The 117,881-nt window shown below is 46.9% G+C and overlaps 2 protein-coding genes across 3 annotated transcripts; one reads left to right on the top strand and one right to left on the bottom strand.

The window, feature by feature from the left end:
* Positions 1-25,383: 25,383 nt before the first annotated feature.
* On the top strand, positions 25,384-73,925 carry IL6R (interleukin 6 receptor). 2 transcript variants are annotated; one of them, XM_053666204.1, is made up of 10 exons: positions 25,384-25,825; positions 44,417-44,665; positions 45,803-45,926; positions 48,210-48,391; positions 48,631-48,797; positions 49,422-49,563; positions 61,595-61,647; positions 62,474-62,540; positions 65,226-65,316; positions 73,559-73,925. In XM_053666204.1, exons 1-10 carry the CDS (start codon positions 25,741-25,743, stop codon positions 73,572-73,574), a joined length of 1,176 nt encoding a protein of 391 aa, XP_053522179.1. In that variant the 5' UTR covers positions 25,384-25,740; the 3' UTR covers positions 73,575-73,925. The 2 variants fall into 2 exon arrangements, with proteins under 2 accessions (XP_053522179.1, XP_037018391.2); XM_037162496.2 differs by having other exon boundaries at positions 25,385-25,825; positions 70,081-73,925.
* A 15,022-nt stretch (positions 73,926-88,947) lies between these two features.
* SHE (Src homology 2 domain containing E) lies at positions 88,948-107,467 on the bottom strand. Its single transcript, XM_037162498.2, has 6 exons — positions 106,544-107,467; positions 104,443-104,569; positions 96,024-96,329; positions 94,558-94,714; positions 94,118-94,237; positions 88,948-92,865 (listed from the first exon to the last, which is right to left on the bottom strand). Exons 1-6 carry the CDS (start codon positions 107,141-107,143, stop codon positions 92,679-92,681), a joined length of 1,497 nt encoding a protein of 498 aa, XP_037018393.2. The 5' UTR covers positions 107,144-107,467; the 3' UTR covers positions 88,948-92,678.
* Positions 107,468-117,881: the final 10,414 nt, after the last annotated feature.

Below are 117,881 nucleotides of genomic sequence, written 5' to 3'. Positions count from 1 at the left end.
TGCTACTTATTCTCTGTACCTTCTCCTCCCTTCTCCTCCTCCCACTCCCCTGTTGCTAACCCTCCATGTGATCTTCATTTCTATGTTTCCACTCCTGATCTAGCTGTCTGCTAAGTTTGCTTTTGTTTTAGGTGTGGTTGTTGATAACTGTGAATTTGCTGTCCTTTCACTGTTCATCTTTTTTATCTTCTTTTTCTTAGATAAGTCCCTTTAACATTTCATATAATAAGGGCTTGGTGATGATGAACTCTTTGTACTTGACCTTATCTGGGAAGCCCTTTATCTGCCTGTTCTCCTTTATTATTTGTTCAGATAAGTTTCCCACTTGTTGCTCTTCCTCTTCCCCTTCTGGTATTCCTATAATTCGGATGTTGGAACGTTTAAAGATGTCCTGGAGGTTCCTAAGCCTCTCCTCATTTTTTGGAATTCTTGTTTCTTCATTCTTTTCTGTTTGGTTGTTTCTTTCTTTCTTGTGGTCCACTCCATTGATTTAAGTCCCAGTTTTCTTTCTATCACTATTGGTTCCCTGTGCATTTTCCTTCATTTCACTTAGTGTAGCCTTCATTTTTTCATCTAACTTGTGACCAAATTTAACCAATTCTGTGAGCATCCTGATCACCAGTGCTTTGAACTATGCATCTGATAGGTCGGCTATCTCTTGGTTGCTTAGTTGTATTACTTCTGGAGCTTTGATCTATTCTTTCTTTTGGGCCATAATTTTTTGGTCAGGTTGTACCTATTATGTATAAGTGGCAGAGCCTTAGTTGTTCACCAGGGTGAGGCAAATCGCCGGGTTGTGACGCTCTATGTGGGGGCAGGGTCTGACAGGGAACAATGGCACTTGCTCTGCTTTCTCTCAGATTTCAGTCCCTTCCGCTGCTTCCCGCAAGCAAACTGGGCCTTTCTGGTGCTGATTCTCAAGTGGTGGGCTTGTGTACATTCTAGAACCCTGTGGGTCTCTCCAACAAACTCTCCTGTGAGGGTTGGAGTCTCCCCCTGCACTTCAACTCTCACAGGTGTTTTCAATCGGTGTTTTGAGGCTTTATTTCCCGGTGCTGGGACTTTGGGTTTCTCGATCTGTCTCACTCCCCAGTTATCTGTGTACGAATGTGGGACCACCAGGTCAGCCAGCTACATTGCATGCAGTGCTCGGCTTCACAATTGCCTCCTCGCGAGGTCTGCCCATTGCCACCTGGTGCCCAGGGTCTGCCAGCCCCCACCTGCAAGCCCAGGGTGCCTTGAGTGCCCGGTGTCACTTCTTCCAGTGCCTTGACCAGACCCCTCTCTGCTCAACTCTGCCCCGCCTACCGGTCTGAATGAATGTGTCTATTTCAGCTCCTTGGCTGTTCGACTTACTTATAGTTCAATTTTCTGTCAGTTCTGGTTATTTTCTTTCTAAATTTTTGTTGTCGTTATTTTGGTTGTGTGAGGAGGCACAGTGTGTCTACCTATGCCTCCATCTTGGCCAGAAGTCAACCAAGCCTTTATTATACGAAATGTTAAAGGGACTTATCTAAGAAAAAGAAGATAAAAAAGATAAACAATGAAAGGACAGCAAACTCAGTTATTAACAACCACACCTAAAACAAAAGCAAACTAAGCAGACAGCTAGATCAGGAGTGGAGCCACAGAAATGGAGATCACATGGAGGGTTAGCAACAGGAGAGTGGGAGGAGGGGAGGTGGGGAGAAGGTAACGAAGGATAAATAGCATAGACAGTGGGGAGAAAATAGACAGGGGGAAGGCAAGAGTAGTGTGGGAAATGTAGAGGCTAAAGAACTTATAAGTATGACCCATGGACATGAACTAAAGAGGGGAAATGTGGGTGGGAGACTGTGTGCAGGGTGAAGGGGAATGAAGGGGGGGAATGGGACAACTATAATGGCATAATCAATAAAGTACATTATTTAAAATATAAGTAGAAAATCTATAAGTGGTTGAAAATTAGGCAATAAACTTCTAAATAACCTGTGAATAAATAACAATAAATTTGTTATTCCCCTCCACCCTGCACACTGTCTCCCACCCACATTCCCCCTCTTTAGAAAGAAGTAACAATAAAATGGGAAAGTAGTTTAAGCTGAATGGCAGTGGGATACTGAAATTAATTATTAGGGGCATCATTGTGAACATTATATAATTGTCTATGCTGTACACCCGAAACTAATATAAAATATTATCAACTAATACACTACAAAATAATATTGAATGTCAATTGCAACTAAGAAGTAAAATAAATGACATTGAAATTGCAACACACCAAGACTTATGGGATGTCACTGAAGCCATGCTTAGAGGGAAATTTCTAGCTTTCCACGCAGATACTAGAAAAGAATAAAGGCTGCAAATCAATGATATAATAATCAATTTTCAATATTAGAAAAAAACTGCCCTGGCTGGTATGTCTCATTTTAGGTTGATCTTTGGCCTGTGAACCAAAAGGTCACTGGTTTGAACCCTGTCAGGGCAGGTGCCTGGGTTGTGGGCGGGTCCCCAGTTGGGGATGTGTGAGAGGCAGCTGATCAATGCTTCTCTTGCACATTCATGTTTCTCTTCCTCTTCCTCCCTCCCCCTCTCTCAAAAAAAAGTCTTTTTAAAAATATTAGAAAAAGCCTTGGCTGGTGTAGCTCAGTGGATTGAGCGCGGGCCTGCGAACCAGAGTATCGCGGTTCGATTCCCAGTCGGGGCACATGCCTGGGTTGCAGGCCAGGTCCCCACTGGGGGACACATGAGTGGCAACCACACATTGATGTTTCTTTCCCACTCTTTCTCCTTCCCTTCCCCTCTCTCTAAAAATAAATAAATAAAATATTTAAAAAATATATTAGAAAAAAACCAGCCAACTCAATCCAAAGAAAGTAGGAGGAAGGAAATAACGAATCTGAGCACATATAACGGTATGAGTCAACAAAGCAAAAGTTGGAGTTTTGAAAGGACTGATAACATTAACCCCCTGGCAAGGCTGGTAAGCACTTTTGAACAAAGGCCCAAATTACTAATATTAAGAATGAGAAGGGAGATGTCACAGCAGACAATAAAAAGATAAGAGGTTCTCATGAACAATAATTAATGAGAAGTTTTTAATGGAATAGTCAAATTTCTTGAAAGACACTTTTAAAAACAAACAAGTAGAAATCTGAATCTAAAGAATCTTATATCTGTTAAGGAAATTGTATCTAAAAATTAAAAGCCTTTCAACAAAGAAAACTGCAGGCCCAGACGGCTGCCCCCAAAGGTCTGAGGGGAGAGCAGCGCCAGCCTGGGCAGGGGGCCTGGTTGGCCGGGGCTTCCGAAGAGCAGGTGCCGGGCGACACGGGGAGACCCAGGGAGGCGGGGGTCAGGGTTCAGTGTTTCTCTCTCTCTCTCCCGTCCTCTCTCGCTGAAATCAACAAGCATGTCCTTGGGTGAGGATTTTTGAAAAAGGGCAAAATAACCTTAAAAAAACCCCACCATTAACACCATTTTTACTCAAACTCTTTTAATTCATTTTGTGAGACCAGCATAACCTTGATAACAAAAATTGACAAGAACATCAATAAGAAAAAGAAGTTGCAGGCTAATCCTTCTTTCAAATGTAAGTACAAAAAAATCCTACATAAAACATTAGTGAATCAATTTCAACTGTACTGTATCACAATAAATTTGAATTTATTCTAGGAAAGCAATGCTATTGTATAAAACTGGGAAAATCAGCATTTGTGCTGCCTGTCACTACTGGAACCAATAAGTAGAGACAAGGATTGAATCTTTAAGGGCAGTTTATTCAGATGCCAGCAATCCCAGAAGACAGCAGGTTATGTGCCATAAAAACCTTGTTAATATCTCACCTCAAGATGACGTTTTCATAAAGAAAGAAAAGGGTAGGTTAAAGGTTTGGAAAAAGGTTACTCAGATAAGAGTTTCAGTAGAGCAGTGATTTTTCTAATATTTCTTTACTTGCTGATCAACAATTCATATCTGCACTGTGGGCTTTCCCTCCTTGGAGCACAATGACTCAGGTACCAGCTCCAGATCCCCTGGGGCACAAGGGTTGAATTCCTGGAGTCACATAGGTCATGCATTCCAGTTCCTGGAATAACAGCTTTTCCGGTGCATTAACACTCAAGCCTATCAACTGTAACTAAAACCTTTGGCTCTTGAGTTCCTCTATTGGTAAGAGTTAAAAACTTATCGATATAACTTATCACAACAACAGAATAAATGAAAAAAACACAACACATGGTTATCTCAGTAGATAAATGTGTTTAAAAATTCTATACTATTTATAATAAAATCTCTTAAAAAACTAGGAATATAAGGACAATTTCTTATTCTGATAGAGAGTATAATAAAAAAAACTACATCTTACATCATTACTTAATAGGGAAATATTGAAAATTTTCTGAGGTAAGAATGAGACAAAATTAACCACTTTTATAACTTGCAGTCAATATTATTGGTCTGGAGGCCAATGAAATTAAGGCAAGAAAAAGAAATAAACGTTGCAAGTATTGGAAAAAAAGAAATAAAGTGATCTTGTTGCAGACAACATAATTGTGTACATAGAAAACTCAGAAGAATCTACAGATAAGCTATTAATATTCATAAATGAAGCAGTAAGATTATGAATATAAGGTCAAATAAGAAAAAGAGTATATTTCTCTGTACAATAAATAATTACATGATCTTTTAAATAAATAGTGCTGGAGCGATTAGGTATATATGGGAAAAATAGGTGCTCAGCCTTATGATACACACAAAAAATTAATTCAAAATGAATCATAGACCAATATATAAAAGATAAGAAAATAGGTGCTCAGCCTTACAATACACACAAAAAATTCATTCAAAATGAATCATAGACCAATATATAAAAGATAAGAAAATGAATCATAGGCCAATATATAAAAGATAAAAAAAGCTTCTACATAGAAAACTCAGAAGAATCTACAGATAAGCTATTAATATTCATAAATGAAGCAGTAAGATCATGAATATAAGGTCAAATAAGAAAAAGAGTATATTTCTCTATACAATAAATAATTACATGATCTTTTAAATAAATAGTGCTGGAGCGATTAGGTATATATGGGAAAAATAGGTGCTCAGCTTTATGATACACACAAAAAATTAATTCAAAATGAATCATAGACCAATATATAAAAGATAAGAAAATGAATCATAGACCAATGTATAAAAGATAAAAAAAGCTTCTGTAAGAAAACAAAGAAGACTATTTTTATGAGCTTGAGGTAGAAGATTTTTTAAACAGGGCACAAAAGGTATTAACCATAAAATTAAAATATTAATAAACTACATTTTATTAAAATGAAAAAACTCCTATTTACCAAAAGATAGCACTAAGAGAGTAAAAATGCATTTTCGACTGGCAAAATATATTTGTATTACACATATTCAACAAATAATTATATCAGAATATATAAGGAACTACAAATAAATAAGAAAACAGATAGCCCTGACCAGTGTGGCTCAGCTGGTCGGGCATCGCCCTGCAGGGCAAAGGATCCTGGTCCGGTTCCCCATCCGGGCACGTGCTCGGGTTGCAGGTTCTGTCTCCACTTGGGTCACGCACTAGAGGCAACTGCTCGATCAGCGTTTCTCTCTTACACTGGTTATTCTCTCCGTCTCTTTTTCCCTCCCCTCCCCTCTCTCTAAAAACAAGTAAAGAAATAAAATATAAAAGAAAAGAAAACAAACAATTCAACTTAAAAAAGAGCATAAGACTTGAGTGGGCATTTCAAAGAGGACCAATTAACATATGAAAGATGTTTAACCACAGAGAAATGTTCATTAAAACTACAACTCCATACTACTGCATACTCACAAGAAGAGCTAAAGTAAAATAGATGGGCAATTCCCAGTGTTGGCAGGGAAGTGAAGCAACTGTAACTCTTATCTTGTTCGTAGGACTGCAAGTTGTTTCGTGTACTTTGGAAAACTGATAGGCAGTATCTAGCACTAGCTACCAAAGTTAAACATACACCTGTCCTCTGATCAGAAAATTCACTTCTAGGTGAGATAAATGTGTGCCTATGTCCGTCAGAAGACACGTACAAGAACTGCACAGCAGCTTCATTCACAATAGCCAAGGAGTCAAAATAGCCCAGGTACCTTCCAGCAGAGCAAACAAATCTGTGCGGGGTCAGTGGGTGCGCCTCCTGCTGTGGACTAACCTCACAGACATTATGTTGAACAAGATAAGCAAGACACAAGGGACAATATTCTGCATGACTTAATTTACGCCCAGGGTAAGAAGAAGCAAAACTAACAGCAGTCATTCTCAGAGTAGTGGTTACTCTTTTGTGGGATGGTGCTGGGGAAGAACCTCGTGCGATGTTAGAAATATTTTATATCTTGATTTGGGTGGAGCTTTCATGGACATATATCTATGTAAGAAAATCATTGAGCTATATAGGCTTAAGGTGGCTATAAATAATGCATTTCAATTAAAAATATTAAAAATGCCATTTAAAACAAGCTTTGCAAACAAATATCTAGAAATAACTCCATTAAATGCAACTACCACAGGGGACCTCGCTCATGCCGGGCTCCAGGCATGACCCCCCCCCCCCGCCACCGCCCCGCCGTGTCCCCAAAGGTTCCCGCTGTCCCGACCCTACCACCACAGGTCGGTTTTGCCAGCTTTTGTGCTTTATGTAAATGAATCGGGTAATCCGCCCGATTTTGTATCTGGCTTCTCTTACATTGATGAGACGCATCCACAATGTGCTGTGTAAGAGGTCAATGGGCCTGGCCACGCAGGAAGGCCAGGGTTTGCTGCCCCAGAGTTGGAGGACCAAGAAGGTCCAAAGTGTGATGAGTGGGCTTTAGCTCAGCCTTCTCTGGTTGTCTTCTGGGTGATGGGTGCCAGGGGGCAATGAGCCAAGGTTGGCTCTTCCCAGAGCAGTAAAATAGCTGGACCATTTTCCAGGCCTCACGCCTCTGCTCAGCATGGTCCAGAACAAGGGGAAGGTGTCTCCTTGTTACCCATCATGGCTGTCCTCAAACCAGACCATGTGCCCTCTCCATCACCAAGCACTTTGACCTGTGTCTTCTGTGTGTGTGTGTGTGTGTGTGTGTGTGTGTGTGTGTGTGTGGGGGGAGGCCTCTTGACTGTCTTAGATAAATGTGGGCCCATCTCTAGGTTTGGGGGTGGGGGCCGATCCTATCACCCCCTGAGGCTGCTCCAAGATAGAGAGGGCAGTGGGTGTCAAGAAGCAGTCTCAATGACCACCACTCCTGCAAGTAAAGATTTAAGGTCTGGAGTCACTGTGTGTTAGCAACAAGTGACACAGGAGCTTCTGTGTGAAATAAATGCGTGTGTGCACTGTGGGGCTTTCCCAGTGTGGGTGGGGCCCAGGCCGAGAGCCCAACACACTCGTGTGAAGCCAATGTTCTTGAAGCGAGAACATTGTTTATTGTGGCCTGAACCCAAGTGGGGAAGAGACAGCAGCCAGAAATGAGGTAGGAGATAGAAGCCGGGGTGGTTTCTGGAGAACCCTTTTCCCTGTCCAGGTATTTCAGCCCTGTCCTGGGAATAAGCCGGAGCCCCTGGGCTGTGTCCAGTGGAGAGCCTGCCCCACCCGAGTTCAGTGGCGTTTCGGGTCCTTCTGACACTGCCATTTCCTATTTCTCAGAGATAACAATAGGGCCAGTTTCCAATTCACAGTCATGTGTGGCTTAACAATGGGGATACGTTCTGAGAAATGCATCATTAGGTGATTTCCTCACTGAACGAACATCAGAGGGCTCATACGTAACCCATACTGTACGGCATGCCCTGCCGTACATATTGTCCTTAGGCTACAAGCCCGTACAGCATGCCACTGCACTGAACACCATAGGCAACTGTAACACAACAGAATCTGTGTATCTAAACACACGTAAACATAGAAAAGGGACAGTCGACATGTCACAAAAGATAGTGTGTGCATGCATGTACACTTGGGGAGGCAGAGGGCGGGCTGTGGAGAGACGCCCCACAAGAGGGAGGGTGGACATCAGGAGGAGGAAGGAAGGGGGAGAGGGAAGGTAAAGAGGAGAAGAGATTGAATAATACCCAGAGACACAAAGCTTGAGAAGGGAAATAATAGAAGAGAGGGGGGGAGGTGAGAGAGAAATGGGACTGGGAGGAAAATGGAAAGGGAAGTGGAGGAAAGGGAAGTGGGCCGTCGGCACGGTCTGTGTGTGCTTTCGTGAGGGTGGGGCAGCTCCCGGCCCCTCTGCTCCCTGGCCCACTACTCTAGCTCCCGGACGACTTTGGGCCCCAGCTGCAGGAAGGTGCAAGGGATCATTTATGTGAACCACTGCACGCCAGCAGTAAATTCAGCATCTAGTTGGGTCTAGCCTTTTTCTCAATGTTGCAAAGAAACTTTTTGCTTATAATTTATTATAATCTTATGGTACCACTGTTGTGTATGACAGAAGTGGTGCATGACTGTATTCATTTCTCAAATTACTCATGCCTTTGTAGCTCTTCCCTTCTACTCCCCTCCCTCCATCAGCTGCAGGAAGGGCATAGGGTGTGGTGCCTGGAGGTGGAAGTGTGTGTCTCCATTGTTTAACTTGGAGGTCCAGAGAGCAGAGGGTATGGGGGCAGGGCCACTCATGAACCGCAGCTGAGCATGTCTGGAGGCCAGAGGCTGATTCTGAAAGCAAGGAGGAACGGTTGGCTGTTCCATAGTGGGGTGTCTATGGCTGCGGATCTGTGGGCACATCTGTGTATAGGCAGATGCAGGCTGGTTCTTGCTAACCCAGCCGACCGCCTCCCCACACCCAGGTGGGCCTAAGCCTCTCTGCTGTGGCAAGTTCTGCTACTGGCCACATTTTTGTGTGAAGCCCCAAACTTTCACAGGTTGATTTTAAATGTCCTTATTCTACCCTTATACATGATTTATATTTTGGCTGGATATAGAATTCTAGCTTAAAAACACTTTCCTATCGCAATTTTGAAAGCATTGTTCCATTGCCTTCTTTCTTCCAGTACTGCTATGAGAACAAACCATTCTGATTCCTGGTTCTCTCTGTCTGGGTTCAATCAAGAGTGATTTAAATCAAGAGTGACAGAACCACAGAGCGATTAAACAGGAAAGTTTACTCTACAGAAATATTAAACTATGTCCAAAGAATCATTACAAAATGTAAGAGAACTCTGGTACCTGGGAGCTGAGGGAGATTTCCAAGAAAGAATCCTTCCCCAAGGAAAGGATTTAGACCTTGCTGCAGAAGGTGTAGTTGTAGCCCAATGGATGGTAGATAAATTCGTTGGTTTGCTGGGCCAGAATAGGAAGCAACCCTCGCCTGTGGGCACAGGTGAGCCACAGCTGGGTTGGGCATGCGGAGTCGGTGGGGACACTGGTGTAGTTAGGGTTGCAACAGCCAGGGGAAGTTGGGGCATGCCTGAGGCAGCGTATCCCAGGATGTCCTCTTATCTACATCTCTGGCCTGCAGCGCAGCTGCTGAAACTGGCAGGAAAAGCCCCTTCCTTCTGCAAAGGCCCTCCAGCATCTTCTACCTGGAAAGGTTAACACTGTAATCACTATGAAGGAGAAATGCTTAAAAGAATCTCATCCAGCTCTGGCCAGTGTGGATCAGTTGGTTGGAGTGTCATCTGCAGACCGAAATGTCACATGTTAGATTCCCAGTCAGGGCTCATGACCAGGTTGTGGGTTCTATCCCTGGTGAGGGGTGGACGAGAGGACAGCCAGTCGATGTTTTTCTCTTTCCCTCTGCCTTGCTTTTTCTCTCTATAAGCGATGAAAAAATTTTCTCAGATAAGAATTTAAAAAAGGAAAAGAATCCCATCCATTATCCCTGAGAGGTATTAAAGGGTAAATTTTGAACCCAGAAGCGATAAATTGATGCCTGGCACAGGGGGCCTTTGTGGTGACTATTTTTTGTCTTGCTCTGAAAATCAGTCAAGTCTTTCTTTGGCTTTAGCGCTGCCTCGCTGTGGACCTGGTTTCCTCTCTATATCAGGCACTCAGCTGGCTCTTTCAGTCCAGAAACTCATGTTCTTTAGTTCTGAGAAATCTGGAATCATTTAAATTGTTTCTTTCACTCTATTTTCTCTCTTATGATGCAAATGTGAACAGTGCACCTCTTGATGGTTTCTAATTTTCTTATCTTTTCCTGTTGTATTCTCTGTGTGGGTTTTTTTTGCATTGCCTTTTGGGACATTTATCTTTTAACTCTTTTACTGAGTTTTTTTATTTTTCCTGTCATGTTTTGAATTTCCAAGAGCTCTTTTGTGATCTTCAAATGTTCTTTCTCTTTTTAAATAATGCCCATTTTTGTTTCATGAATGCGATATCTTTTAGTATCTCTCCGAGGATATCAGCGATCCTTTTTTTAAAGTTTTCTTCCTGCACAGACTGTTTCTGCAAGTTGCTTTCTGTTCTGTTTTTGTCGTTGTTGTTTTGGTTTGTTTGTTTCTATCTCCCGTGCTTGAGGCTCTTCGAGCTGCCGGGTAACCCTCGACTCTCTGATCACTTACAGAGGGGGACGATGTCAGTTATGTCCCAACAGTAAACCAACAGATGGTTCATTCAAATTAAAGTAATTTCAGGAGGTTTTATTTTACAAAAAGGCTGAGTGCAGGAAGGAGGCCTGTGACTTTGGTCGAAAGACATAGCATCCTGAGGTGATCCATCAGAGAGGAACAGAAAAACAAATACCATATTTTTGGACTATAAGACTCACTCCCCCCAAATTTGGGAGGGAATTGGGGTGCATCTTATAGTCCGAATGTAGCTTACCTGGCTCACTGCAGGGGGGGACCTGTGGCCTATTATTTATGTTATTAAATATTTACCACATTTTTTGCTTCAAAAAAATTTCCCTATCCTCTTCTAAAAGCTAGGTGCGTCTTATGGTCCAGTGCATCTTACAGTCTGAAAAATTTGGTAAATGCTTGACCTCACTTTCCTCCCTTTCTCCTGTTTTCTTCTGGGTTCCACATTGTCCAAACCAACCAGAAGTCGGAGGGAGGGGGAAGGGCCGGCTTCTGCTGCCCACACCTGGGAACTTCACAGGGCAGGGGGAAGGGGGGAGAGGGGCTATGGAAGAGAAGAAGGGAAACACCTGTCCCGGGGACCAAAGTGCTGATCGGACACTCTGTCTTGGGATGGGGCCATTTGCTAGGAAAGTTCCCAAGGGTCTGGATCTTTAGGTTTCTCCTCTGGGGATAGTCAGATTTCCCAGGGAAGAATCTACCAATCTCCTTCCAGGAGGAAAAACATCTGGCTCCCAGTGCTCTGGTTGCTGAAAGCAGACAGAAGGCTGCGGACCTCAGCAGGCAGCATTCTGCACAGGTACGGCAGGTCCTCTGGTTTAGAAACCACACCTATGCTCTCAAGTGGGTGTGGTGTCCTGCAGTTCAGAGACCTTGTATTTTGCCTTTTCTAGAGGATAAACCTGAAGATACGTGTTGGGGTGAAGCGGGGACAGTCCTCGGCAATAAACAGTGGAGGGAAGAGGTCGGAGATCTGCTTCTCAGCTTTTAACTACACCTCCTCATTCACACACACACACACACACACACCCTCAGTTCCTGATGAGCCTTTGGAGGACTTTGTGGAATAAATCAGTAGCTTTTCCGCTTTCCCTGCTGGCAGGTTAGGATTAGCGTTTTTGTGTTGGTTAGGTCACTGACGCATGGGCTCCTGGACTCTATCTGGAAATCCCAGACCTTCTTTGGATGAATGCAGAACATCTAGAGAGGTATTATGGGAAAGAGGAAGAAAAGGCATTCTGCCTAGGCTGTAAAGTGTCTTGAGTGGATTACACTTAGCTCTAGAACAGGGGTGTCAAACTCATTTTCACTGGGGTCCATATCAGTGGTTCAAAGGGCCAAATGTAATTTTGGGACTGTGTAAATGCAACTACTCCTTAACAGTTAAACAAGAGCTCAGCGCTGCCGCCGGTAGAAACAAGGTGGAGGGCTGGATAAAACAAGGTGGAGGGCTGGATTCGGCCCGCGGGCCTTATGTTTGCCACCTGTGCTCTAGAGGCTGTGGGTTTGGGGTAAGAGCTAACAACTTAGGTTTTTCTGAGTGGGATGTGTGGCAAGTTTATTCTCCATCTGGGTCCCTGTTTTTTCTTGCTTCCTATGTGATGACTCATTAGGGTGTGTAGAAGCAAGCAATAAACTCTAAAGCGGTATGCTATGATGTATTATCACAAAGTCGGCCAAGCATTTTCCTGTTTTTATGTCTTTGCTCTTCTTGTTGCTTCTGCTTGGAATGTTTTCCATCTTCTCCCTCACCTCTTCAGCTCTTGCTATAGAAATGGTGCCTTCAGGGGCCAGCTCAGTGTCAACCCCACTATGAACCTGCTGCCCTCAAACTAGATAGGAGCTCGCAGACTCCCGGACTTTTAATGACAGTCATGTTTTTCTCAACTCTCTTCCTGCCTGCATTAGTCAAGGTTGTCCAGAGAAACATAACCAATAACATGTGCGTGTGTATAAACACACACACGCTATATATGTGTATGAATATAGAGATACACACATAACACACATATACATATGTATCCTCAATAGGTCTATCTATATAAATGGATGTATATATCCTATCATGTACATAATGAATCTTTTTATATAATTTATTGTTGATGATAACATATAACAAATTTATTATGAGGAATTGACAGGGTGAGCTGGCAAGCTGGAGCTCCAGGAGGGGCAGAGGTGTAATTCCACTCACATCCAAAGGCCTGAGAAGAGCAGAACCCGGGGGTAGTCCCAGTCTGAAGACTGGCAGGCTGGGACCCAGGAAGAGCCAGTGTTTCAGTTCAAGTCCAAAGGCAGGGAAAACTCCACTTCAAAGGCCTTCAAGCAACTCTCATTTTTCAAAATGCAGATTGTAGCTTTTTGAGATGCTACTACATACAATTAGATTCTAAGGCTTTGGATGTTAAATGTTTCTAAATATTTAATGGTTTCTTTAATTTCTTGGCTTGTATATGGTAGCACAGCAAAATCATAGGAATCAGTATCAATAGTAAATTTGGTTTTTTTTTATAATGTTGCACCCTGGCTGGTGTGGATCAGTGGATTGAGTGCCAGCCTGCAAACCAAGGGGTCATCGGTTCGATTTCCAGTCAGGGCACATGCCTGAGTTGCGGACCAGGTCCCCAGTAGGGGGCATGTGAGAGGCAACCACGCATTGATGTTTCTCTCCCTCTCTCCCTCCCTTCCCCTATGTCTAAAAATAAATAAATAAAATCTTAAAAAAAAAAGAAATACAAAACACATATAATCTGGGGTTATTATATTTAACCTCTGAGAAGCCTGGAAAAGGTTAATCATTCCTCCCTTTGTAATACACTCTTTTGGCTTCCTCGGTATCACACTTTACTCCACCTTCCTGGCAGCTCCTTCCCAGTTTCTTTGATAAGTTTTTCCTTTTCAACCTGATGCTTCAATGTTGGAATTGCACCCTAGGCCACCTTTCCCTCCGAAACATTCTTTCCCTAGTCAATTTCATCACTTCACTGACTCTCAAATATTTATCTTTAACCCAAATATTTCCTTTGCACACGTGACCAACACAGACAACTGCCTACACTGACATTTCCAGTTTGAGGTCTGATGTGCATCTCAAACTTGATGTGTCCAAAACTGAAACGTTAGCTTCCTCTTACTGTACGATCCCCTCCTACGTTCTCTACCTCAGGGACTTGCTCCACCATTTGCCCATGTCGGAAACCTAGAGGCCACCTTAACTCTTCCTGCTCCTCTTCTCTGCCATTCGGTTCGTTACAGCAGCACTTCCACCCCCAGAATAGATCTCAAACCTGTCTGTCTCTTCATGGTCCCTGCTATCACCCTTGTTCAGTCCTATCATCTCTCTCTTGGACTTAAAAAATAGTGTCTTAATCGATGTCTCCCATCCACTATTGCCCTTCAATCTGTTCTCCACACATACGCTGTAACAGTTTTTAAAAATGCAAATCCGATCACTTATGCCATGTTTCCGCTCAAAATACTTAATGCCTTCTCAGGGGCTCTGTGTCCGTCTAGTCGTCACTGTATCTTCAGTGCATAAAACAAGTTCCAGGCACAGCATAGGTGCTCAGTGAATGTTTATGCAGGATAAACAAAACGAGTGCTCATGATCTTGTTCTAGGAAACTTAGTTTTAATCAAATTGAAGAGGGAATGAAATTCATGTGTGAAAAGCTTACAGCTAACATCATACTTAATGATGAAAGAATGAAAACTTTCCCCCAAAGATCAAGAACAAAAAAGGGTGCCCACTTTTGCCGCTTCTGTTTAATATAGTACTACAAGTTCCAGCTAGAGCAAGCAGGCAAGAAGAAGAAACGAAAGGCATCCAAATGGGAAAGGGGTAAGTAAATTTACCTCTGTTCACAGATTACATAATCTTATTTTTTAGAAAATTCAGAATTTTTACTAAAAACCTGTTAGAGCTAATAAATGAATTCAGCAGTTTCAAAATATAAAATCAACACACAAAAATCTGTTGCATTTCTATAGACTAGTGATAAACATCAGAAAAGGAAATTAAGAAAACAATTTAAATTACAATAGCATCATAAAAAATAAAGCCCTTAAAAATGAATTTAACCAACAAGGCAAAATGCTTGAAAATTGAAAACTACAAAACATTGTTAAAAAATAAAGACCGAAATAAATTAAAAGACATCCTATGGGGGGAGAGGGAAATAAGCAAACTAAGTGGTAGTGGGAAAAATACAATAAAATGAATAAAATGAATAAAAAAGACACTGTGTTCATGAATTGGAAAACAATACTGTTAAGATGACAACACTGCCCAAAGTGGTCTACAGATTCAGTGCAGTTTCTATTAAAATCAAAATGTCATTTCTTGAAGAAATAGAAAACCCGGTACTAAAATTCATATGAAATCTCAAAGGATCCTGAATACTCAAAACAATCTGGAAAAATAGAACAAAGTTGGAGGACTTTCACTTTCTTATTTCAAAATTTACTATAAAGATACAATTTTTAGAAAGTGTGGTACCAACATAAGGACAGATGCATAGACCAATAAGATAGACTAGAGAGGCCAGAAATAAATCCTATATATATGGCCAATAGATTTTTTTCAGCTTTATTGAAGTATAACTGACACTGCTAATTGATTTTTTAATATACGTACTTTTATTACAATTTTTTTAAATGCAACTTTTTTAAATTTAAATTTTATTTTAGTTATTTATTTTTAGAGAGAGGAAAAGGGAAGGACCAAGAGAGGGAGAGAAACTTCAGTGTGTAGTTGCCTCTCATGTGCCCCCTACTGGGCACCTGGCCCATAACCCAGGCATGTGCCCTGACTGGGAATCAACAAGCAACCCTTTGGTTTGCAGGCTGGCGTTCAATCCACTGAGTCACAGTAGCCAGAGCTGTTTTTGTATTTTTTAGTCTGGGTGGCAGTACATGATGTTCACTGTATAATTCTTTTTACCTTTGTATATACACAGTCGTATATATACACAGTCGTATATATATCACATATGTAAAAATTAACTCATTAAAATTATATAAAATCAATAATTACAGGTATAACCAATATTAATAATTATAAATTGTTAATACTAATATACTAATATGTAGATTTGATATATTAATTTCTGTGTACTAAGTACTGATATAATAAAAGAAAATAAGGATTAAAAAGCTCTAGAAACATTAAAAAGAAGGATTAAAATATAAATATTTTAAATATTTGAAAGAAAATAAGGTGTACATTGAATTAAGTAACTTGGAAGTTACTTCTTGGCACTTGTCATCTTCTGTGATTATCTTTGTTCTTTGTTTGTTCTTTTGTGGGTGTTAATTGTCTCATTCAAATGCTATCTTATGAGGGCAGGGCCTGGCTTGGTCACTGCTGTTCCTTATGCCTAGGACAGAGAGGGCTGTGGAATGAATGGCGCCTTTAAAGAGGGCAGGGTCAGGGCAGGGGCTGTATGAGAAGGGAATGGAGGTGAGAAAGAAGAGACAGTGAGTTCCACACTTTTGATTACTAAAAGGAAAAAGAAGCTTGGCTGTAAGTAGAAAAGAGACAGGGAAGTAGCTGGAAAAAAGTGTGGAGAAGAGGGAAAGTTGTTTGTTTCCCAAGCTGGGAGGTACTAGAGAAGTTAAATATTGATGGGAAGAATTCACGGGAGAGGGAGAGGTTGACCACCTAGGAGAAAAGAGGGATAACTTATGGTCTAAGTTTCCAGACAAGGCAGAAGTGGGAACTTGAAGATAGTGGGAACCTAAAATGAGAGAAGCACCAAAATTTATCTTATTTATTTTTGAATTTGTTGTGGTGCCAAGCTCAAAGTTTGGCACGTCAAAATAGAAGCATAGGTAGATATACTTTGCCTCCTTGCACAACCAAAACGAAAACAACAAATTCAAAAATAAAAACAATCAGAACTACCAGAAAATTGAACTGTATGGAAGTCTGACAACCAAGGAGTTAAAGAAGAAACATTCATCCAGACTGGTAGGAGGGGTGGAGAAGATGAGTGGCAGCTGGAGGACCATGTGGGCATGGCAGCAGCTGGCAGTCCCACGTTTGTGTGCGGATAAACCAGGAGGAGCAACCTGGGAGCTAGACAGACCTCGAGACCCAGGATTTCAGTGCAGGAAAGAAATGCCTCAAAATCTTGACTGTAAAATGCTGTGGGGGTTGAGGAGGTAGTAGAAACTCCCAGCCTCACAGGGGAGTTTGGTTGGAGAGACTCACAGGGCCCTAGAATGTACACAAACCACCCACTGGGGAATAAGCGCCAGAAGTGCCCAATTAGCTTGTGGGTAGTGAGGGAAGTGACTGAAAGCCAGCTGAGAGCTGAGCAAGTGGCACTGTTCCCTCTCAGACCTCTCCCCCACATACAGAACCACAGCACAACAACCTGTGTTGCCCAGCCCTGGTGGCCACCTAAGACTCCACCCCTTACTAAGTAACAGGCACGCTGAGACAAAAAATTATGACCTGAATGAAAGAACAGATCAAAGCTCCAAAAATAGAACTAAGCAATGAAGAGATAGCTAACCTATGAGATGCAGTGTTCAAAACACTAGTAATCAGGATGCTCACAGACTTGGTTGACTTTGGTTGCAAACAGAGGAAAAAGTGAAGGCTATGAAAAGTGAAATAAAGGAAAATGTACAGGGAACTAACAGTGAAGGAAAGGAAACTGGGATTCAAATCAATGATTTGGAACAGAAAGGAAGAAATAAACATTCAACCAGAACAGAAACAAGAATTCAAAAAAAATGAGGAGAGCCTTAGGAACCTCTGGGACAACTTTAAATGTTCCAACATCCGAATCAAAGGGATGCCAGAAAGAGAAGAGGAAGAAAAAGAAAGTGAAAACATAATGAAAGAGAACTTCCCCAATCTGGCAAAGAAAATAGACTTCCAGGAAGCCCAGGTAGCTCAGAGAGTCCCAAAGAAGTTGGACCCAAGGAAGCACACACCAAGGCACATCATAATTAACTTACCCAAGATTAGAGATAAGGAGAGAATCTTAAAAGCAGCAAGAGAAAAGGAGACAGTCACCTACAAAGGAGTTTCCATAAGACTATCAAAAGATAGTCTTTCTCAAAAGAGACTTTACAGTCAAAAGGGGCTGGAAAGAAGTATTTGAAGTCATGAAAGGCAAGGACCTACATCCAAGATTGGTCTATCCAGTAAAGCTTTCATTTAGAATGGAAGGGCAGATAAAGTGCTTCTTAGATAAGGCCAAGTTAAAGGAGTTCATCATCTTCAAGCCCTTATTATGTGAAATGTTGAAGGGACTTATCTAAGAAAAAGAAAATGATAAAAAAATATGAAGAGTAAAATGACAGCAAACTCCCAACTATCAACAACAGAACCTAAAAAAAAACCCCAAACAAAACAAACTAAAGCAAACAACTAGAATAGGGATAAATTCACAGAAATGGAGATCACATGAAGGGTTATCAGTGGGGAGGGAGAGAGGGGAGAATGGGGGGAAGGTATAGGGAATAAAAAGCATATATTGTAGGTACAAAATAGATGGAGGGAGGTTAAGAATAGTAGGGAAATGGAGAAGCCAAAGAACTTTTATGTATGACCCATGGACATGAACTAAGGGGGAATGCTCATGGGAGGGGGGTGAAGGGCAGAGGGGAATAAAAGGGAGGAAAAAATAAGGATTATAAGCTTATAAGTGTTTCACTCTTGTGATCAAAACAGAAACGTTTACATATATATATATAATTATGTGTGTGTGTATACACAGACACACTTATTATTAATAAGTTCAGATGCACTTAAAAAAAGTTTGGTGCATGGCTGGTGTTCAATAAATATTTGTTAGAAATATAATGATATTTTCTAGCAATATGCTGAGTTAACGTGTGTCTGGAACTGTGTTAAGTGCCATTTACATTATCTTATGTAAGCCTTATGTCCGCCCTATGACTGGGGCCTAGTGTTGGTTCTACATTATTGATAAGAAAGTCAAGTCTGGTAAAGATTAATTTACTAATACAAGGATTTCAACCCAAGTGTTCCTGAAGCAAAAGCTTTAAAAACATCTACTTAGTTTTATTTATTCTTTTAAACAGCATTGTTAAAATATAATTTATGTGATGGAAACCTCCTATTTAAAGTGTGCAATTTAGACCCTGGCTGGTGTAGCTCAGTGGATCGAGTGTGGACCTATGAACCAAAAGGTTGCTGGTTCGATTCCCAATCGGGGCACATGCCTTGGTTTGTGGGCAAGGTCCCCAGTAGGGGGCATGTGAGAGGCAATCATACATTGATGTTTCTCTCTCTCTCTTTCTCCTTCCCTTGTCTATAAAAATAAATTTTAAAATCTTAAAAAAAAATAAAGTGTACAATTCAGCCCTGGCTGGGTAGGTCAGTAGCTCAGTTTGTTAGAGTGTTGTCTGGATATTCTAAGGTTGTGGGTTTGAAACCTGGTCAGGGCACATACAAGAATCAGCCAATGAATGCATAAATAAGTGGAACAAGAAACTGATATTTCTCTTACTCCCTTTCTTTCTCTCTAAAGTCAATGAAAAAAATTAAAGTGTATGATTCAATGGTTTTTAGTTGTTTGTGAATATGCAGCCATCTCCTCTGTAAATGTTAAAACATTTCATCACCTCAGAAAAAACGCCATAACCTTTAACTCTCACGCCCTTTTCCCCTCATCCATCCCCACGCTCCCAGTGCTCCACAGCCATGAATTACTTTCTGTCCCTGTAGATCTCCCTCTTCTGGACATTCACATGAATAGAACACTAAGATACGCTGGTCTCTGTGGTTGGCTTCTCTCATTAGCACGGTGTTTTAGGGTCGTCGATGTTGTGGTGTGTATGACTTCTTTATTCCCATTCATAGCGCAATTATATTCTATCATATGAAGACACCACAGTTTGTTGACCCATTCTTCCGTTCATGGACACTTGGGCTATTTCTGCCTTTTGGCTATTGTGAATGGTGCTGCTCTAAACACTCGTGTACATGTGTTTGTGTGGACATAAGTGTTCATTTCTCTTGGGTGTATACTTGGGAGTGAAATTGCTTGGTCATACGGTAACTCTAATTTTAATCATTTGAGGAGCTTCCATAACAGTTTCCAAAGTGGCTGCCCAAGTCTGCATTCTCACCAGCAGAGGGTTCTGATTTCCTCCTGTCCTTGCTAACACTTGTTATTGCCTGACTATTAAATTCTAGCACACTCAAAAGCTTTAAATCTTTATGCTACATGGCTTCAAATTTAATAAAATTATGTTCAACATGACCCATTTTATGGACCAGAAATTGCATACTATATACAGAAAGAGACTATTGCAAATGGTCAACATAGATAAGGTTTTTCCCTTAGAGGAAAATTTCCGTTAATAGGAAAAAAATGATAAGTAACATGTACCTTCTTCCTACTCCGTGGAATGGGTGAGGTTCCCACTGTTGCCCTCAGGCTGACTTTTCCTGAGCACACACCGGTGCCAGGACTGCACTGAGTAGACTTCAGATAGTTTTCTCAGTTAACCCTCACAATAATCTTGTGCAGTGGAAACTCCTACTATTCCCATGGTACAGTTAAAAATACTGATGTTTAGAGAAGTGGGTGTAGAAATCATCCAAGGTCCCCAGCCAGTCAATGGCAGAGCTGGATTTGATGTCAGGTAGTTTGGCTCAACAATCTGCTTATCTGTGTATGTCTAGCCATATATGGCTATACGTATAAGAATGCTTGCTAAAGAGTCAGCTAATGGATGTGAATGGAGCAAATGATCAGCGATGTGAAAGGTAATTATTACTCAACCCTTATTCTGCAAACATCCAGAGTGTAATGCAGCCTCTGCTGGGAAGTCCAAGTTTAGAATGTCTTCCAGGAAAGACGAAATGGCAGACAGAAGTAGTAGCTGCAGCGGCCCCAGGCTGGGACCAGAGATTACTGTTGACAGCCAAAGCAAACCCGCTGGAACTGTTAAGTCAGCTGGTAGATTGTTCTTTAGTCAGAACACAGTTAAACCCAGGGAGTGAGACGGGGACTCCAAGAGCAACTCATGACTAAACTATATTTCAACCTGCTCATTTTATGGGTATATAATAAGCTGTAATTTAAAAACACATTCAGATGGACTCTTCTGTCTAGAAAGAAAATGTTTGGGGAAAGTGTACTTATTTACATTTATTTAACAAACACTCATATAGGACTTACCATGTGTTGGGTATTGCTGTAAACATTTTACATATGTTAACTAATTTAATTCTCATAAGAATTCCATGGAGGTACTTTTATTTTCCCTATTTTACAGATGGAGACACTGAGGCACAGTGATATTAAATAAGGTAGAGCTGAAATTTGAACCCAGGCAAACTGGCCCCAGAGTCTGTGCACATAAAATTATATGGTGCATTGTATTTTAATTTTTTAATTATTTTTTTACTTTAAAAATTTTTAAAGATTTTTATTTAGTTAGTTTTAGAGAGAGAGGAAGGGAAGGAGAAAGAGAGAGAGAGAAACGTCAGTGTATGGTTGCACCTCACATGCCCCCCACTGGGGACCTGGCCCACAATCCAGGGATGTGCCCTGACTGGGAATTGAACCAGCAACCCTTTGGTTCGCAGACCTTCACTCGATCTATTGAGCTACACCAGCCAGGGCTGTATGTTGTATTTTTGAAAGCCCACTCTCAAAAGAATTTCATGTTATATGCTTTACTAACATGAGTCATCTCCCCATCCCCACTGACTCAATAGCGTATTTTGTATACCAGGAATTTTCAAGCTCCTAGCTTGTTTAATCTTATAATTGTGATGCCTTTTAAAAATGTGGTAAAACATACATAGTGTAAAATGTACCACTTTAACCATTTGTAAGTGTACAGTTCAGCAGTGGTAAGTACGTTCACGCTGTTGCACTCTGTCACCGTGCCATCCATCTCTAGAACGCTTTTCACCTTGCAAAACAGAGACTGCACACCCAGCAAATAGTAGCAGCTGTTCCGGTTCCCTGCAGCCCCGGGCAACCACTCCTCTACTGTCTGTCTCTGCATTATTACTACTATGGGTTGTTCATGTAAGTGGAACCATATAATATTTGTACTTTTGTGTCTGAATTATTTCACTGAGCAAATGTCTTTAAGGTTCATTCATGATGTAGTATGTGTCAGAACTGCCTCTCTTTTTAAGCCTGAATCATATTCCGTTGTGTATCTATGTATCACATTTCGTTTATTCATTCATCCATAGACGGAAACGTGGGTTGCTCCCACCTCTTGGCTATTATGTATCACACTGCTATGAACATGGGCCTATAAACATCTGTTTGAGTTCCTGCAGTCAATACAAAAATTGTTTTTTATATACCCAAAAAAGGCATTGCTAGATCATATGGCAAGTCTATATTTAACTTTAATTGAGCTTTTGAACAGTTATAAAATCATAACTCTATAAATATTAGAAGAAGGGGAGAAATTTTATAACTGCTTTCTGAGAATGGTGCTAAAGCCCTTCCGGGGAGTCAAGTCAGCTGGTGATGTGACGGGAAATGGAACAGAAAAGGTTCTGAAGCGGCCGCAGGTGAGTGTGGCGAGCCAGACTGCTTTTTGCCAGAGCTGGGGATGCTGTGGCCTCCATTCTCAGTACAGAAGTCCTCCCAGGCAGGCAGCTGAGAGTGCTGGCCCGGCTGGGTTTTGATTTTGCAGACGTGCTAATGGCCTAGGACACTGAGTTCTGCTCATCAGAGGGGCCCCCACACTGTACCTCAGCTGGGCCACAGACCTTCAGCCTCCTCTTGGGCGGAAGACAAAGGGGAGGGGAAGGTTTCTGGGAATAAAGAGCACCTTCCAGTAATTACTGATTAGTCAGGGCCAGAGGTTAGGGGAGGGGTCTGCACGACCCACCCCATGCACTTTTTAGGATTATCGTTGTCCCTAAAAGGTAAATAGAGAACAAAACGTATTGTTTTAAAATCTCCCAGTTGAGAATAGCCCAAACCCATCAGCCTAAACCTGGGGCTAGGGACACTGTGGGAGTTAAAAAGAAATGACTCCTCTGATCCCGTGCCCTTTGACAACCCACCTCCTGAGGCCAGAGGGAGGAGGAGCAGAAGAAAAATAAACACCTTTTGGATTCAAAACAATCTATGAATTTATTCTGTGGGGCCTCCAATAGACCTCTGACTGTGGCAAACTTTAAGAAGCTAATCTCTCAAGGTCAAAGGTGAGAGAGGATGAGCTTTCCGGAAGGAGTGGATGGAGCCGAGGCAGCCCGGGGCTTCCCCCTCTAGGGGAGATAGAGGGCAACTGCAGGAGCTGGTTGAGGGGCAGGGTCCAGGAGGCCCAAGAAGGAGGGCGTCCCAAGTGCAGCCTCTGCTCTTCTCTACTTTTCTCTTGCTCTGTCTACCCCTGAGTGCCTGCCGTAATGGGGCAGACAGCTGTTCTGCAGTGTCCTCGGTCCTGTGTCCACTGCCCCCTCCCTCAGTAAGAGTTCTGGGCCGGGAGCCAGACCACACTCTGGAGCTGCCACTGACCTGCTCTTCGGTCCTGAACAAGCTGTGCCACGTCTCTGAGCCCCAGGGCACTCACTGGAAGCTGGAGACTGTCTCCTAGCCCTCAGGGTGGAAGGGAGAGCCTCCGTAAGAGGCGCCCTGGTGGAGGCTGTCCTTGTTCCTTCCGCTGCGGGACTGAAGTCCCCAGCCCTGTCTGGTTCTCAGCCCTGCTTGCTGGTGACTCGTTATCTCTGGTTCCACCGCGGGGCTTTAGACAAATCTAGGTGGGTCTGAGTCTTCTCCGCTTCCCGAGTCCAGAAGCCAGGCAAAGACCTGGTGGCCCCACAGGTGCTGACATTTGAAACCAGGAGTGGGCAGGTCGGACTGCACTGTACATGTATGTTTTCTTCTCTTCCTTATCAGTGTTTTCCATAATAAAACACTGGAATGCTGCCCGTGAATTCTGAAACTCCACCTGGAGTTCAAGTGGGGTTAGACGGGGGCCAGAGGCTTTGCTCAGACTGTACTGTGCAGGGGAGGCCACAGCTCCAGATGAAGGCCCTCGCTCTGGGCCGGGCCCTGCTCAGCAGCGGCAGCAGGAGCCCCGTGGTGTGTCAGGGAAGACGGGGTGGCGGACAGAGTCGGCAGGTGACTTGGAGGTAGCGCAGGCAGAGATGGCCTTGTGGACGACTGGATTCCAGTGAAGGAGGAAGGAGACCTTCCCTGAGGCAACATCCCAGCGAGTGTAAGGCAAGGATTTCTGGCAAAGGAAATAGTATGAACAAAGGCATGGAGGTGAGAGGTCATTAATAATATTGTAGAAACAAAATTGTATTCAAAGCACAGAGATGCAGAACATGAGGCTGAGGGAAAAGAGATGGGCCAGATCTTTTCACTGGAACCATGATATCAATACTTTGCATATTGTTGCTCTCACATTAAAAAAATCAGGCAATAGAGGCTCAGAAAGTTTAAGTAACTTCCTCAAGTCACACAGCAAGTGGTGGAGCTGGGATGGGAACTTTATCTGTCCGACTCCAGAACAGAAGTCGCCCCACTTGTGGATTAGAAAGGGAGACCCACTTTGGTGGCTGGGTGGGGTCTAGGACATTTGTTCTTGGGCTTCAGCGCCCTCTTTCAACTCTCCTGTCTGAGCAGAGGGCTTTCTGCAGCCTCCTGGTTTCAGCCTTGCAGCTTGTAGTCCCCCTTCGATCACTTTCAGGTCTGCATCTTCCACGGAGACGGGAAGCGGGCAACCACAGTGGAAACCACCTTCCAGCCCAGAGGGCTGGTGGCCAAAGATCTGCCTTCCAACATGCCTTTCTTTCCCTGTCTGTGAGTGTGGCTGGAGTAAATCCACCCGTTAGCCTCCATCACAGGTGGGTCAGGGCATGCGCCTGGTTCTGCCTGGCACTGCTGATGGGCGGGTGGTTCCCCGCCCAGATGCCAGGGTCTGAGAGCTGCATTTCAGGAGCTCTGTCCCTTCATGCCAATCCCATCCACTTGGGAGCTGCTCTGGGCCACGCCCACTGCAGCTGTCCCAGGAACCTTGGTCCTGGTTAGGATCAGCCTGAAGACCAAAGTGGAAAAGCCCATTCTAATTAGCAAAAGTTGCTAGTCTGGAAGCTTCTCACCCTAACCTTATTTCAGTACTTTTCTTTCCCTTCAAATTGAGCTTCAAGGCCACCATATCAGCCTCAGGACCCCTGGAGAAACTTCGTGGGCCCTTTCGAGAGGTTTTCATGGTTGCTTCTGAAAGTGGAGCACAGTTTCTGTCAGGTCAGGATGGCGGGCATGCCGGTGTGGACATCTACTGAGAACCTGTGGCCTGGACCCTGTGTCGGGTGTGTCCATGCCGTCTGAGCGCAGACTGTAATAAACAAGTCTCTTTCTGACAGGTGAAGAAACGAAAACTCAGAGACTTGGGAAGAGCGGTCACAGACAGTGGGCGGAGATCTGGACGGAGCCAGGTCTCTGCCTGCCTCCAGAGCCCCAGCGTTTCCTCGTGGGTGCTGCAGCCTGCGTGTGACAGGCAGGCACGGAGAGGAATCGTGCCTTTCCAGTACTGAGCCTTTCAGTGCCCAAGCCTCAAGCCAGATCGATTAAATCAGCATCTCTGGGGTCCAGAACGGCGCACTGATGGTTTCTAGGGCTACCCGGGAGATTCCGGGGCACCCCGTGCTGCAGCGTGCTTGACAGTGACGGCGAGGGGCACATGGCCTCCTCCAGAGCTCTCCAGGTGCTCCGTTCAGTGCGTCATCCAGTTCACGAAACCTAAAATCAAAAACGACATTGGCTAAATCCCCTCCTCTCATCAATGGAACCTAGGGGAGGGGCCCAGCCTAGCTCGCCCCCGCCGGGCTCGGGGTCTTCTGCCCCGGGGCTCAGGTGTGGCGCCCTGGCAGGAAGCCTGTGATCCGTCCGGGCGCGGGGCTGTTGCGCCATCCGCTCCGGCTTTCGTAACTGCACCTTGGGGCGGCCCAGAGACGCCCCAGCGCGAGTTCCTCAAATGTTTTCCTGCGTTGCCTGGACTGTCCGCGGCTCTGAGTCACGTGCAAGTGGGAAGTCGCACTGACACGGAGCTCGGCCAGAAGGAGCCGAGCCGGGCACGGCGCGGGGCTCCAGGACTCGCCCGGCGCGCCGAGCGCGGGCCCCCAGGGATGGGGGCTGCCCTAGGAGCCTGAGCCCGCCCGCCGCCGCCCCGCCCCGGTCGCCCGGTTCCGACCCGCCCGCTCGCCCGCCTGCCCGTCTGGAGCTATGGACCATTAGCCAAGGAGAAAGCATGCTGGCGGTCCGCTGCGCCCTGCTCACCGCCCTGCTGGCCGCGCCGGGGGCGGCACTGGCCCCAGGGGTCTGCCCAGCGCTGGGTAAGGGCCTCGCGCACACCTAGAGGGCTGGGCCAACCGGCGGGTGGGAGAAACCGCTGTGGTCGCCGCAGATGGGGGCTGGTGAGCGGCCTGAGGGAGGGAAGGAGGGGTGAAGGCTAGTTTGGGTTCCCGCGGGCACAAGGTGCGGGCTCCGAGTGGCCCAGCTGTTCCGTCGCGGGCGGGGGGCGCCCGTGCTCCCTGCTGCGTCCTGCGCCTCCGGAGGTGCGGTCTCAGCTGAGACTGCCCTGCGGCCGGGAAGCACCCTGTGGTCTACTCACAGGGCTTGGTGTGTTCTCAGAAACCCGATTCTCGGGTCTCCTTCCAGTGTCCCTTACACAACTGGGTACCGGGTGACTCGGAGGGGAAATACCCCAGAGGGGTGGAGTTCCCGCCTAAGGCTGCCCCCCCCCCCCCGCCAGCCTCAGCTTTGGGTCGGGGGGCACCTTGCCTGGCTCTCCCCTCGGCCCCCGAGCTGTATGTGTGGATGACAGCGCCCTGACTGTTGAAGGGACTGACTTCATGGGCGCTGAGTCACGACCCTCTGGCTGCTTGCACAGGCTTCCGCAGACACCAGCTCCACAAGCTGTGTGCCCAGCCCTGGGACTTGAACCTAAGCAAGGAGGATGATGGCCAGGGATTGGGACGCCTGGAGGCTGGCACACACTGGACTCCACTTCCAGAGGAGAGGAGGGGTGAGGCAGAGGCCAGGGGGCACTTTTGTTCCTGTGGACTGTAATCTGCCCCTGGCAGGGTGCCCAGCTGCGGGTCTAGTCTGTCCAGTCCAGCTGGGCCACTGCCTCTCCAGAGGTCTATTTTAAGGTCTGAGGGCTTCTCTGAAGATGAAGCGGAAAACCAAGGGGGCAGGCTGATGTCCCCCACTGGGAGATAATTTTCTGGAGCCTGCTTTTCGGTTCCTGGAACATATGGAGGTGCTGCTGGCTGAGGCCGCCTGTGCTTTAAGGCACGTTTTCTAAGTCTCCATTGGGTCTAGTACGCTCGTACTTTGTTTCAGAGAGGAGACTGAGGTTCAGAGAGCTTGGGATGGGAGAGGCCCACCGCTCCATGTCCCTGAGTTCCAGTGCAGCAGGTCCCCAAGACTCCGAAATGTAGAACTAGCACAGTAGGAAGAGCTGAGGGGTGCCAAGCTGAGGGTGACCCCTGGCTGGCTGAGCACTGGGGCAGAAGAGGCCAGGGTAGGGAAATGGAGGCCCAGGCTTGCCCATCATGGTGTCAGAAGGATGCAGGGCAGAGTTGAGGCTCCTGTCAGGAGGGAGCAAGGCTCCCCTCCCTGCCTCTGCTGCTACTCACACCGCAGCCAGGGCACCTGCCCCAGGGAGGTTACTGCTACCTCTCTGGCTTCACCGCACTCCTGAGCGGTTAGGCCCTGTGAAGGCAGCCATTGACCATTGTTTCTCCATTTCTCTGGTGCCCAGGAGGGATGGACAAGGTGGTCTCAAGGCCTGGACAGGCTGTGAATTTAAGGCAGAACTGAGAGTTTGGGGAGGAAGTGAAAGCCCTCGCAGTTCAGAAGGAAAATGCAGAGAAGTAAAAATACCCAACTCCCCTCCTACACCCACACAGACGCAGCCCACAGACTCGAGAGTAAAAATAAAGACATCGTACAGGAAGCATGGAGCAAATGACTGAGATGTCTTGCTTTGGAGAAGTGAGGGGCCAAGGGTGAGCAGCAGCTGGAGTGGGTCTGGAGGGGAAGTCCGCCGGCTCTCCGGGCTGTGGGGTCTTACAGCCAGGAGACCTGCCTTCCTTGGGGGCAGGGGCTGCCCACATACGCTGGAGCTCACGAGCACTTGCCATGGACACGGGCTGCACCCAGGTGACTCAGGGTCTCCTGCTGCCTTCTGCAGAGTGACGGCGCACCGAACAAACATACCTTGCTGTCATTCATCCTCCTGCCTCAGCTTCTGAGCTTGCCTTTGGGCGATTTCTTCCTGCCCTTGATGTCTACCCGCTTTCCTGACCTCAGCCTGCATCAGTATTTCTCAAAAGATTAGTTCTGGGTCTGGTTGCATCAGAACTGGTGTGTGTGTGTGTGTGTGTGTGTGTGTGTGTGTGAAGCGTGGGACTGGGGGCAAGCCCAAATGCCGATTCTTGGCCCCAGATATACCCAAGAGAAATATCTGGGAGTGAGTCTTGGGAAATGTCTTTTTTTAACAAATGTCCTTTGCAATTGGCAAGTTTGAGGATGGCTGGCCAAACAGCAAGATTGAGGAACTGAACTAAGGCCCCCGCCAGGGGGCTCAGCTTCCACCAGCCAGAAACCTGCTCCTGCTTTGGCTCTGTCCTTGTGTATTGAGCGCAGAAAACCCTTGTTGAGTCTGTGTAAGCCCTGTGGGACCTGTGTGCGGTCAGCCACCCAGACTCTACCTGAAAGGAACTTGAATGTGGTCAGGTGTAAATCCCTGAGAGGGACTGAGGAACCCAGCCATGTGACACATCCTGCTCAGTGCCCACTACTTGATGATGAACTGTCTCGGGGTGGGGAGGAAGCCCCTCTGACTGAGGACCAGACCCCAGGCAGCAGGCGTGCCGACCCCAACCCTGTCACTTCATCCTGGGATTGGGTCAGCAAAGCCTCCCCTCTCAGGGTGGGGGTCACGCAAGGCGGCCTGGGTTCCCGCAGTTGTGAACACGCACCCCTCTCCTCCCCCTGCCACTGTCTCAGCAGGCCTGCCGGCCACCAGCCCTGTGAGGGACAGCATTCCTGTCACAAACCTGGGCATTTCCAGGTCAGTCTTAAAGGCTATGACTCTACTCTCTAACATGGTAGCTGCTTGCTAAGTGTGGCTATGTAAATTTAAGTTAATTAAGATGGAATCAAATTAAAAGTGTGGCTTCTTAGTTGTGCTAGCTGCATGTCAGGTGCTCAGTAGCACCCGTCACTAAAGGCCTCTGAGCCGGACAGAAGAGATGAAAGGTGTTTTCCGTCGCGGGTTTGGGAGAACTTCCAGAGGCCTCCTGTTGCTTCTTCCTTTGTCCCTGTCCAGTCCTTCTTTCCTCCTGCAGCTGAACACAGCTCGTCTGGTCCAGGTGGTGGCTGAGGCTGGGAGCCAGGCCGATCCCCGCCTGCCCGGCCACGGAGAAACGATGTGAGCTTGGGTGAGTGGTCTCACCGCTCAGGACCCCTGTTCTCGCCTAGAAACACCAGTGATTACACTACGGAACAGAGCAGAAGGGGAAAATGAGCCAGACTGTGTTTTAAAGGAAGTCCCTAGTGCAGAGCAAGTGCTTAAATAGGCGTAGCTAATAATTCATTCATTTGAAAGAAGTGTTTTCAGCTGCTGCTGCGTCCAGGCACCGTGCTAAGAGCTATAGATGTGGCTGTGAGCAGGGCAGACAGACTTTCCCTCCTTGTGGGAGCTTCGTTCCAGTGAGGGAGTAAATGAAATACGCAGTATGACTGTGGCCCAGGCGAAGGAGGAAGAGTGACGGGGAGGGAGTTAGGAGCCGTGCGTTTATGTCGAGAGGGCATGTTCAATGGGTCCCTTCAGGGGCAGGCCAGGGGAGTTTTCGCCGAGATGGTTATGTGAATGAAGGCCTGAAGGAAGTATAAAACTATTTAGACATTCCTTATGTACCTGTCAACCAAAACACTTCCATGGCCGAAAGCTTTCCTGAAGGAAAGTGTTTATGGAGCCCAATGCTGGCTGGGAAGGACAAGGTCCTGGGTGTGTGGGCAAAACTGCCCCCGGTGGGGCCGGAGAGGGCAGGGTCTGCCGTCCCGGGCCCACGGCGCGTTTGTACGTTGTGTTTGGGGGGGAAAAGGAAGAGATGTAAGTCGTTCTGAAAGCATTTACACTGGCTATGGGTGCAGAGGGTGGGGAGGGTGGGAGCCTATAAGGAGCGCGTGCTCCTCTGGACCGAGTGGCCAACAGTCTGGACAGTTCGCACGGAGCAACAAATGGGAGCCTGGTGGTCGGAAACGCCTGCCTGTTTGCTTTAGGTGATTGTGAAATAGTCACCCGAAAGTTAACTCCCTGTTCCAACGCACACTCTGGAGAGCGTGCGCAGCCTTTTGCTGGTTGTCCTGCAGTTGATAGCTAGTTCACTTGTCTCTCCCTCCCACCTTTCCGCCTGCTGTAATTTAATTGAGGACACTTCAGAATTTTCTCCTTGTTACTCTCATCTTGGGCAGGAAAATTCCTGCCTCCTCTGGCATTACCTGTGGGTGGGCCCGTTGGGCTCCGGGGGCAGGGACAGGAGGCCCCTGGCCTTGGTGAAGCCGCAGCTGTCCTTGGGGAGCCCAGGCCTCAGCCATGGGGCTACTTGGATTGGTTCATGTCACTTTGTCAGGTCACGAACTGTCACTGCGTTTTGAGTCTTCAGGAGAGAATCCTCCAGGGCTGCAGGGGCCAGGGGAAGGCGGTGAAGAAAAGCTTCGAACTCTGTCTGGTGGGGCCGGGGGAGCTTCTTTTGGGTAGTTGATCGGTGTGGTCTAATCCTGTCTCTGGCCTTCAGACCCAAAGAGGTCCCAAGACTCTGGCAGGGTCGGGGCTTTTCCTGCGTGGTCCTGGGTTCAGTCTTGACTTTCAGCAGCGGGCTCCCCTGCTCCCCCACCCCCACCCCCTGCCAGCTCAGCCTGAGGGCTCCGCCCTCAGGTGTGTGTCCCTGAGGCTGACATCCAGGCTGTCCCCTAGCACCTGTTCTCATTCCCCTCCACCTTCCAGTTTCCTTCCCTGAAAAACATCTTTTGGTCTTTGCCCTCTTCATGACGGTGATGACAGTGTCCGTTGCCATATTGAGTGCCAACTGTGCACACAGAACTGTCCTGGACACTGCATCTGTGATCTCATTTACCCTTCCCAGCAGCCTTATGTGAGAGGGTGTTTCAGCCATTGTACAGATGGGAGAGGTGGTAGGACAGGCAGGTTTTATTGGAGGAGATCAGGGTCTGTTTCGGACATGTTGCCACTGAGGTATCTAACAACCAGAAGAAAACACTGAGGAGTTGGATACAGGAGTCTGGAGTTTGGGAATCAGTACTGAGCTTGAGGTTTGAATTTGGGAGCCTCCCATATTGATGGAATCTGGTAGATAATGATCTGGTAGAGACCAAAAACTGACAGAGAGAGAGAGAGGTGAGAACTGCTGAAGCAATTCCCCAGAGTAGGCAAGTGGAAGCAGAAGCTCAGAGAAGTTAACTAACTTGCTCGAAATCACACAGCAAGGAAGTGACAGACCAGGCTCTGAACCTCGCTACTTTCACTGTATCACGGTGTCACTAGCAACTCCCACTCTTCAAAGCATGGGGACTTTAAGGTCATCTCTCTTCAGAGTGTCCTCCCTGATACCACACCCACTGGTGCAGCAAGGGGGGCCCCACCCTCGTCCCAGCAAGTGTGCGCTGCCTTCTCTTCAGTACTGAGTGTACTAAAAGGCCACAGTGTATATTTCAGCCTTTGCGCTGTAACCCCATGTTCGTTAATTCATAGCACTTTGAGTCAGGAGAATGTTTTGCAACCACATGTCACTATAAGTGAGCTTTCTCTGTCTCTGAGAGAGGCCAGCCTAGTGGTCGGACAGTCTGGGCCTGCCTCCTGGCTGCTCACTTCACCAGCCAGCCCACCTTGGGGGCAAACCACCTTAAGCCTAGGCAAGAACAGTGTGTCTTAGACCGTGACAAACAGTAATGGGTACTCGATAGTGTAACTGATGCTAGGAGCTTGTTTTGTTGGGAGGAGGGCAAGGCTATGGAATGAAGACTTTTTCACAGAAAAGTGGAAAGATGCATTAATGCAGTGGGGATAATAATTATAATTGTTCATGGTTTTTGAGAGATTAGTTATGTCCTAAAAATAGTACTAAGATTTTAACATTAATTATCAAATGTAATTCTTGTGACAACATTTTGAAGTGGCCATTATTATTAATTCCATTTTATGGATGGAAAAAATGAGGCCTAAAGAGGTGAGAAACTAGACCAACAACATCACATAGCTAGTAAGTGGCTGACCTAGGGTTTGAACTTGGGTGTGTCTGAATCTTGGGCTTGAACTCTTGACCACTGCACCCAGTGCACTAAGGAAAGTTTACTTATTTCTATTAAATAAAGAACTTCCTCTTTCATTTTTTGATATTTCATTGTATGAACCCACTGAGTTTATTTGCCCAGTTTCCTTTTTTAAAAAATCTTCTCCCAAGGATATGCTTATTGATTTTAGAGAGAGAGGAAAGGGAGGGGGGAGAAAGAGAGAGGGAAAGAAACATCAATTGTTGTTCCACTTATTTATGCATTCATTGGTTGCTTCTAGTATGTACCCTGACCAGGGATTGAACCTGTAACTTCGGTGCATTGGGATGACTTTGACCAACTGAGCTACCCAACCAGGGCCAATTTTTGCATTTTTAAGAAATATTTGCAGACTTCCGGCCAAGATGGAGGCATAGGTAGACACACAGTACCTCCTCGAACAGCTAAAATAAGGACAACAAAAATTCAGAAACAAAGTAACAACCAAAACTGAAAGAAAGTTGAACTGTATGGAAGTCAGACAACCAAGGGGTTAAAATAGACACATTCATCCAGACTGGTAGCCCAGTGGAGAGGGGTCATGGCACAGGAGGCAGTGACACTGGGCACGCAAGGCACTCTGGGCAGACCCTGGGCACCCAGGCAGTGGCTGGCAGACCCCGGGTGTGGGGTGACAACAGGCAGACCCAGCAAGGTGGTGATTGAGAAGTGGGGCACTGTGCGCAAGGTGGCTGGCTGATGGGCAGTGGTTCCACATTTGCACCCAGATAACTGGGGAGCAAGACAGACCACACAACCCAGGGCCCTGGTGCCAGGAAATAAAGCTTCAAAACACCGGTTGAAAACACTTGTGGGGGTTGAGGCGCATGGAGAGACTCCCACCCTTGCAGAATAGTTAGTTGGAGAGACCCACAGGGTCCCAGAGCGCAGGCAGCCCACCCACACAGGAGTCAGTACCAGAAAGGCCCACTTTGCTTGGGGGAGGTGGCGGAAGGGACTGAGGTGCAACAGAGAGCAGAGCAAAACGCCATTTTTTTCCCTCTCAGGCCCCATCCCACACACAGCGTCACAACCCAGCCACATGGGTTGCCTCCCCCTGGTGAACACCTAAGGCTCTGCCCCTCATCCATAACAGGTGCGAACAGACCAAAACATGATGGCTCACGCAGAAAAACAGCTCAAAGCCCCAGAGCCAATACTTCTAAGCGACAAAGAGATAGCCAACCTATCAGATGCACAGTTCAAAACACTGGTGATCAGGATGCTCATAGAACTGGTTGATTTTAGTCGCAAATTAGATGAAAAAATGAAGGCTAAATTAATTGAAATGAAGGGAAATGCACAGGAAACCAATAGTGATGGAAAGTAAACTGGGACCCAAATCAAGGGAGTGGACCAGAAGGAAGAAAAAAATGACCAAACAGAAAATATGAAGAAACGAGAATTCAAAAAAATGAGGAGAGACTTAGGAACCTCCAGGACATCTTTAAATGTTCCAACATCCAAATTATAGGGGTACCAGAAGGGGAAGAACAAAAGCAACAAGTGGAAAACTTATTTGAACAAATAATAAAGGAGAACTCCCCAATCTGGCAAAGGAAGTAGACTTCCAGGAAATCCAGGAAGCTCAGAGAGTCCCAAAGAAGGTGGACCCAAAGAGAAACACACCAAGGCACATCATCATTACATTAGCCAAGATTAAAATGAAGGACAGAATCCTAGAAGCAGCAAGAGATAAGGGGACAGTCACCTACAAAGAAGTCCCCATCAGACTGTCAGCTGATTTCTCAAAAGAGACCTTACAGGCAAGAAGGGGCTGGAAAGAGGTATTCCGAGTCATGAAATCCAAAGACCTACATCCAAGATTGCTCTATCCAGCAAAACTTTCATTTAGAATGGAAGGGCAGATAAAGTGCTTCTCAGATAAGGTCAAATTCAAGAAGTTCATCATCACCAAGCCCTTACTATATGAAATGTTAAAGGGACTTACCTAAGAAAAAGAAGATAAAGAACATGTATACTAAAATGACAGAAAACTCACAGTTACTAACAACCATGCCTAAAATAAAAACAAACTAAGGAAACAACTAGAACAGGAACAGAACCACAGAAATGGAGATCACATGGAGGGTTAGCAACAGGGGAGTGGGAGGAGGAGGGGGGGAAGGTACAGGGAATAAGTAGCATAGGTGGTGGGGAGAAAATACAGGGAGGGCAAGAATAGTATGGGAAATATGGAATCTAAAGAACTTAAGACACATGGACATGAACTAAAGGGGGGGAATGTGGAGGGAGGGGTGTGTAGGGTGGAGGGGAATGAAGGGGGAAATGGGACAACTGTAATAACAATCAATAAAATATATTTAAAAAAGAAAACAATATAGAAAAAACATTTGTGTAATCTACATACATGAACTGCTTATTTATATTCATTGCTCATTTTTTAAAAATGGGTGGTTGGTCTTTTTTTTTACTGTTTATAGGAGGTCTTACTATATTAAGAATCTTAGTCCTTCATCTGTGATACAAGTTGTGAATTTTTTCTCCAACTTGTTATTTGTCTTTTGACTTTTTCTTTTTTTCCTGTCAGGGGATGGGTTTTGCCATGCAAATTAAAAAAAAGTAGTTGAATATATCAGGTTTTTTATGACTTCTAGGTTTTGTGTCATACTTAATAAAGTCTTCCATATGTCAATATTACTTTGAAAGATTCTAATTTGTTTTCTTGGTACTTAAAAGTTTTTTCTATTTGAACGTTTGATCCATTTCATTTCTCATGGAGTGAGGAATGAGGTATGGCTCTAACTTTTTCTCCAGTGTAACCTATTGTTCCTTTACAGTTTGTTGAATCTTTTCTCTACTGATTTTAAAAGTCACTTTTCAAATCTATCAAATTACTGTATGTACTTGGTTTTATACTGTTTCTCAGCATAGCAAGTAGTTAAAGACAAATTCTGAAGCCCAATGGCTTAGGCTTGGGACCAGGCTCAGCCCTGACCAGCTGTATGGCAGCCTTCTGCTCTGTGAGGTGGATGGACTGTTGGGAGGGCCAGTTAGGTGAGCTGTGTATGTAGCCAACACTCAGACTAAGCTAGTTTTTAAAAATTGTGGGAAAATATGAGTTGCATAAAATTTGTCATCTTAGCCATTTTTAAGGTGTACAGTTCAGCCCTGGCCGGGTTGGTCAGTTGGTCGTAACATTATCCTGTACATCAAAAAGTCTCAGGTTCGATTCCAGGTCAGGGCACATACCTAGGCTGTAGGTTCAACCCTGGTCAGAGTATGTACGGGAGGCAACCCATGGTGTTTCTCACATTGATGTCTCTCTCTCTCTCTCTAAAATCGATAAACGTATCCTTGGGTGAGGATTAAAAAAATTAAAGGATACAGTTCAGTAGTGCAGACTAGGCTATTTTTGGTTACTATTACTTTAGAATTTTCTAGCATCTTCCATAGTATTATTGTTTGTCCGTGGGCCAGTGGCACACTCTTTCAGTTATGGTAGCTTTACACTTTCCTGCACAGGCCTCCCCTGTTCCGACGTAGGAAGACTCAGCATTGTAAATAGGCTTGTGTTCCCCAAGTTAGACTCTAAATTTTCTTGATCCCAATAAAAATACCAACAGGCCTTTTTAAAACTAGGCAAGCTGATTCTAAAGTTCAGATGGAAAAGTAAATAGGCAAGGATAGCCGGGACAGTTCTGAAAAAAGCAGAGAACTGGGAGGAGAATTAGCCTTACCAAACTTTGAAGCGTATTATAACCCTACAGCAAGGCCGGAATCAGGTTCCCAGCTTCACTGAGGACGGACGTGCCTGCTCGTCCACTCCGAGCTGTTTCCACGACCTCGTGGCACGTGAGGTCGCCAGGGGGGCACAGGCCTGAGCTTGGGCAGAGGTGAGAGTGCAGGAGGGGGCACGCCAGGTGCTTTGTAAGAGTGTGCATTGCGGTGTAACACACCTAGAGGAGAGTGCACTCAGTGTAGTTCCGAGAGCTTGATGAACTGCCATAAACGGCTCACCCATGTAATCCCCACGCAGATACAGGGCGGAACGTGACCGGCCTGGAGCCTGCCCTGGGTCCCCCTCCGGTCACTCCCTCCCACACCTCCCCTTCGAGACTTCTTCCTCATGTAGCTTTGCTTTCCCATATGTAAAAGGGTAGGAGATGGTGCTGGACATGTTCAGGACGAGATGGGGGCATACGTCAGGTCCCTTCTTCCTGCTCCCCCTTGCCAAGCCCCCTCCACAAACACAGAAAAAAGTCCTCATAGGGGTCAGGCTCCTGGTTAGACTCTGGTGGGAAGACAGGTCCCTTGGTGCCCTTCTGCAGGGAAGGCGTGGGCCACGGGCCCTGGGCCAAGCATGACGAGTCCCAGGGCCCAGGGCTCCAGTCCCAGCTACATGTCACACTGGCTGTGTGACTGGGCCCTGGTGCTCCTGTAAAAATGGGCAGGTTGTCCTGAATAATTTTTAAGGGCAAAACAGCCCTTAGCCCCTATAGCCCTAACTCAGCTGCTCTGTGGACCCGGGTCCTGTGTGTGTCCCCATGCGGGCATCCACGCCCTTCTCCCCATGCTCGGTCTTGCCTTACTCTCTTCATCTGCTTCCTGGGGCTTGGTGGGGGTGGGGGAATTGGATCGTTTGCCCTCCTTAGATAGCTTTTCCTCTAATTAGTTTATGTTCTCTGAGAGGTGATCCAGGCCAGACCTCTGGGCCTGGGCCAGCTGATTACCTCTGATGCTGCCAGAGGAGGATTAAGTGTTTTTCTCTTGAGGAGCTGCTCACATGCTCGTCCCGGAGGCAGCAGCCAGCGTTACCGTTTTGTGGGTCCAGAAAGCCTCCAAGGCTGCTTCTCTCCAGGTGGTATGTAGGCCACGGTGCGGAAGGATAGGAAAGGCTGCGCCAAGGTAAATACTGACACCACCAAATACAAGGTAGATACAAGCAGGCACAGGAGTACAAACACATTAGTGAGGAGGGCGGGGGCTGCCAGTGGGGCCGGCAGTCCAAGAAGAGGGACTGGGGTAGGGTGGGGCTGGGAGCTGGGTTTCTGAACTTGGCAGGGGCCATAGCTTAGACCCTGAGGGCTGGCCTCTCCCTAGAGACAGAGGAGGGCGTTCTGGGGGTTGGAGGGGAAGTGAGTGGGTGACCTGGTGAGAGTCAGAGGTGGGGGCACTTTGAAACTATAACTAGTCATTTGAGTGCTGCTGTTGCAGGGTAGGGGTAGGAAGGTCAAGGGTGCTAGGCTACTGGCTCTGGTCAGAGACCCTTCTGAGGGACTACTCGGTGAGGCAGAGCTTGCCTCTCCTGCCCACCAGCACATATTCCTCAGTGCAGACCCCCTTCCCCAGGGCTCTGTGGAGGGTGGATAGGCATGAGAAGATCATGGCGGTGGAAACTGGGAGGCAGGGAGAGATGTAGGGGTGTGGGCGGCCCAGAAAGGGGGACCTGGGGGTGGGGCACAGAGTGACACCTGGCCCTGGCAAGGTAGAGGCTTGGGCCAGACTCCCTTCTTCACTAGCTGTAAGCTTGTGGGCAAGTCTGTCACTTCTCTGAACTTCCCTGCCTCAGCAGTGGAGTGGGGCCAAGCCCCCCCACGCGGGGCTGTTGTAAGGTGTGGAGAGCTCTCAGGTAAAGCACAGGTACGTGGCGGTAAGTGCTAATGAGTGCTAATGAATGTTATGATTATTATTACATTGGAAGCGGGGAGGCTTGTCCCAGCCCTTAGTTGGGAAGGCAGGAAGGGGGATGAGCTCTGGGAACTGGTCCGAGGCCCCATGGGGCCAAATTCTGCATTTGTTTCCGTTTGGACATGAAGGGCCCACATTCTTCTGGAGACTTCTCAACAGCCTTTGCCTTTATTTCTGAGATGGGACCTTTAATCCCCTGTGACCTCTTCTGCCATCTTGTGTCCCTGCAACCTGAGAGGCCAGAGGCCCCCTGTGCTGCGTGCTGCGGGCCTGCGTCTCTGCTCAGAACGCAGGGCGGTGGGATTAGCGGGCCTGTGCTGAAGCCGTGTCCCCAGTGGCTCCCTGGGCAGCTGGTTCACTGCTTACATAATCGGGGCCAGGGACCTGAACTTGTTTTTGCTGGCAAGAGCAACAGCAAGCTGCGAGAGAGTTGAGAAATATGTTTCTGTGTGCTTTTTTCTCTGGTTATTGACATTGCAAGTTTACTTGAAGAGGGGGAAAAATAGAAAAACGACAAAGCTGCTTGGCTTTCTGACACCCAACCTTACTTAGGTTCAGAATGGGGAAGAACCCTGTTCTCAGGGCTGGGCTGCAAAGTCCTGGCTTGAGGGTTGTCACGGTGGTGCGGGGCCAGTGCCCCACGGGTAGGATGACGTGGGCATCAGGCTGGCGTGTGGGATCGGTTGCCAGGGGTGATGAGGACCTAAATTTTCTTTCCCTTCAGGAGTGGGTAGCGAGGGAGGGTGTGGGAGTTTCTCCCAGAGCTCTCCAGAAATGGGAGAAGCTTTTGTCTGAGGGCACTGGGATGACCTGGCTGTCATTCCTCTCCAAAACCCATCAACTGTTAGAACAGTAAGTCCATAGATTAATTACGTGTTTTCGGGCAGTGACTGAGACAAACAGACACACACGTGCTTCCAGCCCTCAGAGCTCTAATTACTTGCATGTTAAGAGGCTAGACAGTAGGAACGGGGGCAGCAGGGAGCTTCAGATTGTAGTTCGAACCCTCATCTCACAGGGAGGGCAAGTCGGGCTGTGCCAGGGGCCGTGACGTGCCCAGGGCTGCCCAAGTCATTGGCAAGACCAGAAATAGAACTCCGGTCTTCTGAGAACACAGAGCTGTTTCCTCTGTGCCAGTTTGCCTCCTGCTCTTGGAGTTGTACTTGACATGAAATGAATCACAGTGAGGTTATACACGGGTGGAAAGTGTCATCCTGCGGAGAACACCAGGTACCTGCCTCTCCTGGGTTCTCACTTCTTTTTGCCCCCTGTTCCCTGGTCATAGAATGCTGCCCCCGGTGGCTCCACTTATCAAACTCCCACTTACTTCTCAAGGCCCAGTTCACATGTCTCTTCTCCTGGGGCCCCCCACTCACTGCCCCTTTGAATGATTTCACCCTCACGACTCCCTTCATGTGTCAGGAACCTTCATCTCAGGGTGGCCTGTGTTATAGGCAGTGTTAAGTTCTCCATGGGGTCTGTGGGGATTAAACAAGATTGTGATCTGGAAAAGGTGGAGAGGCATGTCAGTGCATAGTGGATCTTCAATAGCTGTCAGGTCTGTCGCCTAGATTAGCAATTTTTGGTCTTGCACCTGATGGGTGCACAAAACTTCTTGAATTCTTGACAAGAACAGGCTCGCAACCCTGGCCTCAGATGGCTGAGCAATTGCTCAAGTACAAATGTTAAGTTGTGTTCTCTTTGCTGAATGTCAGGGCGTGCCAGGCCAGCCCCTCCCTATCACACCCCCTGTCGCCCAGGGCAGGGCTGCTGGTGGGGCTGGGGCACCTCTGGGGGGCAGAAAGGGGTGCTCTGAGGAGCACGCGCTCTCCTCACCGGTTGCCCGCTGTGTCTCTTCTCTGTCAGTGAGGCCTGGCAGATTCCAGGGAACGAACAGTGGCAGATGGGTTGGGATGGTGACCTTATGTCCTCTAGGGGACCAGGCCCGCAGAGCTTAGGGCCAGGGGTATAGAATACAGAGAGAGTGACAGAACCCACAGCTGCAAGGGGTGGAGGGATGGCCCCTTTCAGGCGTGGGTGGTGCTCTCGGAGCTGCTTGTCCTGAAAAATCCACCCTTACTCCACCCCTGCTCCCTGGTGCCCACATGTTCGCCTCCACCTCCGCCCTCTGCCCCCGCCCTCCACCCACTGCCGGGAGCCCTCACCCCTAAACATCATAACTGGGACAGACCCAGCTTTTTTGTTTTAAATATATATATTCATTTTAAGAGTCATACAAGCAACTTATAGAACATTCAAAAACTACAGGAAGATGAAGGGAAAGAAATCATCTCCCGTCCCCTCGCTTGGTGAGGGGACAGAGAGACCAGGAGGACCTGCTGTGAGCACCACCGCTTCCTCCTCACAGGAACGCCGCGGGGCTCCCTGTGGCCACCCGGTTCGGGGTCTGATTCTGAGGCCGTTCAGGTCGAGGCGGAGCAGTGAGGAGGTGGGTGGGGAGGGCAGCACTGCCCACTCTGACTTAAGCAAGTTTATTTTCTCATCGTCTTTCCTCTGAGCATTTGTGACCATCTTGCATACAGTGCTTTAAAAAGCGTAGTTAACACAGTGCTGTTCAGGGTCTAGAAGGAATACATTGGGAAGAAGGGCTGGCACAGGCAACACTCGCCAATGGCTTGTTTATAATTAATCATCTCCCATTAGAAAAAAATAAAGACTCAGTTTTAGAGAAAACCATTACTCAAGTCCCTTGGCAGAGGAAGTGGCCATTATGTTGCTCCCGCAGCTCTGCTTTTGTGGAAGAGAAAAAAGTTTTTATTTGCTGTTTCTCTGAGCTGTACAAATAACTTGGCCATTGTTAGTGAGTGCAGGAACAGAACAGCCCCAGCCATTGTTCAGGCCGCCGCTTAACACGGCAAGAGCTCCAGTCCGAACCCGGGTAAGGGAAGTGACCAGAGAAACCTATTTCCTGGAACTGGCAGAAGCAGAAGCAGAAAAGAGCGCTCCCTGTGGCTGCGGACTCAGCCGGAGGGAGTACTCTCCCCAGCATCTCCTGGCCGGGGCCTGCTGGCTGCTCTGCTCTCAGCACAGAGCCTGTCGGCCGGAGGGGGCACCTCCGACCACCCTGTCAGCTGTGGGTCGTGCTACTGGGATTTTTCAATGTGGGGGCCCCGACCCTCTGGGCATGTTTTCGGCACCCTGCATTAAACAAACATTTATTAAGCACCTTCTGAATTCTCTGATGAGGGCTAGCAGGAGCTCACAGTCTCATAGTCACAGTGGGGGAGGGGAGCTGTGTGCAGCCCAGGACTGTGCCACGTGGAAAGTGCCAATGAAAGGTGAGCCACCCACTGCCCTTGACCCCTCCTGGGACCTTCATGCAGCCTGCCTGTGTCCATTTTGTGTCATTGCTCCCAAACTGCCTTGTGAAATCTGACGTCTGCTCATGGCCTGGTGGGGGATGTTGTAAGCGCTGCGCCGTGGGGCCACCCACTGGCCGACAGTCCTGCTTTGGCAATATCTTCATCTGTGGGAGATGCCCCATCCCGCAGACCTCTCTCGGCCGCTGTGGAAGAGAACAAATTGTCCCTAACACAACCTTGTTCCAGCAGGAAAGGGGGTGGCAATTCCCTCTAGCAGGGAACGCCCCCAGCCCTTCTCCCAAACCGCTTTCATTGGGAATGGTATGTGTAGGTGTATACAGCATACACGCATAGCCCATCAATCAGTGTCAAAGGCTACAGTCTTACAGAAACAGGTATTATCCATAGATAACAATTGAAGGAACACAGAGATCTGCCTCAGGGTCTGTGTCTGTTAGTCATGCTGACACCAGATGGCCTTTAAGACGAGTTTCATGAGATAAGGAGTTTACTCTTTATGCCTTGAACTTAAACATCCGGTTTGTATCAGCAGGGCCATACAAAGCAAAGCAGAGCAGGCTTCAAAGGATGCAGTGTCTTTATCAGGCCTGGTTTCCCACAGAGCGCCCTCTGTGCTGGGTCAGGCGGTGCCTGCCCCCTGTGTTTCCTGGTCTTCCAGGGAGACCTCCTGGCTTCTTTGAAGGCTGCTCTGGTGGGGCTGCAGTCTCCAAGACCATGTAGAGTGGTCCCCAGCACTCATCTTTGTTCCTGCAGTGAAAATAACTTGTGTGTGAGTGCATGGCCCCGTTGGGTTTTATGCGTACCACTGCTTTATCAAGTAGAAAATGGAAAAGCGTACATATCACTATAGAGCTTAGAAGCGTTAGTGTGTCTTCCAGACGTAACCTCTTTTGGGCTCAGGTGGAAATTGACACTTGGACTGAAGGGGCAAGCTGCCGCCTTCATCAGGCGCTGTTCGGGCTTAGGCCCATTGGAGTTATGAAGGGAAAGGACACATGCAACATACACACTAGGATCAGCAGTTGTCCTCAGGGAAACTTGGGAAAATGCACCAAAGCTACGTGTGAAGAAGCTGACAGCCACAGTCTTTGACATAGTAAAACCACTGGAAATGACCCAGACTTCCATCAGTGGAAGAGGGTCTACTGTATCTGCACCATGGAATATTATGCAGCAGTGAAAATGAATGAATTATAGCTACATGTGACTGAATCATAGAAACATAATGAGTGACAAAAATACATCCCAGAAGATTAAATACAAGCCACTTATAAAAAGCTTAAAAATCAAGTAAAATTAAGAAAAATGTAAGGACCCATAAGTAGTGAACTTATTTTTTAAAGTAAGGAGTGGTAACCCAGAAATTCACACTGTGTGAAGTGCGGAGGCTGGAGGCTGCAGAAGCAGATGGGGGGCCGCAGAGACAATGACTGCGCTAGTACTGAGACTGGTAGGAGCTCGGGTGCTTTTCTGCTTCATAACTTTTGTGTATTTGCATGTTAATTTGCATGCGCTCAATGTTATCTATTTAAAAACAACATCTGAAATGATAGAAATATATTATTGACTCTTTGTTCGAAAGGTGTGCTGTGTTATCTACAATAGCCAAGACGCAGACACAGCCTGAGTGTCTGTTGCCTGGTCAGTGGATAAAGGGGTGTGGCGCCCACGCCCACCAGGACTGGGATATTCTGTACCCGCACAAAGGAAATCCTGCCATTTGTGACCACATAGATGGATCTCGAGGGCATTGTGCTAAGTGAAATAAGTCAGACAGAGAAAGATAAATACTGTATGATCTCACTTCTATGTGGAATCTAAAAAAAAAGCAAAGACAAAAAACCAAAGCCATAGGAAAAGAGATGAGATTTGTGGTTACCCAACGTGTGTGTGGTGGGGAGGGGTGAATTAAGCAGACCCTAAGAGTTCTCATCACAAGAAAAAAGAAACATTATTTTCTCTTTTTTTGTGTCTATATGAGGTGATAGATGACTAAACTTAGTGTGGTAATCATTTCACAATATGTGTAAGTCAGGTCATGTGTGCAACTTAAACTGACGCAGTGCTGTGTATCATCTCAACAAAACTGGGGGAGGGGTGTGTGGGAGAACAGGGTATAGGAGAGATAAATGGTGATGGGAAAAAACTGGGGTGGGGGGAACAGAAAAAGAAAGGTAGTGAGGGCTTCCATAACTCTTATGAGCTCTCTGGGCACCCAGGTATCCTCAGTGAACTTCTAGAGACTGGGATTTTGCTGAGGTGCAGGGAGCCCTGTGTCCCCACCGGTACCTGGCTCTGGGGCCTCTTTGAGTGTTTGTTAAATGTGGGGCAGAGGGGGGGACTTGCCCACAGTGGTGAAAGCGAGGTCTAAGGCACCTGCCCAGACTTGCCTGCTGCACGGTGGGATTCAGTGCTTTTCTCAGGGAAAAGGAAAATCTCTCAGGGGACCAGCTGCTACCTTGGCCTTGAGCAGCGAACTCATTGTTCACTGCCTGAGTAGTGAGCTTGGTCACTACAGGTGACTCTGGCTCCAAGTGGTAAAGTGAGAAAGGGCACTCGAAGGCAGTCTGGTAGCCGGGCAGGACCAGTGCCAGACAGCAACCGTCTCTGTCCCTTTGACACCCATGTCCCTGGTCCCTGGACTGTGGCTGAGGTCAGTTTCCTGAGAGTCACTGATTCTTAGTCCCTTCTCCCTGACAGTTACCTTGGATGGGGTGGGAGGAAGGACAGTCTGACAAGTGTGACATAAAAACTCATCCTGAGCTAGAAGGCTTTGCAGGCCAGAAATGCCAGTGCTTGTTTGTCCTCCAGGCCCAGGAGCAGGGGCAGGAGGTGAGGTCAGATGCCCGGGCAGCTGCTGGGCCTGTGGGATCTTGGGACAGATTTACTGTTGCTGCTCTCTATTAAGTGGTTATACTTTAAAAAAAAATTTTATTTACTTATCTTTAGAGGGGAAGGGAAAGAGAGAAGGAGAGAAATATCAATGTATGGTTGTTTTTGGTGCATCTCCTGCTGGGAACTGGCCCCTGCTGGGAACTGGCCTGCAACTCAGGCATGTACAGTGACGGGGAATCGAACTGCAATCTTTTGGTTCCCAGGCCCATTATACATTTGTTTTGAAGGACCATATGGGCTTAACGTGAAACTGGCTATATTCCCTGGCCCCAGTGCCCTTAGCTGATTGGACTAATTTACTAGACTGGTTCATGAATTAGTCCAGTCTTAGTCTATGAATCTATAACCTATAATAAAAAGGAGTTTGCTCGTTCCTTTAATTTTGGACTCCACGCTGTGGACAGTGGCAGGTTCTTAAAGGGTTTTCTAATCAAAGGTGTTGGGTGGTCAGACCGAGGCTTCCGAAGATCAGTTGGACAGCTGGGTGGAGAGGGCCAAGGCTGGTGCGTGGGGCTGCTGGGAGGCTCTTGCTATAATACAGGCAGAGGCCTGGACCACGGGATGAACTTGGGAGATGTTTGGTACTGAAGCCTCTTGCGGCTTCCCCAGATCAGAAATGAAGTTCTTTCCTCAGTTTGCTGTGGACTTACCGAGTGTCTTCTCTCTCCCCAGAGGTGGAGAGCGATGTGCTGACCAGCAGTCCCGGAGCTAGCGTCACCCTGACCTGCCCAGGCAGGGATCTGGAAGACAATGCCACGGTTCACTGGGTGCTCAGGAGGCAGGTCTCGGGCTCGCACCACAGCACACGGGCTGGCGTGGGAAGGAGGCTGGTTCTCTGGCCCGTGCAGCTCAGCCACTCTGGAAACTACTCGTGCTACCAGGACGGCCACCGGGTTGGAACTGTGGGCCTGCTGGTGGAAGGTGAGTCGTGCCGTCGAGCTCTTGGAGACAGCTCCCTGCGCAGCTCTGTCCGTTCCAGATCCCCGGCCTGACCCTTGGAACTCCTGTTACTTCCTTGGCCTGTGGATCTTGGGAAAGGCCCACTGATGCCTGCCAGAGAGACTGGCGGAAATCCCTGCCGGGTGGGGGCAACTGGCTGGCTGCTGGCGACACCGTCCAGCTGGCCTTGCTGGGCATCAGGGGGTGAGGTGCACTGGTCAGTAGCGTGGGACTGAGAGCAAGACGGCCTGCAGTTGAACCCTCCTCCCACGCAGCTCACTCCGCTGCTCCTCTGTGTGCTCCTCAGTGAAATCAGGTGAATTTGATTACCTTACCTCAGGGTTAGTACAGAGATTAAACGAGTGTGTTTGTTTGTATACTCACACACACACACACACACACACACATATGGCGTTGAAAACTCTGCACGGTCTAAAATTTACTAGTTTTAAAAAGATTTTAGTTTTTAATTTATTTTTAGAGAGCAGGGAAAGGAGGGAGAGAGAGAGGGAGGGAAACATGGATATGTGTTTGCCTTTCGTACACCCTTAAATGGGGACCTAGCCTGCCACTCAGCCATGTATGTGCCCTGACTGGGAATGGAACCAGTGACTGGTTCACAGGCTGGTGCTCAGTCCACTGAGCCACACCAACCAGGGCTCAAAGTAACTATTTTTATTGTTAAAATTAGCAAGTTCTTAACTCCCTCACATCTAGATGAAGATGTCCTGGAGCCAGATGCCCCGTGTGTGTGGCCTTCTGCCGAGGTCCTGTCTTCCTTGGTGTCCTGATGCCCCTGGGAGGGAAAGCAGTATTATTGTTGTTATTTGTCATCATTTAATTTTATAGTAGGAAACTGAAAAGAGTTTGGGACTCGCCCAAGGCCCCGCAGCAGGCCTGTGTGACTCCAAAGCCTCTAGTTTTTTGGGTGTTCGGTCTCCCCTTCAGGCAAGTGAGCCTTGGGCGTCTCCCTTCGCTGTAGTGAGGCCCTTTACTTTCCTGGCCAGAATTGTGTGTGTAGCTGTTTGGCGCCGGTTCTAGGGCTGGAGGGCAGGGAGGTGGGGAGGGTCGAGCCGGGTGGTCCCCTGAGGAGGAAGGTGAGGTGTGCTGGCTTTTCAGTTCCTCCAGAGAAGCCCCAGCTCTCCTGCTTCCGGAAGAGCCCCCTGAGCAACGTGGTGTGTGAGTGGAGTCCTCGGAGCGCCCCCTCCCAGAGGACTGAGGCTGTGTTACTGGTGAGGAGGTTGTAAGTATCCTGGGCTGGGCTGATGTCTGGGTCTGCTCACCCTTAACCAGGGCCCTGGGGCTGGGTGAGGGGGTCTCAGAGGAGACAGTGGGACTGGCCAGCCAGCGACTCCAAAACTTTATCATTAGAAAATAATTCTTTTGGGAGGGAATGAATGAGGGAACTGAGGCTTCAATTCAAGTGCCTGCCTGTGTTGGCCACTGTGCTAGGATATTTGTCCTATTAACCATCACAGTAGCCATGGGAAGTGGGTGTTCTTTTTCTCCTTCAACAGACAGAGAAATTGAAGTTCTGAGAACCTGATTAAATTGTTTAAGGTCATCTGACTAGTAGCTCTGCTAGGAATCAAACCCAGTCTGTCTGACTTCATTCACAATACACAGGGTTTGGGCATCTGAAGAAGATGCAGATGTCCTGGGTGGGGAAGGGCGGCCAGTTCCTTGTCCTGTCCTGAAATCGGGCTCTTTCCATTTGAATGGCAGGTGAGAGGAAGTGGTGAGAGTGGTGACAGGATGGAGAGGGAGCTGGGGGCGGTGGGGTGGACCCACACCTGCCTGGGTCCCTTAGCACCAGCAGACGGCACGAAGTGGGAGCCCTGGGTGCATTCGGGCGGGGTGCAGAGAGGGGGAGACGTTGAAAACCAACACACCCGTGCAGTTTGTCTGTCTCCATCCCAGAGCCAAGGGCCCTGTAGCCCAGGCGTTTCTATCTGAGTTTGGGCTGTCAGTCTTCAGAGTATCAAAAAACCTGGGCCCTGGCGTGTGTGGGTCCGTGGATTGAGTGCTGGCTTACAAACCGAAGATCACCAGTTCGATTCCCTGTCAGGGCACACGCCTAGGTTGCGGGCCCTGTCCCCAGCTGCGGGCTCTCAAGAGGCAGCCATGCACTGATGTTTCTCTCCTGCCCTCCCCTCTCTAAAAATGAATAAATGAATATTTTTTAAAAATCTGAACAGTGAGTTCAACAGGCCAGTTTGGTTTCTCCTGCCCTGACTAGCACATAGCAAATTTATTCAGTCGACAGTTCAGCTAGAATATTCTGTGCCCTTGTTACCAGCATTGTGAGAGAGACAGAAAGGCATTTCAGCTCCTACTCTTGTCAGCAGCCTCTGGCCCTTCCATCCTCCCACTGGGCGGGGCGTCTCTGCCTTGAACTGAGGAAGTGGGGAGGGGGGGAGCAACTGAGAAGCTGGAGACCTCAGAACCCATTCAGGCCCTACTCAGCCCCTGGCACTGTGGGGGGTGGAACAGGCCCCTGGAAGGAGATTGTAAGGAGATTCTGTGCACACAGTCACGCCCTTGCTGAAATGTGCTTGCTCGCTCATTCATTCCAGGGGCATTCGGGGAGTTCAGCGTCTGCCGGGGGTTAGGCACCATACTAGGGCTGAGGGAGACACAGCAGGTGTGGAAGGCTGGGCCCTGCACTCCAGCCCCACAAGGGGACACAGCTGTAAGCATGCGGCCCAGGACCCTTTCTTCCCAGGGTTAGGTGGGATGGAAGTCTGGGTGGTGTTAAGGGAGGGAAGGATGGAGGGAGGTTCTAACCCAGACTGGGGAGGTCGAGGCAGGTTTTCCCAGAACAAATTTGGTCTGGGCCTGGGGTTTAAGCCCATAGCAGAGGTTGGTGGCTGATTTGTTGCCCCAGCAGCAGGGCGAGTGGCTGCCGTGGCCTGCATGCCCAGGCAGGTCCTAAGTGAGGGAAGTCTCGGGCTTCTAGGCCAGACGCGATGCTGTCCGACTCACCTTGAATCTCTTCGGTCACCCAGACTTCTCTTCTGGGCTCTCCTGCTGGAAGTGCTGCCACCTCCTCTTAGACCCCTAGCACTTTGTGCTTCTGGAATGGCATTTCTACTGGCTGTCCCCTTTGTCTGACGGCAGGCCTTGAGGTTGGGGCCTTCCTTGATTCACTTCTGCAGCCCTCACCTTGCCAAGAGCACACATCTGGCAGGAAGCCAAGGAACCACGTGTCTGATGCCTCAGTGACTGAGTGCACCCACTTTCTGCACTTTGGCCTGCCAGGCACCAAGCTGGGTGTTTTTCACTCATTTTTTACAAACCACTATGAGGTAGGCACTACTACTACAATGTCCCCGTTTTCAAACAAGCGGACACAGGCTCAGAGAGGATCGTTTACACCAAGTCACAAGAGCTACCAAGTGTGCAGCCGGGACGCAGACCCTGGGGTCCGACCGCAGAGCCTGGCCCCTCCCCTCACGCCACACCCTCTCTCCTCCCGACTCAGTGCAGAAGCTGAGTGGGCTCACTCTCGTTTTGTGCCCGGCAGGCAGCACGGTCCGGTAGAAGACTTCCAGGAGCGGTGCCAGTACTCTCAGGAGTCCCAGAAGTTCTCCTGCCAGTTGGCAGTCCCAGAGGGAGACAACTCTTTCTACATAGTGTCCCTGTGTGTCGCCAACAGTGCTGGGAACAAGTCCAGCAGACCCCAAACATTTGAGGGTTACGGAGTCTGTACGTAAGCTCTTGCAGGCCGCCCTCTGCACCTCCGAGCTGTTTCCTGCTAATTTTGTTGCTCGTGGGCTTCTTGGGGCAGGGAGGGGCCGGGCTGGGCCCTTTGGAGCTTTACTTGACAGGTCTGACTATGGCTGACCAGGGAGTGCTCCGGGGCTGGGGTGGCCTCCTGCTGTTGGGGCTCTTTCCTCGGCAGTGCACTTGCCACCACATAAGAGCCATGCACCCTTTTCCCACAGTGCAGCCTGACCCGCCCGTCAACATCACCGTCACCGCCGTGGACGGAAACCCCCGCTGGCTCAGTGTCACCTGGCGAGACCCCCCGTCCTGGAACTCAATCTTCTACAGGCTACAGTTTGAGCTCCGATACCGGGCTAAACGGTCAAAGACATTCACGACATGGATGGTAACTTTTTTTTACTTCTGGATAGAAAAGTACCCTTGGGGGGAAAAATACAATAAAAGAATATACCATTAAAGCCCCACCCCTCAAAATATCTTTTCTTTCCAAAAAGAACAAAAAAAGAAAAAGGAAAGTACCTTTTGGCCCTAAGGGGTACTTTAGCCCTAAGGGGAGAGGGTGCTAGAAAGAAGCAAATGGGTTCTGGGTCCTCTTCTGCACTCACTGCTGCGTGGTCCTGGGTAGGTCAGTCTCTGAGCCTTTCTGCACATCAGTGGCATCATCTGTAAAGGGGAACAGGGATGCCAGACCAAGCTCCCCTTCGCAGGCCTGTTTGTAAGAGTGAGAGTGACCTGGGACATGCGTGGGGGCTATGAGCGCGTCAAGGGTGTGGCTGCAGGATCCCGCAGCGCATGGGCTGGGGCGGTCACTTCCAGCTTCTGCCTGTGTTGGCCCAGAGGACATCCCTGTTCTCTCTGCGCTGCCAGGGTGGTGTCAGCCTCTGCAGTGTCTGTGCCCACCTGAGTCACCCACTAGATCTGAGAGCAGGGGCCGCTGAAGGGCAGGAGGCAGCCAGGGCTATCCCTGTCCCCGTGGAGCTGCCCCCCAGTAACTGTGCCGCTGCCTCAGGTCAAGGATCTCCAGCATCACTGCATCATCCACGATGCCTGGAGCGGCCTGGAGCACGTGGTGCAGCTGCGGGCCCAGGAGGAGTTTGGGCACGGCCAGTGGAGCGAGTGGAGCCAGGAGGTCACGGGCACTCCCTGGACAGGTACTGGTGGGCACGGAACGGATACTTTACATTTGCTGCTGTGTCAGTTTCCTATTTCTATGTCACAAGTCACCACCAAACTCATGGTAAAACAGAAACCATTTATCTGCTCAAGATTTTGAAAATGAGCCAGCTATGTAGCGCTTATGCTGGTCACACCTGAGATAGTAACGCGGTTGTTTGGCCTGCGTGGTCCATGGTGGCCTCTCTCAGGTCTGAAGGCTGGAGCTGGCCAGGGGCTGAAGCCCTTGGTTCTCCCTGGAGCCTGGCACCTTCCAGGAGACCAGCGCAGACTCGAGGAGAGGAAATCAGTTTACAGCTTGATGGCAGGAGTTGCAAAGAATTTGTAGCTATATTTGATCTACCAAGGTTACTATGCTTTTTATTATTTATTTTATTTTACTTTTGTTAGTGCTTTTTTTTTTTAAAGACATAGCATTTTAAAAAAAAGATTTTATTTATTTATCTTTAGAGGGAAAGGGAAGGAGAGAGGGAGAGAAACATCAATGTGTGGGTGCCTCCTGTGCTGGGAACTGGCCTGCAACCCAGGTGTGTGCCCCAACTGGGAATTGAACCGGGATCCCCTGGTTCACAGGCCTGTGCTCAATCCACTGAGCTACACCAGCCAGGGCTTGTTAATACTTTTTATTTTTAAAAAGCTGTTAAAGGTAATAGTAATTGTCTTTGGGGAATTTTTGAAATTAATGTGTTTGTTATAGAACATAAAAAATTTTCAGAAAAAAATGAAGAATAATTTCACTGCTATTCTTACCACTCAGAGAAGCCAGTGAGAACATTTTTTTCTTTTCTTTGTTTTTCTAGAGAACTTTTTAAAAGACGATTTATTTATTTATTTATTTATTTATTTATAGAGAGAGGGTAAAGGAGGGAGAAAGAGAGGGAGAGAAGCATTGATATGTGAAAGAAACATTGAATGGTTGCCTCTTGCAAGCACCCAAACTGGGGACCAGGCTCACAGTCCAGGCATGTGCCCTGATTGGAGTCAAACCAGCAAGCTTTGCTTTCTGGGGTGACAACCCAACCCACAGAGCCACACTGGTCAGGGCTCCAGTGAGAACATTCTACATATGTCTTTCCTTTCTCTAGGTGTATTTGTGTGTTTTATATATGATATAAACAGATCATATATATATGCCACACACACACACACACACACATATATATATGATCTGCCCAGAAGGTATGCAGCCATGTAATATGAAAAATAGAGATATTTATTGAAGAAGATACAAGAAACATTGTACATAGGACAATGACACTTCAGTCCCCTTCAGAGTAGGCACCTTGGGACCTCACACAGTTTTCCCAGTTGCCATCAGCTGCTCCATTATAATTTCCTGAATCTCATCTAAGGTCTGAAATGTCTGCCCTTTCTAAGGTGATTTCAGTTTTGGGAAAGGCAGAAGTCACAGAGCACTGTAGGGTGGCTGAGTCACTTGAGTGATTTGATGTTTCACCAAAAAACTGCACCAGATTGATGCATGAGCAGGCACGTTGTTATGATGAAGCTGCCAATCACCAGTTGCCCATGGCTGCAGCCTTCTGAACCATCCAAATAGTTTCCATGGAGGAATGTTCAAGCTTAATGCAAAATCTGATGCAGATTTGTGGCTCTACTCACTCAGTCATGTTGGATGTGACTACTACACAGTACATGTGCTCACTGCATGACGTCTACCGCCCTCACTGACTGGTACAGTGAAGTTGTCATTGTTCACACATGCACCTGCCAGTCCACGCTCCTTGGCTGCCAGGTTACATGTATGTCATGCAATCTGTTTTCGCTATATTAACAATGGCTGGACATTTTCTGGACAGACTTTGTTTTGTGTGTGTGATATAAAATATTGTGTGTCTTCCCATGCTGTTAAAGGTTGTTAAATATTTTTGGAAATGTATTGTTTAGAAACTGGATGATTAATGTTTTTTCTTAACTGATAGGAATTTTTTTAATGTTTAAAATTCCTCACACTAATGTACGCCCAAGGCAAATAAGCAAAGAAGAACTTACGACACCAGTGTCCCCTGCCCCGCCCCTCCCACTTCCAGTCCTTCTCGCTGGAGGAAGCTGCTTGACTTTCGGTTTCTATTTCTTCTGTTGGTACCCTTCTTAATTCTGAACAACAACTTGATATGGCCGGGTTTTTTTCCTGAGAAAACAGTTTGGGACATTATCTTTGACTCTTCTGTGTGGAAGATGAGGATGTGGCCGGCCGGACCCGGTGCAGGGGTCCGGCTGCAGCCCAGAGACTGGCCGCCCAGCCTCTGCTCCCGGCTTCCAGACACCGCCCTCCGCCCCCAGCGCTCTCCCTAGAACGGCCTCCAGGCGGGATTCCCTGTCACAGCTCTCGCCTGTCAGCACAACTGAACCACATCGGTCGTTCTCAAATACCAGGGAATTCTAGAGAGAATAAAGGACCCGTTTGTTGACTGTGTATAGAGGAAAAGGTAAAGATGGAAATAACATCCATTGTCCAGGCCTAGGGACCCCTGCCCCTTCCTCCACCCCCGGCCTCGGGGAGAAGACTTCTATGTAGGGTCTGCACAGTCTTCCCCCAGAATGGATGCTGTGATGTGATGGTGTTTTCTGTGACGTGGCTTTACAGTCTGAGGTCCTTGTTCTTCTTGTTTGGGAGAACCAGAGGAACGGGCGTGGGGCTCAGGGTGCCTTCCTCGCTGGACGTATGCGGTGTCAAGTGCAGCCTCAGATCGTTGGTGCGTCTTCATTTCTGACCATTAAGAGCAGAGGCAGCCTTCTGTTGGACCCTGTTCTCAGAACCTCATTCTTTGTTAAGACCTGGATAAGAATGGAGGCCTAACTACTATATCGTACTTAGGAAGTCCATTTAAATAAATCAGAGCACCCTTCAGTCTAGATTGTGTCGACCCATCCTCAGTTGTCTGGCTTATGTACCCTGGGAGCCACGGCACACCCGTGTGAATACTCAACACTGATATGGCCTCGGAAGCCTTTGCAAGGGAAGAAAATTACAACATTGTGCAGAGGAAATATTCTGGATGCAGGTTTAAGAAACCCTGTTTTTGTTAGAAAGTTCTTTATTTCTTCAAAAAACTTTTTCATTGGCTCTGACTAGTGTGGCTCAGTTGGTTGGGGGTTGTCCTGCCAGGCGAAAGGTTTCTGGTTTGCTTCCCGGTCAGACTGCACGTGCCTGGGTTGCGGGTTTGGTTTCTAGTCCGAGCATATACGAGAGACAGCCGATTGAAGTTTCTCTCTGACATGGATGTTTCTCTCCCTCTCTTCCCCGCTCACTCCCCCTCTCTCTGAAGATGAATAAATAAAATTTAAAAGAATTTTTTAATTGTGGTAAAATACGCATTTTAAAATTTGCCATCTTAACCATTTTTAGGTGTATCATCAGTGGCATTAACTGTATTCACGTGGTCGCGCTCCCTCGCCCCCATCCATCTCCGGAACTCTTTTCATCTTGCAAAACTGGGACTCCATTCCCATTAATTGTTAACTTTCCACTCTCCCTCCTGAGGCCTGGCCATCACCATTTTACTTTCTGTCTCTGAGTCTGACTCTTCTAGGTACTTCATATAAGTGGAATCACATACAATACTTGTATTTTGTTGTGCCTGGTTTATTTCACTTAGCATAATGTCCTCAAGATTCATCTCTGTTGTAACATGTCAGAATTTCTATTACAGAACCAAACTAGGGGTTTGCCTGCCTGCTGCCACAATAGGAAAATTCTGGAGGCAGAGCCTGGTGAGAAAGGAAAGAGGTTTTTATTCAGATGGTGCATCATTTGGGAGAATGGCAGATTCTAGTCTTAAAGCCCATCCTCTGTGAAAATCCCCAGGGAAAGCCCAGTTGTCCTCAGTCAGATCAAAACCAAAGGCAGTGTCCAGAGTTCCTCCTGCCATTTAAAGTGCTGCCCTTTGGGAACTGCAAGAGGCTCTTGAGTAGCCATCCAGGTAGTTCAGCTTGTTACTGACTGCTCTTCAGCTTTTGGCTCCCACTTGTGGCTTCCGGGGCCAGGGGTCTCACGAATGCACTGGCTATTGTTTGCCAGGTGGGTAAGAAAGCATCTCTTCCTTCCCTTTGATTTATTTTAGTTTTGGGTGTGGGAAGGACTGACGGACATTTTCTCAGATTGCCCAATTAATTCCCCAGTGCTCCCTGAGGGCCCCAACCAGTTCCTGCTTTTTCCCAGGCTAGACTGACAGGCTTCTTCCATCCAGCACTTCTGCCTGCTGACATTCTTACCTCTAGGGCACATGTGCCTGCCTTCCCGTGGTCCCACTCCCAGTCAGGTGCAGGAAGGCGGCAGGAGAGCTTTCCCCTGTCCAAGTATCTTACTGACCTTGCACACGCTCAGTGCAGTGCCTCCTCCTGCTGCCATTTTGCCCAGGGGTGGGGGCTCTGCCCCCAGGAGCAGAATGTTGTGTTACCTAGGCAATGTGGCCCCATCCTCTGCCTGCCCCCATTGGTCCAGCCAGGTGGTAGGTATCAGTTCCTCCCTTTTTAAGGCTGAATGACATCCCACTGTATATATCATCTATCACATTTTGTTTATTTTTTCCTCTGTGACTGGACATTTGGGTTGCTTCTACCTTTGTTGTGAGTAATGCTGCTGTGAATGTGAGTATACAACTATCTGTTCGGGTCCCTTCTTTTAATTCTTTTGGGTGTAAACCTACAGGTGGGATTGCTACATCATGCGGTGATCCATTTTTAATTTTTTAAGGAAACACCATACTGTTTTCCAAGTGTCTGTACCATTTTACATTTCTATCAGTAATGCGCAGGGTTCCAATTCCTTCACATCCTTGTCAAGGGGTGTCATATTCTGGTTTTTTTTTTTTCCTTACAATAGCCACTCTAATGGTTATGAAGTGGTATTGTAGTTTGGGTTTGCATTTTCATCATGCTTAGTGCTGTTGAGCATTTTTCATGGGCTTATTGGCCATTTGTTTATATTTTTTGGAAAAATGTCTATTTAAGTAGAAAGAGCTTTCTTATATGAGCAACTCCGGCCTCCCTGGGGCGAGCTCCCTGGGGTAATCCTGACAAGTCTGCTAATCTGCTGTCTCTGGATTCTTCTGGAATTGCCAGTGGCTCTGCATCTGCTTGGGCTTTGGTACCAAGGCTGTTGCATGGGGTGGTTGTGGTTCCTCACCTGTCTATTCACCTTTCCCCGCACCTGGTCTCATCTGTGGATGTTTCTTTTAAAACTGTTGATGCCCTCCCCCCTAGCGGGAGATGATGTAGCCGGGGCGTAGTATCCAGCTTTCAGCCGTGGGTGACTTGCCAGAGGACCACGTGAGCTCAGACAGAACACTGGGCTTCTCTCATGAGCAGCCGAAGAGGCTAAGGTACCCACCCTGTACTTGTGTGCTTTTGGTGGAGGTTTTCAAAATCCCAGGAGTGAATATATCCAAGAGAGACACCAGCTGTTCCTTTTCCCCCTGTGGTTAGAGCAGGAGGGATGTGAAGATTCTGATGCAAGAAGGATTTAGGCTGGAAATTGGGGGTCACTCCCAGAAAATGAGAGGGGGTGTAGAACGAGGTTACATGCGTGTTACTGACAGGAGTGATTTGGCTGATTGGGATATGTAAGTGCATTAGGTACAGCATCACTGGGCCTCTTGACCCTAAGCACCTCCAGCCCTCAAAGCCCAGACCCACAGCCCCTGCCTGTCAGCCTCGGTGTGGGGGTGGTGATGCCTAGGTCATGGGAAGTACACTGGACCTGGAAAGCAGAGTGTATGGCCTTGGCAAAGTTATTGACCTGTCAGAGCTTCGGTCTTCTCATCTGTAAAGTGGAGATAATATGACCTTGATATCCTCTTCTGAGAGTTTTTATGAGTCCACTGAAAAAGCATTCTTTAGCAAATGTTAACCCAAAAGCAAATGCAGGGGACTGGCCATTAGGGTGCAGCATTGGTTGGTCCTTGGGGTGAAGAGAGTGGGGCTACGGTCATCCCAGAATCACGGCCCTGGACGGCATGACTCCGGATCCACTGAACAGGACTCTGGAGGGGGAGGTGGAGTGGGTATTTTGAGAAGGATTTCTCAGTGATTATAGAATGTGCCGGGGGCGGAGGGAGCGTCCCACTATCATATAGTGCGGTAAGGCTGGGGAGCAGATGGTTCTTGGGTGGTTTAGAGAGAGCAGAAATGCTTCTTGGAGGCGGTGACATTTGAGTGTGTCTTGGAGGATGTGTAGGCAGAGGGGAGAGCAGGTGCAAAGGCAGGGACTGTGGACAAGGGGGACAGCACTGTGCTGAGGCTGGAGCACTGGCGTGGGTGGGAGAGCCAAGTCGGGCAGGTGGAGGCAGACCTTGGAAGGCCTGCATGAAGGCGGGGTGGACAATGCTTGGTGGGGGGCTAGGGAGGGGCCCGCCCAGCCTGGCCTTCAGCGGGAGCTGCCCCCTTGAGGCTGGGGCCTGGCTGCGTGTAGGTTTTGGTCCCAGCAAACCGTTTGAGGGCAGGGCTCTGAGAGTCACACATCTTGGGGTCCGTGCTCCAGCCAGCTAGGCCAGGTCACTGCTGACCGCACGTGCGGCAGTGACTCATCCAGACTGTACCACTCGGGCAGGAAGAGAGGTTACTGACAGGGCGGCTGGTCAGCAGCTCTCTGCAGGGACAGCTGGCATCATCAAGTGAGTCTGGGGACCGGGCTTGCCCGTGAGCTTGGAGCAAGGTGCCTGGGGAAAGCCCACTGGACAGAGAGGGTTATTTCTTGCTCCTCACAAATTCTTGTCACTTCATTTCATACCTTCTGTAGGTAGAGAGCAGAGGGGGCCCATTCTTGAGAATCCCTGGTTGGAGGAGGTGCTAAAGGTTTGCATTTGCAAGGCCTTGGGGGTGCCCTGAGGCCAGGGTTGGGGCGCTCTCCAGGCAGGTGGGTCTCCCAGGCCTAGATCTCTGCAGCTGTACACAGGTATTGTCTTTTAAAACCCTCCGGCCATCCCATTCTGCAGGTGTTCATTCTACAAGTGCCCCTCTTACTGACCTGCTGACTCTGGAGTGTGAGCACTGTGTGCCCTCCACGCCACTGCTGCAGGCGCCTTTCCAGATCCCTGCCTGCGCAGCCTCAGCTCCCCATTGCTGTCCCTGTACTCGAACTCCCGAGCTGATGCAGAGGGCCTTCCTGGGCTGCTGCCCGCCCTCATGCTGGGTCCTCCTTCACTTACCTTGTTCCCACCAGCTGGACCGAACACGACTCAGCGCACGCATGTCCTTCTGTCCCCATGCCGTTCGGTCATCTGGCCAACTCCCTGTTCCGCCCAGCTGCATCACCTCCGCTTTCATCCCCGCTGCCGGCCCAACCCATCCACTTAGCTCAGCAACTCGGGGACTAAGGGATCTCACAGGTCTATACAATTTCAAAAAGAATTTTGGGGACCCAGTAAGATTACCTACTTTTAATTTTGCTAAGTACATGAAATTAAACAACTAAGTAAAAAATAGGTATTGCTGGTTAATTACCATCGTCATTATTTCATGAAAGAGAGGATGAAACAAGGGCATGAGTTCGGCATACAGGACACTCAGGCAACCTTCCCCATGCAGGCACCCGCATGGCCCTGTTTCTCCTTGTCTGCAGACCACCCCCAAGGCTGTTGGGACTCAACAGGCTGTTACTTGTATCTCCTCAGGAGACTGTCAGCTTCTCAGTGAGGTTTTTGGTGTTTTGATTTCCTTTTTTTCTTGAATGGTGGAGTAGAGATTGACTTTCTGGTTGGTGGTTTACAGGCAGTGACAGAAGGTGTGAGGTTGAGGGAGGGAGGGAGGGAGTGTGAGCAGAGTGGAAGGCGCGCATGTGTGTGTGTATGTGTGTCTGTCTGTCTGTCTGTCTCTCCCTCACCCTGCCCCCACTGTGAGGTCTGGCTTTGGGGCTCCTCCCTCATCTCTCTGCCTCCCTCTGGCCTGCCTGGTTTTTCTTTCTCCTCTTTTCATTCTCAGCACGTCCCTGTATGTCCTCTCTGTGTGCCAATCTTGAGCCCTGCCCAGTAGCCTGTATCTTAACTTCTCATAATATACCACTTACACACCTTTTGGAAAATGTTCTCTGTTCTTTTTCCGCCTAATTTACTGGGATGTAACTGACCCATGGCACTTCAGTGGCTGCAGGTGTGTGCCACATGGCGATCTGATTGACGTACGGACTGTGAAACGACTGCCATTGGCCCCAGTTTTCTTTCTTGTGCTGAGAACTTTCACGGTCGACTCCTAGCGACTCTCAAACGTATAACGCAGTGTTATTAACTAGACACCACGCCATACTTTACGTCCCAGAAGTTACTGTGTTCTCTGTTCTTACTTTTGAGACTTGGGTCAGTTTTTATTTTTTATTTATTGTTTTCCTCATCTGAGAATGTTTTTTTTTCTCGCTTTTAGAGAGGAAGGTGGGGAGAGATAGAGGTAGAGATGACAGATAGATGGATGAAGAGAAACATCGATTGGCTGTCTTCTCACCTGTGCCCCGACAGGTGATGATCGTACCTGCAACCGGGGCATGTGCCCTGACCAGGAGTCCAACCCACGCCCTTTCAGTCTATGGGATGATACAGTGAGCTAAGCCATACCAGCCAGGACCGGGTAGATTTTTAAACAAACATTATTGTGTACCAGGCCAGTGCAAGGTCCTTTCAGTGTGTGACCTGGATTGTCTGTGCAGGAGGAAGCCACCCCCTTGCTTAGAAATGAGGAAACGAAGTCTAAGAAAGAGGTTCAGCCCTTGACTGAGGTTTCACATCTGGTGTGAGGAAGCCTTGTTCACATTGGGTCTCTGCGTTTCAAAACCCAAGCAAGCAAACCCAAACCAATCTTCAAATTAATGGAAATAAGTTTCCTGTTTTAGAATCTTGTGTTAAAAAAACAAACAAACTGCAACTCACATATGGTCTTCTATTAATCTCATTTACAGTATGATCATTCAGTTTGTTATAAATATAAAAATTCCTTTTCTAACTTTAGAATTATTAGTGCAGGGAAACCACACAGTGGCAACCCCTGTTACTTTTCCAGTAGTATTCTTTCCCAAGTGGTTCCCCCTGATTGAAATTTTCAGCAAGATGCCAGATAAGATGGGTACAGGACTGAGTTTACAAAGACGAGTAGAACCCGGCCTCTGAATCTGAGAAGTGTTCAATCTAGAGATGATATTTAAAATAAAGGGAAAAAATTCATTCTTGGAGCCAGAAAGCTTTACATTTTTTTTCTCACAAAAAGTCTGGGCAAGCTAGCTAACCTCCCCTGCATCGGTTTCCTCATCTGTAAAGTGGGAATAATAATAGGACCTACCTCAGAGTATTGTGAACTGATTCAGTTAAAGTAGTGAAAATGGTGCCTGGCGCATAGTAAGTGCTCAATAAATGCTGGGCAACAACCACAGCAGCCGTAGTTTCGTTACCACTGTCGTCATCACCACCGCTGCCAGTCACCTCTTGGCACACAGGGTACTCACACGGGGCAGTGCCTGAGGGCTCCTTCCCCCCCCCACCAGCATGCTAACCGAAGTGCAGTGTAAGGAGAAACAGAGAGTACTGCCACCTGAACAGAAAAGGAGTGTGCGCCTTCATGTTACGACTTCCCGTGGCGGTTGTGAGGCCCGGTGTCGTTGTGAAGTGGGCAGCATTGCCGGCCTCCTCTGATGCTGTGAGGGCAAAACGAGGTGGTGAGGCGAGCGACCGGGAACTGGTGTGCAGAGGGCCTCCACATGTTGGTGCTAGAAATATTAGTAACATTAACAAAATGCTGATAAAACTACATTAGCTAATAAAATTAATTTCATTATTAATCTTACTTCCATTGAGTCCCAGTTTCTTCATCTAGAAAGTGGAAATGATTATTATTAATAAAGGTGCAAAAGTTGCCCCGTCTTCCACCCCAGGGGACAAAGTGGTCTGAATTAAGGGCCCCCATGGTTATCTAGGGAGATGTTTTTAAGGTCTTGTTACATAAGACTTAATTTTATTCTGATTAAAAAGCTTCTATTAATTTGGGGAGCTTTCCTGAGTTATTTGAGATGACACCAAAGTAAAATCCCTGCTTTACCCCTGGGAAACTGAGCCACCAAAGGTGAAACGCCCTTCTCTGGGCTGCCTGTCACACCGGGGTTCAGAGCTGACGGTGGAACTACATGGGTCTCCCTTTCTTCCTGAACTTCTCTTTGGGTCTGGGGACCCTTCTAAAAGCCCTAGTATCTGGGTCCCATCCCCAAGATTCTGAGGCTGTGGGTCAAGGGTGAGCCCTAAAAGGCCACAGACGATGCTGAGTTTAGGACTCAGCATCGATGCTGAGTTTAGTGGCTGGGTTTAGGACTTACTGGGCTGAACGACCATCTGTTCTCAGCCGTATTTACTGTTCAAGCTTTCACTCCCACAGCCCAGTGCCCTTCAGTCCCCTCCTGCTGCGAGTCCCCTCTGCTGGACTTGGCTGCAAGGAACACAGAGGGCTGAGAATAGGGACCCCTCCGTTTATTCTAGGTTGGTTTTGGGTACACTGCCTGTGTGACCTTGGATAAGTTGCTGTCCCTCTCTGGGTCTCTGTTCCCTCTTTGCACCATGGGAAGAGAGAGTGAACATGCTCTTTAGGTCCCCACCGCCACCGGTGCTGCCACGTGTGGTGTTCTCTCCAGGGGGTGGCCCGCTCCTGCGGGAAAGTCTCTCTGGGTTGGGAGCAGGGCTGCCTGTTCCTCCACCCCATTGCTAGTTATTTCATTCCAGGCTCACGGAGGCTCGACATTGTTGTGTAAACAGTTTCTGCGGTATTTTAACTTCTTCATGGTGAAGTGATAAACTGAAAAGAAAATACTTTAAAATCCAGAGCATTCTCTCTGTTGCCAGTCACAGTTTAGCCCCCAGTACCCTGGGTCCGTGTTTGCTGCTGAGCCCGGCCTTGGGCCTCACTCCCGCTTTGCTGGCCCTGCTCCCATGGAGGCTTCTGCAGAGACACTGTCCGCGGAGGGCAGGGCCTGGGGGGCACCGGGTCCCTTCCTTCTCGAGCCATGTGTCCTAAATCCACCCAGCAGATGAGAACTTGTTACATTAAGTACTTTTTATTGCAAAAAGGTGCCTAGAAGGAAATGTCAATGTTTGTTTTTATTTATTTTATTTTTAATTTTATTTCATTCTTTCCAGTTTTATTGAGAAAGACTTGACATCCATCACCATGTAAGTTTAAGGCATACGGCAGGACGCTTGATGTAACACACTGTGAAATGATTACAACAGGTTTAGCTGACAGCCTTCATCCCGTACAGATACAATAAAAAGAAAAGGAAGGAGAAAGGGAAATAGGAAAAAATTCCCCCGTGTGATGAGAGCTCCCAGGATTTATTCCCTTGACAACTTGCCCGTGTGTCACGCAGCAGTGTCAGCTGCTGTCACCTAATTAAACCGTGAGCAGTGCTCACGTCTGGTGCTGTGTGTCCTTCCCATGTTGTTCTTCCTGTGTGTGAATGTGCCTGTGGCGCACGATGTGACAGGAAACAGGGATGGAAATAGGTTTCTTTTAAAATTATGGATCTGACTATATGGCTTTTTTTCTTTTTCTTATTTTGCTTTTAATCCAAACCCAAGGTTATGATTTTATATATCTTTATTGATGCTAGAATTTTAGAGAGGGAGGAAGAGAGGGAGAGAGAGACGGATATGGGGGAACCATTGCTTGCTGCCTGGGCACCCCGACCGGGGACTGAACCTGTAACCCTCCTTCCTCTCTCTCGGTGGACGACGGGACAGTGCTCCAACCAGCTGGGCCACTTGGCCAGGGCTGGAGTTTTCTTGCCTTGCATTTTTCGTATAACATAGCATGTCCTCAACATTTTTCTAAAATATTTTTAAAAGCTATGCAATGTATGGCTATATCATAACTTATGTAGCTAGTCCCTTATGGTTGGATGTTTGGTTATTTCCAACACTGTGCTCTTTTAAATAATGTTGCGATGAACTTTGTTCTGCTTCTGCAGCCCATCAGATAGGACCTCAGGGTCTATGCATCACTAATAAAATCTATTTCTTCTATCCACAGAGCCCATGAGTTTTTCAACTGAGACCAAGGTGGAGGTGTCTCCCTCTGTGGAGGTAAGCTAATTAATGTTCTCGTGGGAGGGTCAGGGCAGCAGCACCTATTGGTCAGCATTATGGCCGGCGCCAGGCAGCCTTCAGTTCAGATCTCAGCTCTGCCACTTACTCCACAGGACACTTAGCTTGAGCCTCCAATTCAGTTCCTCTGAGCCCTTCCCTATGGACTCCTGGTATCATAATGGTCTGGAAAGAGGATTACCTCTGAAGCTGCTTAACAAATTCTCAAGTAATCCGATTTCCTACTTAACTGCTTCTCCTCCGTGGTTCTCAATTCCCAAATGCTAAGCTGGCTGGAGCTGGGCAGCACAGAGGAGTCCGGGGTTGGCAGAAGCAACTCCAGGGTGGATTCCAGGCCCTTGTGGCCGGAGAGCTCCCAACACAGGGCGTAGAGGCATCGATGCTGACCGAGAACCTGCCGAGGCACTGGGCTCTGAGCCTTTGCATTTGCCATCTCATTCGATTCTTACATTAACTGAGAATCTCAGTTACTTTCAGATTAAGAAATCTGTCCAAGGCCACATAGCTAGCAACTGGTGGCTCCAGGCTGCTAGCCTGCGATTTTCCCAGTAAGCAGTGGCACGTACGGCCTGGCACCAGGCCGTAGGACAACTTCCACTCCCTACGCAAGGTGTAGGTACAAATAATGCAAATAACAGTGCGCACGTTGAAAGTGACGAGTCAGACTGAAGAGGTTCATGACTGAGAGAAAGGAATGGCTCTGGCGAGCCAGGGGCCGCTGAGGGTGAGGGGTGGTGCCAGCGCTGAGTCCTGAGTGGTGGTGTGGTCTGCAGAGACAGGCTTACCTGACGAATGTCTCTTTTAGGCACTTACTCTTGGTAAAGATGATGAAAATACTCTCAATCATTCTGCAAATGCGACAAGCTTCCCGGGTAAGCACTGGATAGTTTTGTATTCCCGTGACCTAAGGGGCCTAAAAGGTTCATCTCTGCAGAAAGTGCTTTTTATTTGGAGATGTTGGGAGATGCCAGTCTGTTTAATGAAAAGCACCAATGGCAGAAATATTCTTTTATTACCATATATGCCCAATTTTGATATCATACTAAAGTATTATGAGAGGACCACAAGCATAATGAGACAGATCAGCAAACGATTTCACAATTGACTGGAATACAAATGAATGTGCCACAAACAAGGTGACTGGGGTCTGAAATGGGGCGCATGGGAAGGACAGTCTCTCTGTTCTGAGAGCCCCTGGTTTCAACGTTTCTGATTCCCTATACCTGCAACACCAGGCAAACTTACAAAATTTGCATAAAAAAAGACCACAGGCACCATGTTTGTTTTACTATTTGTTTGGGGCTCCTGGAGCCCAGGCTCTGCAGATTCAGTATTCAGGCAGTTGTCAGATGGCTGTTGGGCTTCCTGAGGGATCCCTGACGCGGGCTGCACGCTCTGTGGCAAAGCCCGACCTCAGGCAGTGCACCTAGGGCAGACCTGCCAAATCCCCTCGGGCTAAGCTTGGCCTGGCTGGGGACTCGAAGGGAATTGAACCCATTTCTGCTCTGCCAGAGTCTCTGACAAAGTAAACTGTAACTGAGCAGAGTGGGTTCCAGGCCAAAATGAGGCATAGATAAAGTTAATGAAATTTAGAGACTTGAGAGAGCATGTCCAGTTGGGAGAATCACAGAAAATTCAAGGAGGAGGTGCCATTTGAAATGCACCTTGAATGGTATGGGGGGGAAGGCAGGAGGGTAAGGCAGAAGTTCAAGGGTGACTGTGAAGGAGGGACCCTGCACCCACTCTCACTGGTGATCTCATCCAGCCCCTTGTATTTATTTTATTATTTTTTTAAATTTTATTTATTTAACTTTAGAGGGGAAGGGAAGGAGAGAGGGAGAGGAACATCAATGTATGGTTGCCTTTCGTGCGTCCCCTGCTGGGAACTGGCCTGCAACCCAGGCATGTGCCCTGACTGGGAATCCAACTGCGGCCCTTTGGTTCGCAGGCCCACACTCAATCCACTGAGCTACACCAGCCAGGGCCAGCCCCTTGTCTTTAAAAACAGCTGATGACCCCCAGATTTATACCTCCAACCCTGACCTTTCCACCAAGACCTGGGCTCATGTATCCACTGCCTCGCTGATGTGTCTGCTTGGACGCCTACCGGAAGCCTCAAACTTATGTCTGAAATGCTGGGTGCCTTGCTGCCTCTCCAACCCAAATCTGTTCTTCTCCATCCTCCTCATCTCAGTAACTGGCACCACATTCTTTGGGTTGCTCAGACCCTGGGGATCAGGCCTTTTTACTCCTTATCTCAGGTCCAGTTCCCTGGCAGACCCTGTTGGTTGGACCATGAGACATGCCTAGAAACTGGCCATCTCTCACTATCTCCACTGCCAATACCTGGTCCCGCCGGTGCCGTCCTTCATCCTGTGGAACCTTAGGAGCTGCCTGCTGGTCCACTGCAACAGTCTCTGCCAACCAGCGGCCAGAACAGCTTTTAAAACACAAACCCAAGCTCTCCTGGCTCATACCATCTTCCCCTGAGGAAAAGCCAAAGTCCTATCAAAGGCCATAGTCTCTACAGGGTCAGGCCTCCTCCATTCTCCTTCTCACTTGCTTTGCCCTCCTTGCTCTTCTGCACGTGATCTACTGCAGGGAGTAACAGTGAAAGGACTCCTGTGGTCCCTGCTTTCAGGGGGCTCAGACTGGAGGTAGAGCTGGAGAAGTAACCAGGATGGCACTTACCCAATTTGAAGTAGGGTCACAGCCCAAAGGAAGTGACCTCATCTCATCTGAGACCAAAAGGCCAAGTAGGGACAGGACAGAAGATGGGTAGTGAAGGTGGGAGGAGCATTGTGGGAGAGAGGTGTGCAGGGAGCCCTGGGAGGGGAGGGAACAGGGCATGTGGAAGAGTGAATGAAGTTCTTAGGGCTGGGGCTTGAGTACCAAGTGGGAAGGCAGGCAAGAGATGATGCCCTGTGGAGACCACTGGACCCAAATACTTGATTTAAAGCGCCTGAGCCTCCCTGACGGTGTCCTCAATGGAACTGCCATCAGTGAGGTCCCCCAAACTTTCTACTTCTTGCCCCTCTGTGCCTTGTGGGGACAGGCTGAATGCCACTAGAAAAGCCACTCTGAAAGTGAGTGGGAGTCTGTGGCTGGCCACGGGTCTCTGAAACTGTGAGCTTGAACTGTATATCTTGCCAAGTGACAGAATCCTGGGGTCTGTCAGAGTCTGCTGGGAGTCTGCTTTGGCCAGAAAACTGGCAAGTGGCCTACTGGTCAGCAGAGCTGTCTCCTCCTCTGGGAGTGAGGTTCCTTTGAGACTTTTTTAAAAAGATTGTATTTATTTATTTTTAGTGAGGGGAAGGGAGGGAGAAAGAGAGGGAGAGAAACATCAGTGTGTGGTTGCCTCTCATGCACCCCACTACTGGGGACCTGGCCTGAAACCCAGGCATCAACTAAGGACCCTTTGGTTTGCAGGCTGGTGCTCAATCCACTGAGCCACACCAGCCAGGGCTCCTTTGAGACTTGATAGCACCAGCTGAATGGTTTATTTTCTTCTCTTCTTTCTGCTCCTCTTCCTCTCTCTCTCTTTTTTTTTTCTCTAGTGCGAGATTCTCCAGTCCCTCTGTACACATTCCTGGTGGCTGGAGGAAGCCTGGCCTTTGGGACGCTCCTTTGCATTGGCATCGTCCTCAGGTGAGATGGGTCCTGGGCATGGCCCAGGGTGTTCTCGTATTTCTTATCCAGCCAGCTTTGCCTGTGCTGGGGTGATGGGTTAGAGAGCCACGGACGATTCGACATATGTTTCAGAGGTAGGATTAACAAGATTTGATGACATTAGATGAAGAGAAGGAAGGAGGGGGAGGAGCCAAGTCTGACCCTGAAGTTTCTGGCTGCAGCAGTTGGGCAGATGGTGGGGTCACTCGCCAAAATTGGAAACACTGGAGGAAGAACCACTGAGTAAAAAACGATGATTCTCGTTTGGGGCCACTGAGTTTGAGGTGCCTGTGAAAACCCCAAGTGGACAGGTTTGGTGGACAGTTCTGATCAGTGCTGTGTGCAGATGGCAGAGGATGGGGACAGGGCCGGTGAGGGCACCTGGTGGAATTCCAGGGTTGCAACCTTGGACAGCTGTGTAGAGGAGGAGGGGCTGAGAGAGGGGCTCAGGGGGAGGAGCACCAGGAAAACCTGGCTGTGAAAACCAGAGGGAGAGTGTTAGACACTGAAGAAGAGCCTTAGGCTCTGGGACTGTAAGATAAATGTGGCCTTTCCTCTCCTCAATGAGCTGCCCACTAAGGTGATTAAGGTACCATGTGAGAGGCACCAATACACACACAGGTAAATCTCAGGTGCTTGGTCAGATCTCCTTGGGAACATTCCCTGTCTCCTCTTGCCATGGTTAGGAAACATGCAGGCCAAGCTGGGGCCCTGGCTGCTGTAGCACTGTGCCCATTTCATCCCACTCCAGCTCTCCATTGGCCATTGGTTTTGCCATTGACTTGCAAGCTTGCAGAAAAACCAGCTAATGGTGCTCCCAATGAATGGTCAGTACAGAAAACTTCCACTGTCCCCAGTTTTACTGCAGAACTTGCCCTTTTGCATGTACTAAAGCCCTACAAGAAGTCAGGCTGTGCCCTGACCTTGACAATGATAATGCAATGAAAGAAAAACTTCTGTCCTTCCTTTCTCTTGCCTCATGTGTAACTTTCAAGAGACTCTCGCTGGTAATTGTGGGAGGTGGTGTTTGTGGGTGTTTGGGGAGGAAGGGTAAGACCATGGTAGAGAGATTTCTGCAGGTGGGCTCACTGGGTCCTCACAGTGACCCTGAAATAGTCTGCCCACAAGGTGTTCTGGGCTGGAAGATTAGCCAATGATGACTCAATGTGTCCAGGGTTGTTTTCATTTTGATTTTCCCACAAAGTGGTGCTCAAACTGACCAAAGGGTGTGCAGAAGATACAGTTCCTCGTGAGCAGAGTTAGCTCCCTGGAGAAGCTGGAACTCGCCGCCCATCACACCTTTGGGCCAGCATTCAGGGGTCCTCTACTGCCTTCTTAGGGGGTCCTTGCTCTTGCCTCAGGCACTTGCTTCTGTGTCCTACTTCTATTTCTACATCATTAGGGCTTCAGTAGGCCTTTCTCGGAGCCCACCACAGACCACGTAGAGTAAATATGATTTCCACTTGACAGATGAAGAGACTAAAGCTGAAAGAGGTGGAGTGGTGTCAGCTACTAATGGTGAGGTCAAGGTCCAAACACAAAGCTCGTGCTCTGTGGATAAGGCATCAGAGTCATTTAGTTGGATTCTTTAATTTTATAAATGAGGAAATAGCCCCAAGAGGCAAGATAACTTGCCTAAGGACACACAGTTTGTTATTAGCAAAGCCAGGGCTAGAACCCACGTCCTGAGAGTCCCAGATAACCACTCTTGCCTGTTGTCGGCTAATAGGTAGATCCAGGTGGTCCTATCAGCCCACCGTTGGCCAGTGGCACCATTTACAAGCAATGCCATGCTGTGAGGCTGTTAATCACTAACAGAGAAGCGTTGTGTTGCAGCTGGTCACAGAGCTCATCACGGACCTAGTTTGCTCATGTGCTGATAGTGCTTGAGCACTGGCTGGTTGCTACACAACCAGGGTCTCTAGAGGCTCCATGCCCTGTGCTAGGAACATATCTGTAATTTATTTCCTAGCCTGGTGGGTTTCCATCTTCTCCCATATAAAGCAAATTTATTTGAGAAGAGGCCAGTTATTTCAAGTGACGAAAATTCCCTTTACTCCCCAAGTCCTTCATGTCAAGAGAAAGGTATAAACCCAGAGACCCCCTGGGAGTCTAGGATTGCCAAAATGGCCCCACTGCAGTGACCGCTGGGACGGCCACACTGCGACCGGCAGACCGAGCGGCAGGTGGAGGTACATCCTGACAGTCCCTGGTACTACATTTTTCTTCTTAATGCATTTGTTTGGTATTTCAAGCAAAGTATGGTATTTTCCAAACTATTTTTCACTAATATCGGCGATATTAGTGAAAAAAAGTGGGCTTCCCAGGGCAGAGAATTCTTTTTCTGTACTTCTGTGCAGAATGGACTGTCACCTAGGTGAGGACTTCCTACATGTATGTACCTTCGATTTAGAGAATTTTGTACTGAATACAGTCTCATTCCAACAGTTCAAAACTGGCAGACTCTCCTGCCTTCATCGGGGGGCAGGGACTCTCAGATGGCCCTGGGGGTGGGGTCCCTTCCCTCTCCTTAGGTCTTGGTTTCTCTGTCTTATTTTATAAAAAGAATGAGAGTTATTATGAATGTTTTTATTTTTCAAACTTTCAGCTATAGAACCTTTTTCTTTAAACAGTCATTCTGAAGTCCAACTATGTAAACTAGATAAAAGGTGGAGGCCGAGGTGACAGCTTGTCTGTCTTTCCTTCTACCTGCCCCGGGCCGTCTCGAGCCCCCAAGCCCTTCCCAGACCCCGGTCGGCGCAGGGCTGTGCCTGTATGGACATGCTCAGGCTGGCTGGTCCGAAAGGCCCTTTGAGCTCAGAAATGTCTCATCGGCTCCTCAAAATATTTCAAGAGTAGAAGAGCTCATTTTTCTCAGTTACTTATCCAGTTGCTTTGAAAAAAAACTGAGGGCGGAGACTGCTTTCCATGTTGGTTAAATAACATCAATAGAGATTTAAAAATTGTGATATTTTATATTTGCTGAATACTGGCCATTTGCCAAGTATTGACAAGGAAAAAAATCATAGATTATGCAAAGAGAGGCACTGTTAATTTTTAAAACGTAAATATGTGGAGGAAGTCTAACAGACATGCAGAGGAGCGTGCACCTCGGGAGTGCACAGCTCCGTGAGTTTTCATGGGCGAGCGTGGCCCTGCCGCGGCACCCAGAGCAAGAGCGCTTCGTAGGTAATGAGTTTCCGGAGTCTGTTCCTCTGCAGAGTTTCTCGTTTGCTTTTATGTAGCTATGATGAATTTTCCTGAACCTAAAACTCTGACTCCTGCCTTTTAAATTCAGCATTAATTACAACATAAGCACATTTCACATCACACAGTCTTTTCTTTTTTTTCTCTTTTTTTTTCACGCTGTCTTTTTGCACCTCACTTTCTGTAGCTGCAGACCCCTCCATCAGGCGATGTGCCCAAGTTCACTTCACCAGCCCCCTATGACTGGGCATTTGGGGGGTTGTCTTGCTTTTATATAAAGCATTGTATTGAACATCTTTGTGCATAAAACTTTTTCCACAGCTAGGTTATTTCCTCACGGCATATTTCCAGAAGTGGAATTCCTGGGCCAGAGAGCTCGAATATTTTGGAATCCAGCATGTAATGACTCTGTCCTCCTCCTCAGGGGGGCAGAGAATTCCATCCAAGGACCCGGCACAGCTCCCGTGGGACCCTGCTGCGCTCCCCTCCTGTCTAGTGCCTGCCTAGTGAAGCCCTCGGGAACATTCTATAGTCGTTTGTTCTGTTGAGATAACAGGCTAAAAGCCACTGGCAGATTTGGTGCCAACTATCAATTACTTATCAAAACAAACACAGGAATAGCCTGTCAATGTAAAAAGAAATCCCCAGGCCTTGTTTTCATCTTTGGTTCCCCTCCTGCCTCCCAGCCCTTCTTGGAGTAGCCCACACTGGTGGGCTTGAGGGAGACCACCTTGCTCTCGCTGTGGGGGGCTGGTAAGTTTAGTCAGTGACAAAGCCCGAGGCAGGAGGGAGGAGAGGAGTCGCCAGTCACCCAGTCAAAGGGCCCCTGAGGAAGGAGACCTGGCTGTACCTTTAAAGATCGCTATCACCATCTTGTCTTTCTCTGGGCAGTCAGGTGACTTTTCACAGCTTTGGGCCCAGAAGGGAGCAGGGTGAGAGAAGCTGTGATCAGAGAGATGTCTATCTCCTTCCTGTTTAACGTTGACTTTCCTGTCAGATGAGTCACTTGAACCCGAGTGGTGCCCGGGGCTGGGCCTTGAGAAGCCCTAGCATGGTGGGAGTGGCCCCGGGGGGAGGGAGTCCTGCACAGGAGGGGCTGCTGGGAGCAAGAGGAGCTGGCCTTGCTCAGGGAGCAGTACGGCCCCTTTCCTGCTGGGAAATCGTGGCTGCAAATTATGTTCCTCCTGCCAGCCCTAATTTCACGGAGAGGCCCATTTCCCTTCCCCACTAAAGAATACACTCTTTGTCTCTTTTAAGTAAATGAATTTGGGGCTGATGTGTGCCTGTGGGCAACCTCTGGAACGGGACAAATTAGGTTCCCGCTGCTGTAAGGAACACTCCTGGCCAGCTCCTCGGAGTACTGTGTAGTGCATGGTGATGAAAGAGCAGGTGACGGAATAAATAGTCATCACTCTTTTGAGCTGGAACCTGGGACTGCCAGGCCACCAGGTGGCCAGCTGTTGGTGTTTTTTCCTCGGGTGCAGCACAGGGGGAGCTAAACATCTGTGTGGTTTATCTTCGTGTGTCTGTGTGAAGGTTCAAGAAGACGTGGAAGCTCCAGGCTCTGAGAGAAGGCAAGACGAGCATGCACCCACCTTACTCTTTGGGACAGCTGGTCCCTGAGAGGCCCAAGCCCACACCAGTGCTTGTTCCCCTCATCTCCCCACCAGTGTCTCCCAGCAGCCTTGGGTCGGACAACACCTCGAGGCACAGCCGACCAGATGCCAGGGGCCCACAGAGCCCTTACGACATCAGCAACAGAGATTACTTCTTCCCTCAGTAGCTGGCTGGGTGGCGTCTGGCAGGCTGGGCTGTCACACCTGCTGAGCTGTGTTGATGACAAAGCACATGCTGGCTTGTCACTGTCATTCCAGCTCAGCTCTGGTGTGTGGGGCCTCTGGCTTCACTGTAACAGAAGGGCCTCGCCAAAGCTTCGACACTGGATGAAAATAGGTTTGCTACACCTGTTCAGAAGGAAGAGGTGGTTGCATTTTTGAACCACCCTTCTCTAAAGGCCTGCTTAAAGGGGTTAGAATGACCTTGGGGCCTATGCAGAGAGGGTGTCAAGAGTCCCCTGGACATTGAGGTGGGCAGAGCAGGGCGGCTACAGAGGCCTCAGACCCCGGCTTCGTGTGGACAAACTGCTGGCCACCTGCACATGTGACACAGCTCTGCAAACTGCGCCCTGAGGACATAGGAGAGATCTCCATCCAAAGACCTCCAGTCGCCTCTTTCCCGGCCCACTGCACGGTTCCATCTTCCAGCTCAGACTCTTGAAACCGAAGTGCCTTCTCGTTTCAGTTTCAGCCTGAGGACGGCTCTTCCTCCACCGCCCGGGCCACGGAAGCTGTCAACTGCCTTTCCTCCCCACTCTGGAAAAACAGCTGAGAGGGGAGGCGAAGCTCAGGACCAGATGGTTTGAAGGGGAATTGTAATTAGTTCCTCATTAGCATTTCTCTAAATGTGAATCTTAGCCCTAGGCACCTGCTGAATCCAGAAGCAACTGCACTGACTCAGTTTCCCTCTCTGGATCCCAGGACTTCAGGAGGAGAGGAGAGAAGCAGAGAGGAAGCAGGGACTCAGGGACAGAGGCTGAAGGGGACGCAACCTCTGAAAACCAGAGTTCTCTATGGCCCTGTCCCTTGCTTCCCCAAAGGGAGAACTGGTGGGGAGTGGGGGGCGCTCCTGCCACTGGTGAGATCAAAATGTTCGATTCCTGCCTGTTTATTTTGTTTTCACCTGAGCCCGAGTGACAGGGAAGAACATATTTATCTGAAAAGACAGAAGAACCCCACAGGAATGTATTTTAATTTGTTTTTAAAAAACTGCTGACTATTCTTCTTGAGAGGATGGAGGGCCCCATCCTAGCTGAGGGTAGGTGTATAAATGACCTGGGGAGAAGCCCAGGGACTCCGGCATGCAACCAAGTTAAGTGAAAAGGGGGAGGAGAAAAAGCGCTATTCCTTTCTTAGAGAATAGACTCTTGGTTCCATTTTAAATTGTGTTTTTTTGTCTTAAAAAGTGAAGAAAATTGCCTGCTTCTTCTCTAATTTGGGAGAAAGCAGCTGTTACTACTCCTCCCTGCCATTGTGAAGGGCATGGTGTCCATCTCCTGGTGGCCATGCCGGGAAGCCTGCTGCCCATGGCTGCCAAGCAGGGTCAGTTGAAAATCCCCACCCCCGACAGCCCTCATTATCAGTGGGAGGGCGGTTCATTGAAAAACCCTCAGTGCCATCCTTCTTTAATTTAGTTCCTTGAATGTGATTCAGTTCAGTTAGTATGGAAGCTCCAGCTAAATGTCTCCTGTGTCGCTGAGACTAACCACTTGAGCTCACTTTTCTGTCCGGGCTCTGAAAATTCATGGATGAGAGTGGTTACCCAGACAAGTGCCTTCATGTATCACGGGTGCCCCAGAATGAAGCTATGATTCAAATCAGTTGTGTAACCACGGACCAAAAATTTACCAGACCACAGACTCTTCTAGTAGTCTACCCTTTTAGAAAAACAACCATCGGTACCAGACAGGTGGCAAAGGATGAAAATGACTGCTTTATTTACTGTTTCTGAGGTTCAGACTGTTACTATCTTGGGCGGGCAGTGATTTTCGTTGCCGGCTTTGTCTGTCGTTTCGGGCCTGTTCCTGCTTCAGGCAGCTCTCTTAAGCTGGCAGATGCCTGGCAGGTGGGGTTTTTTTCTACAAAGTTTCTTTGAGAACAGCAAAAATGCTGTTAAAGGGAAATATTAACAAAATGAAAATCTGCATGAGAAAGGGTGATTCTGTGCCCACGGTTCTTGAACTCTTTATAAAGTTTTACCCACAAGTGCTGTTACCAAAGCCAGGCGGAGAGGTGCTAGTGGAAGATGTGAAATCAGATAACTCATAATTACTGAGAGGTAGGCAGCTTTGATCTCCAAACTGTTTTTGCTTTCATTATTATTGTAACGAAACCACTTTTTTTTTCTGTATTGAAGAGGGTTTTTTCCCCTTTACATTTTTATAAGCTAGTGTAAATGAAGGATAAGTATTTCTCTTCTCTGGGTTGTGGGCTTTTCTCAGTGCACACAGGTATACGTACATCTAAGCTTTCTCTGCCCTCCAATCGATGGTCAGTCACCTGGTGTTTCAACCCGCAGGTCATTCTTACCTGTGTTCTGCAGCTCATGTGCCTTTTATCCTCAACGATGATGTTACTCACCTAATACCTATAGAGATCTGCCACATGGCTAGATGGGAAATGTTGGGATGGTGATAATTTATATTAAACGGGACAGTGTATCCTGCTGGGTTGGAAAAGTTAAAAACATGCTGGTTCAAAGTCTAAACTAAAGTGGTCCTTAATTCTTGTAGCATTAATAGAACGTTTTTTTCCGATGCCGAGGGGGTAGCATTGGCTGCATCTACAGAGCCATGAGGAACTCGGAGAGCCCTTTGTTTTGATGGAGCCCTAGGCCCTGTGGTTTTCTGCCAGGCTCCGGGCTCACTTCATTCTCGTTCCCCTGCTCTCCTGGGGAGAAGGGGAGGTGTGGCTCTGCTGCCGGGCAGGTCTGGGGCGGCGGGGCCCTGGTGGGGAGCAGAGCCCAGGGCAGCAGGCTGGGAGTGACCGCGGTTCCAGGGTTCCCTCCAGGAGAGTCTGGCCCTTCCTGCTTCGGTGCGGGGCTCTGTTGCCTCCTCTAAGGCCTAGTCAGCTGGGGAGGAGTCTGGCATCCAGCTCCCGGCGGAGCTGGTGGGAAATTTATCTTAATTTGGAGACGCAGGGGCAATGGTGGGGCCTTCGGAGCAGGAGCACGGAAGCCAGCTTTCCCACGTGGGCCCTGGGGCTCGGCTGGAAGGCCAGCTGGCCCGGGTGCTGCACCGGACACTGCTGATCATCCCCTGAGTTGGGTCCTTCCGACATCGGCTCCTCTGTGTGGTCTGGTACCAGCACCAGTACATCTCTATGGCAACCTTAATGATTTTGCATTTGCTAATTTTAATTTTTTTCAATTATGGTTGGCATTCTATGTTATTTTGCAGCCTTAATGATACATGAAGAGACATGGTTGGTTTATGGGCACACGACAAGCGGAGACCTGCTCTGGAAGGACCGGGGTGGAGCCGCATGCGGCCAGGCTGCTCACTGAGGGAGAGACCATGTTTGGGTGGAGACCACATGTCTGTTAAATAAATACCTCAACTTTGTATTTTGGAGAGAAATAATAGTTTCAAGCTTGTTTTTATTTTTTTACCTAATTATCTAAAAGCAAATACCAGAGGCTGATGTCTGTATATGGGGCAAAGGGTCAGTATGATATGCTTTTCAATGTTTTTTTTTCTTTTTATCAGCTATTTTACATTTAAAGTGAAAATTGTAAATGTTTGAAATAAAGAATTTCTAAAAATATGCTTGAGGTGTAATTATGTTTGGGGCTCCTGGGTCATTTAAAGGAAGGATTAGGAAGGACTATTTTGGGGTAGGCCTCCCCTTAATGCAGGATGAAATTACCTCTGGAAAAAATCAAATTAGTTTAGCCCTGGCTGGTGTGGCTCACTGGATCGAGTGCAGGCCTGTTAAACTGAAAGGTCGCCGGTTTGATTCAGAGTCAGGGCACATGCCTGGGTTGTGGGCCAGGTCCCCAATAGGGGACACTCAAGAGGTAACCACACACTGATGTTTCTCTTCCTCCCTTCCCCTCTCTCTAAAAATAAATAAATAAACTTAAAAAAATCAGATTAGTTTTAAGAAGTAAGTAGAAGTTTCTTTCTCAAAAGACACTAATTGTGAAAGTGTTTCCCAAAATGAGTCCTGGGGTTTCTGGAAGAGGCGTGGATGCTTCTGCCACGTTTACCATCACCACCAGCCTAGGGACTTGTGGGGGAGGAAACAGAAGGGCCATTATTCACCAGAAGCCTGTTCGTTGGACAGGGGTGTTAACACTATCACAAAGGCAACCCTGCACTCTCCTTGATCATCAAATAGCTTAAATCAGTCCCCTGTTAAAAAGGGTCTCAGGTGGGAAAAACTTGGAGCACAGCCATCCTACATCCCCGAGACAGAGGACAGCCCTGTGGGGCTGCTTTGTGGATAGAAGGGGCTTTGTAAACAGCTCAGGGCTCAAGAGGAGGGAAGTGCAACCGTATGACTCAGACTGAAAGTTGAAGGGTGAGGCCCCCCTGTGTGCTGCCCCCACCCTACCCCAGGGAGAGGAAAGCCACATTACCAAACCTGCAGGACCTATCTCCTTGAGGATCTTTTCTGAGGTTGGTTCCTGTCTTGCAGAAAAGGGGCAGGAGACATGCCCCCCAGGACGTGTGGCTCGAGGAGAAAGTTGCAGGAGTGGGGATGAGGAGCAGGAAGTAGAAGAGGGCGCCTCCCTCCTCTCCACGGCATTGCTATTGGGATGACACGGTTGCGATGCTCTTTCCAGGAGCATTGGGGAGAGCAGATGGTGATTCCTGTAGAGGATGGGAAGGAGCGCTCAGTCAATGGAACAGCCACCGAGGAAAGCATTTTCCTTATTCACTGAGGCACAGGACCCCAGCCCTTTCTCCGTACCTGTGGGAAGTGCAGACCGGCAGCCAGAAACTGCCTCTCTGAAGTAGCACAAGTGCTGTTGGGAGACAGACTGCTGTGTGTAGGGGCCAGGCGCAGGGCAGCCTCAGGCAGAGCGGTGCTAGGTGGGCTGGCTGTGTGGCCTGTCGCTTGAACAGTCATGGGCAATGACAGCCAGCCCTTCATCCTTCAAATACTAGCCAATCCTGGTTTCTTTATGAAAGTTCCTGTCTTCTGCTGATGTATGTCACCTAAAAAACAAAGCAAAACGAAGTAACAGCAACAATTCCTCAGCCTGGTCCTATTTCATACCAACATTTTTTTTTAATCCTCACCCAAAGATATGTTTATTGATTTCGGAGAGAGGAAGGAAGGGGGGAGGGAGAGAGAGAGATGTAAGAGAGAAACATTGATTAGTTGCCTCCTGTGCACACCCTGAGCAGGGATCGAACCTGCAAACTAGGTGTGTACCTGACCAAGAATTGAACCCACAACCTTTTGGTGTACGGGACAATGCTTCAACCACTGAGCCACCTGGCCAGGGCCATACCCTTAGTTTTAGGTGACAACCCAAAACATGAGTAAAATTAAGGGTTTTGGAAAATTATAAAACACTGTAATTTTTCATCAAGGGCGTTTCATCAAAGATAACTTCTAAGTGCTTAATAAAATGGCCCAATGTCCACAGGAAAGCATACCGAGTAATGGGAAGCTGCATTTTCATATTTCACTATGATTTTTTAAGAAATGGGATTTATTGGGAGGACAGTTGTATTTTATTTTGGTCTCTGTTTCATTTTGGTTTCACTGAGGTAGAAATGACATAATGATATGTCAGCGTCGGGCGCCTGACATAATGACTCAATCTTTGTAGAAACTGCAACAAGACGGCCACCACAGTAAAGCCTGGGTAACATCCGCCTCCGTACACTGAACGTAGAAAAGTTTTTTCTTGTGATGAGAACCTTCAAGATCTACCCTCCTAGCTACTTTCAAATGTGTGATACAGTATTATCAATTATGGTTATTATGCTGTCCATTATATCCCCATGAATTATTCATTTTATATTCAGAAACCTGTACCTCCTGATCCCTTTGCCCACTTTGCCCACCCGTCCGGGTCTTCAAATGTGTGTGCTGCACAGTCAACTCATGGTTAACACACAAATGTCTGAGCTGCACAGTCACGGTTTTAAGTGATGAGCCGTCTCAGGGGGACACACGGGCCAGACGCGCTGGAGGGGGAGGTGTCTTCCCCCACTCGCGGACGCACTGGTGTCCGCTGCAGGGACTCCAGCTCCGTCTGACGTGGACTCCAGAACGCTGAATAAGCTCCCAGACGGTTCTGAGGAGGATGGCGACGGCCCCTGGGGGTGACTGTGGATCCTGACGGTTTCCATGACGAGGTGAGCGCTATGAGGGCCTCGCATTCAGGACTTGGCATACCTCGGTGGACCGCGCCTGTGGACAGGTCCCTCTGAATCTCAGTAATGGGTGGTGTCTGTCCTGGAGTGTAAGTCCCTCAAGTTATCCTGCTGTGCAGCTGCTGTGCAGCGGCATGTTACCGTGGGTATTAACTGGAAGACAAAATCTGTGGGCAGCAGGGAGCTACGCCACTGGCCCTGATGGTTACGTAGAAGTCCACAAAACCTTTTTTGGTAGAGACAGTCTATGAAAAGTAGCTAAAAATAAAGGCCGCATTTATTTTTAATAAATGCAGATCATCCACCAGGTGTTTCACAAGCAGGATACTCTTTCTCATCCTAATGATGCTGTGAGGTGTTTTCACCTGTTTATAGAGGATGCCACTGAGGTTCACATTGGAAAAATAGTGGCCTAAGAAACCCAAGCTAATAAAGAGGCTGAACTGGACTTCGAACCTGGGTCTGCCTGACTCCAAGCCTGGCATTCTTTACCCTGCCCTGTGGCCCCTCAGCCACTGGTGGCCTCTTGCCAACCCCTTTCCCAGACCAGGTGCCCTTGCCCTGCGTGGGTGGGGGCCTGGCCTGGCCCACTTTCTCTGGAAGGGAGCTGGGCATGGACTCCTGTTAGTGTGGGAAGGCGCTGGAGTCTGGGCCCCACACGCATATGTCCTGGGGCTCCCATGGGTGGCCCTGAGGCAGCTCATATCACAGGCAGCTGCTCACATTACAGGCAGCCACAAAAAAGATGGGTCACAGAAGGTAGGGACACAACCAATTCCTTGTATGTAATGGTCCAAGATCAGAAACCCAATCAGGCCACTTCCCTTCCATCCATATCAGCCCATATGAACACTTCGTGAATGATGTGGTTTTCCTCTGTTGCTTTCTTGGTATGCATTTCAATGAGCCTCCTTGAAATCCTCAAATTGTGCTTTCTTTATGGCTCGGAGACCTTATCCCATCCACTACCTCTGGAAAGATGAGCAGTCGCCACGTTGTGAGTACTGGTTCCCTCTGGGTGGTGGGAGTCATTCAGGGAGTGTTGACTGAACCACAGTGCTGCCTTTGAGGGTACAAGATGATCTGATAGCTTCCTCAAGAGGCTGGCAGTCCATTCAGTGGGCCACACAGTTACTAGCACATGCTGTCTCTGGGAGCAAATGACTGATATGGTTTGGGGAGTCAGGGAAGGAAGGGGTAGAAATGGGGAGAGCAAAGATGGAGGAGGAGAGTCCAGGCGGAGGGTGTTGCACAGGGAGAGGCTGGCCAAGGGCTGCAGGGAGGAGTGGGGATGGGGGAGGGAAGTCTGCCTTGGATATAGACCACGCTAACAACGTTGCAATGTTCTAAGGGCATTAGGAAGTCACTGCAGACCAGATTTGCTCCTTTTTGCCTTTTAGGCATATCTATATTTTTGCATGCACATGTATGTTTTTACAATTGAAGATATCTTCTTAAATTATATTTTACTGATTATGCTATTACAGTTGTCCCAATTTTTCCCCCTTTGCCTCCCTCCAACCTATGCCCTACTCCCTTAGGCAACCCCCCACCATTGTTTGTGTCCTGGGTATAAGTTCTTTGGCTCCAGGGGTGTCCAACCTTTTGACGTTTTGGGGCTACAATGGAAGAGGAAGAGTTGTCTTGGGCCACATATTAAATACATTGCAACATGCGATCACAAAAAATATCTCAATGTTTCATGTAGATTTATGGCCATCCTGAGCTGCATGTGGCCCGCAGGCCACAGATTGGACACCCCTGCTACTCCCTTTCCTACACTGTCCAGAACATCCCCATGGCTATTCTGTAACTATCTACTCATACTTAATCCCCTCGCCTCTTCACCCCTTCCCCCACACCGCCTCCAAACTGGCCATCATTGAGACCATCTTTGTATCCATGATTCGGTCTGTTTTTCTTGTTTGCTTAGTTTGTTTTTAAGGTTTTATTTATTTATACTTAGAGAGAGGGGACGGGAGGGAGAAAGAGAGGGAGAAAAACATTGATGAGCTAGAGATACATGATTGGCTGCCTCATGCATGCCCCCAACTGGGGACCTGGCCCATAACCCAAGCATATGCTCTGGGAATCGAACCAAAGACCTTTTGTTTCACAGACTGGCACTCAATCCACTTAGCCACACCAGCCAGGGATGTTTTTAGAGTCAATTGTTGATAGATGTGTATTTATTGCCATTATATTGTTCATAGTTTTGAGCTTCATTTTCTTTTCCTTTACTTTAAAAAATATATTTTATTGATTATGCTATTACAGTTGTCCCATTCCCCCCTTTTATTCCCCTCTACCCTGCACACCCTCTCTCACCTGCATTTCCCCCCTTTAGTTCATGTCCATGGTCATACATATAAGTTCTTTGGCTTCTACATTTCCTGTACTAATTTTAACCTCCCCCTGTCTATTTCCTACCTACCATTTATGCTCCTTATCCTCTGTACCTTTTCCCCATCTCTCCTCCCATTCCCCCCACTGATAACCCTCCACATGATCTCCATTTCTCTGATTCTGTTCCCGTTCTAGTTGTTTGCTTAGTTTGTTTTTGTTTTCTTTTTAGGTTCAGTTGTTAATAACTGTGAGTTTGTTGTCCTTTCACTGTTCATATTTTTTATCTTCTTTTTCTTAGATAAGTCCCTTCAACATTTCATATAATAAGGGCTTGGTGATGATGAAGTCCTTTAACTTGACCTTACCTGGAAAGCACTTTATCTGCCCTTCCATTCTAAATGAAAGCTTTGCTGGATAGAGCAATCTTGGATGTAGGTCCTTGCCTTTCATGACTTGGAATACTTCTTTCCAGCCCATTCTTACCTTCAGGGTTTCTCCTCAAGGGAGAGAGGAAGAAAGGAAGAGAAACATCAGTGTGTGGTTGCCTCTTATGCACCCCCTACTAGGGACCTGGCCCAAAACCCAGGCATGTGCGCTGATTGGGAATCAAACTGGCAACACTTTTGTTCACAGGCTGGGACTCAATACACTGAACCACACCAGCCAGGGCTCCTTTAGTTTTTTTCTGGTCTGGGAAGCACTTCATTTGTCCTTCGATTCTAAATGATAACTTTGCTGGGTAGAGAAATCTTGACTATAGGTCCCTGCTTTTCATGACTTCGAATATTTGTTATCAATCTCTTTTTGCCTGCAAAGTTTCTTTTGAGAAATTAGCTGACAGTCTTATGGGAATTCCCTGGTAGGTAACTAACTGTTTTTATCTTGCTGCTTTTAAGATTCTCTCTTTACCTTTGACCTTTGGCATTTTAATATGATGTGTTCAAGTGCATTGTAAAGAGTAGCCCTCTTCATATCCCTCTTCTTTTAGACTCTCTGTGCTTCCTGGACTTGCCTGTATATTTTTCAACAAATTAGGGAAGTTTTCTTTCCTTATTTTTTCAAATAGATTTTCAATTTCTTGCTCTTTTTCTTTTCCTTTTGTCATGTCTGTAATGCAAATGTTGGAATGCTTGAAGTTGTCCCAGCACTGACTATACTCATTTTTTTGGATTCTTTTTTCTTCTCATTTTTCTGATTGGTTGTTTTTTGTTTCCTTATGTTCCAAATCATTGATTTGATTCTCAGCTTCATTCACTCTATTGTTATTCCCCTGAAACTTTTTTAAAATTTTCAATTAGTGTATCCTTTGTTTCTCACTGGGTCTTTTTTAATGCCATGAGGTCCTCACTAAATTCCTCGAGCATCCTTATAGACAGTGTTTTGAACTCTGCATCTGATAGATTGCTTATCTCCATTTTGTTTAACTCTTTTTCTGGAGTTTTGTTCTGTTCTTTCATTTTAGCTGTGTTTCTGCATTTCCTCATTTTGGCAGCCTCCCTGTGTTTGTTTCTATATATTAGGTAGAGATGCTATGACTCTCTGCTTTGATAGCGTGGTCTAATGTAGTAGGTGTCCTGTAGGGTCAGGTGGCACAGCCTATCCTATTATTCAAGAAGGATATTTGAGGTATGCCCTTCCTGTGGGCTGAGTACTCCCTTGTCTTGTAGTTGAGACTTGATTGCTGTTGGCAAGTCAATGGGAAGGATTTACCCAGGCCAGTCAGCTACAAAGACAGGCTGTGACCACTGATCTCAAACCTCTGCCCTCCGTGGAGGAGCAGGGTGGTGGTGCTGCAGTGTGATCTGTAGCTGTCTACTGGGTGCACAGGCTCTGGGGTTTCCCCAGCTGGTACAGACCAAGATCAGCCTTCACCTGTGTTCTGTCCTGGGCTACCTGAATGAGGTATACCCTGAATGAGGTATAAAGCAATCTGAGATGGCTGGTACTTGTTCTGGGCTTGGAGATTCCCAGGTGAAGCCAAGCAGTGAATCTAGGCTGGCTGCTGCTAGTGCCAGGCCTGGGGCCACTTAGCAAGAGCTGGGGGCTAACTGAGGCTGGATGTTACTTGTTTGATAGGAGTTAGGCAATTGTGAAGCATGAGCCAAGACCAGCCATTCATATGGACAAGTCAGAGTTAGAAGTTTGGGTGGGCCTGCAAGTCTCAGGGAATCTCCAGGGTGGGGCAAACAGTGTTATCCAGGTTGATGGAGTCTCAGATATGGTATATACCTGCTGGCTCTGTGGCTCTGTTGTTCTGTGGGAGGAGGGCTTAGAAAAGGGACAGTGGCCTCTGCCTGCCTTTATGTCTGGGGAAAAGCTGTTCTCCAGCTCCTGCTTTGATGCCAGTAACTTCAACTCCTCTCTGTATGCTACGGTGCCTTTCAGCTGCTATCCTGGTGCTGGAGCTCAGGGGGAGTGAGTCTGAGTAAAGTCCATGTGTGAGTTCTTTAAGAGGAATTGCCTGGGACTCCAGAAGTTTCTTCCACCAACTCAAACCTTGCTGTTTTTTGCAGCCAGAAGTTATGGGGGCTTATCTCCCTGGCACTGGAACCCTGGGCTTGGGAGCTGGTATGGGGCTGGGACTCCTTGCTCTTGAAATATCCCTCCCGAATTTTTATCCACCACATGTGGATGTAGGACCAGCCCATTCTGTGTCTCTGCCCCTCCTACCAGTCTGGATGGATGTAACTTCTTCAATTCCATAGTTGTCAGACTTTCATTCAACTCAATTTTGACAGCTCTGATTGATGGTTGTTCTATATTTTAGTTGTAATTTTGATGTGGTTGTGTGAGGAGGCAAGCTGTATTTACCTATGGCACCATCTTGACCTGCAGTAAGACATCTTTTATTATACAATTATAATTCTATTTTGGAGTAGTTCAACCATGTTGTATTGCCTGTAAAAACTGTTTATTAAAAAGTGCAAGAAGTAGGTGTGGATCATAGATAAAACAAAATTGTCTATGAGACAGTAATTGTTGAAGCAGGGTACAGAATGATTCATTATATTAATCTTTAAACAGCTTTGACATTCTCCAGTTTAAAAAGATCAATGACTTTAGGGAGATGTTTTGCTTGCAAATGTACCATTTAAAATAATTCAAAATGAATATTACTATACCTTTCTTAATTATCCTTTAATGTAAACTACGGTTCTCACATCATCAACACACTGCTTGATACCTTGATGAATGAATTGGCTTTTATATGCACAATAAGTAATATATCTTCACATCAATTAATTCAAACTAGTACTCCTATTTGTCTATGCACATAAGTTAGAAGGCAATCTGAATCATTGAAAAAAATGTCACATAGGAAGCATTTTTAGCTTGAATCAAGATGATACAGTGACTCATACTCTATGATTCACAAGGTAGGGAAAGTGATTCTGGTGCTAAGTGTAGACTTTGCAAATGATGATCTGCGTGTCTCAGAGTGAACCTCCTCATGTACAACCACATACTGATCACCAGAGCTCACATTGCCTCCCAGGACTTCAAACTGCCCAGATTCATAGGAGGAGCCTCTCCCAAGCATGGAAAAGGATACTGTGACTCAAGGACATGCCCTGCCTGACCCCGCACATTGGTGTCCTGGCAGTGGACTTGGATCCCTAAACCCAATTCCTGCCCCCTGCCTCCAGTCCACAGGCACATCTATGGGGAGACAGCACCTTGGTTGCAGCTGGCAACCTGGATGTCCAGTCTGCTAGATACATTCTCACTGTAAGATAGTAAACTGGCATCGTTTAGTTTTTAATTGTGGTGAAACTGAATTTGCCATCCTATCCATTTTTAAGTATAGCATTTAATTGCGTTAAGTATATTTATACTGTTGCATAAATAACCTTGAGATCATTTCATTTCGTAAAGCTGAAACTCCGCTAAACAATTCCCTACTTTCCCCTCCTCCCAGGTCCTGGCACCCACCATTCTACCTTCTGTTTCTATGAATATGAGTCCTCTTGGTGCCTCGTACAAGTGGAATTGCATGGCATTTGTCTTTTTGTAACTGGGTTATTTCACTTGGCAAAATTCATCCACGTTGTAGCATGCATCAGAATTTCATTCCTTTTTAAGGCTGAATAATACTCTACTGCCTGCATGCATCACATGTTGTTTATCCAGGATCCATCCATGGACTTTTGGGTTGCTTGTACTTCTTGGCTATTGTAAATGTTTTTTTAAACTTTATTTTTCACCTGCTAACCAAAACAAGGTGGTTAGTTTATTACTCCTTGCCTAAGTTTTACTCATTATATTCTTCAAATGGAAGAATTTTACAGGCCAAGTACACTCTTTCAAAGGAAAAATACAAGTATAGTAATTAAGAGCTACTCTAGAATTTGACCAGGTTTCAACCTGGGTTCTACAATTCGCCGTGTGACTCACCCAGCACCAGCTCTTGGATGACTCCTAGCACCAGGTCCCTATGTGAAAAGCGAGGCCACCACCTGGCTCGCTGAGCTGAGAAGAATTAAGACAGTGCAGTATGAAAACTTTTGTTCAGCAACGCACCTAGTAAGAGTGCATTCTCACTGCTTATGTCCTGGCCGCTCACAGGGTCTGAATCCAACACGCAACACTCAGAACCTTGGGTTCTTAAGATGGTGTGATCAACCTGAATTCTGAAAACCATTACTCAATGGCTTTGCTTGGGGAGTGGTGGTGAGGCGAACATTTCTCAATGCAAACTTCCTTTTCTGTTAACAGAGATGGGGAAACACAATAAGCACTTGCCACCTGGTGGCAATTTATATAAATGTTCAATGGAAATTTAAAATTTGATACCAAAAGATTAAACACTATAGCCTTATTCTCAAATGAATTTATTTGCAAATTTCTAAATAGTAGCTTCCAGTGGTGATTCTCAGCCATAAGTGAGTATCAAAATCATCTGCTGCAGGTTTAAAAATATATAGATTTTTAACAATAGACTAAAGTAGCAAATCCCATGGACAGGATGAGGACATCTGTGTGAAGAGCAAACCACAATAAAAATGAAAACAAAGCCACAACTATGACACCCCATCAGGGATGGTGGCAAACGCAAGTCTGCTCCGGAAGAAGGTGGTCAAGGAGACAGAGTACAACTTCAGTGTGTTTCTGTTTTATGTGGGAATTAAAACATAATAGAAGGGCTCTAAAGACGAACTGAGAAAAAATATAAGGCCAGGCCCTGGCCGATGTGCCTCAGTGGGTTGGAGCGCTGTCCCACACCCCACAAGGCTGCAGGTTTGACCCCCGATCAAGGCGCACACCCAGGTTGTGGGTTTGATCCCGAGTTAGGGTGCAAATGGGAGGCAACTGATTGATGTTTCTTTGTTATATGGATATTTCTCTCTCTTCCTCTGTTCCTCCCTTTGTTACAGAAACAACCCCACTCCCCTGGCATCTGTTTTACTATGGCTCTTTGCCTGCTGCTGTTAGGAACTATGGCTCTCAATGCCAGAGTTTGGTGAAAAGGAAAGGAACTATTTATCAAAACTTATACAGGTTTAGAGTAATGGTGGAATGTCACCGTTAAAATCCCAAAGTCCCTTTAAAACACCCACCAACGCATATGCATAGTCTTACCTTCCCCTCTTTGCCCAGTCAGGCCAGTCAGGGGCACCGTATCTCAGGAAAAGAAAGTAGAAGTCTGTAGCTTGGCTAGGCTCCTGTTCTTCATCCAAACCTCATCCTTGTGGTGGGCGGGTGGGAGTCCTTCTGCCTTCTTTCAAACCGCTAAGACAGAGCTCTGCATGGCCGCTGCATCTTGCTTTCCTGCTTCCTGAGCCACGTGGTCAAGAGACCCCCCTCTCCTCTTCCCAAAACTGTTAAACCCCAGCATGGCTGCCATGCCTGGGTTTTAATCCTGGTGTGGATCTTCCTCGATAACCCTGTTTCCAACTCCTTCCACAATCAGCTACACACACTCCCCTATTCTCTGCCTTTCTTGGCTGCCATAGTTAGTTCAGGCAGGTGTGGCCCCGAGGCGTGGAGCGAACCACCTCCAAGCTCCTGTGCAGGCACTGTAACCGCTGTAAACCTGTGGGTTCGGGGGTGGCGGGGAGCTGCCTCCCAGCTACATCATGGGTCAAAGTCATGCATGTCTCCCTGGCTCTGTGCAGGCTGTGAAGCTAGCCTGCTGTTATTAATATACAAAATAACTCTTAATCCCTGCTGCTGCTGCTGCTGCTGCTGCTGCTTTTCCCAGCCCCCAAGCTAGGCTTGTGCGGGGCCTTGGGGCCTCTCAGCCTACACCTGGTCACACCTTCCCCCCCTCTAATATCAATAAGCCTGTTCATGGGTAAGGATAAAAAAATTAAGATCAGGTCTGGTTATGTTCAATCATGGTTTGCTGACACATTTCATTAACAGTGATTACAAATGAAATTTTGATCCTCTTTGCTGTAGCTGTTACCACAGAAAGGTGTTTGTTTTTATGAAGGGGAGTGATTCTCAAAACTAAGCCAATCTAGCAAGACGAGGTTTTCTTGAAGTAATGTTTATTTAAAGGTACGCTTCAGAGTAAACCATCTTTAGGAAGGTATGCAGCCTATACTGGCTACTGCAATACATCCAGAATTTAAAAAAAAACTTTCCGATATAATATAAATTACTAAAGCTCTACAGATAGGTACCTGTATTACATACAATCTTCAAATATTTTCAAAAGTTAAAATTATGTATTCATCGGTATTTAAAATTTTAAAGCCCACGGACAAATAACTAAATGGTTAAGAACTTGACAAACTAAGATTTTTGTCTCAGTTGCTTGTTGCTAGCACATTCACTCACATACAATTTGAGATTCTAAACAACGTGATTCGGCCACAGTTCAGAGGCCTTGGGATGAGAGTGGTATTAGGCTATAAATCATCCTTTTCCGCAGGAAAAGACAGATTCCAAGAGGGCAACTGCTGTGTTATCATTTTTCACGCTATGGACTGGATCAGAAATCCTTTAGAAAACACCCTAGATGTGCAGCTCATTTCCCCACTGCAGTTTGCTCTCTTTCCATTAGATGGCAGTAACATACCATTGCTCTAACTATAAGGTCAGAAATTAAGAAAGCTAAATTTTCTCTAAATCCAAATTAATGGGGTTATAACAATTTGAGAGAAGAATGAAGAAAAGTGATTTTAAAGAGATCATAGGGCCAAAATAGGGCTGGTTAAGGAAAATAAGAGAGACAATTAATGAATAAAAGACATCTATGGGGAAGGTATTAAAGAAATTCTTCTAAATATTAAAAGGATGCAGAGGAGAAAGGAAATGAAATCTAGACATCTCGGTCCCCACTTCAGACTGAAGAAAAAATGAGGCATTAACTTTTGACTTAAAAAAGAACAATTTAGTAGAACACAAAGGCTACTCTCATTTAAAAAAAAGATTTTACTTACAAGGTCTGTCCAGAAAAAGTCCAGCCATGGTTAATAGAATGGTTGGCACAGCAATCAACAAGATGTAAACTGGCAGCCAAGGAGAGTGGACTGGAATGCGCATGCGTGAACAATGATGACTTCACTGTACTAGTCAGTGGGGGAAGTAGAAGCCATTGAGTGAGATGTGTACTGTGTGGCCATTACATTAAAAATGTTTGAACAAGTAAAGCACCAAGTCTGCATCAAATTTTGCATTAAGCTTCAACATTTCTCTATGGTAACTATTGGGATTATTCAGAGGGCTGCACCTATGGGCGACTGGTGACTGGCAGCTTCATCATGGCAGTTCACCTGCATGTATCACATGTCTTGTGCAGAGTTTTTCTGGTGAAGCATCAAATCATCCAGGCAGCTCAGCTATCCTACAGTGCCCTGCAACTTCTGGTTTTTCCCAAAAGTAAAATCACCTTTGAAAGAGAAGAGATTTCAGACCATCAATGAGATTCAGGAAAATATGAGGTCCCAAGATGCCTACTTTGAAGGGGACTGAGGTGTCATTGTTCTATGTGCACTGTTTCTTGTATCTTCTTCAATAAGTGTCTCTACTTTTCCTATTACATGGCTGGATACCTTCTGGACAGACCTCGTATTATTATATTTTTTTAGAGAGGGGAAGGGAAGGGAAAAGAGAGGGAGAGAAGCATTGATTGGTTGCCTCCTGCTCGGCCCCAGCTGGGGGTGGGAGGGTGGGGAGACTGGGCCTGAAACCCAGGGATGTGCCCCCGACCTGGAATCAGACTGGCAACCCCCCTGCTTTGTGGGATGACACCCAACCAACTGAGCCACACCAGTCAGGGCAAACCTACCCTCATTTGAAAAGCAACTGTTTAGTACTATTTTCCCACCTGTGCCAAAATTTTTTGCCTGTCTCCAGAGATTATCTGTTCACTTCCCCGTTCTGTGGCAGATGCCAATAATGAATAACAACTCAGCAAAATATGGAGGCTTCAAACAGCAAAAATAAAGGCTCTTTTTATAGATGCTTCTTAAGAAAGGAGTTTGAATAACTTCAGAGGACACATCTGTCCCTCATAGAGAGTAGGCATATCAATATTTACCTTTTTGTGCACATATTAACATTTCTCCATTATTTTATTCCAGTGTATTTAAATAAACACAATTCCAAAGGTTGAAATCCAACCTGATAGAAACAGCTATGGTAGGAAAGTAAATAGAAAAGTCCTTTTCCCTTCTACTCTTATAGGCCTGAAACAGAGCAATTAAGTAAGCTCATCTAATATTAACCCAGAAAAGGGAGTTACTTTTAAAAGGGGGGGTGATAGCTCTGGCCAGGTGCCTCAGTTGGTTGGAGCGTGGTAGAAAAAACACAGATGCAGGAAGCTCTATGGATGCAATATTCAAGGCAAGCGAGCACAAATTTGTTCAAAGACACTATTTTCTCCAGAGAGAATCAAAAAGCATTCTGGGAGACATAATTAACTCAAGAGAATGAAGACTACAGGAAAACACGTATCAAGACAAAATGCCGAAAAAACCCAAGCATTCAGAGCTCAGAGAGGAAACTGTCAGAGAGCTTCAGATCATCTGGCCCGGGAAGCTTAACAAGGAAGCCCAGGAGGGACACCCTGCTGGGCCTAATTGTTTTCAGAAGGAATGGTACTTTGTGCCACCACCCAGCTGTGAATTCCCTGGCTTTTGTCAGCTTGTGTCACAACCTGAAGAAGAAAACAGTAGCTTAACCCCCGTTACTCATTTACTGTAACCTCCTGTACAACTGTGAAGAAACTGGTCTATAAATAAACTCCACATGTCCACTTTTGATTATATAAGCAAAATGGTATGACTGTCACAGAAAAATTGTATAGAAAAAGCACAATACTGAGCATTTCCCATACGATTTGCTAGGAGCTCAATAAATAATGTATCAGGTCTGCTTTCAAGGTGTTAGTTCATTACACATTCATCACAGTTGCTGGGTGTGGGCCAAGAATCATTTCATGCACAAAGAAACTTTTTGCAAAGCTTTTAGTATTTATTAAAATTAGGATAACTGGTTTATTTGGTTTGTAGAATAAGTCTAAGTAAAAAATAAGGTTTCATTTCTAGAACATTAAACTAAAAATAATTTTAACACAATGAATTTGTTGTATATGCAAGGTAATAAATATTTGTTGAATGGAACTGGGACTATGGATACTAAAGATTAAAAAAAAGTCTTGTACTAAAGATAGAGTACATGAGCCAATACACATTTAAACAATTCTATCAGTACTTGAAAAACAGAACACTCTTTATTAATACAACCATTGGGGTCCAGCAAGAAACAGTTTCTCTCAAAATTTTAAATCAAAGATCACACAACCCTTGGGCTACAATCTTAAGTGAATAAGGAAGCAAATATTTACTAACCTCTAAGTTATAATTGTAAAATGAGGACTAATAACTAGAAAGATATGTTTTCCCCCAAATTACCCCAATCAATACTTTTTGGTGTGTATTTCAAAGAAGCTGCACAGGTTACCTTGTCATGGGTGACGGCTAGCACTTTTGCACCTGGCCTGGCTCTGGGAGCCCCGATGCAGCCTCCAGAGCACAGACTCCTGTGCAGCTGTAATTGCAGAGCCGCCCACCACAGTGGTCTTCTCACAGCCTGCCGTTCCTACCTCCCTGTTTTCACAGTAAGTAAACTGGAGACATAAGTTCACAATATTTAAGGATAACAATAGTATCAGTATTGATTTAATACCTTAAGCAGAGTTAGAGAAAAATCTCAAGTCTTTTAAAATATTTTTATACAGTGTGAACGGTCTGCCTTGTACAGCATGAGAGACTTTGCAGGCTTTAGTGACCCAGTTCATACAATCAGATCCTAGAGTTATAAACATGTGTTTAATTTACTCTAAAAATACAAGGCAAGTGTAATTTTAGGGACAAAAATTAAAAAGTTTTGTAACAACCATAATGCACAAAGATGAAATCAAAGGTATCAGAAGTTCTGTGTAATTATCCAATGAGAAAACAGTTGTTGAGCTTTGTAAATTTTCAAATTTTTAAAAAATCAGAAATGAAATCATTGTTGTGTTCATTATACAGTTCAGAATTATAGTAATGCCAGTGTTTAATTATATTGGTGATTGTTTTTAAATATTTTTTAATATTTTAATTACAGTTGGCATACAGTATTACATCAGTTTCAGGTGTGCACCCCAGCGATCGTACATTATATAGCTCACAAAATGATCATCCCAAGATGTCTTGTACCCATCTGACACCATATAGAATTACTAGATTATCGACTGTATTCCCTATGCTGTACTTTTCACCCGTATGAATGTTCTGTAACTACCAATTTGTACTCCTTAATCCCTTCACTCTTTTCACCCACTCTCCTCTCCTGCCCTTCTGGCAACTGTCAAAATGTTTTCTGACTCTTTGAGTCTGTTTCTATTCAGTTTATTCATTTTGATTTTTAGATTCAATTGTTGATATATATTTATTGTCATTTAATTGTTCATATTTTTAATCTATTTTTATCTTCTTAAAGAAGACCCTTTAACATTTCATGTAATACTGGTTTGGTGGTGATGAACTCCTTTAGCTTTTTATTGTCTGGGAAACTCTTTGTAGGGCCTTCAATTCTAAATGATAGCTTTGCTGGGTAGAGTAATCTTGGTTGGTCCTTGCTTTCCATCACTTTGAATACTCCTTGACAATTCCTTCTGGCCTGCAAAGTTTCTGTTGAGAAATCAGCTGACAGTCTTATGGGAACTCCCTTATAGTTAACTACTTTTCTCTTGCTGCTTTTAAGATTCTCGCTTTACCTTTAACCTTTTGCATTTTAATTATGTGTCTTGGGGTGGGCCTCTTTGGGCTCATCTTGTTTGGGACTCTCTTCACTTCCTGGACTTGCATTTCTATTTCCTTCACCAGGTTAGGGAAGTTTTCTGTCATATTGTTTCAAAGAGGTTTCCAATTTCTTATTCTCTTCTCCTGGCACCCCCATGATGGAACATTGGCATGCTTGAAGTTATCCCACAGACTCCTTACACTATCCTCACTTTTTTGGGATTCTTTTTTCTTCCTTATATTCCAAATTGCTGACTTGATTCTTGTCTTCATCCACTGTACTGTGAGTCCAAGTTATTTTTCATTTCATTTAGTGTATCCTTCACTTCTGCCTGATTTTTATGTTTTCATGTCTTTTTTTATGCAGTTGAAGTTCTAAGTTCATTAAACATCCTTATAACCAGTGTTTTGAACTCTCACAACCCTTGGGGGTACAATGTACCAATTTGGTACATTGCTTATCTCCATTTTATTTAGTATTTTTTTTCCTTGAGTTTTGTTCTTTCATTTGGGACATGTTTCTCCATCTCATTTTGGGAGCTTCCCATGTTTGCTTCTGTATATTAGGCAGAGCTGCTATGTCTCCCAGGCTGGTAGAGTAGCCTAATATAGTAGGTGTTTGGTAGGGTCCAGTAGCACCTGAGCTGGGCACTGCAGGTGTGCCCTCCGCCAGTGTTTGTCCTGTATACACCCTCCTGTTGTAGTTGAGCCTTGTTTGTTGTTGGCATGTCAGTGGGAGGGACTGACCCCCAGCTGATCAGCTGCAAGGACTGGCTGTAGCCACCATGGAGGATCAGCTACACAGGGACCCACCCCATGGAACAGGACTTACTTCAGTAGAACTCTGGCACCTGCTGGGTCCACCTCTTGAGTGTGTTGCTTGTGGAGGTGGTTGGGTGGTGCTTCAACGTGGTGTGAAGCTGTCTACTGGGTGCAATGGCTCTGGGGTCTCCCTAGAGGTGCAGGCCAAGGGCTGCTGCCACCTGTGTTCTCCCTGGGGCCTCCTGGCATGAACTACAAAGTGATCTATAGATGCTGCTGCTTGTGCTGGGCTTGGAAGGCCCAGGAGATGCCGAACTGTGAATTAAGGCCACCTGCTGCTAGTGCCAGGCCTGGGGCAAATCAGCAAGAGGTACTGGGCAGGACAAGACTAAATGATGCTTTTTCGAGAAAGTCTAAGAAAGTGAAGCAGGAGCCAAGACAGGCCATTCGTATGGAAAAGCCACAGGAAACAATGGGGATGGGCCTGGTGGGACAGGGTCTCAGGGAATCACCAGCGCAGGGCAACGACAGCCAGGCTGATGGACACTCAGATATGGGGGGAGGTCTCAGCAACAGCCTCTGCCAGCGCTTCTGTCTGGGAAAAAGCTGCCCCTCCAGCCCTTCTTCTCACACCAGATAATTCCACTCCTCCCCGTATGTCCCTATGTCCCTGGTGCCCTCTGAGCTGTTGCCCCAGTGCCGTAGCTTAGAGAGAACGAGTCCAAATAAGTCTACGCACAGGCCCTTTAACAGGGACTGGCTGGGAGCCCAGAAGCCCTCTGTCTCTCCGAACTAATCCCTGCTGGTTTCTAGAGCCAGAAATTATGGGGACCACTCTCCCTGGCACTGGAACCCTGGACTGCGGGGCCTGGTGTGGGGTTGGGACCCATTGCTCTTCAGGGTGACCCCAGCAGCCAAGATATCCCTCCCGATTTTTATCTATCACATGTGGATGTGGGACCAGCCTGTTCATGTCTCTGCTCCTCCTACCAGTCTTGATGTGGCTTCTTCTTTATATCCTAAGTTGGAGGACTTCTGTTCAGCCAGATTTCAGCCAGTGCTGGATGATGGTCGTTCCATAGTTTAGTTACAATTTCGATGTGGCTGAGGGAGGATGCGAGTACCACATTTACCCTCTCCACCATAACTGGAAGCCACAGTTGGTGATTCTTAACTCATCCTTCCTATTTATGTTTACGTTACTGATTTGCTGAAATGATGAAAAAGCTCACAGAGATAGAGAAAGCACAAATTTTCTTAGAAGGCTTACCACAAAATAACCCTTATGCCAGGTCCTAAAGTTGTGAATTTTCATGGACTGTGGAGCTGAACTAGCCACCCGAGAAAGACAGTTTTCTCTAAGGTCCACTTTTCCCTTACTCTCTGCCATTCAGCTTTTTGTCCAAGAAGGGATCCGATGCCATTTTTTTGCTGTCTTATGTAAGAGCCAAGTATATTTGTGTTGGTGTGTTTGTGAAGACCAGGCGTTCCAGGAGACAATTAGCGCATCCCTGGAGAACTTCGATATTCCCGGACTCCTAACTTCGCTGAGGGCCGCACCAGAGAGAACACCCAGTCTGGAGAGTGGAGGCTACTGGTAAGTTATGATTTCTTCCTACAGAACTACTTAGCAGGGAGAAGAGGGACAGGTCAATAACCAAGTGTCATGGAATGGATTCAAGCCCAAGACTTTCTGACTTATTAAGGAAGGAAGACTTCCACTTCCTACCAATCATTACAGCACAATCCAGCCTTGTGCCCTGAGATGCTGGTGGAATGCCGATGCCCTCCTAGGTGTGAGAGGTCCAGCCAGGGCTTTCCGTGGCTGAACTTTAGTGTAGCTTGTTGTGCACGGGGTAGAGTAAGGTCATGTGTTCTGCCCCCTTGAAAGGCAACTTCTCATTGGAATAATAGTGTACCACTTCGGGGATGCTGTCAAATACCGCGCTGGTCTGGTTCAGCGTGTACTTGTTGTCCTTGGTCTGAGCCACTATGATGTGGACGCATCCTTGACTAGTCCTGGAACAAAACAGAAATCAAGGAGGAAGACATGAGTGAGCGAACAGGGGAACCCCTCCCCACTGAAAACACCCCAGCCAGATTCACAGGCGGACAGGTTTTCATTCATTCCTGGAACTGTTATAAACAAGTGCAGCCCTCCACAAATGTGTGTCCTCTTTGCGTTGTCTATCTTTAGTACACATAAGCTGTCAGATACTAGAAAAGAAACACAAACACCACAAAGAAGTCCAGTCCCTCTTGGCCCCCAAATTGCCAAACTAGTGCTTAAGCCCAAGCATGAGACTGCTAAGGTGAGGTTTAAATGCACGCTCTTCATCGCAGCCAAAAGGACATGTGTAAATTTCCCTCCTTCTTTCCTCCCCAAAGAATACATTAAGAATAATAATTTAAAAAACTGTTTCCTCCTCTCCCTCTCTCCCACCCCACCTCAATCTGGAAAGACTGTCCCTGGTTCCATATAATGACAGCTGGCACCAAAGGCTTCAAGATCTAATCCGTGAGTGCCGGTTTCAGGAACATAGCAAAGCTATTCCTGGTATTGTGTATCTGCTGGCCTATCCCGTTTTCTGAGCTACTTTGCTCAAACACCCTCCCGTCCCAACCTCTTTCCCCGCCCCCGCCCCCCCCCAGCCTGATTGTTTCAGCTGCAGGGGCTCAGCTTCCTCAGGAAGGAAATGCCGTTAGGGCGCTTGACAATGATCCTCCAATATAGCACCGCTGGACTCGAGCAGCCGAGAGAATTTCCATGATTCAAGCTCCACTGGGCCTACCAGGCAAAAATGGATGTTCTGTGTCCAGTGAGAGAAGGAACTAATAGCAAGTCAGCATTTTCTTCTTCACCAGAAGAAGCGGGTATCAAAATTGACTTGGCATTTGAACAATCAAGGGATCTAATTTATTAAAATCCCAAAACACTAGGGAGTGAAAGAAGAATGGCTGAAGTATCCTGTAAGATATTATTCTTTTTATCAGGAGCCATTTCTCTGGTGAGAGGACCTACTTTAGATCGAGTATACAAGACAGAAATTGACTAATGTACAGAACCAATTTTGTATCCTAATAAGAGCGTTTCCTATCCATTGTCCAAGCAAATGCATCGTGTTTTCTGGCAACACACGCCCCTGTGAAGCACCTGGAAATAATATCTCTTTTGACTGGTCATCTGACCAGGACAGGAAAGACCAACACGGAGCAACCCCCGCCCCCCGCCCCTGTATCCAAACGGGACACATGAGGCCACCGCACTCACTTCAGTGCAATGGAGTACCGACTGGTCCCCGATTCGCTGTTCCGAACCAGGTAACCGGCTTCTTTGCAGGGCTGTAGTCGACTCTCAGCCTCAGCGCGGGTGATGGCACCATGATACCAACTGAAAAATGGAGTTGGGGGAGACACCACAAGCGTCAAGAAGAAATCTAGGAGAGAGCTACCGGGCTAGTGTCATTTTAAAAGTTTCCACTCTACTACATAGGAAAATGAAATTTAAACTCAGGCTCTTGGGATGCAGTACACTTTCCATTCTGCACAAGTGCACTGGGCTTTGAAGGTGGGCTTTCATTACCAAGCCCACCCAGACAAATCTTCACGAGCAGCAATAATCGGGTAAAAATGGGCCAGTGCTTGCCCCACCCGCAGGCTGTGGATGCGCTGCCAGCTGCTGTTTGTTACGTGGCTGTGGGGGGAACTCACGGCTGCTTCTCCAGCGGCAGGGCTGGGTCCACCCTTTCCCCCTCACTGTGGTCAGAGAGCGCTGGCTTCAAGATCTTCGGGGTCCAGCTCTTCTGTCGGTGGTGCTGCCGCACCGTCTCCTCCTTTGTGGAAGGTCGCTCAGAGCCTTCAAACTGAACTGGAAGGAAGGCTCCATTTAACATCAGAGGCCACCGAGGTGAACCAAGTAAACCTCAAGGAAAAAACCTCTTTGTCTGCCTCGGCTTGAGAAAGACGCTTTCCCCTCCCTTCACTGTGAGGTAACGTTCTACAAACGCCGGGGACAGCCGCGCCCCGCTGTCTTTGGTGTCTGATCCCACTGCAGCATCCAGACAGCCACGTTTTCTGTGAGATACTCATCACTGTAAAGCAGTTTCACAACATGAGAGGGAACCACCTTAATATATTTCAGCATGTACTTAAAAAAAACCTCTAAGTTGTGGTATATTTAGAGTAAAAGACTAAATGTAGTTACAGGTGATGATTCCTTGCAAGAGTGTGTTTCATTCTATGAAATCCAGAGAACAGTTCTTACTGTGAAATAAGAAAACAAAAACAAACTGCTGAAGTTGCAGAAAGTAACTACTGAAAACTGCCTTACGGATGCCACGTCATCCAGGCTGGAGAGAACAGAGGGGCAATGGGCGCACCCAGCGCACGTGCCCAACAGAGATTTGTGACCAGGAAGACTGAAGGGACACTCGAACTGACCTGAATGCTTGCCATCAGGTGTGTACTACCTTCTCTGCTCACCCTTTACATTGACTAAACATTTAATCACAAACTGGGCTTTACTACTGGGAGGAAAAGACATCCCTAACTTTAAAAATCAAAGGCAACAGAATTTATGTGGTCAGTCAAGTAGAAAAACTACGTCCTGGGAGAAGCAAGAGGGCCAATTACCTTTAATAACTACTGACAACCTATCGCCTTCCTCGTAAGTTACTTTAAAAATTCATACTTAAGAATGAATTCCTTTAGAATTTTTTACCAAAAGTAAAAATTTTAAAAAAGCTGGCTTCATTCAGCTTTCCAACCATCTCTATCTGTAATCCACTTGATGCCATTTTATAAATAGGGATTTTAGCACCAAGTAAGAGCTAGAAAAGTTGCTGGCTATTAGAATGATTCAGTGATCTAGTAAGGTTTTTCAATAGTCATTTAAAGCATTTCCAAAAACAGCTGTGCCCTGTGAAGAGAAAGGAAAACAAAGATGCCCAGAAGGGTGAGTGAGAAATGCAGTATTAAGGGCTCTTCTTCAGTCCTGGTCTTCCAACCAGGCCCACTTATTGTTTCCCTGACCAAATTCCTAGGAAACAGACTTGCGGTCGAGGAAGTAAAAAACATGGCTCTGGCTGAAGGCTCTGGAGGACCCAGGTCTCCCAGCAGGGCAGCAGGGAGCGCAGGGGGCACCCTTCGCCGGACACGCGCCCCAACCCGCCCCTCACCTGAAAGCGCGCGCACGATCTGCTCCTTCTTCCACTCCCACGGCTGCTCGTACTCGGCGGCCGGCCGCTCATCATCCTCGGGCAGCGGGCCGTGGGCGTCCGGGGGCCGCGCCTTCCGCTCCGGGCCCCCTTCGGCCGGCTCGTAGGGCGTGTCATACAGCTGCGGCGGCTTCCCTAGCAGGTCCTTGGAGCTCCGTCTCTTGGCCAGCGCCTCGGGCTTCGTGCCCATCTCCCCTGGCTCACAGGGGCTGTCGAGCAGCTGAAGGGCCTTCACTAGGGGGTCTTTGGACCCTCGGCGTCTAATTTCTGAAAAACATGCAGCACACAGAACACTTTGAAAGAAATGTGCCACGGAAGCCTGGTAATTCACAGAAGTCCCTGTTCCCCCAAGACTGTCTGTGTGGTGGAAGGTGACGGAGACTGCCAACATTGTTCCTTCGGGGCCAGCTACTTCCCAGCTGCAGGATGGAGCCTCCCTCCGGGCCGGACAACGGGATGGGGTCACACGCAGCATTAGAGATCACATCTGAAGACAGGCGTGCCCTGGGGGCCACCTGCAGTTTGTGGGAGCAGAAGTGTGCCAGTCACTGGGCCTGTGCTGCTTCTGAGTGTGGTTCGCTTGCAGTTTTCACATGTTGTTAGGAAGCTGGGATAAAAGTATTTTCATAAAAATTGATGGAGTGTTTACTATCTTCAAAGCATTGGGCATTAGAGTTCTTGACCTCTGGGTGGTTTCAGTATGGTGGGGGAAGCCAGACACACTCATGGATAACACATAACAGTGGTGTACTATGCACTATTCTAAATGCATTGCAGTTTTCACAGCCACTCTATGAAATGGGCACTAGCACCCTATTTTCAGACCATAAGATGCACCTAGGTTTTAGAGGAAAATAGAAAAAAAATTTTTGAAGCAAAAAAAATGTGGTAAAGTATTTATTAACATAAATAACATACTATTTCACCAATGGAAATGTAATGCTACATTCGGACTATAAGACTCACGTCCCTTTCCCTCCCAAATTTGGGGGAAAGTGCGTCTCATAGTCCAAAAAATGTGGTAATTCCCCGATACCAGAGCAAACTGAAGCACAGAGAGTTGAAGGAAATTGTCCAAGCTATTAGGTGGCAGAGCCTAGATTCCAAAGCAGGAAGTTGGGCTCCAGAAGCCATACTCTTCACCACTAAACTTGGACTGACTCCAAGTGGAAGAGAAATGGAAGGTGAGTTGACTCTGATAGAGAAGGTCATTTCCAGTGGAGGAAGCTGCATGGGTGAAGATATGGAGGTGGGAACCATGGAGGGCTTGTTCCCAGAAAGGACAGCTGAGAGATAAGTTCAAAGGACAGAGGCCAGGAGAGGGGAGCGGTAGGGGGGAGAGCAGCCGGAGGCCTGGCAGGCCAGGGCACCACAGTGCAGAAGTTGTAAAGGCAAGGATGCACTGCAAAATGATTGTTTTTTTAGGAACAGGCAATAACAGTTATATTTTATTTTGTTGGAAGATAACTCCAACACAGTATACAGTATAGAATATGCCAGAAAGATGTGGTCTGGACTAAGGCATAGAAATAGATGTAAAAAACCTGATGCACACCAACCAACCGTCACCCAACCTGCCAGCCAACCACAGTGGGAAGAAATCAGAAGACCCTTAGGGACTGACCAGCTCCGAGCCCAGAGGCCTTGGCAGGTGGAGTGGAAGATGCTCACAGTCTGGACAACCAGAGCTGGTGACGCAGACCAACAGAAGCATTACAGGTTCCTCTAAATGTCCATCAGGAAGCCTTCCATCTGCCCCCTTGCTCACAGTCAAGGAGGACCTTTCTAAACACAAACATCTCACCTCATCCCTTAACACCCCCATACACTCTTAGCTGTCTACTTTAAAGGTACAGACTGCTCGGCTTAGCATGGGGGGCCTTCTGTGACCAGGTCACTGTCTCCCTCTCCAATTTCTTCTTTCAACACTACCATTCCTGTCCCTCTGGAATCCAATCCTTTGTTCCAACAAATGGAACTTGGGAAGTTCCCTGAGTACTACACTGCCTTGTACCCAGTAATGTCTGGGTGATTTTCCACCCTTCGAAATCTGACCAAGCTTCTCTTCCTCTAACCCCCCACCTCTCCCAGGGACCACCACTCCGCCAACCACTCTCACCTCGCACTGCCCCCACTGCGCCGATCTGCTTGTTGCTGTGCCTGTTTGGTGGGGACGGCCAGCGCAGGGGCCACCACCATCTCGTTTATGTTTGTTGGACACAGAGTTGTGCTAAGTAATAACTGGATGGATGGGAGGAGAGAGACAGGTAGGAGCTTTAGAACTTCTCCCAGCAGGTGACAGTATAGTTCCAGGGCTCAGCAGAGAGATGAAGGACAAAGTTACATGTCAAGGAGTTACGCACCAATGAACTGTCGTCAGTACTGCGGGAGTGAAAGGAGGCAGACTGAAAAGAGGATGGAAGGCAGGGTCTGGGGCTTCTTCAGTGAGCGTGAATGGGAGGAGAATGCTGGCAAAGAAGACTGAGAAGGCATGGTCAGGTGGGGAGGCAGTGCCATCGAAACCGAGGGAGGATGCCCACAGGTGAGACGGGCATGGACACTCTATGAAGAACCACGGACTCAGCAAGGCTTCTATAACAAGGAAAGGACAACAGATGAAACATTCAAAAGAAAAGTCATTAAAATCAGGACACTAAATTAGAAAGGACAAAATTTACTCGTGGGGTGAGGTTGTGATCCTGCCGGTGGATAGGGGCCCTGGCGGCAGTGCACTGGAAGTTGCCTGCTTTAACGGACATGGATCCTCCCACCAGAGGCCGGTTTAATTGGTCTGGTGTCCAAAGCTCCCCCAGGTGATTCCAATGAGAAGCTAAGCCTGAGAGGCACTGCCACACCTCCTGGGTGGCCCTGGCCACCCCACCCCCTCATTTCTTTCTGCTCCCCAGAGCGCATGTTGTCACTGCCAGCCCACCCCAAGCAGAAGGGTTCTCCTCTGTCAAAGCCTCTGAGGCAGCAGAACAGGAGGCTGGAAGAGCCGCCCCGCCCCAGGAAAGGTGCCTGGGGCTGCCTCTGGCCCAAGCCTCTTGACTTTCAATCCAGCAGCATTTTTTCTTCATTGCTTATTCCAGATGGAGTTATGGAAAATAAGAAACAAAAACATGCTCTGCTCTTGGTTCAATTAAGATAAGGCTGGGGTTTTTTAAAGGAAAGAGAAAACACAAAGGAATTCATAGGACGGATTTGGAATTTTTGAAGTTTCTGATCAAAAGCAAAGTCTGCCCTCAGCTGAGTCTAGCACAGTCTGGGGGAACCTTCCCCATTTCTCGCCTCACTCTGTCCCAGCCGCACTACCTGCAAAGGAACTGACTGCAACCTTAAGACAGAAGGAGTCCCACTCATAAGAAAATTTCAATAAATTTGGGTTAAAACAATGTGCAGTGATTAGAATCCTGAGTTCTTATTACAGGTGTGTTTAAGTTTCTGTTTTTGAGATGAGGTCTTGCCCTCCGATTGTAGGCAATCTGCACACACGGCCCTCTGGGAAAAACAATGGGGCGCATACAACCGAAAGTGTTCCTTCCCAGGATGGTCCTGGAATTGGGCAAAATCTGCAACGTTTTATCATCTTTTTAAACAATGTTTAATTAGGGGGAAAAAGGGCTTGAGTGCAGGGCCCCTCCGCCCCTTCAAGGGAAGTAACCTTCCAGTCCATTCCAACACCTGGCTGCCCCCAACCTGAGGCGCCATAGAAACAGAAACAATCGTGGGGCTGCAAGGCGACCCTTCCTGCAGGGAGAATAGCCCCTGACGTGCAGAGCTGGCTCTGAGAGGAAACGAGCCTGAGAAGGAGGAAATGGAGAGAGGAAGCTACGCCCTGGCTCTGCCGATAGAGGCCATTTACATGGCAGACAACAGAACGTGGCCTCGGGCTGCAGATAAACACCCATCTGCAGCTGAAACCCAGGCCTGACCCGCACCAGCTAACGCGATACCGTGAAACACAGCATGGGTCTCAGTCTTCCCTTCCCTATTCCCAGCTCTAGCTGTGCATAATTATGCCAGTTCTATTTAAAAACAGAGCAGAAGACTAAGACTTCCTTCAACTAAATTAATTGTAGTTATCAATTGTTATTTCTCTAATTGTCCAGAATTGTCTTTGAAAAAAGAAACTCTTTCTCTCTGAAGTGTCCAAATAACGGCTGCATTCATTGGATGAGCACATGCTGGCATGTTACACCCAGTATCTCAGTGAAGCCTCAGGGTGGGGGGAGGGAGCAGTCCCATCTCACAGGTGAACAAACTGAGGCTGTGCAGTAGTCAATGGGGGTGCCACTCTGCAAGAACGCCAGAGCTTTGTCACTCCTCACTGTATGCCCAAAGATCTCGTGTAAAACATTAAGTGCAATTTCTATAATGCACCTTTTCCCCTCATTCATTCATAATGTTTTCAACGCTAAACTTAGGGCCTCATAAGGCTCTTTTTCACTCTTAGAATCAGAAGGGCTGTTCGATAACTTTACTCACATCTTTTATCAGTGCTCAAGCTTTTGATTTAAAATTACTTCAACATTTCCTGAACAAAAACAGATATAATTCAGAAACCCTGAAATTTAAGTAAAACAAGGAAAGTATAGACATTAAGTAAATCAAAAACAGTCTTCTATTAATATTTTTTCAAAGTGGTTAATTTTTTAAATGGAGACCCGAACAATGAGATTCTCTTTCAGATTGCACTATTTAAACAAACCAACAAAACCATTTGGAGGCAAAAATAAAAAAATTTAAGCCCTGGCTGGTGTAGCTCAGTGGATTTAGCATGGGCCTGCGAAGCAGACGATCGCGGTTCGATTCCCAGTCAGGGCACATGCCTGGGTTGCAGGCCAGTTCCAAGCAGGGGCCAGTTCCCAGCAGGGGATGCACCAGAAGCAACCATACATTGATGTTTCTCTCCTTCTCTCCTTCCCTTCCCCTCTAAAAATAAATGAATAAAATTAAAAAAATAAATAAATGAAAAATAAAAAAATTTAAAACCACCTGTGGCTGGAACTCTGTAACTAAAACCAAAGGTTGGTGAATGACCTGTATCTCCGCCCGGATAATCTGGACAAATTATTGAATCTTCTCAACCTTCTAAGAGCCACTTCTCAGGGTTGTAGGGCTCAGTGAGGTGACTTGGCAAGTTTGGCACCTCGCAAATGCTCAGTTCGTGTGGGACCAGCTGTGGGAGGACTTTTGGTGCTGAATGACAGCTGTCTTAGGGAGCTTCTAAAGCCCCTTTAAAAAAAAATTATTTATCTTTAGAGAGGAAGGGAAGGAGAGAGGGAGAAAATTATCAATGTATGGTTGCCTCTCATGTGTCCCCTGCCGGGTACTGGCCTGCAACCCAGGCACGTGCCCTTACTGGGAATCAAACCTCGATCCCTTGGTTTGCAGGCCCACACTCAATCCACTGAGCTACGCCAGCCAGGGCAAAGACCATTTTAATGCTTAGGTTTTTTCTTGGTGGCTAAAACCCTGAAAGCTAAATTATACAGAATATTTCTACTAATTGTTTAGCTACAATGATCCTGCTAATTTGTCAGAAAAACGAAGAAGTTTATACTATTATTGCCTCGTATTTATAGTCATATCTTTTTATGAACAATTCTTTGAATAAATCTAAGTGAGAATGTCTTCATAAATTTATACATTTTTAGCTTTTAAAAGTTGAGAGCAAAGTCTTGGAAGAGATCCAGGGCACCTGGATCCCAGTTACGTGGCCATAGGGAAGTACCACAGCCTCTTCATCTCTGTCTCTTCCTCTGTTCCTGAGGCCAGCGATGTTTCTAATTCTCTAATTCATGACACTTACCACACCTTTCTTTAAGATTTTTTTTCCCAATGACACTATTACAGATGTCCCCCAACCACACTTTTTGGTGACATGCTTTCTTCTGTGCTGGTGTTAGGTTTGTCACCCTCCGGGCTGTGAGGGTCACAGGACCCCGACCATGCAGGTTCTGTGCTCTGTACGCCCAGCTTCCGGCACAGGGCCTGGTGCTTGGTAAAGAAATACTGGTTGGATGTTATAACACAGCCTCGTGAACAGTGTTATATACACCCAAGGTTTTGTAAAATCAGATATGTTGCTTCCACTTCACAGGCACTAAAAAGGCAGGACAGAGATGGGTGGTCCAGAGTTAAATCATTAGCACTGTCTCCTTCTCCTACAGAAATGCTGAAACAAACTGGAAAGAAATCCCTAATGTTTCTGAAGAAATATGGGGCATTTCTGAACTTGGACTTGACAGCAAATCGCAAGGAGCAAACTGAACAAAAAAGGTAAAAGTTAAAAAAAACAAACCAGCAGCAAAACTTTTATTCCCAGCTTCCGATATACTCACTTCCTGTTATTCTGTCCAGCTGTGTAACCTAAGGGTAAAATAAGACGTATATTCTCTACACTGACTAAGAAAGTGCTTTTTAATATATTTTAATATATTTTACATGAACAAACTTTAAAACTCACCAATATTTTTAAGAGCATAGAGAAAATCTAGTAATTAAAAAAGTAATTGATATTTTAATAAGCTTGAATTTATTCTCCAATTGATTAATTCCATATTCCTAAATGAATTTATTCATGTAAGTGATTTAAAACAGAGCCTAGAACTTAATAAATGCTTGAATATTAAATGCTAGCTATTATTATGATTATATTTATTTCACATGGGGCAATTTTGACTTTCCACTATAACCCTCTTTACGAGTCTCAGTGGAACAGGGACTTACTTATCACAGTTCAAAGTGCTTTTGCGCATCATTTCTTGTCTTGGGGGAACCTGTGTAGGAAGCAGACCACCCCACCTGGAATGGGAAGATCTGAGTCTTAATTTTTGCTCTGTCTCTGAAGAAAAGGTTTGTGAGCATAGGCAAGTTAGAATCTCTGTAACCAGGGGATAGTACTGGAGTCCCTAGTTGATAGAGTTTTGTGAGGATTACTTGGAAAAAAAGATATATTCATTTTTAAAAAGCACAGCACTTTCCCGATGTTCAGTGTGGCCCCGCAAATGAGCAGCTGGGCCAGTTCAGATAAACGATTTATTCTAGTGAGAAAGAGAGAGGAAACTGAAAACCAAAGGACAAGGAAAGGTGAATTAAAGGGAAGCATTGTTTTTTTAGAATATCTTTTTCTTCAATTTATGTGAAAGTAGTTCTTTTCTCCTATTTCTTTCAAGACTCCAGTATTTTAAAAAATTCTGAGTAAGTTCATTTTCACTTCCTTTCATTCACAGATTTCATTAGAGGTCACAGTCCAGTGACCTTCAGGGTCACAGCCTGGCCAGGGTACACCCTCTGCAAACCCAGGCCTTATCTCTGCAAGCACAGCCAGGAAGCAGGGCTTTCCTGTGGCAGCTCGTTTTCATTCTGAAGCCTGTCTCGACCCTTCCAGGGTGCTGCTGTTACCTGTCTGCTACACTCTTCTGAGACTAAGCTTATGGAGTCTGAGCCTGACAGCTCGTCAATCTGTTTTTAAACAGAAGAGACCGTCTTTAATGTGTGACCAGGCATGAAATCCACGACACTCAAACAAGGCTACCTTGAGTCAGCACTTGGAAGCTTTCTTTCTCATTATGGATTAAAGAATGTTTAAGGACAATTAGGTGAATAAGTAACTTACTCTAATATTCACAAATAAAGCTAAATACCTAGTAAGGATATCATTTTAAAGTATTATTTACACTAATTTAAGAGAATTATGAACAAAAGGGAAAAGTTATTTTTTTAAGGGTAAAGCTTGATATCAAAAATGACAGGGTGATTGCTTAGCTTACAAGTTGGAATTGTCCCACTTAAAAAGTTACAAGATTGTCAATTAGTTTTAGCAGGTTTCTCTTGAATAGCTTGGCTCACGCCAGTGATTGGTAATCATTCCTTAGTAACTAAATGTTTTGCTCTAATGTTGCAGAGCTTGTTGAGAAATCAGTCGTCTGCCGTCTGCCACAACACGGAGGACTGTGTCTTTTTGCATCCTTCAACTTAAAATCTTTTAGGTGTGTATGAGTCCTTTGGTGCAGATTTTCAACTCCCATGATGGATGTCAAAGCTTTGAAACTGGGGAAATAATGTGTGGAAGTATCTTAAAACTAAAGATCACATCCTAAGCAGGTCTGCACACTCACCATGGAAGAGAGTCATTTTATACAGAATTAGAAAGACTGTAAAGACGCCTGAAAAGTCTAAAACTGAAGGGTACGAACTACACAGGAAGCTAACTAGGTGTCTGACTTCAGTTTTGGGTATCATTTCTGTTCCTTCCAGTTGGCAGGGTCTGGTTAAATCGCTTCACCCCTTCCCCAAACAGACAGCGGTCACTGTTTTACACACTCCAGTTGAGTGTGAGATTCCTGCCCCAACTAAGCAGCTCTTGGTTACAAACCTGTTATCATCTGCTGCGCGTCATAGGGTTCCATGTAGCCATCGTTCTCCCCCACTCTCTCTGCATCCCTTTGACCTTTTGTCCGTTTGGCATCGTACGGGTCAGCATAGTCTTCTAAAATGATGACCTGGAAAGGAGCCGAGCAGGAGAGTTGCTCAGGACTATCATATGCCAGAATGGCCCCGGACAGTCTGCTGATCTGAACAGACAGCGACATCTCCAAGGTGGAGAGCTTTTGCACTTGATCATATTATTCACCCACCTGATCTTTTTTTTGTAGTATAATTGACTGTTAGCACATCTAAACTCTGCTTATCCCCAAGACTCTTTTCACCTCTTTTTTTTTCCCTAAGCAATAAAGCTTTTGCTGAGTTAAAGGATAGCAGGGGTGGGTGGAAGCGAGGGGGGATGTCTACTGCTTGAGAGCATAATACATGAGCTGGCCTACCCACTTTCCCATGATTTTGGTCTTTTTAGTGCCAGCACGATGAGCAACATAGTCGCAGTGAATCAGTCAATCACTCTGGCACCACTGCACATCCACCAGCACTGGTTAGGGAATCAAAACAAGACCAAGAACTGCTTTTTGTCCTCAAGAAATTTGTAACAGCTCTAAAGAGACATGCTTCATAATAAGAAATAGGTCAGAACTAAACAGTATTTTGGGAATTCAAGGTTCAATAATTCACAGGCAGACTTATTCTCATAGGCTACAGTCAGACAGCGTTTTTATCCATATTTGTGTCAGAAAGCACCTGTTCTTCCCCAAATGCAAAGGGGCCTGGAAAGGTGGTGCGTGTGCAAGGGCTCTGTTCTGCAGCAGCTGTGTGACTAGGTGGGGGTAAGGCAAGAAACCCCTTCTCTGGGAAGAAGCCTGCTTCTCAATCTCTGATTACATTCTCCAAAGAGTTCACATTAGAAGGACCGCTGGAGCTGGCAGGAAGAATTTGTATGAACAGAGAGAAGTGAGGAAGAGGCTGCCGCCTGGATGGGAGCCCTCCGCCTGGGAGTAAGAAACTCAGATGTCCAGAAGTGACAACCATGGAAATAACCAGGCAAGCACTGCCGAGGACTGCAACTGCCCCTCACTCCCCGACTCCACTCTTCTGACTGCCCAGCATGGTACTGCGCTCCCCAAGTACAGGAGGTACAGGAAGTGTGACATGCAGCCGCTGGCTGCGAGGTACCTATGATCTAGTCAGTCAGGTAGATTACTAATATCTGGACCAGCTGGGTCCTTGGCAGTCTTTGCACAGCTCTCCCGCGGCTCTGCCTGGCCCAGGGTAAGGGAAAGAATGAACAGAAGTGCCCAATGCAGACACGCATGGTCTGTGCTACTGGCTCCTGACTCCATCCAGGCAGGCAGCATGTCTGAAGCCTAGGCAAGAGGAGATTCAAGTTCCCACAACAGGAAGTGATGCCCGTGGCTGGAGTCTGAAAGCTCAGCTTGAACTCTTCTCCGGCCCTCTTCCACAGAGAAGAGTGGATTTTCTTTGTTCCATCCTGTATCCCCTGCAGAGCCCCGTGTCGCTCATCCTCTATGGCTGCTGCACAGCAAATGGTCAGGGCCTGAATGAAAGGGCTGTGACCTTGGGGTGCTAGTGAAGCTCAGAGAAGCCCTTTACAAGGTGGAGCTTCTGAGCTGGGGGTAGGGTAGCCCCGGCTGGCCAACCCATTTTCTGGCGCTTTACAGGTTACCATTCCTTATGCTCAAGAAAAATTAGAATTACACAGTCTTGCTTTGCACCCCCCCTCCCCGCCCTGGAATGTTGACATTAAATAAGCCACCACCTAACCTACATGGGCACCAAATTGAACAAGGCAGGAAGGTTTCATTCAATTACTGTTATAAACTGCTAACAAAATGAAATAGATAGTAAATTTCTGCAAAGTTCCCCATCCTTAGAATGAGAATTTTTCGAGATAAAAAATGAACGTTTTTAAACAGTCACTTAGAAGTCACCGAATGTTAGGGGAGAAACATGTCCTGCGCTTCTCTGTGGCCGAGGAACCCCACCTGGGGGTTGGCAGGTCCGCCAGCTCCTGCCTAGTCTTTCGACTCAGTAGGGGGCAGGTGGTCCAGGGCAGACTGTGCTCTTACCGTGTCTTGCTGCTTAATACTCTTGCCTTTGTCCAGTTCAGGGCCCAGGGAAGAAGGGGAAGAGGACGCAGAGGAAGAGCTGCTACTGCTGCTGCTGCTACTGCTGCTGGGGTAGCTGCTCTTCCCATTCTTCTCCTGAGTATCTACCTTGATGAGCCTGTTGATGTAGGTGCTGCATCCTGAGCTCTTGGCCGCGCCCCGGTGGGGCTCCTCCTCGGTGGCCCGAGAGTTCTTGCGGCTCTTGCCCGCGGCGGCCTGAATCAGCCCCTGCAGGCTGTCCCGGGACAGCCGGCTGTCCTTGGAGAGGCCGATGCCGGCCCTGCCACCCCCCAGCTCGGCCGCCGAGTTCTTGCGGCCCTTGCCGGGGGTGGGCCCTGCGCCGCCCGCCTCCAAGTTCTTGCGCAGTTTGCCGCCTCCACCACCACCAGGCTTGGCCCGCTCCGACACCGTCTTCAGGTTCAAGGGAAACTCCTTGAACCACTTGGCCGCCATGAGGGGGGCCCAGCCTGCGCGGCTCCGGAGCGTCGTGGCCGGGGAGCAGGTGAACAAGGAGGTGCAGCCCAGACACAGAGAGGTTCCAGGGGCCGGGGGCCACTGCATTCCCCGGGGCTGGGGCGCTGGAGGCCGTGACCAGACCCTGCGACGGCTGCTCCGTGTGTCCCCAGCCGGTGTTCGTCTACGCCCGGCAGGGTGGGGCCCCTCCGGCCCGGGGCGGGGGGCCCAGGGCGCCGAGCGGGCGGGCGCGGGCTGCTGCTCCGGACACGGACGGCGACAGGGACAACGCACCGGGGCCCCGCCCGGGCTCCTCTTCAGGGCCTGCACGGACAGGGGGCTTCCCCTGCGTTTTCCTCCCGGAGTAGGAGAGGCCTGGCCCACGGAAGCCCCGAGACAGCCCTGCCCACACTCCCAGGGACTAGAGTGCACACAGAGGAGACAGTGGGAGTGTCCCGGCGCCTGGACAAACGGCGGACCGACGGCGGGCGGCCCACCCCCTCCGCGCGCCCCACCCCTCGGCGGTGGCACCTCCCAGCTGCGCCACTGCGCGCACCCCTCCCGCCCAGATAAGGGGGCGGTGGGTGAGGAGCTTATGCAGTGATACGTCTTGGGGGTGCACGTTAGGGAGAAGGTGGCAGCAGCCACGCCGCGGAGCTTAGAGTCCCCCACTTCTCCACCGAGCGAGTATCGCCCAGGCGCTGCCTTCAAATGTGCCCAGGGTGCGCCACGTGCTTCTCTCCCACCCCAGAAGCAACCCAGTCGCTCCCCAGGGGGCCAGGTGACGTGGCTTTGCTCCCTCCACGTCCTCTGTAAACGTTATTTTCGGTGTGTGCAGTGAGGGGCAGGGTGGGAGTGCCTAATAGAAATGGGTGTAGAGGCAGTGGCAAAGCACCACTCCGCGCCTTGAAGATCGGGCTCTGGCCGACAGCCCCGGCTGCGGCCATTGCCCCAGGATTGGCTGCTGGGTAGTGGCCCACCCCGCACCCGACACCCCACAGGTCTGGAAGGAGGCGGAGCACGTAGCGATAAGGCTGGAAGGCTCCTCGTAGGGACTGCGGAGTGGACTCCCCTGACCCAGGAGAGGTACTTGGTTCCAGGTCCTGGGGTGTGGGGTGAGGGGTGGTGGGGATAGGGGCATTGGGAGTCAGTTGTGCAGCTCGCACCCCTAGTTCCACTCTGTTGGCAGGGCAAGCTGTTGCCAAAGGGCTGGCTGGTAGGTTGCAAAGGGGGCTCTGCAGAATTTTTTGGCGGGGATGGTGGGAACGGTGGGGATGGTGTGTGGGCGTGGGCAGCAGTGACCGAAGGTGTATAGGTGGGGAGGACTTTGTGAAGAACTGTGGGTCACTCTACGTGAAAAGGGGTCTCTGCAATCCCCCTCCTTTTTGAAGCAATATGAAAACTTTTTTTAGCTTAAAAAACCCTAAATGTGCCAGAGTCTCACGTAAGTATGTTCTAAATCCTCGCTATAACCCATGGGGACTGAGTGATCCTGGCCACCCATCGGCCTCCTCTGCGTGAGTGGTGCTTTGTGAGCTGGCGTGGCGAAAGAAATGCCTGCGTAGATCAGCCAGGTCTTAAAAATCTTTCTTGACTTTTTAGAAAAACTTTATTGAGATATAAGTTGTACACCATAAAATTCACCTGTTTTAAGTGTACAGTGAAAAGATATTTAATATATTTACAGTACAGCCGCCACCACAATCTAAATTTAGAACATTTCTATCACCTCAGAAGGAAACCTTCTGAGATTTGCCTATTTTGGACTTTCTATATAAGTGGAGTAATAGAACATTTGGCCTTTGTGTCTGGCTTCTTTCATTTAGCATCGTGTTTTTGAGATTCATCTATGTTGTAGCACTGTCAATACTTTATTCCTTTTACACTGCTGAATAAAACTCCGTTATATGGATATACCACTTTTTACTGGTCCATTCATACACCAGTTGCTGGACAGTTGGGTTGTTTCCACTTCGTGTCTATTATGATCAGTCAGTGCTGCTGTGGACACTCACGAGCAGGTCTTTGTGTGGACATAAGACTCAAATTCTCTGAAGAAGGCACCCGAGAGTGGAATTCCTGGGTCATATGGAATTCCTGCTTAACTTTTCCATAAACTGCTGCAAACTGTTTTTGCAAAGTGGCCACACCATTTTACATTCTAACCAGCAATATGAGGGTTCCTGTTTTTTCACATCCTCAACACATTATTTTTTTAAAGATTTTATTTATTTACTTTTAGAGAGAGTAAAGAAAGGAAGGAAGAAAGGGAGAGAAACATCAGTGTGCAAGAGATACAGGACTGGTTGCCTCTCGCACACCCCCAACTGGGGACCTGGCCTGCAACCCAGGCATGTGCCCTGACTGGGAATCAAACCAGTGACCTTTCTGTTTGCAGGCTAGTGCCCAGTCCATTGACCCTCACCAGCCAGGGCCTCAACGCATTGCCATCTGTCCTTTTTATTATAGCCTTCCTAGTGGGTGTGAGGTGGTTTCACTGTGGTTTTGATCTGCATTTTCCTAATGACTAAGGATGTTGAGGATCTTTTCCTGTGCTTATTGGCTGTCTGTGTATCTCTGGAGAAATGTCTATCAGATCGTTTGTCCACTTTCTAATTGGTTTCTTTATCCTCTTGTTATTGTTATAGGATTTTTAATATATTCTTTGGGTTTTTTAAAAAAACACAAATAAAATACTTCTCCAGACCAAGGAATAGAGTGGAAACGCATGATTTTGGAGTCATGTGATCTGAATTCTAAAAACAGCTTCTCCATTAATGAGCATAGATGGACAAATTACCAGGTTATTGTCTTTGAGCCTCCAGAACTTCATCTGTACAATGGGATAATAATGTCTAGCTCTTAAAGTTCCCAGTGAGAATTAAATGAGACCATGTGTATTAGCTGTTAGCACCTGGCAGGCCCTTAAAGGCATCTTGGAAAGATTTACGGGCCTTTGCTTGGGAAGTGTTGACACCTGCCCTGTTCCGGAAGCCTGTAGACTTCTTTTGTGGATGACTAGGATATTGGGACAAACACCCATAATCCTGATTCTGCGCATAAACCTCTCAGTTTTTATATGTTCATATCTCCATTTTTAATGATCTTTTAGTTCTATTTACTTTTAGTTGCAGCTAAAGCTATTGTTTTCTTCCACAGCTGGGAACAATTTAGAGGAGTTACCACTTTTTAAAAAATCTGATGTCTTAATTTATGTTTCTTATGAAATAAAGAAATCCTTTAAAATGACTTGGACAGCCTTTGTATCTGTAGGGAAAAAACAAGGCTTTGGAGTCAGAGACCTGTGTTACCTCAGTATCTTTTACAATCTTAAGCAGATCATCTGATGTCCTTGAGCTTTTTGGCTTTGGCAACACACCTCGATGGGGACTGAACCTGCAGCCCAGGTTTTGTGCCTTGACTGGCAATCAAACCTGCGACTTTTCAGTTACAGGATGATGCTCCAACCAGCTGAGCCACACTGGTCAGGGTGACAGTAGTATTTCTGACCCCAGGCATTTTACTCTTTGGGGAGGCCAGACTAATGAACCTGAGATAATTATAGAGACATGTAAACATTTAAAATTTGTAGTAAGTTCAATTGAGGTATAGATGCAAGGAAAATGGAAATGTAATTTACTAAATTAAAGCGTTCCTAGACTTTTTTGGGGGAGCATCTACTATACGCAAAATAATGTGCTTTAAGTTCAGCATGCTTAGAGAGAAATGACCAAGCCTTTGCACTCAAGGAGCCTAATCTTGGAAGAATGAGAGAAACTGACTTTTGTGGGGCCCCTGCTGCATGCTAGACATTTTTCAAAAATTTCCTGGTCTCTGTGCCCCCTTGCCAACCAGTTAAACTCAACCTTGCCTGCCCAAGTTCTATTTTATTCCTCTTACACCACTTACTATATATATATGTGTATATATATATATATATAAAAGATTTTATTGATTTTTAGAGAGAAGGGAAGGAAGGGAGACAGGGAGAGAAACGTCAGTGTGTGCCTCTTATGCACCCCCTACTGGGGACCTGACTAGGCATCAAATCAGTGACCCTTTGGTTTGCAGGCTGGCACTCAATCCACCGAGCCACACCAGCCAGGGTACCACTTACTATATATTAATTACAGAAATGCTCCAGGAAATAGGCTAAATGCTTCTTTCAGGTGGTTTTATTAAATTCTTATAGTAACTCTGAGTGATGAGTGTTACCTTCACCTTGGAGATGAGGCGGGCAAGTCTGTACGAGGTCCAGGTACATAGACCTGGTGAGTGGTCAACCAAGAGTTGAATCCATATCTAGTTTCCCTGAAGTACCAAACCATATAATCAATAAGACATATAAATAACTCACAATAGTAAAAGATGGATCTATTATGTTTTAATTAGACAAAGAGAGAAGAAAATGGTATTGGGGCATAGAATGAAGACATTCATTTTGACCTAATTAGTGAAATCATATTCAATCAAAGGGGGGTGGGCTGGGGGATTCTTAGAACCTGGTCCCCTTTCTGTTCCTGGTAGCTGGTAGAACCTGGTAGTGGACAGTGGAACGGGGACAGAGCCCCTGCAGGCAGTTTCTGCAGTGGTCCGGGGAGGGGGGCGAGGTCCTCAGCAACTCTGCCAGCTCTGTCCAGTTGCAAGGCCCAGCTTCCAGGTCTGCCGGGGCCCTGCCGTGCTCCACAGTGATGGAGGGGACCTTTGGCCCTCACCCCCTCGAAAGGAAACCAGCACCCTTTCCCCCAAACCTGTAAACTCAGACCAGCCTCGTCGGAAATTCTTGAGCTAATGGGATTTTAGAAAGAAATTTCTGAGAACAACTCTAATGTCCTGTGAAGCCTTGTAACTTTTCTCTCCCTGCAAACCAACAAATTAGCCTGTAGCAGTTTCACGGTTGTAGAAGATGAAAGTTGTGAGTCAGAGATGAAGGGTGATTTACTGCTCATGGCAATAACTTAGCCAGCGTCTTTTTCCATTGTATTAATGTTTCTTTTTTACACAGAGATGAATCACATACCACACAATTCACTATTCTAAAGCACACAGTTAGTGGTTTTGAGTATATGCACAAGGATGTACAACCTTCACCACTAATTCTGGAATGTTTTCATTATCCTCAAAATAAGTCCCATACCCATTAGCAGTTTCTCCTCTTTCCTCCTTCCTCCCGGTCCCCAGAAACCATCAGTCTGCTTTCTGTCTCTGTGGCTGTGTCTGTCCTGGACATTTCCTGTAAGTGGAGTCATCCAACATGTGGCAATTCTTTGTCTTCCTCTGCTTCACGTTTCCAGGGTTCATCCACGTTGTGCTCCTCCGTGCTGCACTCCTTTTTATGGCCGGGTGATATTGTATTACATGGATATGCCGCCATTTGTGTATCGGTTCATCATTTGATGGACTCCTGGGTTTCCAGTTTTTTACTATTATGCATAATGCTGCGCTGAACGTGGGTGTGCAAGTTTGTGAATATATGTTTCAGTTTTCTTACCTAGGAGTGGAATTACTGGGTCATGTGATAGTTCTATGGTTATCTTTCTCAGGAACTAGCAAACTGTCTTCCAGAATAGCTGTACCATTTTATACTTACACCAGCAATGCATGAGCACTCCAACTTCTTCACTTTCTCATCAAAGCCTGCCTTTTTCACTGTAGCCATCTACTGGATGTCAGGTGGTATCTCATTGTGGTTCTGATTTACATTTTCTTAACAACCAAAGAGCATTTGCTTGTGTGCTTTTTGCCATTTATATGTCTTCCTTGGAGAAGTATCTGTTTAAATCCTTCACTCTGACCTGTGTGACTCAGTGAGTTGGGCATTGTCCGAAAAACCAAAAGGTTGCCAATTTAATTCTCAGTCAGGGCACATGCCTGGGTTGCGGGCCAGGTCCCAAGTTGGGGGCATGTGATGTTTCTCTCCCTCTCTTTCTCCCTCCCTTCCCCTCTCTTTAAAAGTAAATAAATAAAATATTTAAAAAAATAAAATCATTTTGCCTTTTTATTAGATCTCTTATCATTGATTATATGATATGACTATAAATATTTTTCCCATTTAATTGTCTTTTCACTCTTTTTACAGTATCCTTTGCCACAAAAGTTTTTAATTTTGATGAAGTCCCAAACTTTCTAATTTTTTGGTTGCTTGTGCTTTAACTGTCATGTCTAAGAAACCACAGCCTGATCTGACATCACGAAGGTTTATGCCTGTATTTTCTTTTTTTAAAATATATTTTATTGATTATGCCATTACAGTTGTTCTATTCCCCCTTCATTCCCCTCCACCCTGCACACCCCCTCCCCCACCATTTCCCCCATTTAGTTTATGACCACGTGTCTCAAGTTCTTTAGATTCTATATTTCCCCTACTATTCTTGCCCTCCCCCCTATCTATTTTCTACCTACCGTCTATGCTACTTATTTTCTGTACCTTCTCCCCCCTTTTCCTTCTCCCACTCCCCTGTTGCCAGCCCTCCATGCGATCTTCATTTCTATGGTTCCGCTCCTGATCTAGCTGTCCTCTTAGTCTGCTTTTGTTTTAGGTGTGGTTGTTAATAATAACTGTGAGTTTGCTGTCCTTTCACTGTTCATCTTTTTTATCTTCTTTTTCTTAGGTAAGTCCCTTTAACATTTCATATAATAAGGGCTTGGTGATGATGAACTTCTTGAATTTGACCTTATCTGAGAAGCACTTTATCTGTCCTTCCATTCTAAATGAAAGCTTTGCTGGATAGAGCAATCTTGGATGTAGGTCTTTGGATTTCATGACTTAGAATACCTCTTTCTAGCCCTTCTTGCCTGTAAGGTCTCGTTTGAGAAATCAGCTGACAGTCTGATGGGAACTCCTTTGTAGGTGACTGTCCCCTTATCTCTTGCTGCTTCTAGGATTCTCTCCTTCATTTTAATCTTGGCTAATGTAATTATGATGTGCCTTGGTGTGTTTCTTCTTGGCTCCAACTTCTTTGGGACTCTCTGAGCTTCCTGGATTTCCTGGAAGTCTATTTCCTTTGCCAGATTGGGGAAGTTCTCCTTTATTATTTGTTCAAATAAGGTTTCCACTTGTGGCTGTTCCTCTTCCCCTTCTGGTACCTCGGTTTGGCTGAAGGGTTCGTTGTTGTCAGATTCCCATGTAGTTCAATTTTCTGTGGTTTGGCTGCGTTTTTGTTGCTAAAACTTTGTTGTTTTTAAACCTAGTTGTGCTAGAAGGTGCAGTGCTTCCACCTACGCCTCCATCTTGGCGGAAGTCCAACGCCTGTATTTTCCGATGCGAGCTTTAGACAGCTAGCTCTTGTGGAGGCCTGTGACCCTTTCTGAGTGAGTCTTAAGCAGGATGTGAGGTAGGCATCAGTTTCATTCTTTTGCATGTAGATATCCAGTTGTCCCAGCCCCCTTTGTTTAAAAAAGTCTTTTCTTTGCTCATTGAATTATATTGGCAACCTTGTGGAAAAATAATTGGCCCTAAAAGTACCATACTAGTAACTTATGTGGTACAGATGCCTTTTGTTTTTATAATTTCTTTTTTTTATGTTATTTTTTAATTGTTTTTTTCCTGTTTACTGAATTTCCTTTCCACCCAGGCAGGTATAAGAGAATTTTCAATTGCATTACAGAAATAATCCTTGGGAGAAGATTCTCCTCTCCATTATATTATGAGGCAGGATGCATACAGGACAGGTGGCTTCTCAAGGCCTCTTATGGAGATGTTCAGAGATTTATGGACAACTTTCTGTCCTGCTCTAGACGTGATCTAAAATCAGATTTGGAATTCGGCATTCATTCCTCACGCATCGTGGCCGTAGAATGCCAGAGGGGTGGTTCCTATGTGAGGTCCTTAGCAGGCAATTGTGTGATGGCACTGAAGCCTTCTGGGGTAGGGCGAGCTTCATGCTCAAGAAGTGGAGTGGGGCTAGAGATAAGCTTCCAGAGGCATGTCAGCCAGAGAATCTGAAAGACAGACCGGTCAGGCTGAAGCATTCGTTGTTATCGGACTTCCAAAAAGTTCAATTTTCTGTGTTCTGGCTGTGTTTTCTGTTGCTAATATTTAGTTGTCTCTAAACTTGGTTGTGTGAGAAGGCACAGCGTCTCCACCTATGCCTCCATCTTGGCAGAAGTCCTATAATTTCTATAGAGTGGATAACTTGAAAACCATCTCACAAGGAAATAATTGAAATGGAGATTAAAATACAAGAAACACCACTTTTATTTATTTTTAAATTTTATTTTCTGTTACAGTTTACATTCAGTTTAATTTTGTGTTGGTTTCAGGTGTGCGGCATAGTGGTCAGACAGTCACGTACTTTACAAAGCGTTCCCCCGATATTTCCGGTACCCACCCGGCACCATGCATAGTTATTTCATATTATTGACTGTATTTCCTGTGATGCACTTTCCTGTGCCTGTTCTGTAACTACAAATCTACTTCTTCATCCCTTCACCTTTTTCACCCTCTCAGCTGCCCTCTTGTCTGCCAACAACCTGAGTCTATTCTAAAAAACCTCACTTTAAAAAAAATATTTTTTTTTATTTCAGAGAGAGAAGAAGGGGGAAAGAGAGGGAGAGAAACATCAATGTGTGGTTGCCTCTCACATGTCCCCCACTGGGGACCTGGCCCGAAACCCAGGCATGTGCCTTGATTGGGAATCGAACCGGTGACCCTTTGGTTTGTGGGGCTGCAAACCAAAGTGGTGTGACCACTGAGTCACACCAGCTAGGGCTAAAAATCCCCACTTTTAAATGCATACTTGAGACTTAAGAAAGTAAGGAAAACTTAGAGGGCCCAAAATAAGCAGGTAACTGAGAAGCAGAGGAACCTAGCTGATGGCCTGGGGCCTTTGTCTGCCTCAAATCCTAAAGGTGTGGATTATGACAGCCATGTCAGGACAGGAGATGACACCCCAGGCCTGGGCGAGCAAGGAGTGATAACTCACACCACTGCAAAAGCAGGATCCTTGCAGGGCTGGACCCTCCGTGAAAGTGTGAACCATAAAACCTTTGGTCACTGGCCCAGGATGGAGTTGAGAGAAGCTGTTCTGTGTTAGCCTGGATCTGGGGCTTTTAGGACTGGCAGTCTCCCCAAGAACATATTACAACATTCCTGGTTTTATATGAATCAGGGTTTAAATTCATATTACCTGCATGTTAACCCTTTTTACATTAAAAACCCAATTCATGAAGAGACACTTAAACTGTGAATGGAAGGAAACTTCCTAAGCTTGATAAAGTTTACAAAAAATACACAGAAAACTTTATCATTTGGGAAACAGAAGTATTTCAAAATCAGGAACAAGACCTGAGTACCTATGTCATGTCTTCTGTTTAATATTTTAGGGGAAGTGTTAGAGTACATGAGAAAATAAAGAGAAACTAATGGTGTTGATATAGGGTGCAGCCAGAGGCCCCCCAAATATGGATTTGTAGTGGGGTCCAGAATTTAGGGTGTCCAAGAAATATTAAAAATATGGGATGTTCTAACCCCCACAAGTCTGAACTGAGGGGTGGGACACATGGAGCAGGCCCATTGAGAGTTGTTCTGCATTGCAACAGTTTTGCAACTAACCTCAGGCATGGTCATTTAACATATCTATAACTTTTAACTGGTTTCTTGGATATGTTAAATAGCTGTGGCTGTGCTTTCAGCCAGGGAAATGGAGTGACTTCCACCCAGGATGTAACTGGGAGGAAACTCCCCAGGGTTATAGCACCTGCATAAAAGCTGAGAGATGATTGGCTCCACTCCATGAGGCCATGCCTGCCCAGACTTAGTATGGCAGCCCAGAAAAGCTGAAAAAAATAGGGGAATGCAGGCAGAAGTAGCTGATTGTGGGAGGAGTCGGAAATGGGGTTGCAGAGGAAAATTGGTGCTGGGATTAAACCCAGGTGTGGCAACCATGCTGGCAGAGACCACCATGAGGTTTTGGCAGGGTTGGGACCACGTAGCTTTGGGGGTGCTCCCTTTTCCACATGGATTAGGAAGCAGGAGAGACCTTGTGGGGAAGAAAAGGGGTGAAAGGACTCTTGCTGGTGGGCCATGACAAGGTGCCACATGGTTTTGGATTAACTGGAGATCTCGGCGGCAACACAGGTGATGTTGCTGGGAACCAGGGAGGCTGGCCAGCTGAGCACAGATTACTGGGAACCAAGGTGCTCCCTGAGCCATGGACTTCTATTTATTTTCCTGAGATATGGTACCCCAGACTGGGCAGAGGGGGAAGGAAGGACTCTGTGTGTTTGTGGGTGTTTTAAGGGACTTTGGGATTTTAATGAAGACATTAGGTCATTACTCTAAGTTCTTTTCACCAATCTCTGGCATCGAGAGCTATAATTTCCTGGCGGCGGGCAAAGGGAACCTAGTACAGAGGGACCCTGGGAGTAGGAGGGTCCATTTGGTAATAGTATGTGGTCCTCCCCCCCACAGGTCCATTCCGTGACAATGTGAGACTTAGGAAAAAAAAAAACACATAACGAAACTCATTATTTGCAGGGTAATTACCTAAGTTAAAAGCCTAAAAGAATCTTAGATGCTAGAATTATTGAAGTTTTGCAGCGTGGTTGAAGATAAATATATAAAAGTCAATTTTATTTCTGTACAAGAGGAACCAAAATACAAGGAGGTAGAAATAATTCGAATAAAAGTTATGGGAGAAATATGTAAAGAAATTATGAAATTTTGCTGTCCCGTGACCAGCGGAGGGTTGGGGGTCACTGAATGGGAGTGACGAGAGATTAAAAAAACACAACTCAACACAGGTTAAGGAAAAGCGGGGGCCGGATGGGGCACTGTCCTCAGATGGAGAGACAATGACCATGAACACGGGCTCCGTGTTTATTTTATAGGGTTGGTTACAAAAAG

The sequence above is a fragment of the Artibeus jamaicensis genome, unplaced genomic scaffold (assembly GCF_021234435.1).
Source record: "Artibeus jamaicensis isolate MK-2021 breed Jamaican fruit bat unplaced genomic scaffold, CSHL_Jam_final contig_447, whole genome shotgun sequence".
Classification (NCBI taxonomy): Eukaryota; Metazoa; Chordata; class Mammalia; order Chiroptera; family Phyllostomidae; genus Artibeus; species Artibeus jamaicensis.
Note: the sequence above shows the minus strand (reverse complement) of the source record. Positions and strands in the feature narration are given on the sequence as shown.

Excerpts from the sequence above, each read along its gene's own strand:
- IL6R (XM_037162496.2), top strand. The coding sequence starts at position 25,741 with ATGCTGGCGGTCCGCTGCGCCCTGCTCACCGCCCTGCTGGCCGCGCCG. Across the intron at positions 44,666-45,802 it reads TGTGGGCCTGCTGGTGGAAG|TTCCTCCAGAGAAGCCCCAG; the intron begins GTGAGTCGTGCC and ends CTGGCTTTTCAG. Across the intron at positions 65,317-70,080 it reads TGCATTGGCATCGTCCTCAG|GTTCAAGAAGACGTGGAAGC; the intron begins GTGAGATGGGTC and ends GTCTGTGTGAAG.
- SHE (XM_037162498.2), bottom strand. The coding sequence starts at position 107,143 with ATGCAGTGGCCCCCGGCCCCTGGAACCTCTCTGTGTCTGGGCTGCACC. Across the intron at positions 96,330-104,442 it reads CGCGCAGCAGATGATAACAG|AAATTAGACGCCGAGGGTCC; the intron begins GTTTGTAACCAA and ends CATGTTTTTCAG. Across the intron at positions 94,238-94,557 it reads CTGCCGCTGGAGAAGCAGCC|TTGGTATCATGGTGCCATCA; the intron begins GTGAGTTCCCCC and ends TCCATTTTTCAG.